Raw genomic sequence first — 144,179 nt, forward strand, 5'->3', positions numbered from 1 at the left:
AACTATATAACAAAGAGCAAGAAGTACCAAAGGTGACTCCACAAATTACGAAAATGGAGATATCGGTAAGGCGAATAACACTATAGCCACGTCGTCATCAGGTAATGTAATGAATACAGCATACCAACCAGACAATGACGATATGGGGTATGAAATCCCTCCGACAGGTGTAAGTCATCAGGTTGGCTCTTCATCTGACTACGAAGTAACCCTATCTGACAGACCTCAATCAGGACAACATTATGAAGATCTGGATCAGAAGAGTATGGAGAAAGGTCACCAATACCAGTCACTTGGTGATAAAAGAAATATGCGTAAATGATGCATTGGAACTAGCAAGCAAACTGTGAAAGAGAAAAAACTAAATACCCAGTTTATTTTTTAAAAAAATGGGGTTTTTAATCATTGTAATAAAAAAAAAATAGATGTAAAAAGTGAGCGGTCAGGAATCGCCTTTAGCTTTATCGGGCATTCTTTTATCAGTATATCAAAACTTTGTTATTATCATTATCACCATACTATTATTATCACTAGACTCATAACTATCATTATTATTTCTTGAGGGTATGGATACGGATGTAGATGGATGCACGAGCTGCACGAGTGTAAATTAATGTTACACACCTGACTCAAGGTCCCCCAGTTGTCTTGCAAACACTTTCTGGGCCATTTCTTTGGTACTTTGTTAGATTACCTCTATAATTATTACACAGTCAACTGCGCTTGATGTGTTTTACATTTCTTTGCATGTACTTTTATCATGTCATAATATATCTTTATTTTCATAGTTGAACAATCGATCATATCAAATCAAATCAAATCAAAAATCAAATCAAATCAAATCAAATCAAATCAAATCAAATCAATCAAAGCATTCAAAACATATCAGATTAGATCAAATCAAATTTATTCAAGTCAAATCTGTGCTGTACATCATGCACTAATTTGGATCACAACATTCTTTTCACAAAGGAAAGTCTACATCCATTGTTTGCATTATTGTCGGATGTGACGGTAATGCGATTTAGAATGTAACCTCACTGTATTTTCACTTGCGGCAACAGTACTAGTAAGGCCCGGTCACACTATGACGGACGATAAGCAACGAAAGGTGACGAACGTGAAAATCACAAAATGTTGACGGCAAAGCGACGACAAAAAGAGGAAAAACAAGATTTGCTGACGAGTGGGAACGACCTTTAGCGACAACACGACGGCAAGGGGCGAAAGGCTGCGGCAGGAAACGGAGACTAGCGACCAAAACCGGACGTTGTCTGGGCGGTGAGTGACGAAGTCTCGACGAAGCCCGACAACAAGCAACGAGGTCAGACGGCTGGCAGCGGATTTGCTTGCTGCAAGGAACGGCAGCTGACGGTGGATTGCGGTGATGATGACGTGACTCAGCAGCCGACATCAAAGCCTGTGTGTGTGCGGGTCGTATAGTCCCCTTTGGCGTTCCCACTCTTCACAACGTTCTGATCATCCACTCAAAAATATCAATATCAATAATAATCAAAAATATTAACATCAATATCAATAATAATCAAAAATGGTAAAATCGATATCAATAATAATCCAAACTATTAATATCTATATCAATAATAATCAGGATTATTAACATCAATATCAATAATAATCAAAAATATTACACATATCAATAATAATCAAAAATAGTAAAAATTAATATCAATAATAATCCAAACTATTAAAATCTATATCAATAATATATCAATAATAAAATATTAACATAAATATCAATTATTATAATCAAAGATATTAATATCAATAATAATAACAAATACTACACATATCAAAAATAATCAAAAAATTAATATAAATATCAATAGGAATCAAAATATTAAAATCAATATTAATAATAATCCAAACTATTATATCAATATCAATATATCAATAATTATCAAAAATATTATCATCAATATCAATAATAATAAAAATGTTAATATCAGTATCAATAATAATCACAAATATTAACATCAATATCAATAACAATATCAATAATAATCAGAAATATTAATATTTTTGATTATTATTGATATTATTTTCTTTTTATATGAACTTTAAAATTGCATCTTGCCGGGTAGTCTATTGAAATCGAACTGACGTCAATAAAACGTCAAACATCGCACAATAAGACTTGATTAGAATTTACAGTCACTCATCGTGAGTTGCCGTTAGTTGTCGCTGAGAATCCGTTAGCGACCGCAAACGGCCGAAATTATTCGTCGGGAAATTTTCAACATGTTGAAAATTTTGTGACGACAAAAAAGTAGTTGTCACAATTTCGTTGGTAGTCGTTGTCAACGACCATAAAAAGACTTGATTAATCTCTACAATCCTACAAATGCATATATCTATTTCATGAATCGCACAAAAAGTTTAAAATCGTTGACCATCGTTTAAAAATCGTAACCCATCGCAGACCACCGTTTCAATGCCGCAGGTACTCGCAAACGATACTCGCAAACAATATCCGTCACTCTCCGGACAAAAAGTCACTGTCGCACCAAGACCGTTACAATTTCGTTGCTTGCCGCAACATGTCGTCAGGGTTCGAGATGTGACGTCGCTTGCCGTTGTTTATTCGTCAATGGTCGTTGACAACGACTACCAACGAAATTGTGACGACCTCAAAACGACTAGAGACGGCTTCGCACGGTATGGAAACGTCAAAGAAATGAGGGTTGCGGTCTCCAACGAAATTTGAACGGAATCACAACTACCTTTTTGTCGTCACAAAATTTTCAACATGTTGAAAATTTCCCGACGAATAATTTCGGCCGTCTGCGGTCGCTGACGGATTCGTCAGCGACAACTAACGGCAACCCACGATGAGTGGCGGTAAATTCAAAATTGCAATTCGCAGCTTAACGTCGCTTGCCGTTCACCCCTATTCGTCACAGTGTGACCGGGCCTTTACACATTTATTTGTGTGTAAAAATAAGGCATGTGCGTCTGTTTGTGGGGTGTGGGTTGGTTAGGGTGGTAGTGTGTTTGAGGTGTGCATATTCCTGCTTTTTTTGCTGAACCATGAAATGGTATCAGCCTATATGAGTGAATGTTACTATTTTATATAGTTTTCATTGTAACTTTATGGAAGTTGCGCAATAATTACAGAAGCATGATTTCTTTACATTGTACCTCTTTCTACATTGTATATATATTTGCCAATTTTTGTGTATTTTATGCAATCAGTAAACTTGTAACCAAAAAAACAAACAGATGGGGTATTACTCATATAATTAATATGCGTGAATAAATTAGCAAGAGAAGAATCACGAATGCGGAGATACCAAGCCCTTATGTGGATGTATGTACTGGACGTATATTGAAAATATGCATGCAAAAGATTGTAAAATATTGCCCATGTAATACCAGTTGCTTTATAAATTGGAAACAGTTAAAGACGAAAAGAACGCTCAAAAGCCCCCCCCCCCCCCCTACACTATCAATGGTGGAATTAAAGATACCTGTACGATTATATCAAAAAGAATAGTACATTTTTAATAGGATCAAAATTGGCGTGATCGCAGGAACATAATGGATGTATAGTTATTAAGAGTTTTATATTAGCATTTCTTGTTAATAATAATATTTACCCGGTGGTTTCGGAATCTATTATGAGTATTAACCCTTGTCTTATATACTGCCAACACCTTCAACAGTCTAGTAGGGATCTCGCCTGATTCACACGCTTTATAGAATTACACATGGAGAAATTCACTCAGAATATGAAATACTATCTACTGAAGATAGAATTACACATGGAGTAGAGTCTCACTCAGGATATGTACAGTACATGTACGTAACTACTATCCACTGAAGATAGAATTACACAGCGAATAGGGACTGCAGACTCACTTAGGATATGTTCTGCTATCTACTGAAAATAGCATTTATACAGGGAGTAGTAAGAAACTCACCTAGAAGATATCTTGGTGCAGATTGGTAATCCAGTAAATAACATATAAGGTAAAGTTAAATCGAATTCTGGAAATAAAATTTGCAACTTACATGCGACAGTTGCGTCCAGTAACTCCGAACTTCATCAGGCATCTGATTGATCACGTAACAAACGTCAGGGAAGCCATTTGGGAGAGAGTGGAGTAGCCAGCCATCAACAAAAATGGGGGACACCGCTTTCAACTGCCGCACGCCTGGGACCAAGCTTTGCAAAAGTTTGGTCATTTTTGACAAGTTTTGATATGAGTTTATTGTCATTTCTGTTATGTCCCCATCTCTGAATAGTTTACGTTGTCAAATTTGACAAGATTATATTCAAAATGAGTAGATCGTTTTAAGAATGCACAAGACCAGAGGTATAGCTATTTTCTGAAGATAGTATTACATAATACTGTTATCTTCTGAAGATAACATTATATAAGCACAGAGGTACTGCTATCTTCTGAAGATAGCATTACACAAGAACACAGGTACTACTATCTTCTGAAGATAGCATTACAAAAGAACAGAGGTACTATACGCTGTATTCAAAATGAGTAGATCGTTTTAAGAATGCACAAGACCAGAGCTATAGCTATTTTCTGAAGATAGTATTACATAATACTGTTATCTTCTGAAGATAGCATTATACAAGAACAGAGGTACAGCTATCTACTAAAGATAGCATTACATAAGAACAGAGGTACTGCTATCTACTAAAGAGAGCATTACATAAGAACAGAGGTACTGCTATATACTAAAGATAGCATTACACAAGAACAGAGGTACAGCTATCTACTAAAGATAGCATTACATAAGAACAGAGATACTGCTATCTACTAAAGATAGCATTACATAAGAACAGAGGTACTGCTATCTACTAAAGATAGCGTTACACAAGAACAGAGGTACTGCTATCTGCTAAAGATAGCATTACATAAGAACAGAGGTACTGCTATCTACTAAAGAGAGCATTACATAAGAACAGAGGTACAGCTATCTACTAAAGAGAGCATTACATAAGAACAGAGGTACAGCTATCTACTAAAGAGAGCATTACACAAGAACAGAGGTACTGCTATCTGCTAAAGATAGCATTACATAAGAACAGAGGTACTGCTATCTACTAAAGAGAGCATTACATAAGAACATAGGTACTGCTATCTACTAAAGAGAGCATTACATAAAAACAGAGGTACTGCTATCTACTAAAGATAGCATTACACAAGAATAGAGGTACTGCTATCTACTAAAGATAGCATTACATAAGAACAGAGGTACAGCTATCTACTAAAGATAGCATTACATAAGAACAGAGATACTGCTATCTACTAAAGATAGCATTACATAAGAACAGAGGTACAGCTATCTACTAAAGATAGCATTACATAAGAACAGAGGTACAGCTATCTACTAAAGATAGCATTACATAAGAACAGAGGTACTGCTTTCTACTAAAGATAGCATTACATAAGAACAGAGGTACTGCTATCTACTAAAGATAGCATTACATAAGAACAGAGGTACTGCTATCTACTAAAGATAGCATTACATAAGAACAGAGGTACTGCTATCTACTAAAGACAGCATTACATAAGAACAGATGTACTGCTATCTACTAAAGATAGCATTACATAAGAACAGAGGTACATCTATCTACTAAAGATAGCATTACATAAGAACAGAGGTACTGCTTTCTACTAAAGATAGCATTACATAAGAACAGAGGTACTGCTATCTACTAAAGATAGCATTACATAAGAACAGAGGTACTGCTATCTACTAAAGATAGCATTACATAAGAACAGAGGTACTGCTATCTACTAAAGACAGCATTACATAAGAACAGATGTACTGCTATCTACTAAAGATAGCATTACATAAGAACAGAGGTACATCTATCTACTAAAGATAGCATTACATAAGAACAGAGGTACTGCTATCTGCTAAAGATAGCATTACATAAGAACAGAGGTACTGCTATCTACTAAAGATAGCATTACATAAGAACAGAGGTACTGCTTTCGTCTGAAAGTGGCATTACATAAGAACAGAGGTTGCGGCCTTTTCAAATCATTATACAAGCATGTATAGGTCCATTTTGTATGACAAAGTACTTTAAATCATCACGCAAGAGAGGGTGCAAGTTCATAGCTCAAAAATTGTACATCTGGAAGTGCAACGATATCAGCTAAACAATAACGATTTTAGCTCACATGCATAATTGCCTAGCAATCAGGCGTGTCAGGTAACTCATTGGATTGGATAAAATGTGGATAAATTAGGCTCTTTGGGGGCTTGTGAAGAAACGTCCAATTTACATAGAGTTACCAGTTGATGATTTCGCTATTTCTATTCAAATAAGCACGAGAAAGCTATTGTTGTTATCTTTTTTTCAGATTTTTAAAATTTTGAGATAATTTTTGGAAATAGTTAGAAAGTGCTGTCAAGTTATTATGGATTTTCTCGTTTTTTTTAACCACTCTGCATATACACTGTTTCGCTAGCATGTGACAAGGTCGACAACACTAACTTGATTGCCAGGTCTCAAATGTGCAAGTTCACTGAACAATTAGTTTTGACATTGGGATATAAGCGGAAATAGAATGACAAAATAATATCTATTATGAACAATAAATACATTATATTCTATACATGTATAGTTGTATATACAACTACCGTTACGTTTACTAAGCTAAACGTTTCTATAATTTATTAGCTTATTTTTCAGGTACTTTTCCCTATTAATAATCATGGCAAGTCTGCGTTTCCTAATCGTCGTTGCTTTATGGATTTCTGTCATTCGTCAGACTCAAGGTAAAGTATAACATTATTCAATTCAATGTACTACATGTGTGCATTGCCGTACAATATATCGCAGTACTGCTGCACCATGTCTTTTATTACTACAAGTGTATACTAAATTCTGCAGCAAATGAAGGAGCAAAAAAAAGGAGCAAAATTGATCCATCAATCCTCTGTACATGTATACATGATTAGATTTCATTAGACAATCGAATATAAAAAGAATCACACTACTGCACTGCAGGAACATAATATAGACACACATCACACCATGTAAGTTAATTTGTATTGTCTCGGTAACTGCAACTACTGTTTTTTAAAGTATGTTTCAATATGCACTTCAATCTCCTATGCGATTATTTTATTCAAAATATTTATTGTTTTGACGGCAGGTCAATGCCCAATAGAAAACTTTCAAGTGACTCCAGATCCATCCTCACCATCATCACAGCTGACTGTCTCATGGGAATGTAACGTACATAACAATGACTTCGAGATAACATACCAGTTAACCAATAGAGACCAATGTGATACAGGAGATGGCAGTGAGCTGGATCCATTTGATGTCCAGACTCTAGGATTTAGTAACTGGAATGAGGTGGAAGTGAATCTTGGTAATGGTTTCTACAGGTATTCACCAATTGCAACAGGTTTATTAGCTTACTCTACCTACGCTGTGACCATACAATCAAAATACTCTAGACGTTTTGGTATCATACAAAGTACATCTGTCACAACAGGTGAAGCTGGTAAGTGTTGATTATCATCTAATTTGGAAATCTATGTCAAATGACATAGTAAACACCTCTGAAAAGAAAAGTACCTAGTTGTTTGAACGTCATAATTAAAAAGCACTATGAATGCATATGTATATAGAAAAAAACAAGCCGGCGGAAAGCAAGTTTCATTCGATCATTCTGATTTCATTTTACACTCATTTGGTACTCATATTGCAACTAACAAAATTGTTCAATTTTGCTGCTTTTAATTATTTACGCTTAAAGTTATTCCCATATCAAAAAATGAGACCTTTTCGGATAACTTCCCGATAGTCACCGGGTAGACACCGGCAAATTTCACATGCAAATTAGATAGGTAGCGGGTGACTACCCGATAAATTTTTGGGAAACAATAGTGGATACCTTTTAGGTAATAACTACCGGATGACTACCCGATGACTGTTTTGGGAAACTAGCGGGTAACCACCCGATGACTTTTTGGGGAACTAGCGGATAACTACCCGATAACTTTTCGGGGACCTAGCGGATAACTTTTGGTGACGATATACCTGGTGACCTCTTTGGAGACTTCCTGTTGACCTTTTGGGGAATGCAGAAATACAAATTCATGAGTATGCACAAATTTATTAGGCAATTTAGCTTATTATTTGAATTGTAGATTTTGGAGAAATATAACTCTGCAGTCATGGCAGTTGAGCTTGTGCTATCTTGCTTTAAGAAACTTGAAAGTGTACAATGTAATTTTAAATATTCCTGATTTAATTTAATTGGTTCACCTTTATAAGGTGCATACCTTTCAATTAATGTACAACCACATTGATATGATATCAGCATATACATGTATTACAGACCTAAATGTGATCACATCACTGACACGTCCAGCATAATAATTTTCATATCAAATATTATAATTTATTTACAACAAATAGCTTAACATAAAGCTGATCAGTTAATTGACACATTAGCTGATGATTAGTAATTTAATTGACATTAATTTACTATCAAAATCATGTATGATTTACTAGAAAAGATATAAACTAAAACATTCAAATGTGTCATATTAGGTACATCAGTGTATAAAGACTGCATCAATACAAATCATTTCATACAAATTTTCCTACCTGCATTGTCATATGAAATCAAGCATTCAATGCTTTCTAATTCCTACAGCATGTTCCAGATTAATTAGTAAACATCTTGTTATGTCCTACATGTAAAGCTATGTAAATCCATACATTTTGGACCACAAATAACTTGAATATTCTGCACAAATATATTCCAACTGCCAACAGCTAGCTACTCCATTATTTGAATTCATTCAGTGACCTTTGACCATATACCCACCCACGCATTCTTAAGATGCTTAATGCTATTTTCAAGGTCAAATTAAAAGCAGATAACTACCGGGTAACTCCTGCAAAGAATATAAGTTTCTGGGAACCTTCTGGGTAACTCATTTGAAATATTTGAGTTTTTGGGAGACTTCCGGATGTCTACCCGAAAACTTTTGGATAACTTCATTAGGTATCCGCAAGGTATCCGCTAGCGGGCATTTTCGGATAACTCTGGAAAAGGTACCCGAAAGGTTTCTGATGACCACCGAATGGTCATCGGGTGGTCACCGGGAAACTTTTCTTTTTGCTATGGGTTACCATTCAAACTAGTGGGGACTTTGTCATGTGTTTATTTTGACCAGAGAAAGAATGGATAAAACAGTTAACATTAATCAACAAATGATACTTTTGTTTGATCGTTGTACTACTCATTGAATGCACTAGGGAAAAATCTAACAAATGTGTTACATACATACATACATAAAGGTGATTTAAGGCGCTTATGCAAAAAATTGATCTAAACGCACAAAACTACATTACCAACAACAAACAATAACCTACCAGCCAGTAGAAAACAAGAAAAGTCAATGTAAAGACAAAATGAAAAATACTAAAAATTGTACAAGTGAGTTTTCAGCAGCTTTTTGAATTGTGTGAGAGAAGAAGCTTCCCGTACGTTCCGTGGCAGGCTGTTCCAGATGGACGGTCCAGCAGCTGTAAATGACTTATCACCACAGGTTAACTTGCACATGGGAATGTTTAGGAGAGTTCTGTCCAGGGCAGATCTTGTAACAGGGCCACTGGACGGTGTTGGCTTAAGACTAATTGAATCGATGAGGTATCGCGGAGCAGAGTCCGTCAGGCACTTATAAATCAGAAGACAGAGTTTGAATTGGATGCGGTTGCTAATCGGAAGCCAATGAAGATTGTTCATGAGAGGTTTTGGATCAGTACGTCTAGGGACGGAGAAAATTAGCTTGGATGCTTTGTGTTGAAGGGATTGAAGGCGGCGAAGATCTTGAGACTTGAGTCCATAGAGAAGGCTGTTACCATAGTCCAAACGCGAAAGTATAAGGGCCCGGACAACATGATGTTTAGTGTCCGTATCCAAATGATGCTGTATTCTTCTGATGTTGCGAAGCTGGAGGTTGACAGAGGAAACGATGGAGTTCACCTGTTTTGTCATAGACATATGACTGTCAAAAATCACCCCAAGGTTACGCACATTTGGAGATGGTTTTATAATGCTTTGGCCAACTTTGAGTTCAAGATTCGGAATCTTTTGAAGGCGATAATGGGATCCAGCAATGAAAAATTCTGTTTTGTCACTGTTCAGTTTAAGTTTATTTATATTCATCCAGTTTTGCAGTTCGTGGATACAGGCTTCAAGTGTTTGTAACGCCTTCTCAGCAGCACCCGGGATGTTAGGACAAAAGGAAACATACAATTGTGTATAGTCTGCATATATATGAAATGAGACATTATGTTTACGAATTATGTCCCCCACTGGCAAGGTATAAATAACAAACATCATTGGCCCAATCACAGAACCCTGTGGAACACCAAATACAAGAGGGCTTGAATTGGAAACACAACCATCAATAAATACACGACTACTTCTACAATTAAGATATGTACGAACCCATTGCAATGCATTACCAGACAAACCAATTCTATCCTGTAAACGTTTGAGCATGATACCATGGTCGATGGTATCGAATGCCGCAGACAGATCTAAAAGTGCAAGAAGGACAACTTCCCCGCTGTCTACGGCATTCAACACATCACTTTTCACCTTTAAGAGAGCGGTTTCAGTACTTGTGTTGGCTTTGTAAGCCGATTGATAGATTTCACCTAAATTACAGTCATTGATATGATTTGTTATTTGCTGAGTTACAACCTTTTCAGTGAGTTTGGATATAAAAGACACATTTGATACCGGTCTGTAATTTTTAAGTTCATCATGATCAAGAGAAGATTTCTTAATGATAAGAGATATAACAGCTTTTCCAAGAGGTTCTGGGAAAATACCAGATGAGAGAGACACATTAATGATATGAGTAATTGATGGAATAAAACGCTCAATGTGGAATAAAACGCTCAATGTGGTCTTTCATCAACCAAGTAGGAAACTAAAAAAAAACTAAAAAAAACAAATAAATTATTTAAAAAGAATAAATGAGAAAACAAATATTCTGAACATTTCGCGGAATATATATGTACACCAGGCACAAAAAGAAATTCGTCAGTTATAGTCATCTTTGCTGTTCAACAACCTCATAATTTTGTATTATTCTGAAATATACATTTTGTTAATTGGACTTTGTTTTCTCATTTGACACCTGTTTTCTCATTTGACACCTTGTTCGTGAAAATCGAGCGAGAATTGACCAAGATATGCGCCTCCAAATCATCAAACCCCAAAATCAAAAGTTGCAATTTTAACGATTGAATTGTGCCTGTTATCATGGTTATATTGTGTGCTTTATTGATGGGCCCGTGGTGCTCGTGTGAAATACGATGCGTTCCCATTGAAATTGCAACTTTTGATTTTGGGGTTTGACGGTTTGGAGGCGCATATCTTGGTCAATTCTTGTTCGATTTTCACGAACAGGGTGTCAAATGAGAAAGCAAAGTCCAAATAAACAAAATGTATATTCCAGAATAATTCAAAATTATCAGGTTGTTGAACAGCAAGGATGACTATACTGACGAGTTCTGTGCCCGGTGTATATATACGAAGCATATAACTCTTTCGTTTCTGTTATGAACAGTACCAAGTGCAAGACCGATTGTCAGTCCTCATGATTCATCTACAACACATATAGATTTTTATTGGTATGAGATACGATGTGGCAATAGACATGGTAACATTACAGGTTATGTGTACTCTTTGACGTATACGATTGATGGTCTTCCTGTCAGCGATGCAGTGTTCACACCAATTACGTTTTCAAGCATTCAGCTACCTGGTGTGCGTATTACTGGTCTTAGTTGTGATATGCAGTATACATTTAACGCCGCATGGAAGAACAACGCAGGAACAGGAATGAGAGCTAGTGTAATCGTGACTACCTCAAAAGGTTAGTTTTTGTCACATCTTGATCAAAATAATTGGCACCGTTAGTGAAGCAGTGTGCACACCAATTTGTTTTCAAACAGAATTGGTCTATATGTGTTGCTGGTCTGGTACGATTTCAGCTGCCCGTTCAGCTGTCACATTTGGAAGAGCAATGCAGGAACTGGACGAAACGGAGAACTGTGAAAACCGGTGTAAAACAGCATTAAAATTGAAATGAAATATAACGAGGAAATACAATGACCATGATGAGGTGTTTTACAATTTAAAAGCCAACATAATTCAACGTTCATTTATTTTTAATTTGCCTTTCAGTTCTACCTGACAGTGTTCAAAATATGCAGGCTTCATTAACTGCAACACAAATCACTATAACCTGGACGGAGCCAGCTGAGAGAGGATGTCCTGTTGTAGACACGTATGAGGTGACATGTGAAGGGGACACCAGACATGAAGATGAGTGTCAGGATCTCCTCCCTACACATACCGTCATGGACACAACCAATAACCTGTTATATGTGTGTGATGTGAGACCATTCTATTCCTACAACATAACTGTGAAAGCTACAGGTGGTTCCGTTACGGAACTATCTGAAACACAACTTATTCCAGGATTAGGTACAGTATACCATGTGAGATATTAATTGATCCATAGATAGCGATCCTTTACTAGGTTATGCCTCTTTGATAATAGAAAAGTAATGGCAAATATTTAGTTCTGCCTTTGTATTTAAATTTCATAATTTTAAATTCTCATCTATTTCGTTACACCGAAGCTTGCTATGGAAATTAGTGGGCGACGGCTTCCCTTTCTTGTCATTAAAAGACGTAGATTTACTTTCAAGTTGTTAAAGAACTTTTGCATGCTAAAGGTGAAAATGTTATAGAATTGTTCACATTAATTTGATTTCAGCACCAAGTGCTCCACCTGAAAATGTCAGAATAACTGGCAGTTCAGACACAACCCGTACCATCACATGGGATGAGATTCCTTGCTCTGGAATGGACAGATTCTTGGGTATCGATATGAACTTACTTTACAGAGCGTAGTGATAGACAGCATGGACGTAACAACGACATCTGTGACCATCACATTAGATATAGGAAACATGTACATTTTCAGTGTTGCAGGAAGAACAGATTCTGGTATAGGGCCTTACACTCACATAACCATTAACACTTTGGGTGGAATAACAAGTAATTATATCATTAATATTCTACATTACAACACTATTTCACTCTTTCCTACTCTAAAATGCCATATGGCTCAAGACAGATGTTGCAAAGTGGCCAGAATACGCGAATGCGAAGTAAACCCTTTTAGGAGGACGCTTTACGACAAATACGATCATGCGCGACCACGGTAAAGATTTTGACCAACGTTAAAATGGTTGAAATTTGGGTGGGTGAAAATCATGCTCTTTTGTGCTTTTTTTTTACAAATATCGTTCATATCTTTCTAATATAATGCAGGTTGTTGCTGTCCATGGCGTTACCTCGTGCACTACTCAAGTCATCTCATGAGTACCGCAAGGCTCTGTCCTAGGTCCCTTCTGTTACTTACCTTTGCCTCTCTAATTTCTCACAGGACAGCATCTTGGTGTTCATATGCAGATGGCACTACACTTTTACAAGCCGTTCAATCGCATTTCTTGACCTACCCGACTTCCAGAAAGATATTGATGTTATCCACAACTGGTTCAGTTCCTATCATCTGTCTGCAAATGCCAGTAATACATATGCTACAATGATCTGCTAAAAAAGGAACTTTATCCACAGGTGCAACTCTTCATGAATAGCCAATCAATTGAAATAGTCTGCTCTGGGAAACTCCTCGGCAATTGGATTAGCCACAACCTCCATGTCGACAATTATGCAAGAATAAGCTCTGAAAACAATTGGCATTCTACACTAGTCTTTTTACAATCCTCTGTCCTCTCTATACCGGGCTCTTGTTCTTACCAACCCTAAAATATATGACTGCATCAGCGCTTTGCTTTCTGCAGGAATGGAAACTGTCTGACGAGGCTCTTCACTCAAAAATAGACATTACTCCTCTCCAAACGTCGTGATCTTGCAAGTCACACTGTATCATCATTAAAAGGTTTTCCCCGACAATGTTGTTTTATGCCCAAACCTGTCCGCCTTCAACTCTGTTGTCAGTGACCATGTGTTTTTAGTCATATCCTCCATCATCTCATTTTATTGTCTGTATTTGATTTTACATCGTTTTGCCGGTCCATTTTCTGTCTGTCCCCTTTATTTCCCTATTTGATGTATTATGTATTTATGCACTATTAGGATTCTGGCCTGGTCTTCTTGGCCGAATTGTTATAAATAGATAAATAAATAAATCGTGATGTGAAATCTAAGTGTCTTTTGGCATTCGAAGTCATTTATAAGTCTGAATCTCGCCATTTGAGACTTTCCATAGGATTCCAGTAAAACTTTTATTGAAACTTGTGGACTGTCTTTGCATAAATTGTTTAAATCATGATATCATATTTCTATAGCGAGAACGTATATAGGCTCAGAATTACAAAGTTCCAAGTTGATTTTGGTGTTTTTGGAGATACTTTTGAAATTATCATTTTTCAAACCTTAAAGGGGCATTTCGTGATCCACAGCCTCATCCCCCACTTTTCCCAAAAAAAGTTGAGATTTTTACATCACTGGATACCTCTGGCTACATAATGTTTATGTACCAAATATTTCTTGCAGATTAATTCGTTTAGCAAAAATATCGCCAAATTTGAATTTTGTTCTGGTGCACCAGAACGAAATTACAACACATTGTCTATGGAGCAGTGTAATACACATAATCATGCATAACTCGCAAACGCAAAATCGGAATCAACTGAAATTTTGGAAATAAGCTTTTTTCGTGGATATCTACTGAAAAATGTCATAAAAAGAGGATGCTAGGATCACGAAATACTCCTTTAAAATGATACATAACTAATTTCTTAACAAAATGCCTATATTTCAAAAATACCATGTCAGTAAGAACTTTGCCCTGGAACCTTGTTGTTCTGAATATAATGTTGCGTGTAATATCTAAGTACAATGATAAGTAAATTTGCAATAAATTATTTCAGCTACGTCTGCATTTCAAGATCGGACAACTGGTAGGTCTTTTTCTACTTCAAAGACCAGACCTGTAGGAACTTTAACCGTTGAAAGAGTAGATATGTCCACCACTGCGAATATTGGTATGTATAATGCTTGCAAGTGATTTCTCAGAGATATTGCGAGAAATGGTAACACTATCTGATTGAAAAGATGTAATCGATTGGGTATCTATGGCTCACTTCATGTTGTTGCATGAAAATTAAAAGACTATTCTGGTTAAGGGATGGGGTATGAACGTTTGGACCGTATTTATTGTGGAACATTAGAGCACATCAGATATATCGAATTGCATTCTGAGTACGAAGAATGTCCTGATGATATCAAATAATTTTGATTTTTTGAAATTCGCAATGTAATACACATTTTATGGCAAATGATTAAAAATTGATATTTTTGATATTTAACAGTACTCGAAGTAAACTTTATAAATCTGATGATGACTCGAAGTAAACTTTATAAATGTAATGATTTATACTTAAAGTGTATGTAGGTGGGATGAAAAGCCGACGATCAATTGAAAATTTTGACCTTTCGTATTGAAGATATGGATTTTTTCCCAAAACATCAACAACAAAAAATTTGGTCTTTTGGGGAAATAAATCCATATCTTCAATGTGAAAGGTCAAAAGTTTCAATTGATCGTCGGCTTTTCCTCCCAGGTACATACACTTTAAGAATATATCATTAGATTTATACAATTTACTTTGAGGTCTGTTATATAATATTAATGTGAAAAATATTTAATAATTTGTCATAAAATTTGTATTATATCGTGAATTTCAAAAAATGAAAATTATTTGATATCAGAAAGACATTCTTCGTATTCAGAATGCAATTCGATATGTCTGATGTGCTCTCATGTCCCACAAAATACTGTCGAAACGCTCAAAACGCTCAGTGTCGATGATTATCAGCGTGTGGGTGGGTGTAGGACTGTTAAGCCCGATCCTGACTCCACTTCGCAGCGCGATGCGATGCTGCGATGCTTTAAAAGCATGTGGGGTCTGCATCTCCTTTTAAGGTCATTCTACCGACCTTGATTTTCCAGCAGCCAATCAGAAGCGTGTACGGCTGCGATATCGCAGCGCGATGCGAAAAAGTTGAACATTGTTGAACATTGTTCAACTTTTTCGCGGACCAAAATTTCCACCGCGCGATGAGAATTTTCACCGCTGAGCTCGTAAAAACCTGGCTCAGATTACAGTTTTTTATAGCAGCGCAGCATCGCATCGCGCTGCGGTGTGGAGTCAGGATCGGGCTTTACAGTAGGTGTGGCGTTGGGGTGTGCGTGTGTGGAGTTTGTGTACAGTTATCGCCTTCGGTGGTTGAAAATACCTTCAACAACCTTTTGAACAAATTGAAAGTAAATATTTTTTGTCAGACCCGGTCTTGCGAGAATTAAGAAAGTCAAGGATATACCTACCTTAATGGCTACTGGTTTTGCAACCATGTATGCCTCGTTTTGAGGACGTATTCCACGTCCTCCTAAGTATATTCCTTTTGCTAATAAAAATATCATAGGTAAGTGATTGTCGTAAAATTACACTACAACGCTCACAACGCAGAACAATCCTTGTTTATAATGCAGATATGGCTGCTCCGAAAGTGAACTCTCTTGGACAATGTTCAACCAATTCCAACATGCCAGTGATTCTCACCCTTGCTGTGTTGCTTCTTGCTGCTGTAATTACAATTATTATCTTGGGTCTACTTTTGTATAGGTATGTTGACTAATTGAAATCGCAACTTTGGCCTGAAGTATGGTACCCTTACATGTTAGAGTGCAAAGTGATGCGCTGCCACGCTGAAGCAAGAGCTTCAGGGGCCCATGGACAAGGTGTAATGCTGGCTCTTTAAACATCTCTTTTATTCCGACTTATTTCATTTTCGCTTTTGCTCGGACCCCTGGACTTCGTCCACCCTGTCCATCTGCTTGCTACGCCATTCACTTGTAAAGAAGATCACTAGCTCTGTTGTGTCCTGATTTCAATGGGTATCTGTATTCGCAAGGCGTGAACCATATCTCTCATAAAGTTTACTTGTATGTTTTATTAGCTTCGTTTATAAGATGACCAAACCATCAATCAAGACTTTTTTGATTTCCTCAGGAAAAAGCATTGAAGTTTTTATTGTTTAACAAGTTTAACATTAATCTTGAAGCGAATAAATTATTGGGGGAATTCATACAAAAAAGAACATGGATGTGACAGTCTAAAGTCTTCAATGTGAAAGTATGACGCAAAGTTAATTCTTTTGAACACAATCTATTTCATATCTCCATAAGTATAACAGTATAAAGTGTTTAGTCTTTTTAAAACCAGTTCAATGTTAATCTCAAGTGGGGTGAATAAATCAGTGGGCGAATTAAAATTCTCAAAAAAAAAAAAAAAAAAAACTGAAGTGGGCCGGCTTTAGTCTTTAATGTACAAGTATGACACATGACATATCTCCACACGCAAGTCGTATTCATTATTTTGAGAAATAACTCGAATTATCGTAGTTTTTCCCTTTTTCTCATTTTATTTCAAATTAACTAAAAAAGAGCAAGAAGTACCAAAGGTGACTCCACAAATTACGAAAATGGAGATATCGGTAAGGCGAATAACACTAGAGCCACGTCGTCATCAGGTAATGTAATGAATACAGCATATCAACCAGACAATGACGATATGGGGTATGAAATCCCTCCTACAGGTGTAAGTCATCAGGTTGGCTCTTCATCTGACTACGAGGTAACCCTATCTGACAGACCTCAATCAGGACAACATTATGAAGATCTGGATCAGAAGAGTATGGACAAAGAGAAAGATCACCAATACCAGTCACTTGGTGATTAAAGAAATATGCGTAAATGATGCATTGGAACCAACACGCAAACTGCAAAAGAGAAAAACTAAAATAATACACAGTTTATTAGTGTATAATTATTGCACTGGGTTATTTAATCATTGTTAACTTGAAACAAAAATCGTGTTATGTTATTATCAAACAAATAGATTTTAAAAAATGAGCGGTCAGGAATCGCCTTTAGCTTTATCGGGCATTCTTTTATTATTATTTTTATTTTCATTTTAATTATCATTACCATTATCATTATCATTATCATTATCATTATCATTATCATTATCATTATCATTATCATTATCATTATCATTATCATTATCGCCATCACCATCACCATCATCACCATCACTGTCAGTATTATTGCTTGTGGGTTACGATGTGGATGGATGCATGATCGTGAATGTTACAGACCTTTCTCAAGGACCCCAGATTTCCTTGCAAACACTTTCTGGGGCCATTTCCTTGGTTCTTCACCAGATTACCTTTATAATTATAACAGAGTCAACTGCGCTTGATGGATTTTGCAATTTCTTGAATTCCTTGCATGTGCATTACTTTTATGTCGTTATGTATAGGCCCAAGGTCTTTATTTTCAGAGGTTTGGATAAACTGGTTATTGAACAATCGATCAAATTAAATCAAATCTAACCAATAAAAGCATTAAAAACAGATCAGATTAGATCAAATCAAATCTATTCAAATTATGTATTTGGATCACAACATTCTGTTCACAAGAACGTCCGGAAAGTCTACATTGTTTGCATTGTTGTCGACAGTGACGGTACAATGTATTGTAATTTAGAATGTAACCTCACAGTCTGCCGCCTGGACAACCAATTCTTTAGAAATGCTTAGTCGCGCTAAAAGTCGATCGATACATGTAAAAATCAGCACAATTCAGAGATACACCTTTTTGCTATGAAATTAATTTTCTCGGTCAAATATAAAGCAATATTTTTTTTTTCTTCAGTAATGTCAGTTAAAAACTTGGTGCTTGGATATACATTTTTTTAAAATCCTGGTGTTAAAATTAAGCATCAAATTGTGTCTTTTAGTGTGATATTTTTGATTTTTATAGGCCTTGAATTCGCCTGCGAGCTTTTTACGGAATTCATGTTTTAGCGTCTCAAACTAACATAGTTTGCTAAAGAAAGATATTTCCCACCTCTGTAAAGCACATCGTGTGGGTCTATATGTTATAGTTTTGTCAGAATTTCCGTTTTTGTTTTACCCTTTTTCCATTCAGTCTCCGAAAATGTCAAACTAAGTAAAAGTAGGCAATGGTGAGTACTTTTATCTCGAGAGCAACCAGCAGAAATAGTCGATATTTCCTTTGTTGTTATCCAGGTCAATTTTTCATTGAAAGCAAATTGCCCGACCAGCGATTAAATCCCCAATTGGGTGTTCTGGTTAAACATGATCAGTAGGAGCGCTATAGGTCTGGGAATTTCTTTGCTATATTGAAGTTCTGGCAACACTATAGCCATGCCGGTATTCCTATTAAACCCAGGGATATCGATCCACAATGCTAGTACTAGCCTTTAGATTTCACGTGTTGATTTAGAAATTTTATCAGCCGACAGTGAAAGATGGTGAAATCAAAACGGAAATTTTGACAAAACTATGATATATAGCTCACGGTGATGTGCTTTAGAAAGTTGGGGAAAATCCTTCATTAGCGAACTATATTACTTTGAAAAGCTAAAAGGTTGATCAAGAAAAAGCTCGCGGGCCGAGCTGAAGCCTATAAAAATCGAATATCTTACACTAAATGACTGAATTTCAGGCCTATGTTTAACACCAGGATAAAAAAAAATCAGTATCAAGCATTATAGTTTTTCCAGCCATTTACTGAAAAAATGAAAATTATTGCTTTTCATTTGGCTGAGAAAAAATTTTACACTGAAAAGGTGTAACTCAAAATTTTGCTCATTTCAACACCAATTTCGATCGTTTGTATTGCCTCATTAAATGACTGAGTGAGCCTTGCAGAACAAAAGAATCGGTTGTGCAGGTAGCTGACTGCTCACTGTATTTTCACTAGCGGCAATAGTAATATTTGTGTGTAAGAATAAGGCAGCGGGGTGTTCGCGTATATGTGGGGTGGGTGTATGTAGGGGTGCAATTTTGTCTAGAATTTATACTTCCGAGGATTCCAACATAACAGAGGGTTTGCGAAATGCGGTTCAAAAGCACAAATTTCAACTTCTAGAGGATTATAGAGGGTTATGTATAGTGAGCCGTAAATATTATGCACGCAAATACATCAATATAGTTTCCATATTTCCGCTTCCACCACAAAATTACCTCTTACGTATTATCTAGTTAAAAGACCAATTATTGGCAATCAAATTTGGTTTGGGTAAACTATACGCCATATGTTGTTGAAAATACTGAATGAAATGAGTTAAAATAATATTTTGTTCCAAACGTCGAGCTTGGTATATACTTTACATTAAGGGGTGCTCATGACGTACAAAAATTTAGTTTGCGAAATGAAGTTTTTTAAAAACTTTAACGGCATGGATTTAAGTTCCCGTATAAATGGCCTGTTTTTACTGGAGCGACCAGTGTATATACTTCTGGAAAAGTATAGTAGGTGCATATATTTTTAAATGGAAGATGTCATTGGTTGTGTCTGGTAAGAAATTGGGTTGGGAGGAGGAGAGCGAAAGCAGCTCAACTATGTTAAATCAGATCTTCTCTGGTTAAATCCACACTACACATGTTTCTGATTTACCTGTGCGATTTGCAATGAGCTGGTATTATAGTTTCAGTTGGGTGAACGATTATAAAGCAAACGCAAGGTAACAATACTGTTGGGCCTTTGTTTACGAAATGAGACAATAGTCTGCATATTGTTAACAGCATTCTTGAAAATGAGAAACATAATGGTTGTAAACTTAACACGGTTTGGAAATAATTTCTTCATATTTTTTTGGTGTTATCTGTCGTTTACATATCCTTCTAAAACACCAAAGTGCGAATATTTCCAAACACCTAAATTAGCTAAAAATTTAGGACATGTTACAAAACTATATTTTCTAGAATTTCAGAGAGAACTTCAAATATCGACCGGTTATTTTTTTCACACAGTGACGTTAACTAGGCAATGCCAATATACCTATAACATACACTAAAACACCAAAGTGCGAATATTTCCAAACACCTAAATTAGCTAAAAATTTAGGACATGTTACAAAACTATATTTTCTAGAATTTCAGAGAGTACTTTAAATATTGCCCGGTTATTTTTGACATTAAGGCAATGCCCATATACCTATAACATACTCTGTTTGTAGAGGTCGATCACGCGTCAATGGTGAGAGTACTGTATATTATGTATAAAAAAATGGGCAGTAACTGCAGTATGTGACGTCATAGTTACTTGTGTTCAATTGTTGTCAGCTTTCATTGTATTACTAGGACGTCATTGTACTGGACAATTTCGGCGCCCGGGAATTTTGAATATCGCGTGTTGAGAGACGGCTGTATTAGGCCTAATTCGTTTTTTATGGTGGTCAATATGAGTTTGTTCCAAATAAAACCACGTGATTCGTGCTTGATAATTAATTTTCTATCATATAAGGCATAATGTTGTGATTGCCGGAGAGGTGTGCATATTCCTGCTATTACTTTCATCGAATGAAGTTGCACAATAATTACAGAATCAGCATGCTTTTCATTGTATCTCTCTCTTCCTAGATGTATAGGCCTATATATTTGCCAATTTTGTGTACTTTGATGTATATATTATTTTGTATGAAATAAATAAACATGTAACCAAAAAACAAACAGCTTTCTAATGATATAATTAATATGTGTCAATAAATTGGCAAGACAAAAATCACGAATATGGAGATCTACCCAAAATAAAGTGAAATGTACCCATTTGATTTTCATGAGAAATCTCTCTCTGCTTCTTTAGTATATATTATTCTAATGGGCGTGATGAAAAATGCATAATTTTGCAAAAGATGGTAAATTATTACCCATACTTTTACCAGTTACTCTAAACAGGAAATAATAGAACAAAAAAATTAGGTCTTTCCATGCTTTTGGGGAAAAAATTTGTATCTTCAATACGAAAGTTCATCGGCTTTTTCTCCCAGCTGCATATACTTAAAGTACATATCGTTAGATTAATTAAGTTTACTTCGAGGACTGTTAAATATTTTTTTTAAATCCAATTTTAATAATTTGCCACAAAATATGTATTATATCGCGAATTTCAAAAAAATCAAAATTATTTGATATCAGAAGGACATTCAGAATGCAATTCGTGTAGTAATAACAAGGCAAGCGGGTCAATTCTATGAGTGTATTTATGGTCACGTTTTTAGTTATTCTTATCATTGACTTTGCCATTCCAGCTTAGACGCTCGTTGCTGTCTTTTAAACATTGTAGGTCTAAAATACCTAATAGCATTCCACAGAGAGTAGGAAGTGACTCATTTAGGAGAGGTACTGCTATCTACTACAAAATAGCATTACACAGTGTGTAGGGAGAGTCTCACTTAGGAGAGGTTTTGCTATCTACTGAAGATAGAATTACACAGCGAGTAGGGAGAGTCTCACTTAGGATATGTACTAAAGATAGAATTACACCGGGAGTAGGGAGAAACTCACTCAGGAGAGGTACTGCTATACTGACGATAGAATTACATAGAGAGTATAGGGAGCTCGAGAGACTTACTCAGGATATACTGCTATCTACTGAGTATAGCATTACACAGGGAGTAAGGAGAGACTCACTCAGAAGAGGTACTGCTATATTGAAGATAGAATTACATAGAGAGTCGAGAGACTCACTCAGGATAGACATGTATACTGCTGTCTACTGAAGATAGCATTACACAGGGAGTAGGGAGAGTCTCACGCAGGAGAGGTACTGCTATCTACTGGAGATAGCATTACACAGGGGGTAGGGAGAGTCTCACGCAGGAGAGGTACTGCTATCTACTGAAGATAGCATTACACAGGGAGTATAGGAAGAGTCTCATGCAGGAGAGGTGCTGCTATATCTACTGGAGATAGCATTACACGTGGAGTAGGGAGAGTCTCACGCAGGAGAGGTATTGCTATCTACTGAAGATAGCATTACACAGGGAGTATAGGAAGAGTCTCATGCAGGAGAGGTGCTGCTATATCTACTGGAGATGGCATTACACTGGGAGTAGGGAGAGTCTCACGCAGGAGAGGTACTGCTATTTGCTGAAGATAGCATCATACTGCAGTTACTGTCCGTTTTCCTATAAACAATACACAGTGCTCTCACCATTGACGCGTGACCTCTACAAATGATGTTTGTTGGAAGAATGGAACTTGCCTAGTTAACATCACTGTGTGAAAAATAACCAGCCAATATTTAACTTATTCTCCAAACTTCTAGCAAATATATTTCTCTAACATGACCTAAAATTACAGCTAGGTTAGATGTTCAGAATTAGTCGCACTTTTGTAAAATATGAGTGAGGGCAAGGCATAGCTAGCCAACTCACCGTGTTAATTGAATGGAGATTTGACCGAAAATATTGGTATCGGACCGCTCACTTCTGAAGGATGCCACAAAAAAACGGTACAAGCTACATTTAAACTATTCTCTGGCAATCATTATGATGAGTTTCTTATATAGTATGCCGAAATTGGGTACTGTAGGTGATTGACAAAGGGTCGCACTTTTGTGTTTTAGGAAGGATATGTAAACGACAGATAACACCAAAATATGAAGAAATTATTTCCAAACCGTGTGAAGTCAACAATCATTATGTTGCTCATTTTCAAGAATGCTGGTTAACAAAAAGCAGATCATTGTCTCATTTCGTAAACAAAGGTCCACTACCATTGTTTCCTTGCGTTTCCTTTATAATCGGTTACCCAACTGAAGCTGTATTATAGCAGCTCATTGCTATATCGCACATATAAAACAGACACATGTGCACAGCCAGAGACGATCTGATTTAATCAGTTGAGCTGTTTCAATGAGTGTTATCTTGGTTTAATAGCTTTTAATGGGGTTTAAGTCCAGCAAAGGTCGAGGTGAATTCTACTGTAGACATGACTGCATCATGTTACACAGGGGGTAGGGAGAGTCTCACGCAGGAGAGGTACTGCTATCTACTGAAGATAGCATTACACAGGGAGTAAAGGAAGGGTCTCACGCAGGAGAGGTAACTGCTATCTACTGGAGATAGCATTACACAGGGAGTAGGGAGAGTCTCACGCAGGAGAGGTACTGCTATCTACTGGAGATAGCATTACACAGGGAGTAGGGAGAATCTCACGCAGGAGAGGTACTGCTATCTACTGAAGATAGCATTACACAGGGGGTAGGGAGAGTCTCACGCAGGAGAGGTACTGCTATCTACTGAAGATAGCATTACACAGGGAGTAGGGAGAGTCTCACGCAGGAGATGTACCTGCTATCTACTGGAGATAGCATTACACAGGGAGTAGGGAGAGTCTCACGCAGGAGAGGTACTGCTATCTACTGAAGATAGCATTACACAGGGGGTAGGGAGAGTCTCACGCAGGAGAGGTACTGCTATCTACTGGAGATAGCATTACACAGGGGGTAGGAAGAGTCTCACGCAGGAGAGGTACTGCTATCTACTGGAGATAGCATTACACAGGGGTAGGAAGAGTCTCACGCAGGAGAGGTACTGCTATCTACTGGAGATAGCATTACACAGGGAGTAGGGAGAGTCTCACGCAGGAGAGGTACTGCTATCTAGACTCGATCCTCCAGTCCTCGAATACTCACGCACGGCCGCTCCACTGTGAAGGCAACGTGAAGGATTGTGGGTAAAAAAAGGCGCCGCCATTAGAGGCCAGAAGGATTCAGGCTAACTGCTATCTAATGGAGATAGCATTACACCGCAGGGAGTAGGAAGAGTCTCACGCAGGAGAGGTACTGCTATCTACTGGAGATAGCATTACACAGGGAGTAGGGAGAGTCTCACGCAGGAGAGGTACTGCTATCTACTGAAGATAGCATTACACAGGGAGTAGGGAGAATCTCACGCAGGAGAGGTACTGCTATCTAGACTCGATCCTCCAGTCCTCGAATACTCACGCACGGCCGCTCCACTGTGAAGGCAACGTGAAGGATTGTGGGTAAAAAAAGGCGCCGCCATTAGAGGCCAGAAGGATTCAGGCTAACTGCTATCTAATGGAGATAGCATTACACAGGGAGTAGGAAGAGTCTCACGCAGGAGAGGTACTGCTATCTACTGGAGATAGCATTACACAGGGAGTAGGGAGAGTCTCACGCAGGAGAGGTACTGCTATCTACTGAAGATAGCATTACACAGGGAGTAGGGAGAGTCTCACACAGGAGAGGTACTGCTATCTACTGGAGATAGCATTACACAGGGAGTAGGAAGAGTCTCACGCAGGAGAGGTACTGCTATATCTACTGGAGATAGCATTACACGTGGAGTAGGGAGAGTCTTATGCAGGAGAGGTACTGCTATCTACTGAAGATAGCATTACACAGGGAGTAGGGAGAGTCTCACGCAGGAGAGGTACTGCTATCTACTGGAGATAGCATTACACAGGAGTAGGGAGAGTCTCACGCAGGAGAGGTACTGCTATCTACTGAAGATAGCATTACACAGGGAGTAGGGAGAGTCTCACGCAGGAGAGGTACTGCTATCTACTGAAGATAGCATTACACAGGGAGTAGGGAGAGTCTCACGCAGGAGAGGTGCTGCTATCTACTGAAGATAGCATTACACGTGGAGTAGGGAGAGTCTTATGCAGGAGAGGTACTGCTATCTACTGAAGATAGCATTACACAGGGAGTAGGAAGAGTCTCACGCAGGAGAGGTACTGCTATATCTACTGGAGATAGCATTACACAGGGAGTAGGGAGAGTCTTATGCAGGAGAGGTACTGCTATCTATTGAATATATAATTACACAGGGAGTAGGGAGAGTCTCACGCAGGAGAGGATATCTACTGGAGATAGCATACACAGGGAGTAAGGGGAGACTCACTCATACTAAAGATATAATTACACAGAGAGTATACTAGGGAGAGTCTCACTTAGGAGATCGAGGTAGCCTACTACTATATATTGAAGATATAATTACACAGGAAGTATATATAGGAAGAGTCTCGCACAGGAGAGGTACTGCTATCTACTGAAGATAGCATTACACAGGGAGTAGGGAGAGTCTCACGCAGGAGAGGTACTGTTATCTACTGGTTCTTTATAGAACTTTCTAAGGTTCTTAGAACCTTATCATTACTTTAGGGTGCTGTAGGCCTATAGCCTACGGGACAAAAAAGGTTCTAGGTTGCACCTTTTTTCTAAGAGTGTAATTACACATGGAGTAGGACACATGGAGAAGAGAGTGACTCACTTCAGAAGCTTTAAATAGCCTCACTTCAGAGAGATATACTGCTGTCTACTGAAGATATAATTACACAGGGAGTAGGGATCGCGAGAGACTCACTGAGGAGAGGTACTGCTCTTTAGTGTAGATAGAATTGCACATGGAGTAGGGAGAGACTCACTTAGGAGGTAGGCCTACTGCTACATACTAATAATAGAATACACAGAGAGTATTAGGAGAGGCTCTTCATAAGAGGTAATGCTATCTACTGAAAAAAGATTTACACAGGGAGTATAGGGGAGACGGTCTCAAGATATTTACTGCTATTTCATGAAGACAGAATTACACGGAGTAAGGAGAGTCTCACTTCGGATAGGTAATAGGCCTACTGTATACCGAAGATAGCATTAGGCCTGCAGGGAGAGACTCATTCAAGAAGAGTACTGCTATTCGCCACTTGCACGGTTCCGCCATTAATATGCACTATATGCGGGAGAGCCTCGAACTGGCAGCATACATGAAAGGAAGAATTACGTAACCTTACACAGAATGTTATATGACTGGTTCAATTCCCATTCATGTATGCTGCCAGTTCGAGGCTCTCCCGCACATAGTGCATAATGGCGGAACCGTGCAAGTGGCGAATACCGTATGCTATACATGACAATACCGAAGACTATAAGTTTGGGAGAGACTCACTTAGGAGAGGTACTGCTGTCTACTGAAGACAGCATTACAGTTACACAGACTAACTTTTGACACTGCACGCAACCAAGATAGATCCAACAACTGTGGAACTGTTCCCTCATATTTCCATGCACTTGTACTGGAAAAAAAAGACCTACAATATAGAGGGCGCTATTTAAACATTTTAAATATTATCAGGCGGCATAGGACACGCAACACGGACGTACGAGGCTGGCGAAGATACAGGGCTGACAGCCCCATTCACAATACACGGTTAGCGATTATAAATGGACAATTAACATACTTGCAGTGGGGTACTTTGCAGAACCCCAACGGTTTTAGAGTAAGATAATTTTGCTTTGACACCACATAACAAATTTAGATTTGTTTGTGAAGATTTCATGATTATGTGTTAATCCAATGGCGACGTCAAAAATAGCGATATCGCATCCACCATCATCTGAATATTATTGCCAGACCACCCCCTGATAATTGCTTGCCCATAGTACCATGAGTACGGTTTTTTTTAAGGATATAGGAGGATCCATTTTAGTTGTTTTAGATTTATTTCAAATTTTTAGTGGGGGGGTTCTCAGTGGAAAATGAGGGTATGGGGCAGATTCGGGTGTATTTTCAAAGACAATTTTGATTTATATTAAGGTTCTCAATTTAATGGAAATTTGGTTTAAAAGGGTGTACATCAGACATTGTTATATTTTTTGTCAAATTTGGTTCAATTATGAATGATGAAGATAATGATGATGGTGATGCTTTTACAACAATCGACGTGGGTTGATATTAAAGGGCAGGCGTACTCAATTCTAGGATAGTTGCAGAAGTCACCGCTATTATATTTAGTATTTGTCATGGCATGGCACTACCCAGCAAACATTGTAATATTGGCCCAGTAATGGCTTAAACCGGTCTACTTCCGGCAATACCGGACACGGCTGACGGAATAACGCCAGTACAAATCCGATACTGGTTAATGTTTGGCCGCCGTTTTCTTATCAGGATAAGCTGTGCCGTACTTGGTCCATTATTGGGCCAATTAAAGACTACCTGAATATGGCATCGAGCCGGCATGTACATACTGGCCCAGTTGCGGCAGAAACTTGTTGGCCGGGCTTGTAGGCCCCGAGTACCGGCCCTGTATTGGCCCAATGTTGCATTAATGTGGGCGTGGTTTTGAAACCCTGACATTTTTTACTATCAAAATACAATATTTGATCATTATCATCTTCATTTTGAAGGGCCACATGTTATTATTATTATAAAGAAAAGGCAGCGAGTTTACGCTTGTTCCAAATATTTCATTTACTGCCTTGTAAAGAATCTACGTGAGTAAGGCATAATTTTTTTCTGATGACACCATAGAATATATTATTTCATTTATCAATGGCTCTGTTTTGTGAGCTTAGTTTGTTATCGAACTTTAATACTTTGCACATCAAATAATACCAATTCAATTATGCTGAGTGCAAGTAAGTTTCCTTTTCAAAGGAAATATCTGGTTGAACAGGTGAAACTGACCAATAATGCCTGAACCGGGTAAAAGAGGAATAGAAGAACACTGCACGGCTAGACGTGGACCAAAAAAAATAAAAAATAAAAAGGACCAAAATTGGACCATTACCGTCTACTTACGGTTTCATAATGGGAATATATTGGCAATATTATATTGGCCCAGTAAAGTATTGAATAAATTGGACCTGTACTGGGCCAATTTCAACCCATTTTGGCCCAGTGGTGGCAATATCTATTGGGCCAGTCGAATGCCCGTGTGCACGACCGTACCGGACCAATATAGGTTGCCATTCTTGGTCCATTATAGCAGCTTTTATAGAGCCAGTATCGGGCCGATTGTATAATGTTTGCTGGGTATTACATAGAGTAGGCTTACAGCAAGGTGACCTGATATAATTGGAAAATCGAATTCTTTAAAACGTACCTATAACATAAAATGTCGTCCCTTTCAAACATTCATGCATAAAGAACATGTAAATGTTCCTTGCAAATGTGACTGATTCCTTATGGAATTACTGCCATTTTATACAGCGTGATTTTGGTAGAGTCTACTCCCCATTCCAGATACAGCACTAATTTTTTGGGATAAAAAAAATATTATCCTGTTTTGCCAAATGAAACATAGCTAAATCCTAATCCTTTAGTTAGTCCTAACTGGCAATAAAAGAAAAAAAGCACTATTTTACTAATTTCTTGAAAAAAGAGCCAAAAACATGCATTTTCTGCATATTTTCTGACAATCGAGTCACAAAAATCAAAGACTTGGAGCAAGTCTAAGCATTCAAAATAATGAGTATATGCCAACATTTTGCTATAATTTTCACTTTTTTGTGTTTCTTTAATTGAATTATCAGTTATCAGAATGAAAATGTCTTTTCCAAAAATTAGACCGTGCATAAACTGAAATTAGTCTTGGTACAAGTATTTGGGCTTGATTGTCACAGCATACGAAAAACACCCTAACAATGCATGTTTTTGGCCCTTATTTCCAAAAATTGACCAAATATTAAAATTTGAATTTTATTGCCAGTTAGGACTAACTAAAGGATTAGGATTTAGCTATGTTTCATTTTGCAGAACTTGATAATATTTTTTTAATCCCAAAAAATTAGTGCTGTATACGGTATTTTTCTGGAATAGGGAGTACAGTGTTTTTATTAATGATAGGCCTAATCATCATGATCATGTATAATGAATTGATATCTAATGAGAGTTCCTTAATATATTGAAATTAGGAGTTCCAAATCGGTGTATTTCCGAAGATATGATCCAAAAACTGTTGAATTAGTCTGAAATATGGTATACCACATATTTGAGACTATTTTAATTCTATGATTTCTCCAGAAATATATGTTAATGAGAAAAATATGCGCTTTCACCTGATACCAAAATTAGCATTTTGATGGGGTAAAGTGGGGGATGAGGTTGTTTAATGACCAAAAATAGGTCACATGAGTATTGGCCTAGACCTGAGTTGACTAAATATCATTTCATATAATACGCCTATAAATAAAGAATATTAAATGCAATAAAAACCTTTGTACAGGGAAAAAAACCTCTATAATTAAAAAAAAAATTTGCCCAAAATGGCAAAACTTAACTAACAAAAATGTGTCATTTAATGTTGACTTTTGATTTTCTAGAGGTTCAGGAAGTCGTCAAATTAGATTGAGTTTTGTGATGCAAACATTATATTGGTAGGGCCTATATCTTTTATTTATAAAAATCTATATGGGGCATTGTTAATAGGCCTACACGTTTTTGCTTCTCATATCAAAACCGCTGGAGCATACAACTCACAGGAAACATAATTTGTTTAGTAACGGTACGTCTCAACCCCGGGTATCAACTTTAGATAACACAGAACATGAAAAATCGGACCACGCCTCTCGTGTAAACATCACTTTTTTGGGTCAGCAATGGACAAAATTACACAAATATTTTCCCCAAATATCGTAGGCTAGTCATTATGTACATGGTGTGACTCAAGCCTCAAGTTGTCACTTTTTATAAAAAAAATACAGGGTTCAAAAGAAATAACTCCCCCTCTAAAATTACAAAACATTTCTTTGCATAACTTGACATACATTTTGTTGATTTGAAAAATTCAAAAAGCTGTGAATAGAGGAATCGTTTTGCAACACTCCCAAAGTTGTTTCATTTGCAAAAACAACATTTTTGGTCAAAAATAATCACATTTTCCAAAAGGATGCTTTCAGAAAAGTTGCACTTTACCACTTTATGTACAAAACGTTCTCGATATTAATGTTAAGGTTGATTCAATTCTTGGTTTTTTCCTTCACCTTTTTGTCTCCGATCCTTTAGGCACCCATTCAACCATCATGCAGTGCAAAATAAAGATTTATTGAACTTAATTTTGAAGTAAAATCAAATTTTCTTTGAAGTTTTTAATCAGCAGTTGTTTCAAAATGATAAAATCACTAGGAAGGAGAAATGAGCTCTCCACGCATACATTTGACCAAAAGTGTGAGCATTTACCTGTATTTGGTCGGTTGAAGCTTCTTGCCTTTTGATTTAAAATGATGGCTTTCTTGGATAAAGGTGTAACACTCATGACGTGGCCACAGGAGATTGGCGGCATGCAGTTAATTGGCTGGATGCTGACTTCCAACCTCCAATCTCTGTTGGCCATTTCTTCTTTGTCATGTACGCCTTTATTCAAGACAGCCGTTGCTATAGACCTTTGCTACTGTTTCAGTCTACCATTTGCAAGTAAAATTTTCATATCTTCTAGCTATTAAACGAAAGAAATAAGCATCACACCGGGGCATCACACTACAAACCTTATTTCTACTCCTATAGTGATTTTACCATTATTGAAACACCGACTGAAAACCCCATTCATGTCAAAATTCATGTCAATGAATCATTGTTTTATACTGAAAGATGATTGCATGGGTGACTGAGTAATCGGATACATAAAATTTGAGGGAATTAACTAACAATTAAATCAATCAAAACATTGATCACGTTGATATCGACAACGTTTTTGTACATTACATGTGTAGGATGTTGAAAAGTGCAACTTTTTCTGGAAGAATCATTTTTGGAAAATGTGATAAGTTTCGACCAATAAAAATGATTTTCAAAAAGAAGAAAATTGAGAGGGTAGCAAAAAGATTCCTCTATTCACAGGTTTTAAATTTTTCAAATCAATCAAATGTACTTCAAGTTATGCAAAGAAATGTTTTGTAATTTTAGAGGGGGAGTTATTTCTTTTGAACCCTGTAGAATTATATTTAAGGCATGATAAAAAAAATAAGTTTCACGCCCCTTCCCTTCTAGATCAGAAACTGTTTTATTTTCAGTTTTTAATACTTACGTAAAATGTTAGTGCTGATAAACAGCATAATCAACTGGACTCAAAAAGAAACAATACTGATTTTTCACAAGATTATATTTATTTATTTATTTATTTATTTCATTCTTATTTAACCTGGGTTAACCTTTCAATGCACTGGCATTGTTCTCCCAAGGTGCCCAGGATAAATATCTTAAAATCCTGTCAATAAAAATGAACCAAAATTACACACAGGATTACTTCAATACTCTACTCTAAACATAATGTCAGCACTGTCAATGTGAGACGAATAATTATTAACTACAACCTTGGCGGAAAAGGTTGCCACACCTGAGCGTTAATTGGCCAACATCCTTCCCCGCTCCCCTATTGCAATGTTGATTTGGGCTCCCTATTGCAATGTTGATTTGGACAAAATCGTCATCATTTCTACATTACAGTCTCCCAACATTGAAAAATGGGGGGTGGGGAAGGGGCGAGTGTAAGCTACATGTACATTTGCAACTATTATACAAAATAATACGGAACTCACATCACATATTTGGCTCCGATTGCGTGCTTTTAACACCAGAACGTGCAGGTGTGGCAACGAATTTCCGCCAAGGCTGTATACCAAAACAACAACAAAAGAAAAAAAAAGAAAAGAAAGAAAGAAAAGAAAAGAAATAAAAAACTGACAAACAAACACAGAAATTAGAATCTTTTCCAAATTAATGTTGTACGATAAATTATTTCATTATTCAAACGAGCTTGGATGCCCGGTTTGGATTTATACAGTTGCAATTTTGACTTTCACTAGATTTAGGGAAATTATGTGAACTGATATGAATTGGAACTGGCAACTTGTAAACAAATGAAAACGTGAAAACATCAATGCTGAAAGCGAAGGAAGCGTGGTCGATGGAAGAGTGAATCCCTGACCCCTGCGTCCCCTAGCCGCTTGTCTGAGATGAGATTAGTTGAAAATCAGTTACTTTTTGGACAATCCTCGGCGATGGAACACTATTTATAAGAATTACACGATGAAGACTCAATGACTGGTGAGTAGTAGGAACATTGACATTGTTCTACTCCTCCTTTAAACTGATGCATGAGTACCGGTAATCTAAATCAGTAAGCTTAAAAACTCGAGAATTTGATCTAGTCAGCCATGCAGCATGGCGATGAAGCCGGCGAAAACCTAGTTCAGTCTTTATCATGTTGACATATGACATATGGACGAATACTGGAATATGGACATTCAGTATCCAAAAATGTCATAATGATAAATGAAGATACAGTTGTCATCAGTTATGATACTGGAACTACGGAAAACCGCATACATGTGCATGTCGCTCGCTAAAAAAAGCTTAAGAAAGCAAGGCTAATGTCGTAATGAAAGTCAAATCCCAGTTTCTCTTTACCTGACCCAGTCCTGGGAAATTGCAGATCAAATAATAAATAATTATTTCCAAATATTTCATGCAAAAAAATAAATGCACTCAACTGACATCATGACCACGATGACCAGGAGAAAAAAAAGATCATTATGCGTATTACAAATTACATGTACATCCCAAGATTTTCGTAATGTACGGAAGCACATTGACTTTGTGCACATAATCTTAGGCCTATAACAAAATGTATATTTTGTACAATTGTACAGCTATCGTTTCTATCCTATGACGTATAAGAGTTGCCTGTTAATAATAGTGTTATCAAAGTGTCTGCAAAAAACTTGTCATTGCAAGCATCTTTGATGAAAAAAAAAACTAAGGAATTTCACGCCGGAACAGGCTGAAAACTTTACCTCGATCGTAAAATCCACCCGATGTATGTCATAAACAATTCATTAAAGCCATATTATAACATTTGCTGAGGAAGACGCCTCACTGATTTTTTAAAATTCCTTTTTTACACGATTAAATTGTACTTTATTAAACCAATATACCCTGCAAAAATCAAGACTCTAGGTGCTGTAGTTTTGTCAAAATCCGAGATTTTGAATAAAACGCCGGAACCGGCGCTTTATTATTACGATGGAATTATTAGTCTAACGCATACACGATGATCATAACACACAATGCACGTACACGGCATGCGGGGACGGTGATATACACAACAAAGGGTCGTACCACAACATGACCGAAGGAGTGGTACGTATTGGCGACATGTGCGCTGGTAGTAAATTCCAATTTTCTTTGCTTTGCTGTAGTTGTTCGGCTCAAAAATAAAAGGGGATATATCTGACAGTAAAAGCTAACATTTTATGGCAAATAAATATGCTAATCTATTTTGTTTGAAAATGTTATAATATGGCTTTAAATTCATTGTGTAAATGTCAGTGATTGTCTCCATGTATTGTTATTGCACCTGCGAAAGCAGTTGTCAAGCTGAATTTAATCAATTTATACTCGATCGCTGAAACACCACATGAAATCACCTCTCGATATAACCTCCACGAGGTTGTTTAGAGGTTAATAACTGCGCATCGGTTATTTGGAGGGCATTGTGAAAAATCTAAACATTTTGCCTTTGGAACCGAGGAATATCCCGTGCGCCGAGGGATATTCCGAGGTCCAACTTCAGGCAAAATGCTTAGATTTTTCACAATGCCTGACATATTACCGATGCAAAGTTATTAACCTCATTCATAACCGTCACTTTCATCTCTTCACTTTACAAAATATCACACAATTTTGCTCAAAAATGAAAAAATTTTATGTTTTGCCTTTTCAAAAATCGATCAGGCTAAAACAGAATGACCATTGACCAATAACAGAAGTGCGTATCACACTCTGTGCAAATATGGTAGCGCGCAATCCAAATACATTTTGTACGGCGGCAGGCGCTCTCGCAATTAGTTCGATGCACAACACGGCACGCGCGGAGGTTAATATTTACACTGACAGCGCGGAGGTCCACTGTTGTTTATTAGTGACCGCGTTCAGCGTTTGCGTTTTGCCAAATAAATAAAAATGATTGGATCGCATGTATCGCGTGTATTAGGCTAATGAAAGTCGATTCCCAGTTTCCCGTTATCCTACTCCGCTCAAAACAATTTGCTGGCCAAATATTTCATTATTTTGAATAAAATGTTGATTTCTAACAAACTTAAACACACAAATAAATAATTGTGGTTTTAAATATATCATAAATCTCTTTCTGTTGATTTTCAGGGATTTTCTTTGCAGTAGGAGCATGGTATATGGTTAATAATGAATTAATAATGAATACCTACTCAATTCTCTGTCCCGCACTTTTGATCTGCTCTGATCTCATCCCGTAAAAATATTGTGAAACTTTTGATAATAGTTGTACAATCACCTTTATGTGGTTGTAAACTACATCTGTAAACTACAAACTGTGATTTATCACATGTATACATGGGTAGTTATTGGTTTACACCTGTAACAGATGCAGTAATGAAATGGTATAAAATAATGAATAATGAATAATGAAATGGTCACCTACACAGTCATGAAAAATTATGTAACGGGAAACTGGGAATTGACTTTCATAAGCCTTAATGAGGTTATGAATAAGGATCGAGCACGCCGACTGGCTTAGCAATTGTCCAAGTAGTTTTGTAAACCAATCAGGTTAGACTTTCACGTAGTTTGCTGGCGGGGGTCCCATTAATTTTTTTTACATTCCCGTAGAAAGCTGTCGCGTTCATTAATGGGCTTATGATTGTGATAAATGGTTTTTGCGACCAATCACAAAACACCCGTCGGAAATATTGCACACGTCACGCCTCGGTGCAAAAGTGAGCGAGTGGTATAAACTCTGCTTCACACCTGTGATTTATGAACCGTATCTGACATTTCTTTGTGAAATTTGTGATTCTCAGCAAAGGGATTCCATGAAATTGACAATATGTTTGCAAGTTATTCCGCAACATCGGTAATAATTAATATGTTTTATATTTTGTGAGTAGTGCAAGTTGAAGTTAGTGGTTTCGTAAGTTATGTACATGTACAAGCGTGTTCTCAGGAAGATAAAAGTGACAGGCCGTCCTTGAAGTATATCGGCTGTATAAACGAGAAGTGTGATGTTTCCAGACTGGATATACCAGATCATGACCGGGGGCACTCAACTTTGGAGGTGACGCGTATGTAGGGCTGTTAAGACCCCTTTTTCAGCATCGCTGTCACCCAAAGACCCATATTTTTTTACGAACACATGCTTTGTCACCCGTTTTCCATTTAATCTGTCACCCAAAGACTACAGATAGTCACACCTATTTGGGGGTCAACATAAACAATAAACTCAATTGGAATCAGCATATCAATAAAACCACAACCAAGGCCAACAGAACCCTGGGTCTGCTTCGCAGAAACTTCTATCACTGCAGTATAGTACAGCAGTGAAGTCAATTGCCTATAAGACTCTTGTGCGCCCGCAGCTTGAATATTGTGGCACAATTTGGGATCCCTATCACCAAGTATCTATTGACCACATTGAAGTGGTGCAAAATCGTGCTGCTACGTTTGCTACAGGGAACTTAAGCAGGGAAAGTAGTGTTACATCCATGAAGAAAGACCTTGAATGGGAAACATTAGAAGAGAGACGCCGGAGAGCCCGGCTTATTCTTCTGTACAAGGCTACAAACCAGTTTGCTGCTATTGACCTCAGCAAATTTAGCATCAAGGGGGAGACCAGTCATCACCAAGTTACTAGACAAACATCTGCTACTTCATTTAGGAAAATTCCCACTCAGAAGGACTGCTACAAGTATTCCTTTCTTCCTAGGACAACGGCACAGTGGAACTCACTTCCTCCATCTATTAGGCATTCCCCAACTACGGAAAGTTTCAAATGTCAGCTACAAGCCTGCAACCCTCTGGAGTTAACCAGGAGGGCCCTTCTTCGGTAATTGCCTGCTGCCTTGCTCCGCGTTGGCGTCCTGTGTTGGACATCCTATTGGAGATTACACAGTAGCTAACAGATGCAGAAGACCCTTACAAGTTCAATTTGAACAGCAACTTTCATTTATCACTGATTTTGTTACTTATTTTGAAAAAACAAAGAAATTTGAAGTCATTTAGAACTAGAAATTCGATTTTTGAGGTTTCTGTGGCGCTGTTTCGGTTCTCACCCAAAGATTCCATTTGAAAAAAAGTCATGTTCTCACCCAATGACCCCATATTTTTTACATTTTGCTCTCACCGAATGCCAAAAATCATGCTCTCACCCAATGACCCATATTTTTTACATTTTGCTCTCACCGAATGCCCCTTAGTGCGAAAGTGCCAGCCCTACACCAATATCTATTTCAAATTGAAGTGCCCCCGGGATCATGGCGTCATTGTTCGTGTGGCAGTCAAAGCATATGGCTGCAATGGCTTACATGTACATGTATGTAATCAATAGAAGAAGAAAGAATGTCAGAAAAACAGTATTTCGCAAATGTTGCACATATCTATAGTAATTTAACTTTTCAGAAATCAATTTTAGAGGGGGAATTTGACACAAAATTTGTCAACATTTTTTTGTTTAAATTAAAAAAATTGACTTGGACTCGAATCAGCATTTGGCGAGTTGTGATTCGACTTATGACTCAAACTTAAAATGACTCCGCTCATGGGTAGTTGGGTACTCAATTCATTTTTGTTTCCATCATAAAAGATGGGTTTAAATACCAGTATTGAAAGAATTTTGTCTGGACTCAGGAGGTCAAATTATCTTTGGCAATCATATTTTGTTACTGGTAAGCAATTCATCCTGGAATCAACACTCTGATCACATAGATCTACAAGAAAGTCTGACTAATCATTGGCTACAATGTATATCTATAGAAAAACACAGTCACACACTTTACCTTGGGCTGATCTGACCATTTCTTGAGTATGTTTTGTTTGCCCCCGCCCCTAGTCTCTTGTTCAGTGTTCAACATGTAAATTAAGTGAAGTTTTGTCATAAATAGAAATAAAAAAGAAGAAGCTAAATTACTAAGTTACTACTGTCAAATAATAAGTCTGGGTGGCAGTTTGGACTTGTGTCTAACATAAGGCAATTTTCGGTTTCATTTATTCCTTATAAAAATGAATATTTGACCAATTACAAAATATAGTAAAAAAAGTGTTGTTCATGATGAGCAAACTACACTTTTTTTGCATACCTTACCATACACATAAGCCCAGTATGTGCAATATTGGAGGATGATTGCATGCAGGGTTGATACTAATCATTTTGGGGCCCAGACCCCAAATTTTCAGGCATTATTTGGACCCCCAAGATTGAACTTCTCATGTAGTAAAGAGGCTATAGACTCCTTCCTGGACCCCCCAAGTTTGATAAGCGAATACTACCCCTGATTACATGGGTGATGGGCCATCCCCTAATGAAGTACATTTTGTAGAGGGATTGATTTGGTCATTAATAGCTGCATCCCCACTTGAAAATTGAGTAAAAATACCATGCAACCATTGCAAAATTTTATAAAGTATGTACATTAATTTTGTGTACTCAGCATATAAAATGCAAACAAATCCAAGGTCCTGACTTAAACAGAATTGATCCATATTTATTCTAATGAATTATTATTAATAATAACTTAGCTAGAATACACCCATATTTTGTTCATTTGTAAAGAAATCCAACCAGTTAGTCAAGCGCCAACTTTTAAGTTTACACACCCTGCACATTGAATAGGCTTATGAAATGATGTATTTGCACATGACAGTCGGCAAACCATTACAAGTCGGCACAGAAGAAAAAAAAGGCGGTCTATCAGACCCCATAACTTTGATCAAAAGCTGTTGATCAAATTTTAGTTGGGTAAACAAACGGTTGGCTTCAGATTTGAACAATAGATGGTTGCAGTTATAATTGGTGTTTAGATGGGTTTAGGCTTGAGAGGTGTTCCGAGCTCAGTTTAGTCATTTGATTTCACCATGAATCTAGATCTGAATAATTTCACGTAAACAGGTAAGTTTATATCTTGGTAAAATATTTTTCAAATAGCAATTATTGTTTTAATATTTGTTGCATATTTCAGAGAACTTTTCCGTCATTCATCAGTGGGTCAAAAATGGTCAAAATGTCCCCTGGAGAAAAAATACCAAAATTTGGGCACTAGCTGCTCTTGTTCATGATGCCCATGCTGCATGTGTTCGTAAAGAATCATAAATTCACTTAGGCAGTCACCCGTCTTTCGCTGTTTGTAAAAACAGAAGAATTCTTGGTTTGGTTGGTTGGTGGAAGATTTCAGTCTTGTTTGTTTTCTATTGAATTCTATCATGGTGTACAATATATAATACTGCTACGGAAGAAGTTCCACGTAAAAGGCTGAGAGCGGTTCAGGAAGTGCTTGACAACTGCAAGCATGGACAAAGCTGGAAGCTAATTAATGAAATAACTGGTAGGAAAGCATCAATGAAAGGTCAGCTGAAGGGAGACATGCAAAATGAAAGGATTAACAACTGGTTCACCCACTTAAAGATCTTCTAGGTAGCCCTCCAGAAATAGATGGAGAAGATGAGGATATTGTACTGGTGGCTAAGGCCCGGGGGGGGGGGGTACTCAGTACAAATGACCATACGGGGACGTGCCGCACACATGGGTAGCATTTTCAGCCTTCTGGTATATCAATGACCCCATTTATGGGTCTACTTCCAAAATCTCAGCGGCACGTCCCTACCAAAACCAAACTTGAGTACCCCCCCCCCCCCGCCCGGGGGGCTAAGGACCTAAACATCAAAGTGGCACGATTTAGTCAGGAGGAATATGCAAAGGCAAAGACTGCACTTGTAGAAGGGAAGAGTTGCGGAGAGGATGGTATTCCACCAGAGGTACTTAAAAGATCTGGATGGCATAGTGTTGGAATTTTGCAACAATGCATTGATTAAAGGAAGCAAGCCTGACCAGTGGTCTATCCATAACATAGTACCAATTCCTAAGTCAGGCGATCTTAGTCAAGCAGGGAACTATCAAGGGATAAGCTTAAGCTCAGTTGTTGCCAAGATATGCAACAAAATGATTCTAACAGGATCAGGCCTGATGTAGACAAAGTTCTTAGGATCAACCCCATACCTCTTTGTGGTGGTATTGGACTATGCATTTAGGGAGGCAGTCAAAGGCAGAGAAGAGCAGCTTGGATTCCAGCTGAAGAAGAGAAGAAGCAAATCGGACCTGAAATGCTAACAGATTTAGACTTTGCAGATAACATAGCCCTACTGTCAGAGGAAATTCACCAAGCACAAGAGCTACTGCAAAGGGTTGAATCATCTTTTGGAAAGGTTGGCCTCTAAATGAATGCTTCAAAAACAAAGTTCAAAGGTGAGCGACTTCAAGTATCTGGGTGCATGGATGGCTAGCACTTGAAAAAGATGTAAAAACACCCAAAGCAGCTGCATGGAGAGCATGTAACAACCTCAACGAAATCTGGAGGTCAACTCTCCCAAGGAAATTCAAGACCCGTTTATTTGCTGTTACCGTTGGATCCGTACTAACCTATGGATGTGAAGCATGGAACATGGACCATGTCTCCCAGACTATGTAAAGAACTTGATGGTTGCTACACAAGAATGCTTAGAGTAGTATAGAACATCAATTGGAAGCAGCACATCACGAACAAAGAGCTGTATGGTGACCTACCAAAACTCTCACAGAAGATCAGAGAGAGGAGGACACGTTTCGTTGGGCATGCGTACAAAGCAAAAATGAGCCTGTAGCCAAGCTGATCCATTGGACACCAAAACATGGAAACAGAAAACCTGGTAGACCCCCTTTAACATACATGGATGTACTATTGAAACAGGACACTGGACTGGATGTTATGGATTTGGGAACAGCTATGCAGGACAGAAGAACTTGGGTGCTGTTGTAGTTTGAGGACACCACTCATCTTAAGCAAGTAAGCAAGCAAGTACATCTTCAATAATGCTCCTTTTTTTCAAAATCCTATTGGGTAGTTGTTGAAACAATATTCCGCAGTTCTGTATGCTTCAGTGAAACATTGGTAGCAACCAGCTTTACAATATACAGTGAGTGATGAAGAAGTATTTCTTTTTGACTGATAAGGTTATCACAGATTACATGGTATTTAACACAATGGAGTATCATCAGTGCTAAAATCTCACTACTATCAATTTCAACGCATACAAAACCTGATAAATGACTTGATAAAAGCTGTAAGAGGTGTGATTGCAACCATTGATAAATGGTGATTAAAAAGTTAATCATTTAGCCTATTAAGTTCTGTAATGCCTACAATTATGGCCTAATGAAGGAGTTATGATTGCAAATTGATCACAAGTGATTGAATGGATACATCGTAAATCTTGGACTTGCGGAAATGATCATTCCGAGTGTCTGTTTCATGTGTGAATATAAACAAACTTTATCTGTATTAAGTATGCACTGATTTGTACAGGTGTTGTGGTGAGATCTTTAAATTTTAATCTTATTTGATAAAGAATAAAATATATACACCATCATAAAAACTTAATATTTATAAAGGGGTGTGACCAGATTGACGGTCTCATCCCCCACTAGATCCACAAAACCCAAAATGTCATATGTAATGAATACCTGTAAAAGTAACTCCTCTCATCAAGCTGCTTCTCGGGAGCTCCTCTCATCAAGCTGCTTCTCGGGAGCTGCTTACATAATAGTGCAGTGGATATTTCTTGTGACTACCAATCCAGTGGTTGTGATGGTTGAGAGTTGAGTCATTCTTGGTAATGTTTTTTCTTTCCCCCTTTTTCTTTTTGCCTTGCTTCTTCTTCCTTTGGCCTCTTCTTTTCTTTGGCCTTTTCTTTCTTTTCCCATTCATTCATTCTTTCTTCCTTTGGCCTCTTCTTTTCTTTGGCCTTTTCTTTCTTTTCCCATTCATTCATTCTTTCTTCCTTTGGCCTCTTCTTTTCTTTGGCCTCTTCTTTATTTTCCCATTCATTCATTCTTTCTTTCCTTCCTTCCTTCCTTCCTTCCTTCTTTCTTTTCCTTTTTTCTTATTTTCTTTTTTTTTTTTTTTTCTTTCTTTCTTTCTTTCTTTCTTTCATTCATTCATTTTCATTTTCTTTCTTTCTTTCTTTCTTTCTTTCTTTCTTTCTTTCTTTCTTTCTTTCTTTCTTTCTTTCTTTCTTTCTTTCTTTCTTTCCTACTTTCTTTTCATTTCATTTATTTCCTTTCCTTTCCTTTCCTTTCCTTCCCTCCTTTGCTTTCCTTTCCCTTTCCTTTCCTTCCCCTCATTTCCTTTCCTTTCCTTTCCTCCCTCTCCTCTCCGTTCCCCTCCCTCCTCCTCTCCTCTCCTCTCTCCTTTTTCTTTAATTTTCGTTATCTGTTTCATTTATTTGTGTATTTATAAGTTCATGATTATCATATTGTTTATTTATTTTATTTTGATTTATTTATCCATTCATTGTTGTTGATTTATATTTTGATACTTGGTTGATATATATTTCTACTGGGTAATACAATGATCTTGTAGGAAATGAGTCAAGGAAAGCTAAGGAAGCCACTTGCTACATTTACATTTCCATATATTGCAGTTATTGAGTTGTGACAAATTATACACCAAAACAAATGTTTTGCCATGTGGAAAAGTCATGCATGGAGGAAAATAAAACCTGTGAGTGTGGGCTTTAAATTTTTCTCAATATTGAGCACAAAAGACAGCTAGCTCAGGCACCACTCTGACTTGCCTTAAATAGTCAAAATAATTAAATTTAAAAATAATGAGAGTAGTTAAGAGTTTTCATTGTGTCATCTGATTTCAATAAAGATAGGGAACAAAAGCTTGGATTTTTCCCTCTGATTGAGAATGATGAATATTCTACATGTACGTCACACAGTGTAATTTACCCATTACCAACTTCAAAGTAATGCGCCTGTTGCGCCATATTGCCATAGCTCCAAAGCTGCAGCACCCATATTTATCCATCAGTCAAATATGTTGAAAAATCACTCATGAACTTTCATGTTCATTTATTTTTCAGGTTCAAATTATTGTTAAATTATTCAAATGCTTATATTTACCCCTTTAACGTATTTGGGATTAAACATTGACTTTGTTTTATATTTTACACCCTGCTACGATTGGTACACTCAGACAGCAGTACTCGTGTTTATGCATGCAGGTGCGCGTAGCTGACCCCGTTCCCACACACACACACACACAGCGGCCATGTGAAAGATGGATTTTTAATGTCACAAATAACAAAAGATCCGCCAAATTTGCAACGGATCCGCCTCACAAGCTTCAACGCTACGATAATACACGATGCTAATTTGAGATAGACATTGACATTCGTTACTACAAAAATTAAATATTTGCAATTAAAAACTTGTGTTTTTGAACGATTTTGAATTTTATCAATGAAAATGCAGCGATGATGTCATTGGGTTAACAATTTTCCAACTGCTGATTGGTTGATTGCGTCACTGTCATCTGTGCATGCACGGTACGGTCCGTACGGAATGATTTTTCGTATGGGTAAAATACACTGTGTCACAGTGATTCAGAGTTTAATGACAGACTTTACATGTTTATAAGAACATGTAGTTATTTTGGTAAAATCCTGAGGGGTTAATTTCATTCTATACCATGGTAACTTTTTAAACTTTTTCATGTTGTTGTTTCTATTCTAATTTTTATTCAGTGTTTTTATATAGCACATCTTTGAGACTTAATTGTGTATTGCACTACTTTGAGACTTCATTGTGCACTGCATTGCGCTAATATATTCATGGTTATATTATTATTGTTATTGTTTATTGTTATTGTTATTGTAATTATTATCATTTGATCAATTCTTTGAATTTGACTGTTGAGGAACTTGAGTGTGTTTGTTCCCAAGCTTGGATTTTGAGTACAGATCAATAAATAAAAACAAAATGACAAATTATTCTTCATTTTATTTCTTCCAGAAAACTGAAGTTCACCAAGTTCATCAGTAGATTTCAGCATGATTCAGCAATGTGAACAATAGTATAAATCTAGGCCAACCTCAACAAAACTGATCAAAACCAATGAACCAAGCAGCACACAGTCAGAACCAGCAGGGATCAAGTGAGAACAACTTTTTTTCACAAACTTAAAGGGACCTTTTCCAGGTACCAGTAAACCACAACACAGATCACTGTTTACTATGTTTACAGGAGAAAGTGACGTCAGTGTGAGCCAGTGTGCTTTACGTGCCTAGTAAATGGCCCATGTTTAATAGCAACCTGTTGATACTAGTATGAGGTGACTCTACACCATGGTATGCCCCACTGCCTTTTAGACGGTATGTAAAATGCAGGAAGAATAGGAAGGATATAATATAACCATGATAACAGCCTATCAAATTCTGCCTATTTTTTGTTGTCAAGAACAGGATCTTATTATGGAATCATAGATTTTTGATGGTATTTGATTGGATGTGCTTGAGTTGTAAATTGGTGATCTGCAGATGGGTTAATGTGTGGGTGTACATTGATGTGAACTTATATAACTTGCTTGAACTGATGTGACTTTTGTCATCATGGTCATATGATTTCTATTAGAAGAGAAGTGAAAGATATTGTTGAATACTGATTGGTGTGTGGTATGGTAACAGAGAACACATATTTACATAAAATAGTAAGTTGAAGTTCTGCATAAACTGTATGCATATATTTACAGATTGTATACAGATAATTATATTTTGTCAGAATACACTGGAATACCCTACCAATACCATAAAACATGTGTTAAGGCTGTATACAACATAGTAGTGGTAGGGTATGATCTATTTTTGTTGCTTGTACCAGGGTGCAGGGATATGAGTTGTCTCATACCATCGCATCCTAAACTAGCTTTTTTGCCACAATTTATAAATCATTGTTTAAATCATTTTAAACAAGAGATGAAAATGTTTGCTCTAGTACTAGTAGGATGCAGGCTCAGTTCACAAGCATACCACATGTGTAAAATGAGTGGCTTGTCATTATATTATATATTTCTCCAGGAATCAAACCTTGGATCTCCATCACTCTAAAAAATATATAATTGTACAGCTTGTAAGTGACCAAATGAAACAGCAAAAAATCAGTGAATTTTCAAATATTTGCTGCAACAATATATTGTTGAATTGTGAAAGAAAAATAATTGATCAAACCATTGATTTCTTACAATCAAAGACCCTCTTTTTCTTGGGTCTGTGTTACAATACAATGTTCCAAATCAGGGCCCTCGACAGGCCAAAGGCTTGTGAAAATCACTGCTGGCCCACTAATCAGTCCCGGGATATGGTACCCTGTGCGTCAGCAGTCAGTTGATTACCTGTTGTTGATTTGCGTATCAAAGTTTTTATAAAGTGTCACAAAAGTGGACCATTGTAACATTAAAATATGATTTTGAATTTGGGCCCCCGAAAAATTGATGAAGGCCCTTTGAATTTCATTCAAACAATGACCCTAGAAGATTGAGCTTTTTTCAAACACTGAATGAACATAAATCATGTTCAGTTTTCGCAAATTGTAAACTTTCCAAACTTGTCCATTTAATACTAGAATTTTATAATTTTCAAAATATTCAAGATCGTCCTTTGCTTTTTTCCATTCACAGCACATGGTATATTCGCATTGAGCCAGACACTGAGCCAGCCAGACAGACAAGCAGCAGCCAAGGACAGCAGTTAATACAGTCTTATGAATAATCTAAACAAACACCAGGTTTTGGTAGTACCCAGATCAATGTATATGGTTGACATGCCAACAGGTGAGTGAACCACAACACTATAATAACACAAAGAAGTGACAAGAAATGAAATCTTGAGAAAATCGGGAAGGCAAAGGAAAAGAACATTTCTTCGCACACATCCCAATAACCAGTGTTCGAATTAAGAAAAAATAAATGGTTGTCCCACGGACAACCAGGTTACAATTTCTGGTTGTCCGTCTAAGTTTTTGGTTGTCCGTACTTGGAACAAGTTTTTGCTATTAATATACTTGAATATCAGTGTCAAAGGAAACTTCCCCCGTAATGCATAAACTGGGGTTTTTTTTCGGTATCGAGGGGCTCAAGAAAGTAAACGGATAATGGCTGCGGTTGACTTTCGCAGCTGGGTTGTAGAACCATGTTTAAATTCACATTTATTTTATAAATTTAAAAATAGTTTCACATCTTAAATATTACCATTGGCTAAAAGATACACATACAAAGGTGAGTTTTGGCTACAGATTTATGGTTGTCCGGCGGACAACCGAATCAATATTTTTGGTTGTCCGCGACTTTTTTAGTTTTCCGGGCAACAGGACAATAAAATTTGACGCTGCCAATAACCCCCCCAAAGTAGGTTACAGGCATATGTAGCCCTATCCCATTGATAATACTGGTCAAAATGATGCAACCAGGAAATTTTGTCTTTGCCAAAATATTTATTTGTATTTCGTGTTGATATCACCCATGCACAAGGACCCAAAGCAAGTACTTTTCATTTAGTGTAAAATGGACCCAAAGCAAGTACTATGCGGTTGTTTTCCTACCCGAAGCAAGTTGCAGTACTAGTATTTTAATGTTATGAGTCATGATGAACACACCTAACAACGCTGGTAGCCATCAATCAAGAGGTCTAAAGAAAAAGCACACTTTTTGAGGAGTTTTTGAGTAGGCCTACTATTTTAAAACCCAGAAAATTACCTTTAACTGATTTTCACAACAAATTTTACCTCTATAAAAATTCCCTTTTAAAAGGGAAAGCCAGCCTCAATGTAGAAGAGGTCTTGTAATTAGTTTTGGTCAATGTGAAAGGCATTTTTAGGATCACGCTTACATCTACATGACAGTCCACCAAACCATCAACGATGAGAACATGCACACTGAAACAGCAGAAAACATTAATTCCTAATCTCATGTCAACTCTTTTAATTCATTACATGTACTCCAAATTGTTCTGGTCTGTTTGTTTTTTTTGTTGTTGTTGTTGTTGTTGTTGTCGTTGGTTTTTTGTCTTTTCAGCTTTTTACCCACGATATCTCAATTTCCAATTTTGTAATACCAGAACTTACGAACTCAATATCTTCGCTTAGGAATGTCCGATTTCACTGCTTTCGATATATACACTGCGGTTTGAGTTAACTTACATGTACATTTTATTTTAAAATAACTTAATTAATTAGCAATGTATAGTTTAAGCCTACTATATTATAATAGATAGTGGCCAGCACATTTATAAAGGACTGGTTACTCACTACAATCTTCACTCTTAAACTGTGTTTTTCTGAATGTGCTGATCATGTTGATTGCTAGTCGGAAACTCCTGCGAAGCTATGGACATGGCATCTTACATACTCCATTCTATAACAGTCTGCCTAGTGCCTTGTGTGTTTTCTCTTCAATCATTTTGTTGAATGTAATTTTATGAATCAAATAGTTATGTGTCATTTTATTTATAATAAAGAAGTTATTAAATTAATAAAGTAAGACAATTTATTTATCTATAAGTGCATGTCAAATGGGGTACATTGTTCAATACTATATGCATAAATTATGCCCATATTATAGCTAGGCCCTAAAAACTTTATTTTGCATCGGATTTTTCCCCTTGAAAAGACAAAACTGATGTTTATGATAGCAACCATTTCATCAATAACATTTTGAGTCATTTTTAGCCATAAAACGACACAGGATATGATAGATAACTACTTTCACATCAATATGGTCCATATGATCACAGATTGTTGAGAATCTGTGATATGATCCGAGGATATGATGACGAATTTGATTCTATAGATCTGTTATCAACATGATATCACGCTGTTCAGTGGTCAAGGAGTAAGGACCCCCGGTCAAGGACACTGATATGACATCATAGGTGATGTCAGATTTTCTTCTGCTGACCATATGATGCTATATATATTAACTATTATTGTTACATTTAGGCCTTTAAACTTTTAAAGTCATAATTAATTAGTTCAAACATAACTTTGGTAATACTCACTCGTTTTCGTTCGTTGAAACGGCAAAACATACTTACTTTTCCTAACAAATCGAATTAAAATATTTATAAAAAAATTTAACCACGAAAAGTAAAAAAAAAAAATCATTCCAATACCACTAAAATATAATCTCTTGAGTAAACTGACCCCAAACCTGAAACAGGTACCAGCCCGAATGGGCTGGCGAAAACAGTTTGTCCCTTAAACAGGAAAGGTACAGGTTTTTGCTAAATCAACCCTTATACATGTTTTTGTTTATAATTTTCTAATATTTATAATTTTCTAATATTTATGTTTGAGTGATGTTCCTATCACAAATAAGAAAACACATTCTAAAATGCCAGGGAAACACGCTTTGTGAAATAGCAGGATCATTAAAATGACCTCTAAATGTAGCAACTAGAAGTTTAAAAGCAACCATTTTGCTTGAAATGAGGCAGTTTTCCCCTCTAAATGGGACTCGCGTGATTCACATTCATTCTCTGAAAAGCACCCTTATTCGCATTTTTCTGGTCATGCATGTTTACACTTTTAGCCCTCAGGAGATTTGTGCATGGTATAAATCTGTATTGTATAATTTAATGTATTGTTTTGTATTGTATCACCTGAGAACCACAATGTCCTTTTTTCTTGGTTGGCATGGTTTTTGGATGATAGGACATTTTGGAGGCCACATGAAGCTATAGGCCTATCTAGTAATTTTACTTAAAAAGCTATTTATCAGGGATATACCAAACACTGTAGAGAGGCGTTGTCAAGCATCCCTCTGCCAATGCATCTTTACCAGACCCTTATGCAGGATTTTTTAGGGGGGGCTGATTTGTGAAAAGTGGACTTTCTTTCAAAATATTTTGACCTTTTTTGACCAAACTAGCGTAAAAAAACCTGATTTTGATATTTTTGGACTTTTTGTATACTTTTGCAAATGGGGGGGCACCCCTGGTATCAAACCTGATCTTTACTTAACTGAATTTCATCCAATGTCTAATATTACCATCTTTTTAAGATGCTAATCTTTTAAAACCTGACTATTTATATGATGATTTTGCAGATACACCAGAGCGTTTTCAATATTCATACGTTATTTTCCCAGTGTTGACTCTCGTTGTAAAGCGTTTCCATATAGGGTTCATACATCTTTAAATATGAAATCCAAAAAAAGAGATAAAGAGAGGCTTACATGGAAGTAATATGTGGCCAGGAAAACAATTGATATCTCTTTCATACACCTCTTTCCTGTCAATGCCACAACATTGGTTTGGGTGACCTACTTCTACTACTAGTTTAGCAAGTTCATCTTTCTTTCAAGACCAAACTTTTTCCCTTTAGTTATATCTTTCTGAAAATGATAAAGACAGAGAAGAATATGTGGACAAACTTTGCATATGTTAGTACCATACCTGAGGTGCATTTATAGGCGGAATGCATCTATTTGCTTGTGCAAATTTAATGTTGGAATTTAATTGATTTCTTTTTATATACGGTAGTCTTTTTGTATTAAATATATCTGTGGATACTTACACTTGATTTCCGCTTCAGTAACATTACCAGACAAGATCATTAACAGTCAGATCTAGGGAAATAAATGTAGGCCAATAAAAGTGTGAAGTGAATTGAGAGACCTAGTTTTACACTAAACATTGCCCGGGTATGGGTGGATAAAGGAAGCAACATAATATGCCGATTTAGTATTTATATCTAGGTACCTAATAAGCTTGGTGTAAAATAACACAATACAAATCTAGAGTTTGTTCATAAAATTTTCATTTTCATAAGCTTCACAAGCATAAATGATAAACTGTTACAAATCTAAAAAGAAAACTTTGTTGAATACATGCTTATTTGCATTATTGAGAGTGAACAAGAGCTAATACCTTGTGCTAAGAAATTATTCTTTCTGTTTGCAGTTTAAGTTTGTCAATGGTTTCAGTTCAGAAGTTGTTTTAATAATTTTAATTCAATTCAGTTCAATATAATGTATTTTATTTTATCCATTATTATGTGCAACACTAACACTAGATACACTCAAATTTCAAAGTCAAATTTATATGACATCGCCTGGATGCCCCCCCCCTTAAGCGGGGTGGGTTGGGAAACATACTGCACCTCCAATCAAACCACCCTGATGATGCCATAATGGAGCACCAAAAAGTGACTTCAGGAAATTTGTCCAAAAATTACAGAACAGGACATGCATGTTGATACATCATGCAACAAGCATGCATGGATGAGTGCGGTTACTATTTACCAGTATTGAAGTTTACAAAAGCACACACACCTCTACATGGAGTTCAAAATGCCCTCCTCAGTGCATTTAGAGATGGAGGAAAGTTTGTTTTTCCGTAAGAACAAACCTATAGTACATGCAGCTATAGCCATAGACCCTATTATAAAAGAAAGTGATGGGCTATGACCAGGGTTGCCAAACCCGCGATTTGGTAGCCCAATTGGGCGACTTTTGAAGATTTTTCCCGCGACTTTTGACAATTTCCGGTCCCATAGAAACCAATGGTTAAAAAAAAATTGGGCGACTTTTCAACATTGGCTCCCATGACTTCCGCTAGTTTCCTGCCCCATAGAAACCAATGGTTAAGAGAAAAATTGGGCGACTTTTCGATTTTTTGACCCGCGATTCGGGCTGAAATCTTTTGGCAACCCTGGCTATGACCAAGAATAACAGGAAAGGAGTTGATGCTTTGAGATGTGGTGTTACAGGAGGCTTCTGCAAGTGACATGGAAAGACAGGAGAACAAATTCCTGGATCTTAGACAAAATAGGTACACATTTACCATCAGAAATGGCATAATGGAGAAAAAGCAAAAGTACTTTGGACATATTGTCAGGAAACATGGAGGTGTAGAAAACAAACTTTGCAAGGGGCTATGGAAGGCCGACAAAGAAGAGGGATGTTCACCAACATCTTCGACTATAAATGACATGAAGCTGGTTTCTATACCAAGGAATGCAAAGATCGATTGAGATAGCGTACTCCACTCTTGAGAAGACTACAGCAGTGCTTCAGAGCGCCACCTAACACAGTCAGACAGATGAAAGTAGGCTTATATTATTGTGTAATTTTCTACTAAAAAACATTCATGTTCAATACATTGAGGTGTACAAACTACGTAGTTCTCAAATTACACTTTCCATGGAAACTGTATGGATTTGACCTATGCATGAACTTACTCTCTTCAATCTTTGTGACCCAGGAAATTCTTCTTTTACAAATTAAATGAATTGTGAAATACCTGGGTATTGTGTAAATAATCAAATTGTGGAATCAGAAAAAAGAATAGCAATCTAGGGAAAGTAGGTCTAGGTCCCCATTTTTGTTGATGCAGGAACAACAAAATAACAAAATGGGAAGTTGATTCTGTTATTAAAATTTTAGTAGCAATATTGCACATTACATATTAAAGGTCCCATACAATATAGGCCCTAATCCAGGGCCAGAATATCCTGTTAGCAGTCGTAGCATCTACAATGTAGGCGATATTATTATTATTATTATTATTATAGGCCTTCATTGAACAATGTTGGGCAGGTATACCCATCATCATAATCATACAGGGTTCAACTTATAGAAATAACCCTTCCCCCTAAAGTTACAAAACATTTCTTTGCATAACTTGACATACATTTTGTGGATTTGAAAAATTAAAAAAGCTGTGAATAGAGGAATCGTTTTTCAACCCTCCCAGAGTTGTTTCATTTGCAAAAACAATCACATTTTCCTAAAATTATGCTTCCACATTATGTACAAAACGTTCTCGATATTAATGTCTCTGATCCTTCAGGCACACATGCAACCATCATTCAGTGCAAAACAAAGATTAATTGAACATAATTTTGATGTAAAATGAGATTTTAAATACTTAATCAGCAGTTGTTTCAAAATGATAAAATCACTAGGAAGGAGAAATGAGCTTTCCACGCATACATTTGACCAAAAGGGTGAACATTTGTAAACCTGTATTGGGTCGGTTGAAGCATCTTGCATTATGATTTAAAATGATTTTCTTTCTTGGATAAAGGTGTAACACTCATGATGTAGCCACAAGAGATAGGCTGCATGCAGTTAACTGGCTGGATGCTGACTTCCAACCTACAATCTCTGTTGGTCATTTCTTCTTTGTCATGTATGTCTTTATTCCTTTAGTGATTTTACCATTTTTGAAACACCGACTGAAACCCCATTCATGTCAAAATTCATGTCAATGAATCATGGTTTTATACTGAAAGATAATTGCATGGGTGACTGAGTAATCGGATACATAACATTTAAGAAAATAAACCAACAATTACATCAATCAAAACATTGATCATGTTGATATCAAAAACGTTTTTGTACATTACATGTACAAAAATGATTTTCAAAAAGAAGAAGATTGGGAGGGTAGTAAAAAGATTCCTTTATTCACAGGTTTTTAATTTTTTCAAATCAACCAAATGTATGTCAAGTTATGCAAAGAAATATTTTGTAATTTTATGGGGGGGGGGGGTATTTCTTTTGAACCCTGTATGAATGTATCATGTGCTTGGGCCTGATCTTTTGGTATTTTAAAGTTTTCATGGGATATATCTGGAGTATGACATTGAGTGTTTTATGACATTGGGACTATACTTTTGGGTTGGGTATAAATCCTAGGTGATTTTGAAACCCTGAAGCTTCTAATATTATTTTGGTTTAGTATCTATTGTTCAATTAAAAATGCAAAGTTCACTCTCCTTATTAATAAAAATGTTAAAATGAAAGCAACATTTCATAATGTGGGCCACACCACACAAATAGGCCTATATGCAATATGGTTGGGTTCATTGACCAGTTACACCCACATATATGTGGGTACCACAGTCTAAAAAGCAAAACAAATTTCCTCAGAATCAAAAAGCTTCAGTCAACCAAAATATTTCTGCAATCACATTCTAGGTGTGTAGCATATTTGGCATGAGTGACAGGCATATGTGTTTTTGGGTGTATGTCAGTTATGTTTATAGGCCTCAATCGACCAACCCTAATTTTGAAAATTTTTACTGTACAAAAGAATACCGACCCTATTTTCTGAAAATCAAGAAACACTTTTTTTTCCCGTTCTATATTTTTGCATTCTAATTAACCAAAAATACACATTTTCAAACAAAATTGATTACTTAAAACCTGGTTTAATGAAATTCAACACCACAATAGCATAATATTGCAAGTAACATATTATAATAGGCAACTGCAGTAACCAGTTGGAGATTTTACTTTACCCCCAAAAAAAAAGCAGCCGTCCATTGATGATCAATGAACAGACTGACGGCGACGACCATCCCCAGTCTAAAACTGCATGCAATTGTTGATGCAATACAGATGCATATACATCAGTTATTAGTTGTCGGGAGTTGGATGGGGTAAGCTTAACCCTACTCCTGTAAAGGTCATTGCCTCAATTGCCTGCCAAGCAGCCAATAAGAAACTTTTATCGCGGGCGAAAGTTTGCTTAAGTTGAGATTTACATGGCAGCTGAAAGCGTTTTTGCTTGTGAAGTGGACTATGAACCGGGCATAAGAGAGTTTGGACTGTATTTAGTTCCTATCAGTCTTAACAATATGTCTGGTATAGAACCACAGATTGAGATGGCACTCAGAACATATGACAATCAACAGTGAAACCCACATTTCTTCCCAAACATTGCACTTCTTAATTCAGCACTTGAAAGGTGGTATTGAGTCAACCATCAAAACTACTAAGATAAAAAGATAGCATTTTAAACACCAATACTAGTAACTGTAGTGTAGGCCTACATACAAAACCCTCCTCAACTGAAGCCAGCTTTCCTTTAAAAGGATTTAAAAAAATCTAACACCCCTATTTTCAGCATGGATACTAAACTGTTAAAAATTGTTTCACACTAATAGAGATAAATCAAGAATGTTTTCAGTCACAGCTTTTCCTGGAGCAGATCTTGTGCGTGTGTGTGGGGGTGCTGCCCTAAATTATCAGAATATTGCGTCAATCCTTGTTGAAAGATGAAATTAATGGCCTGATGCCTCAAAGGTTAGCCTTTTCTGGGTCATTCTATTCTTCTGCCAGTGAACTTGTGGTAACCTTCCTTTCTGAAGAGGATTCAATCCCTATTGAACCCATAAATTACTGGTTATCATTTCCCCACTTACTGAAAGGAAAACTGAACAGTGTTTACATTGCGGGCTCACCTCACTGACCTTCTCAACTCACCTTAACTTATTTAGATTACTATCTTTTAACTTGTTTTTTGTTTTGATTGCTGTGATTAATCATAATATTTCACAAGAAGTTCCTGAACAACGTTTTCTGTTCAGGACCTGGCTGTTTCACTGCTACAATGTATGAGGCATACGTGCATATTATACTCATATAGCTTTATGGTCATTATATTTTGTAATACCGGTAGTATTTAATATTACATGTAATTATGTATATCTTTAATTAAGACTCAATCAATATATTATCAAATTATTGTTTTAATACTAGCAGTAGATATTATTTAGGTCCTAATATGGCCTGATTTTGGAATTGAAAAAAAAAATGATTTGTTCAAGGAAGAGATATTTTAATAGGAAGAGATATTTTAAGGAAGAGATATTTTTTTCAAGGAAGAGATATTTTAAGATTATTTCAAGGAAGAGATATTTTAAAAGAATACTATACTAACTTTGTGGAAAATGTTGGTGGAATTAAGTTTTTCATCATTGATATACAGGTGATGTGGTATATCAAAAAGAAACACTTCTGGGCATGTTATCAATTTTGAGTGTTTAACATATCTTAAATATTGCAATATTTTGCTCCACAACACTGTTTCCACAATGAAATTGGACATAAGCGAAGATATTGAGTAAACAAGTTATGGTATATAAAGTTGGAAATTTAGATATCGGCCTTTAAAAATATTTTTCATACTGTTGAGAGAATAACCTCTAATAATAAATGTCTGAAAAAATACAAGATGCCAGTTATATTCCGGTCTGAAACTATCACACAATATTTTAAATAATATTAATATCACAAATTTGCAACAAATCCAAATTGTGAAAAAAATTACCCCTGGGCAGATTTTTTGCCATATCTTCATTTTAATATGATCCTGCCCAAAAGTGTCTCCTCTTGATATACCAGGTCACATATTTTAAATAATATTGCAAAAAAATTAATATAAGGTCCTTGTTTTTCTGATATTTCTTTGCAACATTTTACACTAGGAATGAACAGAATTTCAGAAGGTCATAAACAAACTTGATTTATAGCAAAACAAACTAATCTTTTATTTAAACCATAGTCTGTATTTAAAAACTGTGCTACTCATGGGACATGGAATATTTTCACAGAGACCTTGATAATTTTTATGTTATCTCACTCATGCTCCAGGAATTTGATGGATCATTCACCTGTATTGCAATCATTTCCCAATACCATGAATTTTAAAGGTATTAAAAACCAATCAAATATATTATGACGTCTTGGTGGTCTTTGACAACAGAGTGAGTTTATTGTGACCAGGCTTTTTTATTGTATGATGTGGATATCCTTCAGGATATTGTGGGCATTTGTATCAATAGAATTAATACACATAAAAATTAATTGATTTTGATATGAATACTGGGAATGTGATGACCCAATCAATCTTGTATTTCCTCCCAGGCAAATAAGGCCTATCCTTGAAAAGATATTTCGCACCATCAGTCCAAATATTTTTTCTTCAAAACCTTTCTTTTTACAATTGTTGTTTGTTGAAAAGTTCTACAAAGAAGGTAGGTAGGTGTGTGTGTGGGGGGGGGGGATACATTTTCAGCAAAATATTTACTGGTTGCAAGAGATACAAGCCTGGGTACAAGCAACTTTCTACTTCCAACGTAGCCTAACTTTATTTTATAGTACTAGTAGATAGGCCCTTTTAACTATGGCCTCCAAAAATATTACTGGTATAAATATAATGATCTTCCAGGAAATGAGTCAAGGAAGCTAAAAATCACATTTATATTTCTAATAGAACTTGTGGTTCTTGAGTTAAGGCCAATAATATATAGTTCTATATATCAAAACGAAAGTTTTGGACATTTTGCTCCTCCCAAGAAAAATCATGCACATGGGGTGGATATGTGAGGCCTATATCAAGCCATAGGATCTCCTTTATAGAACCATAGAAGTGATAGAACCCATCAGTGTAGACCCTAATATTCTTCTCTTCTGTCAATACAAATATGCTACGGGCCTATCGCCACTCACCCTCTTGTAGGGTTATACTATTTTCTGTGAATACTATGTTTTGATTGTAATTCTAGAAGGGTATATCCAAGAATTGCCCTTGTTTTCTTGTTTCCGGAATTGAAAGCTATACACCTTTATTATAGGCCTACACACACCCCCCACTCAACACCTGGGAGTGGGATATACACATAGGCCTACATTCAGCCATAAAGGGAAGGGCAAAACACATGGGCCACGCAGCAAACATGTGTCCTAACCATTTACCTGAGTATATCAAATAGATATGGTAATTGCAATTGGTGGATTCTATAACTTTAAGCTTTTGCAGTCAAATGGTTGATGAGTTACCTTTCCCCCACATTAAATATGGACTCTTTATCTGTATTTTGTGTATTTGTTTAAATATTGATTGTTGATAATTCTAATTGTTATCGGTAGCAATACAAACAATTTATACACAATATTTACACAATTGCACTGATTATGTTCTGAATATACACTTTCTAAAATTAACCTCGTTATAACCTTGTTGTCGTGATTCTTGGTGATTGTGAATCAAAGTAATTTGCATTGTCATATTCAGATGATTGTAAAAATAAAAATAAAAAACAAGATATCATATTGTGTCAATACTGTAACCTTATTATTATCTTGTCTGATAAGAGCAATCCATTATTTTTAGCATGGCTATCTTACAAAGCCAAATGCGGGTGGCTAACTTCAATCATTATTTTAAATGGGAAACAGAGGAAGCCTCCATGCTTCAATCAAATATTTCTAGTCCATTTCACAGAGGAGAAAGTTCTGTGGCATTTGATGAGAATATTGTCTCTTGTAACTAAATTCAAGGAGTAAGATGGTCTTTTTTTGTATAAACACAGTGGATGAACTGAGGTTTATGAAATTAAGAGTAAATTCACATGTGTTTGTTCTACATACAATTAGATACAAAAATAGTGTCAATTGCAACAGGTTATTTTTTTTCCAGTTTTATTACATAGGCCTACTTGTGTGAATTCTTTTTCATGTGTTTGTTCTACACAGTGAAGGGTAGTTGGGGGCTTTAGTTGATAAACTGGATTATAAATGAGGCAATACTAGTAAAATCTTGATCTCTCCTTGTTTTACCCCTTAATAGTCCCTGTGATTAAAATACAATGAATGTGATATTGAATTTAAATAAATGTATTAATAATAATTTAAAAAAAACACCTCACAATCGTAAGCTTTCATTCTGAGCTTAAATTTAACTTTGTACTACTTGTCAATAGGCGAGTATGAAATTTGAAATGGGTAGATTTTTGACGATAGAACTAATTAACCGCATTGGTAGAAATGTTATTTGCATCTTGAAAAGTATGACTGAATTGCTGTACCTGTGCTACACAAAGTCAAACTATAATAATAGCTCTTTTTGTGGAAATAAAAGTAAAACAAGATAAGAAGATGATACATTGTTTGTTTAGTAAATACCGACTTCTTATTTTACCACTGATTGTAATCATCTTAATTGTAACTCCTTGTTATCAGCAAGAGGAATTCAACATCTAAAAATGGGATCGGCATTGGTGTGCATTTCTTAATTCGGATATTTGCCTACCTGGTCTTAATCACTCGTTATCTTTTCAAGAACACTTCGCTATCTCAGTTTTATGATGAACATTAATTTGAATGATGTCTGGTATGATCTGATCACATTTTTGTGTAATATTTTATGCTGAATCTCAGTTTGCAAAAAATGATTGCACCATTTCTTTATACAAATTTGGAGTTGTGAGCTAGGCCTATGTGAAATTACAGATTTTTTTTGTTGCTGTTTTTATAATCTGATGAAAATAAAATTCACACAAAAGTAAAGCATGCATCATTCAGCTAGTTGCTACTTTCATAAGAGTTTCTAAAACCAGGTATTTTGAAATGATTTGTAAACCTTCATAATTGACTGGTTTTGGGTGCTCTTGCATGGGCATATTAAAACTCTGGACATAAATTAAATATGTTTATTATTTAGGCCTATAGATGTACATAAAATTTAAAGATGATAATTTGAAATTTGACAATCTTGTCTCAATTAGAGATGGTACAGTTATGGTTAAGAAGTTGTGCCAATCATTTGATGCATTGTTGTGTGATAATACTAGCAATGATCAAATATTAACACTGATAGACATAACTGTTTGGATTCCATTTCTATTGAGATCAAGAACTGTGGACTTTGAACCTCATTTATGTATACACATCGCACGGTGTTGAAAACAAGACTGGCATTTTCGGTTTAGAACATTTCAGGCGATTTGTAGGGGAAGGAACGTATGATGAGTTAGTGCCGGAATTGCTTGGTAGTGAGCCGCTGGTAAATCTGTGAATCACAAGTACTGTATTTAGCACGTTTGTAGCTCTCTGAGTTTATGATTCACGGCATGCAGATAAAGCAAGAGGCGTGATGTAATTGCTGCTATTTTGTTTGTGGTTATATTAGGCATTTACATACAAGTGTGTGTTACTAGGTTTCTTTAATACTTGTGTGATCAACTGAAGCTTCCAAAATGGATGTCAAGAAGGAAATGGAGAATTGGGATTGGACAGAAATTATGTACCAGCTTTTGCAAAATATGGCTGATCGGCAACAAACTACTACTAGTAAGTCACACTCATATCTAATCAAACTTTCCACATATCAACTAAAGCATCATGATGTTATATTATTTTATGGAAAGAAAAAGGCACATTCACACATCAAAATGCAATTGCAGGATGAAAACCAAACAACTGTGTGCTGGCATGGGGCTATTCCAGTAAATAAGTGAACACCCCTATAGAGGAGTATCTTATTAATAAATGAAATGTCTGGATTTCTAAGTTTGCTTTTTGAAAACGACTAGAATTCCAGTAGCCAATGTTACTGGAAAAAGCTTGGAAATCCAATTAAATGAATGAAAAATCAAAGAAATGTCTGAATGAGCCTCTCAAATTGAGGATTTTGGATTTTGAACTACTTTTCTGCTGCATTTGGACAATTTAAAAGCCTGTACTTCCAACAATCACGACCGCGGACAAAAAGTCTGGATATCCGAACTCGATCCTCTATGGGGGTGTGTATCTATTTTCTGGAATAGCCCAAGGATGCAGTCTGAGAGAATTGAAGGGTTTCTTCTGAAATATAATATTATGAGCAGTACATCTTAGAATTTTATTCAGTGTCCACCAAACATCTTGTAATATACTATTAGTATTACTACTAAATTTTGTTTCAGTACTCTTTGATTGATCATAATTGCTGTATATTTAGAGGTTAATAACTGTGCATTGGTTATTTGGAGGGCATTGTGAAAAATCTAAATATTTTGCCTTTGGAACCGAGGGATATTCCGAGGTCCAAAGGCAAAATGTTTAGATTTTTCACAATGCCTGACATATTACCGATGCAAAGTTATTAACCTCATTTATAACTGTCACTTTCATCTCTTCACTTTACCAAATAACACAAAAGTTTCCTCAAAAAATAAACAATCTTTACGTTTTGCCTTTCCAAAAATCAATCGGGCTAAAACAGGATGACCAATAACAAAAGAGCGAATCACAATTTGTGCAAATATGGTAGCGCGCGATCCAAATATGGCGGCCAGCTCTCCCGCAATTTGTTCGACGCACAACATGGCGCGCGCAGAGGTAATATTTACGCTGACGGCGTGGAGGTCCACTGTTGAATATTAGTGACCCGCGTTCAGTGTTTGCGTTTTGGCAAATAAATAAAAATGATTGGATCGCATGTATCTCGTATATTAATGAGGTTATGAATAGGCCTATATGTTTAAGTATGATTTCTCTTCCCCCCCCCCAAGTTCATTATTATATTCGTGATATGACAAATTTCACCGTTGACCTAGCTCAGGTGTAATTTGGAAGGTAGTCTTCAATGTTATGTTTGGGAATCAACTTAATTCCAATTTTCAGCCAACCTTGAAGCATTCTTGCAAAAAGTACATAGGGTCAAAAGTTATAAAAGTACATAATATTATTTCATAAATTGGAACTAAATGTATAGGCCCCTACATGTGAATCTTAGGTATGTACCATGATTACTGAATATTGCCATAGATTGTGACAACAATTGAGTGGGATGTCAGGAGCCATAATATTTTTCCAGTTTTAGTAATTTAACTAAAAAACCTGCAGTGTACTTAATTTTAATACTTTGATGATGATCTTAACATGCTTAAAGGAAATGAGTCAAGGAAACCAATAATCACATTTATATTTCCATAGTTTTTGCAGTTCTTGAGTTACATACAGCCAAGATTATATCAAAATGAAAGTTTTGGGCATTTTCCCCCTTCCCGAGAATAAAATGACAACGGGCGGAAATGTGGGCCCATACTATTCCTCTTGTGTGTCAGCTTTATTTGTCTCAATATTTTGACTGCAAACTCTGCTAGGTTATGCCCCACCCATGACCATGCATCTTAGAGGCACATTCTCATATTATGGTCCACTGCAATTTATATCTATAGAATATCCATATATTTTGTCTAAACCTGTAGATTTTTCTGGGTTTAGGTTTATACTATTTTGTGTGAATAATATGTTCTTTACTACTGTACAAATGTAATACTGATGCTAAATAATATGCAGTAAAAAGTATGTAACCTACATCCCCAATATAATGTTCAATTTTGATAGGAATTCTTGAAGGGGATCTGAGATCAAATTATTGAAATTATAAACCATGCAACAATGCCACAATGATTTATTTCCTGAAACTTAACTTTTGAAATGTGTAAGTATAGTCACCAATTTTGTGGAAAGTTTTACAACTCAAAATCTGTGAATTAATGTCCCTTTAATTTGCTTTTGTAAACAAATTCACTTGAAAGCATTTTACCATGAAGGATCTTAAATTTTATGAATGAATCATCTTATAAAATTGTTAAAGTTTGAAGTAAAATTGAGTCCCCTTACTACATATAGTTGCATGTATAAAAAGACCGTATAGGCACATGATGTAGTGCATTCATAATTTGAGGTTATTGCCTCACACACATGTGTCTATTACAAGAAACAAGTTCACAAATCAAAACATGGCAAAGTCCACTGCTAGTCTTTGGTGAAAGCCTGATACAAACTGTCTATGCCTATATAGACTGTGCTTTGAGGGTTCCAGCCTTGGGCTTGCCTTTGGTGAAAATTCTCTTCCCTCCCTAAAAGTTCCTATATGGTCGGGAATCCTTCAATTAAGGTCAGTTACATCACAGAATTTGATTGTAGAATTTCTTCTCACCCCCATACACTTAGCACGTGCAGATATAGGTAATGTATGACGTCCGTGATTCGGAAGTCACGTAAAGCCGTTGGTCCCGTGTACAGGAAGAGTCAAACCCTGTGCATGTTAAGTGTCAAAGCTATTCAAAAAGAGTAGGGGCCCATCCCCGGTTCTGATATCTGCAATCAATCCTAGGTTCCAGGATTGTGCATAGGTAAACTGTGCACGTTAAGCCTGTGCGACAATACTCAAATTTAGGTAGGCCTATGCACATTATTCACACAAAAAGCAATTAATCAGGTAGTATAGTAATCAAGAAAGACTTTGTAAGCCTACTAAGTATAGCCTGCTGTAACACATAATGGTAAATCTCCCATATTGGATTGTCATGAAGGGGGACTAAAAGATTGTACCTTTGGCATTTATAAGCCCAAAAGGACAAGACAATTGGCATCTTTATGAAGTGTTTCCAGTGGCATAGCCAGCACTTTTTCAGAGGGTGGGCAAAACGGGGGCAAGGGGTGGGAGGCAAGCCAACTTTGAAGGGGCAAACTTTCATGAAAATGGTAAAAAAAGGTCTAGAATCTTAAATATCAGGATGGCCAGCATCCCACCGTGGGGGGGCAAGACTTCTCACAGGGGACAGCTTCTCCCTTCCCCCTGGTTATGCCACTGAGTGTTTCAAAAGTTTGTGCATGTAGCACTTCACGTGTTATTGGCACATGACATTACAGTAGGATGCAAACATACACCTTCACCTTAAATTGATTAAATTTGTCATGCACATGCCGAAGTAATCCGGGGGTACACAAGGCAGTATTTCGATTTGTTTCCTAGGCTAAATCATTTGAATGTGAAAATAGTAGTGATACTATGCTATGAACATGGTGTCAGTTGAAAGGAGCATGAATTATTATCAGTGCAAAGGCTGTGTGGAAGTCTACATATGGGCTGCTACCTTTGCCACAGTAACCTTTGCCCCCTCAAATAAAGTTTATCAATAATAAATATTATTTGACAATTATCAATATTGATTTTGATAAATGCTTTTCCCATATCAGCCTTAGTAATTTTCCCTGGCTGTTATGTGCCAGAGGAGGCTTAAAGGCATTCCTACAATGCACTATGATTGGGAAATTTGATCAATATAACCTAATTTTAAAGGCAAAGTCCCCATTGCCACACACACAAAATGGTCATTTTAAAACTGCAGCCAACGAGCTAATAGTTGAGACTTAGGACTGATATTTGATTTTCTTACAGGAAACATTCATATTGTCCCACTGCATTAATTTTATTCCTAAGTCTCGATGTTTTGAATGTTAAATAATAGGATGAAAACACCAGATATTTGCACACAATCCCAATGCAAGGTATGGTCAACTTTCCACATGTGTACAAAAGCCAGACATACCAAGGTCAGAAACCCCATTGGGTTATGGGAATGTCTTTAAACATCCTCTGGTTATGTGCCATGATGTGAATGAAATTATGGTATTTACATTGATAGTAATGTGTACTTTTTGTTACAGCTAGGGTTTTGGATTCATCAGTCAAAAGTTTTTAGCAGAAAAATAAAGTGCAATATACAACAAAATCGATGAAGAGATGATTTTTGAATAAAATAATGGGAGAATAGAAGGATGGTAAGGTCACTGACCATTGTAGAGAGGGTGGCTCAACCTTTTTCAGTTAAGTTGATTTTCTGGCCCCAGCTAGAGCTATTACTGCTTAGATTCCTATTATGCTGGTGATATTTATGATAAATATTTAACTAAATCAGGTTAAATATTAACAAACTCAAAAGTTTCAATTTTGGCCAGGGTTGGGAAAACTTAGACATAGGCTTAGGAACGGGGGGGCTTGAGGGGCTCAGCCCCTCAATACCTTTCAGCCCCCCAATAATCCTAGGTGAACTTAAATAATTGTGATAAAATAGAGGAAAAGGGTCTTTGTGACCTATATTTTGCAAAATTTTCTGACTGCGAGGGGGGACGTGCACCCCCAACTGGCCCCACAAACATTTTTCAAGTTTCAGCCCCCCCAATGTTGAAAATCTTCCTAAGCCTATGTTAGAATATTGACTGTAGGGAAAGGACAGTGATCACAAAGAGATTCAGGATTTGAACAAAAGGTTCTTTTAATCCTTGAGCAAGGGTCTGCTAGTATGATGATCATTGAAAGAAACAAATGCAACCGGTATTAACCCAAATGACTCTCCCAAAATGTTCAACTTCCCTGTATTTTGTTATTCTCATAAGTGTTTCTTTCTCAAAGAAGTGAAAGTAACCATTTAAGAATTCATCCAACATTGGTTGTAAATGATCTGGTGGTGTCACTTTCATCCGATATTTTGACTTTCTTGTAGCATGTTAACAAGGTTCTTTCTTATTTTGTGTTTTTTCAGCGGGATCGGAGAGATATCGTGAGCATATAGATTTGCCCATGAAATGTAGGGTATGTGGTGATAAAGCATCAGGCTTCCACTATGGAGTGCATTCTTGTGAAGGGTGCAAGGTATGTAAGAAGACGCACAGCACAATATTTTTGTATTTATCTGGAAAATCAACTTCATTCAAATACTAAATGTTCTGTGCATGAAACTTTATATACATGTATAAATTTAAAGAGAAGAAAATTACATCTATCTTCTCAATCAGATTGGGGCCAATCTAAATCGGCCGATTTCAGTTACATGTACATCATTGTAAATATGGATCTGGGAAAATCCCTTATTTGCTGATCTAATGAATTGAGTAATTATTTTCATGCAAAATCAGTATTTAGGCTTCAATTTCATGAAAGCAGTTACAGCTAACATGTTGTATTTTTCTGGTAAAGTTGATTACTTCAAAGCTTTTATCAGAGCTAGGGGATTTCCCTTGTTTACATCAATCACAGTTGATGGTTGCAGATTATAGAGGGCGTCCTAATTAATTTATCAAGGAGTGTAGGATGTCTTATTTTTGGTACAATACTGAATGGGATCGGTATCCGATCAGCCAATTTAGAAAGCACACTGATCAGTGATTGGGATTCGGATAAAGGGTAGATGGGTGTATCCCCAGCAGGCCCATATCCAGGATTTATTTTGGGGGGTGTTGATTTTGAAAAAGATGACTTTTTTTTTTCAAAATTTGGACCTTTTTGGACTTTAGGGGTGGTGTTTGGACATTTTTGGACCAAAAAGGCATAAAAAACCTCTATGGCACTTTTTGGGTCAAAAAAGGGGACTTTTTGGGCCTTTGGCTTTTTTTTGGGGGGTGTTGCACCCCACACACCTACCCCCTAGCTATGGGCCTGATCCCCAGAGATTTTCATTTTAACACCAAAGTTACTACTTCTGTCTTCTAGTTTTTGCATTTATTCCTCTCTCTGTCTGTATTGATATTACTGGTCCAGTCCAAAGGTTTGATGGGGCTATTGAAAAGCAATAAACATGATAAGTGATTGTGATCTAATCAACTACAACCAATTATTGACAGAGATAACATGATGATGATTGTTTAAGTGATAAATGCTCAATATCATGCTTTATTTAATTATGATAAGTTTTAATAAAAAATACCCAAAGTAACATATACCATGTTATATTTAATGTGAATGTTGTTTTTCTGTGTGAAATACACCATGTATACATCCAGTGAAAATTAAAAACTGGACAGTAACTCTCATTGATCCAAATATTTCAGAGAATCATTCTTCATAATCAGTGGTGTACTTCAACTGACTGATTATAATTATTCAATCAATATGTGACAATAATTGTTGACCATTTGTTGATTTTCACTAAGTGCTATTAACAAATATAAATCTCTTCATTTACCATATAAACACATTGCTTGTTTGAATGATTCAGTAGTCTTTCTTTCCAGGTTGTTACTGCCCCTGAACCTGGAGTCCTAGGCTAGGCAGGCCCAAGACTCCTGACTGAGGGTGTCCAGATTTTGTGATTGCTTAGAATGATGTAGGGATAAAGGGATTGTACAATCACCATCTTACTGTGTTTTAGACACCACTTTCAAATAGTATGATAAAGTAAAGAACTAAGAAAATTATATTATCTGATTATTACAGGGTTTCTTCAGGCGGACCCACAGGATGAAGTTGGAATACAAACCATGTCCCTATGTGAAGACAGAGCCATGTAAAATCAATGTACAAACCAGAAACAAATGCCAGTACTGCCGCTTCCAGAAATGTCTCGCAGTTGGAATGTCACATGATGGTAATTAGTATTTTATTTTACAATTATGTAGTCCGAAATCCAATTGGACTCAAACTGGTCAGACTGAGAGACTTGTGTTATTCTATACATACATGTATGTATGGCAAATCTGCCATATTGGATTGCCATGTATGGAACCAGAATAGTGCACCTCAAGCAGTGTGTGGCAAAGGCATGAAATTAATGTAACAGATCACAAACATGCACACCTGTGGAATCTATTCTATCCTCCATGAGCAACAAGCATGCAAACATGTCAGAGTCGTAATTCTCCCAGTCTAACCTCCTTGGTGGAACTACATCTAGAGTATATATATATATAAATCACTCACAGTTGACTAAGTGTTGCCTTTTATTCAGTCAAACATTGCACTTGTTTGTCAGTGAAATCATATATGTGACATGATCAAGGGGAATGAGTCGCATGTCAACCCTTGTCCAAAATGAGTTTTACACATATGTTTCTAAAGAGGACATATAAAGCTTTTAGAAACTGAATACCCTATGTTGATAAGACTTTTCGTTGCGAAGTTATGTCAATTTATCAATCGCTGAAAACAATATTTTAAAAACAAAAGAATTTGAGCACTTTCTTTGCCAATATCACAAAATCAATATTAGCGACATCCGACTCATTTCCCTTGATCGTGTCACATATGTGATCAATCTAACCTTACGTTTCACCATTAAACAAATGTGGTGCTTCAGAACTAGTGTTGTCTATGCTTCAGGACTAGTGTCGTCTGGCGACATAGTAATGGATGACCTAAGAGAAGTTGCTGGTGTGAAATGATACCTTGGCGCGGGTTAGATTATAATGACAGCTCCTGTTTTACTTCAATTGATTTAGTTAAATTTGATAATAGTTAAATATATGTACCTTTGTCTTTCATCCAGCACAAAATTTAATTTCTTAGTACTAGTATAGCCCAGATTACATATGAGTAATTATAAATGATATGCATGTACATCCACTGTAATATTTGAAACTGAAAATAAAACTGAAACTGAAAACTGAAACCGAAATCACTAAAAATGGTAGTAAAGATATGTGTTTGAAACTTCAGAGAAAATAAAAGGTAAATTTGTCAAGTTTTGAGCATAAAGGACCTGGATCCTTAGGAATGCATACCTTGGGTAATGGGATTTCTTTAAAATTTAGCATTAATTTGAATACTTGGAATTATGCAAATTGATTCTGAAAAATGTTAGCAACATTGAAACAAAATCTCTTGAAATGACATTAATTTTCCCTAAAATGAAACAAAAGAAAAGATAATGGGGGGGTAAGTAAGAGGTGCCACTCGGGGTAACAATAAATGCTGGAAAGAAAAATAGATTTTGTGCAACGTAGGTGGAGCGACTCAGAAAAAAAATATGTAAAAAGAACATAATAAATATGTGTGAATTATTCTGGATAATGTCATCCTCAAATGAATGAAAAATTTAAAAATATAAAGATCTCATTCAAATGATGACTTCTTTTGTCCACAACATATAGGACATCACTTGTATTATTAATCATCTGTAGAGGTATTTTCATGGGAAATTCCCTTTTGAATATTTCAAAGTTAGACAACAGGACAGGAAGGGAATTGTAAGTAAATATTCTTTTATTAAGGGATCTAAAATGAGCGTTTAATGCGTTTCGACAGTATTTTTTGTGGGACATGAGAGCACCACAGACCTATCGAATTGCATTCTGAATCTGAAGCATGTCTTTCTGATATCAAATAATTTTCATTTTTGAAAATCACAATATAATACAAATTTTATGACAAATTATAAAAATTTGATATTTTTCAAATTTTGATATATAACAGTCCTCAAGTAAATTATATAAATCTAATGGCATATTCTTAAAGTGTATGTAGCAGGAAGGAAAAGCCGACGGTCAATTGAAAATTTTACCTTTCATATTGAAGATATGGATTTTTCCCCAAAAGACCTAATTTTTTTTCGTTTTTTGGGTAAAAAAATCCATATCTTCAATATGAAAGGTCAAAATTTTCAATTGATCGTCGTTTTTCATCCCATACATACACTTTAATTATAAATCATCAGATTTATAAAGTTTACTTCAAGTACTGTTAAATATCAAAAATATCAATTTTAATGATTTGCCATAAAATGTGTATTAAATTGCGAATTTCAAAAATCAAAATTATTTGATATCAGAATGACATTCTTCGTATTCAGAATGCAATTCGATATGTCTGATGTGCTCTAATGTCCCACAATAAATACTGTCCAAACGTTCATACCCCAGCCCTTAAATCGATTTGCATAATCATATTACTTGATGAAAGAATCCTTTACTTTGTTAAACCATGGAAGTAATACACATGGAAGCTGGTCAAATACTACATCAAAGTGAGTATCATACTTGCCGCGATACTGAACAAAAGCAGTACAGTTGAAAGTGGAACAATTGAGTCATCGCATGGTCAGCGTGTACCATGTCTAAAATCAAAGTTCCCGCTTAAAATCAATAGCATGCGAGGTCGTGTACTAAGTCCTGACAATGGGCTGTGTTATATTACCGCAGTACCTGACTAGTTTTATGAACACAAACAGATTTTATAAAATCCCTACGTAATGGTCAGAATGCTATCAGTTTAATTTATACAATTTTATTAAAAGTATATAATTATATGAAAACCTACCGAATAAATGTATATATATGCTAGACTTTCAGATAGCAGTTTTAAAACAGAAAATGAAATGAAATACAATTTATTTTACGCAAAATGTAAAGATAATACCCGACTCTGGAACATTCTGGTCAACAGCAATTTCGGGCAACCCCGGGCACACAAATAGCTGCGGGATTCATTTTATAATGTAAAGCATGTGCCAAGTGCGCATATCAATTATTACCGCTAATTAGCGGTTTAGACGTAAATGCATGATTTACAATATTTTGAAGTTTAAGAAAATCTGTAAGTATAGGGCAGAAATCGATATTTTGAATGGATTTCTGTAATTATGGATTACAAATCTAACATCCCTGTCACTTGTTTCTGAATAAAAACAACATTCTTGAAACAAAATCAAGAAAAACACGATTTTTGCTCAAAATAATAAACCTGTAAATAAACGAACTGGCAATAAAGGCGGCAAGTCTGATCCACATCAAAGACACGCTGACTTCATTGTTATCACAATAGCTTGATACGTACCCTCTATAGAATGTTACGTAAATAATTCAATAGGTGTTGGATCGACCAGCTTCCATGTCTCTTACTTCCATGGTTAAACTACCATAGCCTATTTGCTAACATCCCATGGTGTTGTTAAACTAGCAATTATATAGGGGTCTACAATTTTACCAAATGGCGACATTTTCCATATTTATTATACTGTGTTATTTGTATATGTTGTCTGAAAAATAAAGGTTAGCTCTTTATATGAACAACATCAAATTTTACCAATATAAACCCATAAATGAAGAAAAACAGGAACTTTCAAAACACACTAACCCACCTTTATGTTGTCGCTCATGCACACCAGTAATCATGCATTGTTAGAATTGAAAACAACTGAAGCGTAAAGTGCACCAGTCCCAGATTTGTATTGTCCACTACCTCACATGATATTAATATCGGATCATGCATTGTTACGAGTCCACTATCAGGTATTATCTACATTCAAAGCAAATCAAAATGTTCACTCATCTGGAGACATTTATTTTACACCATGCAGTTGCAGGTTGACAAAGTAGTCCCCTTTTCAAGGCTTTGAAAGTCCTGGAAATTTTCACAAGGTCCTTAAAAGTCCTTGAAAATTTACCTAAAGTATAATTTTGACAAAATTTGGGGGAGTGGAGAGGAGCTGTCACTTTCGTTAATATGTGCCGCATGGAGAGCTGCATCATGATTTTTGTGTTGTGGCAAATCCTTGAAAATCATGCTTTTGGACCCTGAGAGTCCTCAAAAAGTTCTTGAATTTTTAAAGGCTTCAAGGTGCGGGAACCCTGTGTTACTGTAATGAGTGACTTATTACCGGTAATAGTGACTTATTACCGGTAATGATTGAATAATGGCCGACTGTGAACACTACTATACTGTATTGATAGAATACCACAACACACATACTATGAAGGGTCTTAGGCAACCATGCTAAATATGGTAATCCAAGACACTACATAAACTGCTTTGTTGCAATCAATTATTTACAGTTCTAGAGGGCATGTCCTGGTCAACCAACAATTTCAACCCTTGCAGCCAAAGCCTATCCCATTTTGTATGAATCAAAATAACCCTTTGGCATACGATTCTGGGTTCCATGACCATTTTCAATTAATTAAGATTTTGTCTATAAAATGTCCTATATTCTACAGAAATGATTAACCTTGTTTGTTAATTAAGAGCTCCCAATACAATAAATTACTGGAAAGTGATGGTTTGGTGTATTCCTTACCATTTTCACTATCTAGAGAATAACTTTCCATTCTAACAAAAAACATGGATTAAGCAAAATAAAAATATGGATTTTGTCAATATAAGGCAAGTCACTGTGAGCTTGGCAAATTGAACCATAATATGTGACACCTGAGGTAAAAAAGTGGGAAGCTCCTTCCCGGGGAGTTTGGAGGGAAATTAAGGTCCTTAAAATAAGAAATACATAGGAATTTGGAGGGAAATGTATCTTTTTGAAAGGAAATTTTGACAATCTTCCAGGGAAATTTCCATTTTTTCCAGCCCTGCCAGAAAGATATGTTATGGCTCATTAATTGTTTTGCTATGTTGTTTTTTCTCTAGTGCAGCTGGTGACATCACAAAGAGAAATAAGAGTGCACATTTCACGGGGCACAGCTTCAAAATGCTGGTATACTCATGTGCATACTTAGAGACAAGGATAGGTGCAGGCACACCAGGTGCCATCCTAATCATAATACACCATTTCACTTAATAATTTTATGTTCAATTTTCCTCTGCACAGCCTCACGATTTGGTCGCATGCCAAGAGAGGAAAGATTACGACTGCTAGAAGAATTGAACCAAGAGGAAAGTGAACAGACAGCAGAAGACAAGCACAGAATGGAGCTGAGAGAACTCACCAACAGGGTCCATGATGCTTACAAAGATATCTGGAGTGTCAAGTTTCAAAATGTCTTTGATGGGAAAGGAACCAAGATTAAACAGGAGGGATGGATTGTAAGTAACTAAGGCAAACAAAAAATGTTGCATTGGTGTAACCCAACTAACCTTGAAAATATGCCTGACTCTGAGCTTTTTTTTTTTTTTTGGGGGGGGCAGGCTTGGAGAGGGAAGGGAGGGAAGCAAAAGAAAAAGCACTTATTCTTCTCCTCATAAAAAACAGAATATCTCAACATCGGGTCACAATGGCTGTGTAGATTACTGGTATCGGCGCAACATTTTCAGTGTGAATGAAAAGTTTTCTCCACAAGTTTGTTACATTCATCACAAATATTTCACTACGGGCTGTACAGTTTCATATAATAATTCACGATAAAGATACGCCATATTATCCATCAGTATGTGATGCACTATTTGCAATGTTTGAAGCATATACCAGACATGCATCATTATCATTATAACATGCTGACGGATATGTTGAATTCAACACAAAACTTTCATCCAAGAGATTTTTGTGACATGAAATTAATTAATGAATATTATCAATTGGGTGTATTTCAACTTTCTTACTTGGTATACATGTAGAGCTTGATATTTAAAACCGTTGTGCCAAATTTAATAATTATGACCAAAATCCTTATACATGCTATGAGGAGTTCTTAATAATGATAATGCTAACTTTCATTTGTGTTATTATTTATGTGCCATTGTTCACAGGGTGGATTTGATATCTACAGTACTCCAATGAGAGAATTAACAGAACTCAAAGACATTGCCTACTTCTGTAAGAGTGCCCTCCATTCCGCAGTGGAAAGTCTGGCAAAATTTGCCAAAAAGTTGACTGAATTTCGCAGCTTGGACATTAACGATCAAGTGTCGTTACTCAAACATGCTGGTTTTGAGATCTCAATGATAGCAATCTCTTCACGATATGTGGCTGATGGGTTATGGTTCCCAAGTGATAGAGTATACTTCAGGAAACAGATACTGGAACATTTGGATCTCACATTTTTTGAGGACAAGTTTCGATTTTTTGACAAGATGAAGAATTTGAATCTGTCTGATAGAGAGCTGTCTCTGTTCTGTGTACTTGCACTAGCAGCACCTGGTAAGTTTTGCTCTCAATTGACATGGGTGGAAGAATAATCCACAGATACTATATCCTATTCTTTAACTAGTCTAAAATAAGTAGAGCCTTTTGGCATCACAGTAGGAAAGTGTAGCTCAGATTTAGTGCAACAGGTGCAGACTTGCTGAAAGCATATTTTTAAATGACATGCCAAATAAAGACAGATGGATGCACAAAACCAAATAATTCCTGGATTTCTGCACATTATTTGGGACTGAACCAATCATGTAGATCCAAAGAGCACCGACATGTTTGCATGTCGCTCACGGAGGGTAAATATTGTACTTCCAGATTATTTTGAACTTCGATTCAAAGTTTGTTGTTTGCATTCTGCATGTAACATGTGCTAAAAACATGTGATAAGTACTGCGTGCACAAACGTTTGTAACACTTAAAAGCCAGATACACTGTTCTGGGTATGCTAGACCTCCCTGCATGTTAGTATAGGGACTAAGTACAAATGTATGCAATACGATGGCAGCTCTTAGGATTGAACCTGCAACCTTGTGATCAATGCCTAGTCAAAGATGGGCTCCTGGGGTAAAACAACTGGAATGCATGAGGATTGAATATGAATTATGATTATTGTCGTTAGTGACTTTAAATAGACGCCACCCATTTCTATACCAAATTATTTTGGAAAGTTTTATTCTATTCCTAGTGATTTGGAAAAATTTCTACATAGTGAAATATCATGAATATGTTGCAGTATTTAAAAGAAATGGGAATGTAGTCATGGAAGTTAGTAAGAAAATATAATCCAACAATATGCATCTAAAATGGCAGTATATATTCTTTATTTAAATGCATTTACAGATCGAGATGATCTCCTAGATCGTAACCAGGTGGAGAAGTTCCAAGAAGTCATCCTGGAGGCACTGGAGCTTGAAGTACGACACAACCATACACACAGTCCACTGGTGTTTCCAAGACTCTTGGGTAGACTTGTGGATCTTAGACAACTCAAACTGGAGCACATAAAGCAGGTACAAGAGCTGATGCTTTTGGACACGCCATCCTATGGTGGGCCAACACCACTCATGAAAGAGGTGTATGGTTTATGATCATGAAGAGGCTGCCTTATAACATGGATATTTATGTGTGGTTCAAGGGTTATCTTGTCATTCATTGTACGCAAGTGTGGTGGATGTGAACCTTGACATTCAGGTATAGAATTTGAACTTTGAAATATACACCAAAAGTCTTCTATACATTAAGTCTTCCTTTGCACAATTCTTCCATGTGAATTCTACATATCATGACTTATAATAATGTGTAAGAGTAGTGCCAAAGCTCATCATGACTGACTTTGAAACCAGGGCTGGATATCAAAAAGCTCTGCTCAGTATCTCCTTGGTTAATTGAACCCATAATAATATGTGATGTGTTTTAGGCACAATAGGTATAAAGAGTTGAGATGCAAAATACGATATACACCAATCAGGATGTAGATGTTCATCATGTTCTGATATGGTTTGCACTCAGTCGGTGCAGTCAGGACAATGGTGTTTATGTTGTTTTGCATCTGTACTCTTCATGAACAATGTATCAATGTTGTGTAATCCACCCAGATAGTACATTGTGTTGGACCAAAACCCACATGCATAATTCGACTGCTTAGTGCCAGAAGTGGGTAAGTGCAATTATAGCTGTCATGTGTAGATGAGTACAAATTACTGTGTGTAAATTGCCAAATGTTCACAGGACAGCTATTGCACTTACCCACTTCTGGCACTTACATTGTGTAGCAGGCGAATTATGCATGTGGGTTTTGGTCTCCCTTGATGGGTTGCAAGTCTGTGTGATAAAAGACCCAGGTATGTTATACCTTTATACAGATTTCAGGATTTGGAAAGTCCTTATAGGTCTAACCGATGTAGACCATTATTCATAGGTGTGTTTCCAAACCTTTTAGGACAATTTTTTAACATACTTGAGCAATGTTGGGCCATGGTCTTAGCAGGAATACTGCTTGTAACTTGCAGCTTTGTGAGAGTGTTCAAAATGCAGTAATGTTACAGAAATTTCACTAACATTATACCGGTGAGTCATTGTAAGTCCTTTAATCCATCGTAAGTCAAAACCCATCGTAACTTAAACATCGGTATGATTGGTCTGGGCTTGCAATAACTTAAATGACTTATGATGCATCACAGCTGTTAGTGAAATCTAAATATAAGTGAAATTGACCCCTGTTCGAATGGATAGTTTAAGAAGATTGCCAAGTTCAACTTTATTACAACATATTCTGGTTTCCAGAAGGGCTGGTTTGTCAAACATATAAGTAAATATGCATACACAAGTGCTCCTCTGGAAGACTTTGTCAATGGATTTCTTCTATCAGGGCATGTTGTGAAAAAGGGCTCCAGATTGAAGTTTCTATGCAAAGTTAAAGGACATTATATTGCATTTCTAACTTTGGGTTTGATGTATAGGTGCTTGGGTGCCGTCCTAATTATCAATAGTGTACCAGACACAATTGCCAAGGTGGCCAACATTGCAAAATTGTCCTAACCCGCTATCAAAATGCATACTGGGATTCATGCTGACAATTTTAATGCTAAAATGAGCCAAAAATATAGATAATTGTGGCCTAAAACAGGCCCTCTTGGATGAACGTCTCCAATTTGGACAACCACGTTTGCATAGTCCTAAACAGTGTCCACGTTTGGAAGCGATTACACGTAGGGGTGGGTGGGTGTGTGTATGTTTGCTATTGATTGATATGCCACTGCATATAAAAGCAGCTGTATGTTGGGTTTCATTTGCTACAAAATGTAGTCTTTGGCTGAAAACTCTTTCAATGTATCTCATTCTTGGACCAAAGATTAATGTTATTTACAAAAGCTGTACAGCACTATTTGTATCTAAATATTCATCTTATTTTTGTATTGTGTAGATTTAACTTTTATTATAAATATTATGTACTTTTATAAAATATCAACTTTATACTGTAGAGGTAATGTCAATGTAAGACATTTCAGAAAATGTTTAATCATGAAAATATATGTACACTGAAGGGTGGTGTAGAAATATTTGTCAGCTACTAAGAGTCTGATTTCAGGAGTCAAACATTTTATTAATCAAGAAAATGAGATGTTGCATCACTAGTTAAGGGGAAATTGAGGGTAATCATGTTGTTATAAACCGTTTGTAGACCTGTATGAGTGGTGGGGAGAATAAAAAATCACAAACTTCTGATATTTGATGTAAATAAACATTTACATTTTTGTAATACCCAGGTAGTGCCTTAGTATAAGTATAATAAACAGTAAGTATTATGCTAACACATTTAAAGTATATTGCTAATAGTGATAGATAGGTAAAAGTTATGGATGCTGGGAACGAAAAGGGCTCAAATTCGCCGTTGCGGGTGACATATTTGGTAGCTTTTGAGCCCTTTTCATTCCCAGCATGCATCACATTTGCCTATCGATCACTATAGCCATACCGCGGAAACATGGCATGTTGCCTCAGGGGATCGACGCTAAGTCAGGTACCGCGTGAACAAACTCAAAAATAGCGCAAACAGCGTGAGCGTACACAAAAGAAACTTCGCGCGTAAGATAAGCGATGTCGCCAGGTCTGTACGCTGTACCGTCGTCAGCTGAATTCGAGTACGCTTAGAAGGCACAGGCATGAAAAATTCCAATCTGTGTATTAATAACCTAAGACTATAGCAATATACCTGATGACTTGATTACCTCAATAAACAGAGAAACTCATTAAGTTGATACTAAAATTAACCCTAACACTTTGAGTAGGGTTAGATCAGAGGTACCATTTGTGTATCCCGCCTTTGCCTGCTAAAGGGGAGGCACCCAACTTGTAGTATTTGGAAGCATTCAGGATGGTTTTGGCTATTAACAGTATGGAAACAAGAACGAGCTGGTCTTACATTAAAGCACAGTGATTTATAGTGTGCTACGCACAGGCACAACGTCTAGACCTTGATCCACAAGCCTCAGCACACTTTACAGGTTGACGCTGACCACTACGGCCACATCATTCCATAAACCATAAACAACAATTCAGGGACTTTGCTGCTTCAAGAGCGCACACCCTAGACATTATGAAAGTCATATGGATTTATTGCATGAGTCAAAGGTTTGAATCCTGACTGACTCTGCAACCTTTTTTTCTTTGCTGTCTTCCCTATTTTGATCGATCAGGACCAAGTTGAAGAGAAGATTTGATCATTTATCAATAGCTATCAAAGTAATCCCACCATCTACATCTATAGATATGCACAGCCATTAACACACTGTACATGTATCATGTTGAGTTTTGGTGTGACCCAAAGTTTTTCTAATATAAAATTGCAGTGATGTGATGAGGCCTTTTTTATTATTTATCAAAAGATTCATTGTATAATGTGTAGCAAGAATCTTATTTTGCATTCTTCACATGGACAGTGAAATCTTGGAAGGAAAATTCTATATGCAGCTCAAAGACGGACCAATGTTTTATATGTTGTTGTATATTTTGTTTGATATCATCTATGCATCTGTACATTACACATTATTGTAAGTAGTGCAAATATATATTTTATAGTTTGTACAAAAATGTTCTATGACAATAGGAGACACCATAGTATTATGCTGTTATGTAAAGGATTAAGTTTAATCCAATGGCAGGGCTGTAGGTTAACACCTGTCGGCATTATTACCAGTAACTTTGCTGTCAGGTTGGTGAAATAACAAAATAATGTTCAATAAATATGGGTAATAAAATGCACATGCTTACTTAATCCAATGACTGAAGAGGTTTATCAGGTCTTTTGATTAAACAGCTATTTAAAGTTCTTTGTCAAGACCAAGATTGCCAGAAACCTTCTGGCTTTCTCAAAACGATTGGTGTTGTTATTGATCCATCTGCTTGGAGCGGGAATCTAAACGTTGAAGACAGGAGTACTTCCGGTAAAACAATAACATCCGGCCGGGATTCACGCTCCAAGCAGATGGATCAATAACAACACCAATCGCTTTGACAAAGCCAGAAGGTTTTCTCATGGCGAAACTGTCAGCAGAAAAATGTCAGTTTTTCCTTTGGTCTTGACAAAGAACTTTAAATAGCAGTTACTTAATCCAATCCAAGATAAACATAAACAATAAACACTCTGTAAAGATAAATTAAACTAAGAAATATTTTGCTCTTGAATGTAATTAATTTATGTGTATGTTTAAGTGATAAGATCTAAAGAGGTCGCATGTTATTCTTAGCCACTACTTGAAACACCAAAATTGTGGTCTCGGATATTGTTATGCATGATCATTGCCATGGAGATCCAGGATTTTCATGAGAAATAACAATTTTCTGCATCAATTTTAGTCTGGCGAGTACGTAGTACTCTACTTTGGTTCACTTCAAGTTCGTTAGTGGCGCAGAAGCAGATTTCGGTGGTCGCGCATACATACATACATACATGTATAAACGGACTGTTGCTCTGCACATTTTCGATTAAGTATTGACTTCACTACCATACTTGCTGTGAACCGAAGTTTAGTAATACATTTGTAAGAGTATCCTGCACCACATACTTGTGTGTGGGAGAGTTAAGTTACACACTTCTGCCAGGTGAACTCCAGTACAGCTTCCCAGTAATACACATCGTTTTACTAGAAAACTTTTACAAGTCTGGTTATATAAAGGGTATAAAAATGTTTTAATAATATTTTTTGAAAACGTGATGCAAAAATTGTAACAGAATCGTATTTGACAAAATATTTTGCAAAAATGTTTGCCTGAATGATTATCTTTTCAAAACGTATTATTGACCGTTATATAACCCAACAGTTAAATGTTATTAAATCATTTTGAATAAACGGTTAAGAACATTTTTGTGTTTGCTGGGTTGGTTGTGGTAGAGCCTTTGTGTTTTTTGCTTACTTGAGGTAATGACAACAATTCTATGACATGCAACATTAGGCATAGACCTAATTGAATGACCCTTTTCCCATTTTAAGGTGGTACTACACTCCCTGATAAATTTTGTGACTAATTTTGCATTTTTCTCAAAAAATAACTACACACTGGTAACAAAGGTTATGTATATTATAGGGGCAAGGAATCTAATTCAGTGAAATTTCAGTGATTCAAGACAAGTGGTTCATTATATATGTTAAGAAATGAGGTACATTCTAGCGGTACCTCTTTTCTTATCATAAATAACGTACCGCTTGTCATGAGTCACTGAAATTCCAGTGTAGTAACTGGATTCCTTGCCCCTATAATATAGGCCTACATAACTTTTGTTACCAGTGTGTTATTATTTTTTGAGAAAAATGCATATATAGTCACAACTTTATCAAGGGGTGTAGTACCACCTTAAGTGCATTTTATTTTGCATTTGGAAATGTAAGGCTTTTTGTTACTTGTCCTTTAAACATGGGCATCAATCATTTTGATGTTAATTGTACCAGTCAATACAAACAATTCAGTTCTTTCACTCCCACAAGGGAGGAGAAAACAATATCAGACGTATGTAAAGTTAATTTTTTATTACTTGCTCTGCGCCGAGCATACACGAGCGTAAACACAGAAGTAATAAACAATCACACTGATTGGCTGATCAACGGTCTTGACAACAAGACGGTTGACCCATTGGTCGTTGGTGGGTAAAAGGGGAGGAGACCTTGCCACTTCTACGCGATCGCCGATTACCAATGCGTACCTGGACTATGGCAGTAATAAAAAATTAACTTTAATTCTATTCCACAACTCAATATTTATGAATTTCAATCAATGCAATTTCTGAATATGCCATAATAAAATAGACCACTTTAAAATATTTCTTTTAATTGAATGGGACATTAAACTCTTGCATTGATGAAATTGCATCATGACATTTATTGAGTTTGGTATCTGATAGTATTAACCTCCTGGAGAGGAATATGGTGTACCCCAATTGTTTCATTATGTGCCTGGGAAACTCTAAGTATGTACCTTTTTAACATGAAATGTAATTTGTCATCAGTAAGCCAAGTATTTGTAATCCACATACTATTATAGATTAGAGGTTATCAATAGGTGGCCCACAAGCCAGATCCGGCCCCAGACCAATTGCAGTTGGCCCTTCAATAGCTCTGAAATGTACAATAACATATAGCAAAACAAACAAGGTATATTTGGTCCTCAAGCACATATCTTTAAAATGAGTTTATCCCTCTGTGTCCCACAAGGAAATGTAATTGAGAACCCGGTTTTGATTATCAGTTGATTTCAGACTTTCCTGAAAAATTGCAATTAGGTCACTACTTGGTCGCCATGTATGGTAATCCTGATTTAAATTCTGTTTTGTGAAATCAGGTTTGTGATTTATATCAAGCAAATGCGTCAATCTAAGGCATGATGACTCTTGAAAAATAATGAGTTTGTCCCTCTGTGTCCCACAAGGAAATGTAATTGAGAACCTGGTTTTGATTATCAGTTGATTTCAGACTTTCCTGAAAAATTGCCATAGGTCACTACTTGGTCGCCATGTATGGTAATCCTGATTTAAATTCTGTTTTTTGAAATCAGGTTTGTGATTTATATCAAGCAAATGCTTCAATCTAAGGTATGACTAAAAATAATGGACTTTATTGAGAGAATAAAATATACCAAAATGAATTGTACCATTTCCTGTTATGACATCAGGGAAGTATAGACGCATAATTCAAGTAACAATTGACAGGCAAAAGGCAGTGATAAAGAAACAAAGCAATTATTCAACCTATTTGTGACAGGAAGAGATAAAGCAGTCTGTTGAACAGATTCAAGAAATTTGTATCTGAAAAAAGTTCTCAAGCAATGTACATGATATGATTGTCTTGTTTCTATCAGTTTGTGGCAGTGTGGATACTTTTTTCTCTCAATAGTCTACTGTTAATCAAGAAATATTGAAAAACTTTGTAACCTAACCTCTCAGATCATGGTAGGTGCTTGTACTTGGTAGAACACAAAGATTTTGTATGCAGATTTGTATTGCAAGATTTGCACAAATATAATAATGTGGAACATTAAAATGTTTATAAAAAATGTAACTTTGCTACTGCATGATGAAGTCATAGTTTTATTGTATTGTGGTATCAGGTGTCACAAAACTTTGCTTAGTACCATCAAGATATCCAAATAGATTCCATTTGTTAGGTGAAATGTTTCTGTTTTTTGTACTTTCTTAGGCTCTTACATTCTGATATCAATGTACAGTTCGGGGTATATATTGAATTCTCTCTCTGCTTACAGGGATAAGGAGTTCCAAATCATGGGAAAATGCTTTTCAATTACAGAATAAAGCGAGACCTTGATGGAAACATACAAACATCATGCCCCATTCGCTACTTGCACGGTTCCGCCATTATGCACTATGTGCGGGGAGAGCCTCGAACTGGCAGCATACATGAAAGGAAGAATTATGTAACCTTGCACAGAACGTTATGACTAGTTCAATTCCCATTCATGTATGCTGCCAGTTCGAGGCTCTCCCCACATAGTGCATAATGGCGAAACTGCAAGTAGCTTAATTGAAAAGCATATCCCTTGATTGGATTTGGCAATCTATAGTGTTATTAGCTCAAGTTAATTAGAATGGTGTCCTCCAACCAGGCAAGTATGCCGCAATATCCCCCTGCCATGCATAGCTGTATTACACACATGCATCCATAGAACACAGTCTACACACCACTAAATCAATGAACCATATGTGCCTGTGCAACCCTAATGAGTTTAATTAAAAAACAATGCCTATTTTAGGTATTTCTGATTTGATTCTGGGAAAACTTAAGAAGTTAGTCTCCATTGTGGTCCACTTGAACGATGGGTTGGGTTGATCAAGGGCTAACACCCTACTCTTCTTAAAACTGACTGCAAGCTCTATGTAACAGACATGGCCTTCTGTACACGGGACCAACAGTTTAATATCCCCTGTGAAGGACTGGATTATCTCATGGTTCATGTACCCAGCTCTGAATGCAGCATTTGGAGAGTGGGAGTACTAATTTAATCTACAGATGCTGTTTGCGTGCTTGCATCGAGAAAACGAGGTGGAAGACTACCCATACTTTGAAACACATGTTAAAATTTCCATTTGCAATAGACTGGTTATCATCAAATACTTCAAATAATGCCTGTAAGGCTTTGCCTCTGAACGAGCAATTTTATGTGTATTTCGATGGGGCGATTAGTAGAGTGCTCCCTCCACCAGCTAAGTGGCCCGTTTCAGCCCTCAAAATATGTGTGGGAGTGAAGGTTTGTATACGGTTTTTAACAGATTTCTGCTACCAAGATCCAGTTCAATTGACTTCTGAATCATTTATTATCCATTATCTCTGCTATCGATAGCAATGCTATGATGGCGTAATTGCAGCATGCCCTCTTGAAATTTGGAAGCTCCATAATGGAATGAAACAAATATAAAAACTTCATATGGTTGGATGTTTTTATCAATATTATCATACAGATAAAATTGAATGTAAAAATCATGACCATACCATGCGTGGGAATTAAAGAGCTTCTATGCTAAAAACGATCCCACAGTTTTAAATCATTAGTCATTAAGTCGTGTGTTTGACCCCTGTGTTTAACCTTCTTCAGGTGAGTGTTTAAAAGGGCATTTCGCGATCCACAGCATTCCCCCCACTTTTATCAAAAAAAGTTGAGATTTTTATACCACTGGAAACCTCTGGCTACATATAATGTTTATGTACAAAAAAATTCTGGCAGATTAATTCGTTTAACAAAAATATTGTGAAATTTGAATTACGTTCTGGTACACGAGAATAAAATTACAACACATTGTCTTTGGAGCAGTGTAATACACATAATCATGCTTAACTCGCAAACGCAAAATCAGAATCAACTGAAATTTGATCTGCTGAAAAATGTCATACAATGAGGATGCTAGGATCACGAAATACTCCTTTAAAACTATAAAATCTGTACTACTAGCCTTGCTTATGCTGTTTGTATGAATAGTGTCCCACAAGGACTTCAACATGTTTCTGCACGGAAACACAATTTCAACAAATAGATGAATCTTTAGATAAAATATAATGTACCAATGCACTGTGGGACACGAGTTCCTCGTCCTTAACGCATCAAATCAATATGCCCGGTAGTCACTCCAGAAATGGTAACCCCAGTTATATTACATAATATTTTAATGTTCGACAAGGAAACTTTATCCAGTATTGCTTCTAATGGACTGTTAGGTTAAGTGAGCGAACGAACGAGCCTCGGGATAAATGGTAAGGTGAAGCAGGTGAAGCCTGTTTGAATGTCCTACTATTGTAGGTGGATGCCCTCATATTGGCACATACTAGACTCTTAAAAGTTTTGAACATATTTTGTAAGTTGCATTAAGCGATTATGAGCCATTTCAGACTATTTCGACATTTTGTCCCGTAAGAGTCCTTGAATGTATTTTTTTCCCTAAAACGTTTGCATATTTTAGACATGCGTATACCATATCTGACAATGTCATGCAAATAGATACATATTGGGGGAAAATCACACATGTCATGCATGTCTGATCAACATAGCTCAACATGCTGAACTACTTGCATTCCAATTACATCGATGATACTTTCCAATCTCCGGCCAACCTTTAGCTCCTGGGGAAAATGATCTTGGTCTCCACCCTTTGTGCCGAGTGACTGCTTTCTTACATCGAAGAAACAAACTAAAGCACTAAAGCAACCAACCGTCCGAATACTGCCAGCAAGCTATAAGATTGGTGCCAACCATAAGGTTCAGGGAAAAGGCAGTCGCGACGCTAGAGAGGGTCATGGGGGAATGCTCCCTGTCAGAAGTTGTGCTCCCCAAATCCCTCAGTAAAAATCAAAAATTAAGAAAATTTCCACTTTTACCCAACTTGAAGCCATTTGCAATTTCTGAGTCAATACAATGACTTTATGAGGATCACAGCCAAATCGTGTTCCTGGAGACCGCCAAGGGGATTCACCATAATCTACTAAAGTCCAGATTGGGATTGCTCAAACACCTTAGTGTGAATCGTGAAGTCCCATAAAAGGTGGAAGTTCAGGGAATGCTTGTAGTTAAAGCTACTATAGTCCATATGCCTTCGAAGCTTCCTCGAGGCAGTAAAGGAAAATAATTTTTTTTTTCAATTTTCTCAAAAACTGCTCATTTTTTTTTTCAGGAATCTGCTATACTTTTTGGATTCCCTGTGTCATTCCATTCTGAACATGTATACTTTTATACACTTTTTATCAGCATTACGTTTCGAGATACAATGAAAAACAGTATCCTATTTACTGCGCCGAGGAAGGCGTACAGACTATACTACCTTCTAGAACCAATTTGAAGCCATTGAAAATATCTTTGCCAATTCAATTACTGTATAATGTTCCTGTTGCAAATCCTGGAAGCAAGATTGTGATTGCTCAAACACCTATCGCTAAGTCCCGTAAAGGGTGAAAGTTAAGGGAAGGTCTGAAGTTATAGCTTCTAGTAGTTAAGGGAATCGACATCAATCACGTCTATGCTTTATTAAAAGAGATTCGGGTATGTTTTGCATGTTTTGAAGGAAATTTGTAAATGTCTACAGATCCGGGAGCTAGCCAAGCACGATAAAAATGTCATCCCTGTTGCCTTTCACATCCTACGACGGGTGACGATTGTTGGACTCTGAAGATTAAGGACTAAATAAATAAATAAATGTTTGGCTGTCGTCTGCTGTGTAGTCCCATGTGGCTTGATTAACAATAGAATTATCTGCTATGGTTTTCAAATCTTGCCTTTCAGACCTGAAATATTAATATTTGGATTCAACACATGCATTGGGACGAGTGCAAACAAGTTGATGGTGGATTAATCTCATTCGATTTTGAGTCAGGCTTTTACATACGTTACATCTGTAATATATGTATTCATGGTATTAGGGGCTGTGCAATTTTGTAATGTGTATACGGTGATGAATTCTCAATGTCGAATCTTTCTTTGCTGTTATACTTTTTTGCTCTTATTACACGTTTCACAGTATTGTAGTTGGTTTTGCAATGCCCGGTGGAAATCATGATTCAATCTGAAAACGTTACTATATTGCTATAAAAAGACTCAATTATAATAGGCATATCACCTCAAAAATAATCGCAGCAGAAACACGTTATTTAATGTTCCTACATTATTGAGCTTTATTAAAGCATCAAAAATCAAAAACAGAATTGAAATCGGTCAATGCATTGTGATGTAGTGTCAATTTAAAGATGCTCGTAGATGGAATGAAATCCTGCCACAAATGGCTGTAATGACAAAATTGGCACATTTCGAGATTTTGAAGGTATATTTGGACGCTTGCTTGAAAAAGCAGCGTTAATTTAAATATCACATGTTAAATGCCTATCTTTCCTGACTTCGTTACAGAAAACAAAATATCAAAAATCTATCATTGAATAATCATAATAAATTAACCAAATATACTATTTTAGCAATTTCGGCCAATCTGCAGACAAATTAAATCTCAAAAAATGACTAAGTTCAGCTAATTAATATGCAAAATTGATGCCAATAGAAAACCGTACATGATATAAAGGTGCGGGTTTTTTGCACACATATGTATACAACGTTCTTTCAATTGATAACAAAAATACACAAAAAGTAATTAATTATGCAAATTAGGTAATTACAGCTAATTATGTATTTATGATATTATTATGCAAATTAGGCATGAGTAATTTTTAGGTTTTTTTTCAATATTTAATGAACGTCTGTTCATTCATCATAATTTTTTTAAGTATGATCCTGTTATGAGGTTGAATAAATGAACTGCAGTTAATTATTTAAAAACAATACAAAAAAATAAAAAGTTTGACATTTTGACGGTGTCTAGAATATAATTTTCATTTTTACTGTAAACATGGTATGTGTCACCATTACTCAAAGCCAAGTCCGAAAATTAAAAATTAAAATTCAGTTGCAATGAGACTTTAAATTAACATTTTGTCATCTGGATTAACATTGGAGCTATTGTGGTTTGGAAAATTACTCCCTAAAAAAATCATTGATTAATGTTTTGCTTCAACTGGTTTTAGGGAAGTGTTTCATTTGTTGTCGACGGAATTAATTTGCATGCTAAGAAAGATTAGTATTTCAGCTAAATGGTGGTAGTTCCTTTACTTCAATAGGCCTATATTTACTGATTTATGAGCGATCTTCAAAAATCCTTAAAAACAGGCAGTAGCTCTTAAACAAAACAATTTTTAATTTTTGAGGACCCGATGTTAGCCTCGAAAAGGATTCACACATCATATATTAAAAATTTAAACAATTTGGATAAATGAAGCATATGAAGAAATTCATTTATCGACATGGATGTTTTCTAAAATTGGCCAAATTTGGCGCGCCCTTTTCAATTCACTGTTATGCTTGCATGCACAGTGTAGCAGAATTATTGTGCAGCCACTGTGACATACCTAATAAAGACTCGTTATAAAACTAGAGCTATTTAATTCAAAATTGATGACATTCAAATGGATAGCTTCACAAATTTTAAAACCATTGACAAGAAACGTGTCAAATGCCTGTAGCTTTTTTAAAAAGATATCTGCAAGGTGAAATATAACGCCATCACCGTCTTTCTTACGACACACTTGTTATCTTGATAACCCAATTTTCATCAGTTCCTGATGTAGGTTTTGGAGTGGTCGTATGTGATCAGGTTCTGGGTCTCATCTGTTTTGGCTGCTGGCTGTAATGTAAAACAGTCAATTATAATGAACAAAGTCAATGATTATGTGTGAAGTCGATGATAATGTACAGAGTCAACGATCGAGTGTTTCACCACAGATGTTTCACTGCAGCATCAGACATCTATATCCTGCGGGTGTTTGCTACAAACTATAACAAGACATGGGATGTCCCACGGATGTCTGCAAACACAACATGATGAGTTTGAGCTGTTGAATTAAAATTTGAGAATCTTTTAATCAACTTTCGTTTCATGCAAATGTCAAGTGTCTTCGGCAATTTGAAAAACAATGAGAAATTCCAAGCGACAGGATCAAAACTGTTAACTAGAGCAACTGTGCCCTTTGCAAGGGCACGAGGTAAGTTAGGCGGATGACTGTGACGATCTGATCCAGCAGCTACACTGTGCTGGATGGATAGTATTAATTTTAATAAGACTGTTTCATGAAAGCTGGCATTTTGAAAACTTGACCTTTGACCTCTGTATGACATCCTTAATGACCTTAAATGAATATTTAAAACATGTTAAGAATGTCATAAGGATCATTGCATTTAAATTTCAGCTCAATTGCAACATTTTGAAAACTTGACCTTTGACCCCTTATTGCCCCATTAATGACCTTAAATGAATTTCAAAATATTTTCAACATGTTTAGAATGTCATAAGGAACATTGCATTTAAATTTCAACTCAATTGGAGCATTTTGGAACACTTGACCTTTGACCCCTTTATGATCCCTTAATGACCTTAAATGATTTTAAAAATGTTTTTAGAATGTTTAGAATGTCATAAGGATCATTGCATTTAAATTTCAGCTCAATTGGAGCATTTTGACAAACTTGACCTTTGACCCCTTTATGACCCCTTAATGACCTTAGATAAATTTTAAAATATTTTAAACATGTTTAGAATGTCATTAGGATCATTGCATTTAAATTTCAGCTCAATCCGAGCATTTTCGGTTAAAATGACCTTTTTTTGACCCCTGTGACCTCTTGGATGACCTCTGACGTTAAACAACCCATAACTTTTGTAGCCAGTTACCCAATACTGCTTGTGACTGAGTTTGGTCGAAATCCGATCAAGGATGTGGAAGTAGTAGCAAATTGTGAGAAGAAGAAAGAAAGAAAGAAATGCAAAGAAAGAAATAAGTTAGGCTGCCTGCCTAACTTAAGAAATTTTAATATAAAGTCCGAAGAATCTTGTCTGAACTTGTGTGCTATGAAGTTTTGTAACCCACGTAACCTATTCCGTTTGCATGACAATAGTCTAACTTGAAATAGATAAGGGGTGGTGCAATAATTATGTGTACCCCCGGGGGGTGAATTCTCAAAATGGTCTGCCAAAAATCGCTTGCCCCCCCCCCTTTGGCCGTGCCAAAAAACCTTTGCCCCCCCTTTCGACGTGCCAAAAACCTTTGCCCCCCCTTTTGACGTGCCAAAATTCTTTGCCCCCCCCTTACACCGGCATGCAAGATTTTGGGGTACCCGAATTTAAAACCTTAAATTGTCTTAACATACCGTAAACGTTCGCCTAATGGCGCTTTTGGATTCTTAGAAATGTGAGAGCGCCATCCTTGTAAAATCGCAACAGCATTAAGGATACGTGTATGTTAAATTGAGCAACCTGGACATATGCCTCAAAAAAAAAAATATCGTGACATGACCCAATACTTTAGGTCACTAGGTTAGTTGCTAGAGCAGCAAATGTTTTGGGGTTTCTTCAGGTATTCTTTCTCAAAGTGCCATTGGACTTACTTTGTAAATCGATTCATACGTTATACCTAACTCATTTTGGTAAATCTTTTTATAACATTGTAATTTCATCATATTTTTTAATATTCATCAGTTCAAAATGACACCCTTCTATTGTCTGGCCCGTTAGCTCAGTCGGTAGAGGGTGAGCCTTGAATAATTGAATGGTACTTATTCGAATCTTGATTTCTGCCCCCACTTTTATGTGAAGAAGGGTCAAGAAATGTTTTTGGATTTTGTCCCCATTTTACGAACGAATATTGTGATTTTTTTTTTTAAATGTAAATTTAAATTTAATTTTCTTATTTTTTTTAGATAAATAGGCACTGCGAACAAACGACAATAAAAACCGCTGACAAAATTTGCTCCACCTGCTACCTATCAATGCGTGATATATTCCACTACATTTAACAGTTAAATGACCTTTGGAAAATAGAACGGCCTCAATGTTTCAAATTGTGTAACTACATTACTTTATTCATTTATGCATTATAAATGATCAGCTATTTTTTCTTTTCTTAAAAGGATCGAACCCAAGTAGATCAGACCATTAATCATATAACTATCAGACCACGAAGTAGTTACGTAACTCCGTGATGCCCGGCCGTGATGGTATCGGAATCAAGCACTGTTTGTATGGCGATCATTACGATCACGCTATTTTGGTATGCCTTTTTTGTGTACTGATTGTTTCGATCGTGGTTCATTACTTAAGCGCGTGATCCCGTTGACATAGTAACATTACGTAACTTCGATACCGGGCTTCGATACTGAATAGTTGTTGAGTGCACATAATATGGAAAGTCGTTGAGGTATTGTGTGCCTTCCAAAAGCGCCTTATGTTCTCATTGTGTTGTGGAATCCTAGCCAGTATTCAATGATAGCTATAGAGGCCTTGCGTTTATCGATTGGCTCCAAACAAAGGATTTGAACCGGTTTCTTCCCCGTAATCATAGCGCAGTGCAGTCCATTCAATCAAATGTTGTCATCAACCTATTTGATCGTAGTGCATTTTGTTATGTGTGTGAGACGAACTGTCGCGGTAGATGCACTCATGCTTTTGTTGAATGTATTTGAGTAGTCCGCCATATTTACGAGATGATACGTCATATGCACAGCCTCTATTCAGTTGGTCGTTGTATGATTTTGTTCGTTCACTCATTCAAATTTTATTTATATCATTTGAAGACTGAGCCTATTATGATACATCCTCTGTGGAACAGTTTCAAACAAATATAGCTAGGGATTATTGGGGCAGAGGTTATCTTTTGAATCCTCTTAGAGGGCTATCATTTTTTTTTCGGAAAGGGGGGGTCCCAAATTTACAAAAGTCTTCGTCAATAAAATTGCGCACCCCCTATTTCGGCAACAAAAATTTTATGATCCCAAACCCCAAAATTGTACTCGCGCGAATTGAAAGACTTGTCGCACGCGACAGTTCGTCTCACACACATAACAAATGCCTATACAATCAAATAGGTTCATTACAAAATTTGATTGAATGGATTGAGTTACTCTAAAATGAAACGATAAAAACAAAGAATCATGAAAAAAGACACATACAAGATAAAATAATAAAAAAATATAAACAATGTTAAAGATAAATTCAAGAAAATAGAGAATAAAATTTCCTCAAATCAGAAAAAACAAACATTGACAGACATCATAATCTGTCAGAAATTACTGCATGAGATTCGAACCATCAATCTTCTCCACAAGATCTCTTTATCCTCGCACTATAGTCTAATGCTCTGCTCACTGGGCCACAACGTATCGGGTGGATGATTACCACATTATCATGAACAAGTTTGTTCGATCTTGTTCATAATTGTATGTGTCGATAGGTTTCACCCTTTAACTACACGTGCCCTTAATGATCAGTGATTATAGTCGGCTTTTACAGGGATGGCGCTCTCTCATTTCCATGAACTCCAGAGCGCCATTAGGCGAACGTTTACGGTATAATGCGAGCGCAGCGAGCAGGACATTTTGCATATTTGAACGTGTTCGTAACGTTTTCGTACGCCTTTTAGGGCGTAATATAGAAACGGTGCCCAAAATATCTGTGCCAAAATTGCTTGCCCCCCCTTTCGAGCTGCCAAAACTCGCTTGAGCCCCCCCCTTTCGACCTGCCAAAAATGCTTGCCCCCCTTTTGGCCTGCCAAAAATCTTTGCCCCCTATAATTCACCCCCGGGGGGTACACATAATTATTGCACCACCCCTAAGGTAACCAGTACGCCTATATATTGTAGGTGACTTACTTGGTATGCTATCTACTGCTGACCAATATACGGGTGATATACATACTTTGGATTAGGGCGTTAGTGATCATATGTCATACTTGCAAACTACTACATATAACTGATCAGGGTGTTGATGATATACTTTTTTGGTTTTGAACGTTTTATGACATACTTGATATGTGTCTGGCATATTTGAGACGCTATATAAACTGCATCAGCAGATGCGAGAAAAAGAGGAACAGCTCCATTTTGGCCAGATTCTCACCCAGAGTTTTTCGGAACTAGAGATAGATGCCGTTGGTGGCGTCTGGCCAGATGAAGGGGGCTATACCCAGCTACCTGTACATGTATAGACCCGTGACGTCACGCAGAAATCACGTGTCTATTATGATGCACTTTTTGGCCCATATCTATGCTGTTTCGTATATTTATCAGCGTTTCCAACCCTTTTGAAACCATTCTAAGGCATTCCATGCGCTACAATGCCAAAATTGTGGCTACATCATAGATATCTCGGGCATCTCAGAGCATTACCTGGTTTTTCCATATGAAAGTAATTAAGGTGTTCCATCAAAGCTTTCGTCGTGTGCTGCCGCCTAGCGGTGGTTCCGGGAACGTTGCGTCCAGACATACACAACGACTAGACCAACCGTTTCTAGCTGTGTCTCACCGGAAAGAGCCGGATGCAGAGGCAACACTGAACAAGGCAAGTGGGCGTGGGAGTATGGGGTGGGTGTGGGGTGTGGGGTGTGTTTGGTGTGTTTATGTCCTAAGTCAGGGTGAAATTTTCAAAAATAAGATCCACATTGACAAGCAACACCGTTTTTAATAACTTTAAATATGGTGAAAGTAAATATAAATGACATTCAAAACTTTGTTGTTGCTGTACCTAGAATGTAAAAACACTTTTTTTTCATGACAAATTTAAGGAACTTCAATAAAACCATGTGTCCAAGTCAATTGAATACCTAATAGTCTTGACAAAGCATGGATGTCTTTAATAATATCGGGGTACTGCAACTATTCTGTACTCCTAGGGAACAAGAGTCATGCCCATTTCTGGTTCCAGGCTCGGTTGAGCTCCTTCTGGTAGACGAAATGAGAATCTATGAAGAAGATGGGTGAAGATAAGGAAGAGCTCCATCAAAGCCAACTGTTCACCCAAACACTTGCGTTTTCCTGAACACAAAGAAAAACAATAAGTAGGGCATATGATTAATTAAAACATCCATAAAACTGCCTATTTCGGAATCAATGTTGCAAAGTTATTTTTAAGCTTTGTCACCTATATTCTTCTCTGGCTCACGTTGTCTGCATATTAAATATTCGTTTTTTTACTTTTATGATGAATTACATTATTGGTGTTCTTTGCATTACCTTTTCGGTAAATACCATAAACCTTTGCGAGCACACCTGAGATGTCGTCATTTGACGTCACGCCGATGTGCACATCGTTTAGCAAATATCGTTTCTGCGCATTTCAAGGCCGTGAAGTGCGCAGTAACGATGTGCGCATCGGCGTGACGACAACTCAGGTGTACTCACAAAGGGTTATGGGATTTAATTACCGAAAAGGTGAATTCGTTGTATTATGTATGCCTACTGTGTCCATAATGTATTATTTGCCTCGCAAATCTGCCCCTGCTTCCGGGATAACACGCAGTATCTCAGGGCTACGTTATCATGGTTATTTTCCGTAGCCCATACTGCACTTTTACTTCCAAAGTATCATAGTAAAACCCCGGGGGGCACTCCAACTTTGGAGGTGACGCGTATTGTAGGGCTGTTCAGACCCCCCTTTTCAGCGTCGCTGTTCCATTTGATCTGTCACCCAAAGACCCTTACAAGTTTAATGTGAACAGCAACTTTCATTAATCACTGATTTTGTTACTTAAAAACAAAGAATTTTGAAGCCATTTAGAACTAGAAAATCGATTTTCGAGGTTTCTGTGGAGCTGTTTCAGCTCTCACCCAAAGATTCCATTTAAAAAAAGGTCATGTTCTCACCCAATGACCCCATATTTTTTACATTTTGCTCTCACCGAATGCCAAAAATCATGCTCTCACCCAATGACCCCACATTTTTTACATTTTGCTCTCACCGAATGCCCCTTAGTGCGAAAGTGCCAACCCTACACCTATATCCATTTCATATTGAAGTGCCCCCCCCGGACAAGGCTGCATTTTTACTCAATTTGGAGCGAACAGACATATTTGCTTCCATGTCAAACCAAGCCCCTGACAGAACGTGACTGGTTTATCGCCTAGGTTTATCGTTTGCTAGGGTACCACAGTCTCGGCTCAGTTCTTGGTTTAACGATACATATGACCGATAAACCTGTAACCCCGTGAAAGGAATCCCCAGATATTGTAATGTCAAGGGTATAAACAATCACAAGATCTGGGCAGATCTTTGATGAAATGAAGTGATCGCACAGCAACGTGTTCACAAATTTAAACACTCGGAATCAACCAAAATGGAGTACAGTATTAGCGAAGGTGCTGTACAATTAGCTATCGAACCAGGGGCTATTTTAACGTGCCTCCTGGCACGTTTGTGCAGTGAGATTGAAATTTCGTGCAGTGAGAATTAAAAATCCGTGCTTAAAATATTCATATGCATTTGGACAAACTCAATAGGGAAGCTTTAATTATAGCACCTACCGTATGGTCACTTTCAGATAAAATATCAAAATTTCCTCGTTGCGCGCACTTTTAACACTTCATCACCCCTTTCCTAATGTTTCTCTCAAAAACTCCAATTTTCAAAAGGCCTAATTTTTTCGCTCGCTACGCTCGCGATTGGCCAAATTTGGACCTTGTTGACCGAAAACGCATAAAAACCATGGTCTTTTTTGCGCTTGCAAAGTGGACCCGTTTCATCTTTGATGATGGGGGGATCCCTACCTACGTCCCTGACTCCAACACCCCCTTCCCGCAAGCTCGCCGCCACTGGTTGATCACCAAGACTTTACATCACCAACGTGCAGTGACTTTTTTCTCCTAAAATAACCCCTGTATCGAACGAATGAGATATTATGGAATACACCAAGAGTGCACAGTCATTCCGAAAGAGGGATTTATTTTGGTCTTCGTCGTCAAGTTGCGAACTGATTCAATAAGCTTCTAAAGTCTGTCAAGTGGAAAAGAGTTGATTACCTAGAGCAAGGAGTGAATGGTGAAAATAACAGTTTGAGTGCCAAAGGATATATTGTCGTGGAATTACAAAGTTGGAACTGGACATCACATTACCTCAGAGAGTTGTCCGGAAGTGTGAGTGCATCAGGACATTGTATAGACGAATCCGACCGCGCACTCTCGAAAGGGCGCCCTCTTACATAGCCGCCATTACGGGGGCCATTTGTGCAGCATAGCATAAGCAAACAACAACAATACTTTGGATATGCTTCACTAAGTTCACTTCACTGTCACCATCATCAAATTGCCATGGCTGCTTAGGCAGATGATGTTCGAGATTGGCCAAAACTAGAATTTCAAGGTAATTTACGTTGTAGGCATCTTTTTTCGCCGTAGCGTAGGCCTAAATATGGTAAACAAAAGCTTATTTCGTCCGTATGAAAAGTGTTAAAAAGCATCGGTCGCTTAGTTCTGGCTTAAAGAACCGGATACAGGTGTATTTAAAATAGTTTTAACTTTTAAGTAGTATAAAATATCGCAAAATTTTCATCAGAAGTAGAATTTTAAACTTAAAAAAATGCAAATGATGAATGCTTTTAATTAAGAAGATACAAAAGAACAAGAAAATTATCGATCGTTGACTGACGATTTTCTTCGGCGACGAATTGAAAGTCCGATGCGGTAGGCCTACTTCCCGATAAGGCCAATTGAAAATAAATAACGTCCCCGCCCGATTTTTGGAGATTTTCAAATATTTTTGTAATTTTTCTTCTTTGGTCCCTTTCTTTGTTTCTAAAATTGTTGCAATGAAAAGACATGTTTAGAAGTCATCATTTATAAACATGTATTGCAAACACTCTCTTCAAGCTAGGGGTAGGCATAGGGCTTTGGGGAAATAACAACAAATAATGGCCTCCCCGTTTTTATGATGTGTTGCCAAAGCCTTTGCAATTGCAATTTTACACAGAAATGAATGGTAAAAAACAACATATAAATAACAAATAGGCCCTAATAAGGGACTCCCTCACTGATTTTTGAAAAAGTCCGGACGGCACAAATCTTTGCAGGGTTCTTACACTTCATGAGCAAAAATATCCATGACTTCCCATGACTTTAATTAAAGAATTCCATGACTTTCTCTGGTATATAATGCACCAACCATTTTCATACAATTGTATTATTTGTGTACTTCAAAACCCTAACCATGCTAAGGGGCACTCTACTTTCAAAATATGCTTTAGTTCAACCACCTTCACATTGAAAAAATGACAATAGCAATTGGCATTTATTTTTTTCAAAACAATTTTCAAAGATGTATACCAGTTGTCTATGCATGGTTAATATTAATGTCGCAAATTATCTTGTAGGCCTATTACTTTGCACCAATATAGAGCTAACTAAATACCTTCAGACGACAGCATGTGTAGTAGTTAGATAGCCCGGGTTAGATAATTAAAGTATCTGCATGAACCATCTGAAAGTCTGAAGTAAATGTGACATGATCAAGGGGGATGAGTCACTTGTCGGCAATTTTCAATTAGAAGTTTTTTGCATCATTTTCTAGCTTGCAAACTTACAAACTAATGCTACATTTTGATGCAAACTCCATCAAAATCGGACGTCTGGTTACCGAGTTATGAGCAATAATTTTATCAATGGCTGGAAACAATATAAAACAAAAGAATTTGAACACTGTTTTTGCCAATACCTCAAAAACAATATTAGCGACATCCGACTCATTCCCCTTGACCATGTCACAAATTATTTCGGAAATCATCTTATATTAAACATGTTAAATAAAAAAGCAAAGTGCGTGCATGATCTGAAAGTCGAAACGAAAACGATGTCGGAAATCATCTTAGGCCTATTATTTTGCACCAATAGGCCTAGAGCTAAATAGTTACCGGTAACTAAATACCTTCAGACGACAAAGCATGTACGTGTAGTAGTTAGATACCGGTAGTTAATAAAATATTAATGTGCATGAACCATCTGAAAGTCGGACGTAACTATATCGCAGATCATTCTATAGGTCTATTAAATAAAAATAATAATAATGGCATGCATGATCCGAAAGTCGGAACGAAAACGATGTCGGAAATCATCTTGTAGGCCTATTTATATTTCGCACCAATAGAGCTAAATAAATTTAGTTAACTAAATACCTTCAGACGACATAGCATGTGTATCAGTTAGGCCCTAGGTCTAGTTAATAAAAAAATATTAATGTGCATGAACCATCTGAAAGTCAGAAGTATTATTTCGGAAATCATCTTTGAGGTATATTAAATAACAAAATTAATGTGCATTCATGCATGATCCGAAAGTCGGAACGAAAACGATTTCGGAAATCATCTTGTAGGCCTATTATTTTGCACCAAAATAGCTAAATAGTTAACTAAATACCTTCAGACGACAGAATAGTGGGCAAGTGGCATAATTTCTGTGCATAATTTACCTTATCATCAGCAGGTGCTGGCCGGTAAATGCGTGGCCTAACAATCGGAACGGATTTTAAAAACACGGAAAAGGGTAATGAAAAAGGTAATTTAATTACCATTTTTGGTTTAAAATTAATCAGAGAAACTTTTTTGGGGGAGCAAATTGTGCATTTCCATGACTTTCCATGACTTTCAAGAGATTTTCTGAATTCCATGACTTTCCAGGCCTGAAAAATGAAAAAAGCACAATTCCATGACCCGTACGAACCCTGCTTTGTTCTCACAAAACGTGTTACGTTTTTTATTGTAGGCCCATGGGTCCGAGTATGCTTCGATCGTTTATTTGATAAATCATGAATGAATCCCACCTCTAGATCCCTTACTTGAAGTTAAACCTTGTCTAAAATAACACTACCAACATGCCAATATCGGTTGTGAGAGCCGGCGAGTTATGCTAGGGTCGGCTATCCGTGTCAATGCCGAGTAGGCCTACCAACCAAATATAAATGACTAGTCAGGCCCAAGGCCTAGCATGCCAGGCCTAAAGTTGAGCATCAATATAATTGTAGGTCTAAATGCTCAAAAATGTTCCGACCACAGCTCCTCAAAATAAGGTAGATCTAATCATGAAAAAATTGTAGTATTAACCTGATTAAAATAGCTTAAAACAGATAAAAAGTGAACATACAGCGTGCACGTGAACTTGAATCAAGCGCGAAATGGCCCCCGGCAATGGCGGACGCAACAGCGCCACCCACGGTTGAGGAGTAGAAACAGCTCCCGTCGGATTCGTGTATACAGAACAAGGAGCTCGTAATGTTTGTATAATTTTACATGTGGAAGCATATTTGTCCATACACAATGTATTTAGAAACAAATTAATGTTTTGATTATAAATGTAATACGATCTGCTCCATGGGGGCCAAATGAGCCATTTTTGAAAATTGAGTTACTAATAATTATTACCTTTATAAACATTAGGCTATCATAGAAATTTGTGATGTGCATTTTCTTTAGTGATGAGTTTCATTATTATGTTTTAGCATGCAGTTTCTTTAGTGATGAAAGGAAATCATTTCTCAAAAAGTATTTTTATGATATGATAATCCGTCCAGTATTAAATTTTGTCAGTTATTCAATTCATCAGATAGAGAATTGATTAACTTGTGTAAATTTTTATTTTATATTTCCAAACAACTGAGATCATCTTCCTAATTTTGTACAAAACCCATCTATTTTTATTGCGTATGTTTATTTTTATATTATGTAAAAACATTTGTTCTGTATTTTGTTGCAATAACTGAAATTGTTGTGCCGTACTGAAATTTTATGTTAAGTGCAATTATGTTCTGAATCTTGAATCTTGAATCTTATGTATTTTATTGTTTTTTACTACATATTTTTGCCTTTATATCAATTTCAAATTTGCCGCATTTGGCCCCCGTGGACCAGATAGTGTCACAAATTATTTATTTAATTTATTTATTTAATTATACCAGTGTGTCAATTGCGAACCTAATAATTTGGTCCTGCAACCATTTTTCGCCAGCCCATTCGGGGCTGGTACCTGTTTCAGGTTTGGGGTCAGTTTACTCAAGAGATTATATTTTAGTGGTATTGGAATGATTTTTTTAAAACTTTTTGTGGTTAAATTTTTTTAAAAATATTTTAATTCGATTTGTTAGGAAAAGTAAGTATGTTTTGCCGTTTCAACGAACGAAAACGAGTGAGTATTACCAAAGTTATGTTTGAACTAATTAATTATGACTTTAAAAGTTTAAAGGCCTAAATGTAACAATAATAGTTAATATATATAGCATCATATGGTCAGCAGAAGAAAATCTGACATCACCTATGATGTCATATCAGTGTCCTTGACCGGGGGTCCTTACTCCTTGACCACTGAACAGCGTGATATCATGTTGATAACAGATCTATAGAATCAAAATCTTCATCATATCCCCGGATCATATCACAGATTCTCAACAATCTGTGATCATATGGACCATATTGATGTGAAAGTAGTTATCTATCATATCCTGTGTCGTTTTATGGATAAAAATGACTCAAAATGTTATTGATGAAATGGTTGCTATCATAAACATCAGTTTTGTCTTTTCAGCGGGAAAAATCCGATGCAAAATAAAGTTTTTAGGGCCTAGCTATAATATGGGCATAATTTATGCATATAGTATTGAACAATGTACCCCATTTGACATGCAGTTATAGATAAATAAATTGTCTTACTTTATTAATTTAATAACTTCTTTATTATAAATAAAATGACACATAACTATTTGATTCATAAAATTACATTCAACAAAATGATTGAAGAGAAAACACACAAGGCACTAGGCAGACTGTTATAGAATGGAGTATGTAAGATGCCATGTCCATAGCTTCGCAGGAGTTTCCGACTAGCAATCAACATGATCAGCACATTCAGAAAAACACAGTTTAAGAGTGAAGATTGTAGTGAGTAACCAGTCCTTTATAAATGTGCTGGCCACTATCTATTATAATATAGTAGGCTTTAACTATACATTGCGAATTAATTAAGTTATTTTAAAATAAAATGTACATGTAAGTTAACTCAAACCGGCAGTGTATATATCGAAAGCAGTGAAATCGGACATTCCTAAGCGAAGATATTGAGTTCGTAAGTTCTGGTATTACAAAATTGGAAATTGAGATATCGTGGGTAAAAAGCTGAAAAGACAAAAAACCCAACGACAACAACAACAACAACAACAACAAAACAAACAGACCAGAACAATTTGGAGTACATGTAATGAATTAAAAGAGTTGACATGAGATTAGGAATTAATGTTTTCTGCTGTTTCAGTGTGCATGTTCTCATCGTTGATGGTTTGGTGGACTGTCATGTAGATGTAAGCGTGATCCTAAAAATGCCTTTCACATTGACCAAAACTAATTACAAGACCTCTTCTACATTGAGGCTGGCTTTCCCTTTTAAAGGGAATTTTTATTTATATTCGCGGTCATATCTTTAAACCAATTTTATCAAATGAACTATGGTTTCCGGTCAATTATAGCTAATAGACGGGGGCTTTCACGTATGTAAACGCCGAATGAGAGTTGAGAACACTTTTAAAATCGCCACATTCGTTGGATCCCGCTTTATATGGGACACCCTGTATAAAGTGAAATATAATACATTCAGACATACCAATCGAAAATGGGATCAACTCTTCCCTGCGATTCACTTTTCCATCAGAATCTAGAAATCTCTCTGGCTTAAATGACTCCGCTTCCTTCCAGATTCTCTCATCATGATGAATGGCCCATAGATTCGGTATCACCATCGTACCTTGTGGTATATCAAATCCACAGAGCTTAGTATCAATAGTAGTTGCTCTTGGCACTCCAAGAGGAGCGACACTACCAATGCGCTGTATTTCAAGAAGCGTTGCTTCGGTGTACGGCAGTTGAGGTCTGTCTTTTAAGGAAGGCATTCTATTCCGCTGAGCCACAGAATCCAATTCGGCTTGGACATTCTCTTGGATGTCAGGTTGCAGCACCATGTAAAGCAAACCCCACTTTAATGTTGTGGACGTTGTTTCTGTTGCAGCTCCAAATAGATCACCTACACACGCTACAAAATCTTCATCGTCAAACCATTCAGCAATATCAGGGTTTCTTCCTTAATGTTCTCTTGATTATCCAAGTACGTCTCGATGAAACTAGTGCACGGATCTCCTCGAGTGTAATTCTCACGCGATAGGTCAATCATTTCTTGACAAAATGCATCAATTTGACCACTGAGTCGTTTGACGTTTTCAAATCCGGAGAATGGTAAGAATTGCATCCAGGGTATAAAGTTTGCAACACCAGCGAAAGAGCCATCTTTTAAGATTTGTACTAGAACATTGAGAATACGCAATAGTTTCGGATCATCATAAGCAAAGCCATGTCCGAAAATGAGAAACCAGATGACATTGCAACTAGTCATTTCCAAACAGTGAAATGGTGAGAACGCTTTCCCGTCATGTTTAGAAATAACATTACATAGACGTTGGATTTCTTCAGCGATTTGGTCTTCCAGTTTGCACTTCCCCATGCCAAGATCACGGAAAGCAGTCAATGCGAATCGCCGTCGTATGCGTTGTACCATACTACTGTGAGCTCGAACAAGACCTGCAAGTGAAAAGAATGAATGCATCCCGTAAAGAAAAGCAACTTTACTGCTATCTCACGATATTCATTGTTCTGACGTTTCATAATAAATATTTCGAAATATCGTCATTCCCAACTTAAAGGTTCAATAGACCGAATGAGAATATCAAGGATTTCACCCACCAAGTGTAAGTCCAATCGGGCGAAGTTTAAAATTCTTAACAATTATACTTTCGTCTTCAAGAGTGGATATGAGCACATGTGCGATCATAGTGCCTGTCAGTTTCCCCAGTGATCTGATCCCGGGGATCTGATGATGTCCTAAACGTCGTTTTAACACACATCACAATGTATTAAAGTACACTGCAACTACAATGGCTTATTGCGGAATAAAACCATAAATGCATAACTCGTGCTACTGTTTAAGGGTTGTGGTTTAAAGCTTAATATACAGTGTTTTTGAGTGTTTAAATAAAAAACTGTTGCTTAATAATTTAAACAGTAGCCGAGTTTAAGGCTTTTTGTTAGAAGGGTGCGTATATTAAACAATGCAGAGTTCAGAAATTTTAAAAATTGTGTAAAGACTTATTAATCGGCGAATGAAGAGTGTGGGGGTGTGTGTGTTTAGCCGAATGTTGAGTGGCGTAAATGATTGCGATTTTGAAGCTCCTTAATTTCCCAAAGACCCGATTTCAAAACTGTTATTGCTGTACCTACCTTTTCCAGAAGGTCCATTCAAAACAAGAATTTTAGGTCTGTCATCATACTCAGCACCTTGTTTCAGAAACGCCTGACGCACGGACTCAAAATCGTTGAGAATAAGCACAGGAAAAGATCCAAATTGTAGGCGATAAACTGGTCCGTACTTCTGAGCTAATTGGTTGATAGTTTTATAGGGTTCCTTTGGATCGAGACTTGGGAGGTTACCTAATATGGGCCACCTGAATAGGGGTCCCGGTGGTAACTTTCTTGCTGGTTTCTGATTACTTTTGACGCTAAGATATAGTAACGCAAACGCAAATACAGCAAGGAGAATCGTTATCCAGTCCTGGATGAGCGACTGAAGAAGGTTATTCATTATATTCGCCATCTTTGAATTTGCCAACTAAATCTGTGTCGTGTCACTAGTTTGATTGCAAATTTAAGGTTAATTATACTTGAACTAGTTCTGCCTATTGCAGGTGTACCGCGACTTTATACTTAGTTGAAAAGTCTTTATTGTTCACACAGAATCTGTGTTTGACTATTGGCCTCCTATCAGCTTTACTGATAACATTTATTTATTTATTACATCATATTTACCCAGGGTAACCCTATCAGCAAAATGCTGTTCTTACACGGGGCCCTGCATTATATAACAATTGCACAATAGAAATTTAAAATTACATATAATACAAAAAAAATTATTAACACATATCAAATCAAACCAGCATGACAAAATAATATAGCACCAACTAGAGGAACAATTATTTGACCAAAAAACCCAAACAAATGAACATCTCTATATTATTATAAATACACTGTTAAATACATATGACACCACTACACCACATCATATTATAGCTTAAACCATGGAAGTACTTCTAGTACTTCCTTGCTTAAACTTATACATATTCTTAAAACATTGTAAATTTGAGGCGTTCCTTACATCATAGTCAATTTTGTTCCACACCTCAACACCATTGTACGAGAAAGAAAATTTAAAATATTCGGTATCATTACGATTAGAGCAAGGTGGCAACGCTAGCAGACCAGCTGCAGCTTGTCTTGTATGAATGCCATGATTATCAGATACATATTTACATTTGGAAGAAAGATATGATGGCGCCAGGCCATTTAAAGATTTAAACATCAGCAGTGCTTTAAAATAATTGCAACGATCATAAAGTGAATTCCATCCTAATACTGGAAACATAACATTAGACGTGGTTTGGGAATTAACGCTCAAAATAATTCTAGCACATCGTTTTTGTAAGACATTGAGTTTCTGTACATCATTTTCATATCGAGCAAACCATACAACACAGCAATAGTCAAAACAGGGTAGAATCAATGACTTGTACAAGATATTAAGGGTGTTACTATCAAGAAATGTGCTCAGACGTCTTAAAAGAGATATTTTACAGAACAATTTCTGAATAACACAATTTACTTGCTTATGCCACAGTAATTCATCATCAATTAAAACACCTAAACATTTAGCCTTGTTAACTCTCTCTAGTTTACAACCATTAACAATTACTGAGAAAGAATCTTCATCAACTTTACGTAATCTTGCACTACTGCCTAATAACATTACTTTAGTCTTATTTGTATTGAGGAAAAGCTTGTTTTTATGCAGCCATTTAGTAATCGCCTCAAGATCCTCGGTAAGCTTCTTTGACATAATGTTAACATCACTTTCATTGACATACAATGTAGTGTCATCAGCATACATAGAAATCTTTCCATGTTTTATTACTTTAGGCATATCATTGATAAAAATTATAAACAAAAGTGGGCCAAGGATACTGCCTTGTGGAACACCTGTATTAATGGGTAATGTATCTGAAACAACTCCGTTAAACGACACTCTTTGCATGTGTAATTAGAACATGTGTAATTAGAAATCTGAAAATAAAAAATTATTTTGTAAACAGATAATGCTCTGTGGTTATTTATGGATGGAAATTTAGGAAATTGCTATTAATGAAATAATTAATATATTAAACATACATTTTGTTTTGTCAACGATGAAAATCTGTTCACAAATACGATTTTAGGAACCATTTGACATTAAACATTTTGAACAATTGCTCTATGAAAAATGATACAATTGAATATATGAATACAAAAGCCACCTAAGTCCATACTTTGGCCAAATTGAGTTAAGCATGGGAAATTGTTGCTATACATAGGCCTGTCATATGTATGAAAAAACAACTCAAATTCATTCTCTGTGTCTATTAAGCATGTGAAAAATAGCATGTATGAAAGAATCACCCAATTCCATGATTTGAGTCTTGTAACACATTGATTGAAATCCATTATGTATAAAAGTCCACTTGTAACACATTCATTGCTAGAGAGTGACTTTTGAACAAAAAATGGGTTTAGTAAAGGAAAGTGTGTGGTTTATATTACATGGCAGAATGCTTATCAACATTATACATACCTGTGTGCTTTATTTTGTATTATCTTACTAGTGGTAATCTCATTCTAACATTGTTGTCTTTGTATATGATTCAAAAAACCACCTAAGTCCAAAATTTAAAATGAACCCCACGAAGTCCCTGAAATGCTAATCGTCATACCTAATACAGGTTAATCCACTCATTTGCACGTAAAACTTACCATATTGACCAGGTAAATCTAACTGAAGGAATTAAAATGATACACAGGTTTTTCTCTCAAAATCACTTCCTATGGACTTAGGTGGCTTTTGTATTCATGTATTCAATTGCACCCCTGCTGATCCAGGCTACTGATAACCGGACTGATAAGCTAATTCAACAATAATAATGAGCATCAGACATCTATATCCTGCGGGTGTTTGCTACAAACTATAACAAGACATGGGATGTCCCACGGGGATGTCTGCAAACACAACATGATGAGTTTGAGCTGTTGAATTAAAATTTGAGAATCTTTTAATCAACTTTCGTTTCATGCAAATGTCAAGTGTCTTCGGCAAATTGAAAAACAATGAGAAATTCTAAGTGACAGGATCAAAACTAATAAGAAATTTCAATCATTAGAAAGTCCGAAGAATCTTATCTGCACTTGTGTGCTATGAAGTTTTTCTAACCCACGTAACTTATTACGTTTGCATGGCCAGTGGTGTACCGCGGCCGTTCCAACCCCGGTGAAGAAAATTAAATTTTGCCGCCCCTTTCCGAAAAGGTCGACCCATTTTTTTTCCGGTGGTTTGAAAAACTGAAGAGCAAAAAAACAAAAACAAAACAAAAAAAAGTACTTGTTATACTACCTCCTGCTAATCAGGGTGTGGATGGCATACTATATCTTTTTCCACCCTGATTTGGCAGTAACGTAAGTGCTCATTTCATTGGGCGCAGCTTCAAATCGCTAACGTTCGCCCAAAACACTGCCATACACAAGCACGCGCTTAAAAACACTACATGAACCCATTTGTGCATGTGCAACCCTAATAAGTTATTGTAAAAAGCAATGCTTATTAATGTATTTCTGATTTGATTCTTATATAACCCAAGAAAGCCGCTTGAGAAGTTTATTTCCATTGGGGTACATTTGAACGATGGGTTGGGTTGATCAGGGGCTAAGACCCTACTCTTCTTAAAACTGACTGAAAGCTATACAGTATGTGACATATTAACCTTCAGTACACGGGACCATACCAACAGGTAAATGTCCTCTGTGAAGAATGGAATGATCTCAAGTTTTTAGCACTGTTACAATCAGATACAATCAAATTGAATAAATCATGAACTGGAATAAGGTAGTTAAGAGTTTCTATGCTAAAACGATTCCACTGTTTTAATTCCATAGTCATTTAATTGTTAGTTTGAGTACGAGGGGTTAAAGCTAATTTAAAATCTGTGAGTTTGAATCTTGCTTATACAGTTTACATGGGTAGTGTCCCACAAGGGCTTCAACATGTTTCTGCACGGAAACACAATTTCAACAAATAAATGACTCTTCAGATAGAATATACTGTACTGTGGGACACGAGTTCCTCGTCCTTAAGGCATCAAATCAATATGCCCGGTAGTCACTCCAGAAATGGTAACCCCAGTTATATTACATAATATTTTAATGTTCGACAGGGAAACTTTATCCAGTATTGCTTCTAATGGACTGTTAGGTTAAGTGAGCGAACGAACGAGCCTTGGGATAAATGGTAAGGTGAAGCAGGTGAAGTCTGTTTGAATGTCCTACTATTGTAGGTGGATGCCCTCATATTGGCACATACTAGACTCTTTTTAAGTTTTGAATATATTTTGTAAGTTGCATTAAGCGATTATGAGCCATTTCAGACTATTTTGTCCCGTAAGAGTCCTTGAATGTATACGTCAGAAATGTATTTTTTTCTAAAACGTTTGCATATTTTAGACATGCGTATACCATATCTGACAATGTCATGCAAGTAGATACATATTGGGGGGAATCACACATGTCATGCATGTCTGATCAACATGCTGAACTACTTGCATTCCAATTACATCGATGACACTTTCCAATCTCCGGCCAACCTTTAGCTCCTGTGGAATATGACCTTGGTCTCCACCCATTGTGCCGAGTGACTGCTTTCTTACATCGAAGAAACAAACTAAACGCAACCAACCGTCCGAATACTGCCAGCCAACTATAAGATTGGTGCTAACCATAAGATTCAGACCAAAGAGGGCAAAGGCAGTCGCGACGCTAGAGAGGGGTCATGGGGGAATGCTCCCTGTCAGAAGTCTTGCTCCCCAAATCCCTCAGTAAAAATCAAAAATTAAGAAAATTTCCACTTTCACCCGACTTGAAGCCATTTGCAATTTCTGAGTCAACACAATGACTGTATGAGGATCACAGCCAAATCGTGTTCCTGGAGACCGCTAAGGGGATTCACCATAATCTACTAAAGTCCAGATTGTGATTGCTCAAACATCTTAGTGTGAAGCGTGAAGACCCATAAAGGGTGGAAGTTCAGGGAATGCCTGTAGTTAAAGCTACTATAGTCCGTATGCCTTCGAAGCTTCCTCGAGGCAGTAAAGGAAAATCAATTTTTTTTTAATTTTTTTCAAAAACTGCTCATACTTTTTGGATTCCCCGTGTCATTCCATTCTGAACATGTATACTTTTATACACTTTTTTGGGTGGGTGCGGCGTGCCGCACCCACCCTGTATTCTCTGACTATTGACCTACTTTTTCACATGCCGCAGTGTTGAGAAAATATTCGTGCCGGTTATATCCCAAACACCCACAGAGGTGATAGTTTACGGCGAGTTTTGTAATTATTACTTGATTTTGATATGTAAGTAATACGATAAAGTCGTCATAGGCAGTAATGTGTTTGTATTAAAAGAAATAACAAAAATAATTATTTAAGTAATAGAAATACTATTTGGAAATTGCAGCAAGATTTGCAGATGTTTTTATTTGAACAGTACCAGTTCACCAGTTTTGCTAGTTTTCCTAATCTTTGGGCTAAATTAATAGCATCGTGGAAACCAAACAGTCAATTAATTTATGTCAACATTTCCTTGTTTGACATCGCATGCAAACATTATCTTATTTACATAATGGTTTTGACCTCGAGTCATGAGTGGTGATTCATTGTTTAGGCCAAGTAAAATAAATAACGTGTATATCGTCCCCGCCCTCTCCGATTTTTGGAGATTTTCAAATATTTTAGTTATTTTTCCTATTTGCTTCCTTACTTTGTTTATAAAATTGTTGTGATGAAATGACATGTTTAGAAGTTCTTGGTTATCATTTATAAACACATTGCAAACACTTTCTTCAAGCTAGGGGTAGGGCTTTGGGGAAATAACAAAAATATTAGGGGCCTCCTCGATTTTATGATGTGTTGACAAACATTTGCCATTGCAATTTTACACAGAAATGAATGGTAAAACAATAACACGATAACAAATAATAAGGACCTCCCTCACCAATTTTTGAAAAGTCCGGACATATACATTTTTTTTTTACTTGGCCTTAATTGGCATACTCCTCTAAATATTTTACCGCAAAGTCCTATGGTGGAGGGCTATTTTGTTGTGTAGTCCTACAAAGGTGGGTGACTAAAAAGTAGCCTGTTGGTACATGTTTTACTGTACAGTCCTATGGTGTGGGTTTTTATTTTTTTATTTTGTTGTCCTAATTCGATTGCTCTTAGTTCGTTATTTATATAACTTCAAACACAAACCTTCTTAGGGATGCACCATTAGATTATCAGGGTGGGGTAGGAAGTTTTTCAAAAAAAAACAAAAAAAACTTCACCCACTTCATGAGCAAAAAAAACAACTTTCCCCACCAACTATAAAAAATAAAAAACTTTCCCCGACCCCAACTTCCTACCCCCCCTCTCAGTATCAAATGGTGCGTCCCTTAGTTTAATTCTTTCAATCAAAATTTCACTCCTCTGCTAATGATGACAAGTGATAATCGAAGTAATACTGCATTAGGCCAAATACAAAAATAAACATGTTTCACGTCCCTCCCTCCTTTTTGGAGGTTCCTTCAATTATATTTTTATATTTTGCAATTCAGTTATAACTTTTTAAAAATTATGTCTAGGGAGTTGAGATGCTTTCTATAGCCTTCTCAATATACAAGAAACAATTTGGAAGGTTTCGAGATCATTAGAGGGGGCCTACCCATCAGAACAACAAATAAAAAGAGGCCTCCTCCTTTTGCAGGCATTATTGTGCATGCTAAAATAGCTCTAAATATGGGTATTTACATTGATTCTGCGATACAAAATAAAAAGGCCCCTCCTACTCCTTTTTTTCAAAAACCTGGACGTGAAACATGTTTTTTATTTTACTTGGACTTATCAATATGGAACTACACCTTTATCTTGACAATTCATTTGCTCGCCCTATTCCTTTTAAAGGAATTTTTATTTATTGTGAACTTGACTTACTCATTCTTTCATTTCTCTTGACAATTTTTCATTTGCCCACCCTATTCCTTTTAAAGGAATTTTTATTATCAGTATTACGTTTCGAGATACAATGAAAAACAATATCCTATGATTTACTGCGTCGAGGAAGGCGTACAGACTATACTACCTTAGAACCCAATTTGAAGCCATTGAAAATATTTTAGCCAATTCAATTACTGTATAATGTTCCTGTTGCAAATTCCGGAAGAAAGATTGTGATTGCTCAAACACCTATCGCTAAGTCCCGTAAAGGGAGAAAGGTAAGGGAAGGTCTGAAGTTAAAGCTTCTAGTAGTTAAGGGAATCGACGTCAATCACGTCTATGCTATATCAAAAGAGATTAGGGTATGTTTTGCATGTTTTAAAGGAAATTTGTAAATGTCTACAGATCCGGGAGCTATCCAAGCACGATAAAAATGTCATCCCTGTTGCCTTTCACATCCTACGACGGGTGACGATTGTTGGACTCTGAAGATTAAAGACTCTGGTGGTAGTCGGCAATGGTGTACTTCTTTCTAAAAAAATTAGGACGTTACTTTTCTAAAACTATGACTAAATCTCTTACAACACCAAGGAAACATTTTGTAAATCTCACTGGAGGATTTTGTGAAATTTCGTTTGATCCGCTCCCACGTAATTGAGTAGCGAACACTTTGTTTTGTATTAAATTACTTTTTTTCCAGTAGGCTTTTATGTTTTTTTATAACACTCACACCCACACACTTGATGAAATAGAGTGTGCAAAATGTTTTAATAAAGTAAGATTTTGTAGAAAAGAGTCCAGTATTGATATATGAATTGTCAATGTTTGGCTGTCGTCTGCTGTAGTCCCATGTGGCTTGATTAACAATAGAATCATCTACGGTGGTTTCCGAATCTTACCTTTCAGATCTGAAATATTAATAATGATTCAACACATGAAAAATGCATTCAGGCGAGTACAAACAAGTTGATGGTGGAATAATCTCATTCGATTTTGAGTTAGGCATTTACGTTACATCTGTAATATACTGCGCCAATAAAGTATCCTTACACTTGGAAAAATAATCACAATTTCCAAACTGAACAATATTGGGTTAAATTTGTTTTTTCAATAGATGCACTATCTAATCCTGCACATTATGACACCACATTGAATCCAATGTGACCTCAAGAAGTAAAGTTACAAGCAATTGAATAGACGAAGGTCCAGTTTTAAAAGTGACAAACTGGCCTATGCAAGGCGCAAAAATGATTCCAACAAGCGAAACAAAGAGACAACACAGTTTCTTCAATGGAGCGTTATTTAAAGCAGTTTTTATTTCAGTTTTGCTTCTCTGTACTTTTCATAACTTTCATTTTATTTGTCAGTTCTTTTGTTTCAGTTTTCTTTTGTTCCTTTTGTTTTAAATTTTAAAAAGCCAAATGCCTAAATTAGCCATTCACCACTCTCAAACCAGATGTCTAGTATGTGGAGTTTTGAATAGGCCAGTTTGTCACTTTTAAAACTGGACCTTCGTCTAATCAAATGCTTGTAACTTTGCTTCTTGAAGTCACTTTGGATTCAATGTGGTGTCATAATTTGCAGGATTAGATAGTGATCTATTAAAAACAAATTTACCCCAATATTATCCAGTTTGGAAATTGTGATTATTTTTCCAAGTGTAAGGATACTTTATTGGCGCAGTATATAATGTATTCATGGTATTAGGGGCTATGCAATTGTAATGTGTACGGCGATGAATTCTCAATGTCGAATCTTTCTTTGCTGTTATACTTTTCTTGCTCTTATTACGCGTTTCACAGTATTGTAGTTGGTTTTGCAATCCCCGGTGGAAATCATGATTCAATCTGAAAACGTTACAATATTGCTAAAACGACTCAGTTATAAAGACTCGTTATAAAACTATAGCTATTTAATTCAAAATTGATGACATTCAAATGGATAGCTTCAAACATTTAAAACAATTGACAAGAAACGGGTCAAATGCCTGTAGCTTTTTTTAAAAGATATCTGCAAGGTGAAATGTAACGCTATCAACGTCTTTCTGACGATACACTTGTTATCTTGATAACCCAATTTTCATCAGTTCCTGATGTAGATTTTGGAGTGGTCGTGTGTGATCAGGTTCTGGGTCTTATCTGCTTTGGCTGCTGGCTGTAATGTAAAACAGTCAATTATAATGAACAAAGTCAATGATTATGTGTGAAGTCGATGACAATGTGCAGAGTCAACGATCGAGTGTTTCACTGCAGCATCAGACATCTATATCCTGCGGGTGTTTGCTACAAACTATAACAAGACATGGGATGTCCCACGGGGATGTCTGCAAACACAACATGATGAGTTTGAGCTGTTGAATTAAAATTTGAGAATCTTTTAATCAACTTTCGTTTCATGCAAATGTCAAGTGTCTTCGGCAAATTGAAAAACAATGAGAAATTCCAAGTGACAGGATCAAAACTGTTAATAAATTTCAATCATTAGAAAGTCCGAATAATCTTGTCTGAACTTGTGTGCTATGAAGTTGTGTAACCCACGTAACTAATTCCGTTTGCATGGCAATAGTCTAAGTGTCTAACTTGAAATAGATAAGGTAACCAGTAGATATTGTAGGTGACTTACTTGGTATGCTATCTACTGCTGACCACGATACGGATGATATACATACTTTGGATTAGGGTGTTAGTATATGACATATAGGCCTACTTGCAAACTACTAGTACTACTGATCAGGTTGTTGATGATCTACTGTTTTGATTTTGCACGTTTATAATAGGATGTGGATGACATATTTGATATGCTATCTGCTGAGCAATATGTGTCTGATATATTTGAGACGCTCATCTGCTGATCTCGTTATTAATGCATGACATTAGTATGCTAGCTACTGCTGTCAGATTGATTTTGGTGTACATGATGACGTACTTGATATACAATCTACTTCTGATCAGAGTGTGGATGAAAAATCGGTATGCCTGCACCTGTTGCTGACCAGGTGTGGATGATATATTGTAGAGGCTATCTACGTCTGCTTTGGGTGTTGATAGCATACTGCTATCTACTACTGCCCATGGTGTGGATGACCACGATGACTGCTGCTGATAAGGATGTGGGTGACATATTTTAGACGTTATAGCCGTCTGTTCCCTGTTCACATGCATATACCTCAAATTTGTGATTGAAAATATCCAAACACTACTAGGCAGCGGAATACAGAGACACATAAACAACATCCGTTATGCTGGTGATACAACCCTTGTGGAATTTGTATTCGAAATTTCCACCAATTTAACATTCATTTTGAAAGTCTATAGTCAATGGGTGATGAAAATCAACCTTAAGAACGGCAAGATCATGTCAAAAGACCCACACCTAACACTTGACAGACAACACTTACAAAGTGGTAGACTTTGTTTCTGGGTAGTAATGTGCAGGTGGATATCAAACGACGCACAACACACTGCACAAGGTCACTCAAAATGAGGTTCTTCAGAGCCGTTATTCTCCCTATTGCTAACTATTATTTAACTTCGCGTAAATCAGACCAAAGTAAGCTTGAAGACCATTCTGGAAGAAGTAGCCTAACGACGGAAAAATGTTGTCCGTATCAACCACCGTCTTCCTTCTACCAGAACGACCTCGCTGTCCGTAGCCTACCAGGTCGCCCGCCTACAAGATGGAAAAACCAAATACAACACAACATATAGGGATGCCGCTGCTGGATGTGGAACATCAAGCCAATTACGGCAGACTTGAGTAGAGGAGAATGATTCGGGGACACCAAATTGTGGCAATGAGTCAAGTAAATCAAAGCCTACTGTTGATCAGAGTGTGGATGATATTATACATGAGATGCTATAACTGCGAATAGCATGATACGTGTAATATACTGCTGAATAGGATGTGGATGGCCTGCTGTATGGCTTCTCAGAACTTATTAGGGTGTGGATGACATGTTTGGTATGCTATCTATCTTGTCTATATCTGATCAGGTTGTGGATGCCATTCTCTACTGCTGATCATTGTGTGGATGATCTAATGCTATATACCGATGATATACTTGGTATGCTTCATATACATGTATTTCACCTGACGACAAAAAACCCTGATAGCTGTAACCTTTAAAGCAAGAACGTGACAAAATTGTCAATTCTCGTATTGATATGAAATTGACTTTAAATACTTCTCAATTCAAATCAAATTTAATATACAGGGTGTCTCAATAAAAATAGGCCCTGTGGATCGGGGGATATAATTTAAAATATCAGCCGTAAAATTAAAAGTTTCTTGCAGATTCAAAATCATTGAAGTGTCTTCTATAGATTGGTGCATAAAGCATCAAAATCCGTTCACGCGTCACTGAGATAATTGGGAAACTACAAATAGACTAATTTTTGGACCTTTCCAATGGGACAATACACATTAACAATAATGTGACTGCATTGTAATGCATTTAGAATTGACGAAATTAATGAAGTTAAGGGTTGACTAAGTATTGTTGGTCGAAACAGTCAAAAATATCGATTTTCATTATATTAATCAATATATTATTGAATAATAACACCTTGATGTTTTGCAAAACTTCATACTTTGAAAACTTGCTAGATTTATTGTTGTTTATGAGTTATGTACGTTTTACAAAAGTGATGTTGTTTCATCCCTATTTACAACATAACTCGAGAACCACAGGACCTACAAAAGTATATCTGTAATAGCAATGCAATGTTTGCCAAAGCTCACTACCATTCGCAATATGATGTGAACAAAGTATTCTGGTGTGAACTACCAAATCAAAATAGTTTGAAATAGTGTAAAACCTTAACTCCCAGTGTTGCTATGTAGGAGATAACTTGCCTGGTCAGCAACTATGCCTCTCTTCGGTTATTTCACCATCAATGCTATCACTTGGACATTTCATTTTAAGGGAACGAATTTCTTTTGAATCAAATATTTCAGCCACTTCAATATAAAGTTCAGCCCTACTGTATGGTTAACAGATGTATGAACAGCGACATTTTCACGTATTTTTTGTGGGACCTGAGAGCACATCGGACATATCGAATTGCATTTCGAAATCCTTCTGATATCAATTTCTTTTTAAATTCGCGATTTAATGCCAAATTGTATAAATTTAATGATATGTACGTATACTTAAAGTGTATGTAACTGGGACAAAAAGCCGTCTATCATATGAACATTTTGACCCTTCATATTGAAGATAAAATTTTTTTCCCCGAAACACAAAAAACACAAAAAACGGTCTTTTGGGGAAAAACTCGATATCTTTAATATGAAACGTGTACATATCATTAGATTTATGAAGTTTACTTCGAGGATGGTTAAATACGGTATCAAAAATACAAAAAATATCAAATTTTAACCATTTGCATAAAATGTGTGTTATATCGCAAATTTCAAAAAAATATTTGATATCAGAAGGACATTCCTCGCATTCAGAATTCAATTCGATATTTCTGATGTGCTCTCAAAAATTACTGCGCAAACGTTGCTATCCGAGCCTTTAACCCAAAGCGAAACGTGTGAAGAACATTCTTTGGGAGATTGATTGATTGATTTTGAACTCCGACTCAGCAACACTTGGCGTTTCCTTTTATTTCTTTTATAATAAACTACACATTTCTGTTTATGTGTATTACCCTCATTGGAATGGTCCAAAAATGTGTCTCTTTGTACAAATTTAATTAGCTCAGTGACGCGTGAACGGATTTGGATAATTTTTGCACCATTGTTAAGCAGACACTGTATGGTTTTTTAATCTTTAAGATTTTTTTATTTTACTGCCGATATTTTAAGTTATGCACCAATTTCCATAGTGCCTATTTTTATTGAGACACCCTGTATTACGTACACTAAGGTGAATTATTGCAGGTCATTGATTTTGAAGAGACATTTGCATGTTTAAAGTATAGTACCCAGTAAAGTTATGTAACTTAAGAATAAAATCATTCGTTACTAGTTTAAAAAAACAACATTGTCATACTTGTCACAATAAACATCGTCATGGTTATATTGGTGTTCACAATGATATACCATACCAAATTATCCCGCTCCCCAAAGCGGAATATAGTACTATTATCCGAGATACGAGTCGTAAAACATGATTTGGAATTTACTAAACGATGTACAATAATGTACTTATCATGCTTATTGGAGGTTTTTGCCAAAACATAGAAATATGTACTTTTTGAATTTGAAACGCAATCATCTACTGCTGATCAGGATGTGGATGACATACTTGATATGTTATCTACTGCTGATGAGGGTGTGGATGACATACTTGATATGTTATCTACTGCCGATGAGGGTGTGGATGACATACTTGATATGTTATCTACTGCTGATGAGGGTGTGGATGACATACTTGGTATGCTATCTACTGCTGATCAGGATGTGGATGACATACTTGATATGTTATCTACTGCTGATGAGGGTGTGGATGACATACTTGATATGTTATCTACTACTGATCAGGATGTGGATGACATACTTGATATGTTATCTACTGCTGATGAGGGTGTGGATGACATACTTGATATGTTATCTACTGCTGATGAGGGTGTGGATGACATACTTGATATGTTATCTACTGCTGATCAGGATGTGGATGACATACTTGATATGTTATCTACTGCTGATGAGGGTGTGGATGACATACTTGATATGTTATCTACTGCTGATGAGGGTGTGGATGACATACTTGATATGTTATCTACTGCTGATGAGGGTGTGGATGACATACTTGATATGTTATCTACTACTGATCAGGATGTGGATGACATACTTGATATGTTATCTACTGCTGATGAGGGTGTGGATGACATACTTGATATGTTATCTACTGCTGATGAGGGTGTGGATGACATACTTGATATGTTATCTACTGCTGATCAGGATGTGGATGACATACTTGATATGTTATCTACTGCTGATGAGGGTGTGGATGACATACTTGATATGTTATCTACTGCTGATGAGGGTGTGGATGACATACTTGGTATGCTATCTACTGCTGATGAGGGTGTGGATGACATACTTGATATGTTATCTACTGCTGATGAGGGTGTGGATGACATACTTTATATGTTATCTACTGCTGATGAGGGTGTGGATGCCATACTTGATATGTTATCTACTGCTGATGAGGGTGTGGATGACATACTTGATATGTTATCTGCTACTGATCAGGATGTGGATGACATACTTGATATGTTATCACTGCTGATGAGGTGTGGATGACATACTTGATATGTTATCTACTACTGATCAGGATGTGGATGACATACTTGATATGTTATCTACTGCTGATGAGGGTGTGGATGACATACTTGATATGTTATCTACTGCTGATGAGGGTGTGGATGACATACTTGATATGTTATCTACTGCTGATCAGGATGTGGATGACATACTTGATATGTTATCTACTGCTGATGAGGGTGTGGATGACATACTTGATATGTTATCTACTGCTGATGAGGGTGTGGATGACATACTTGATATGTTATCTACTACTGATCAGGATGTGGATGACATACTTGATATGTTATCTACTGCTGATGAGGGTGTGGATGACATACTTGATATGTTATCTACTGCTGATCAGGATGTGGATGACATACTTGATATGTTATCTACTGCTGATGAGGGTGTGGATGACATACTTGATATGTTATCTACTGCTGATGAGGGTGTGGATGACATACTTGATATGTTATCTACTGCTGATGAGGGTGTGGATGACATACTTGATATGTTATCTACTACTGATCAGGATGTGGATGACATACTTGATATGTTATCTACTGCTGATGAGGGTGTGGATGACATACTTGGTATGCTATCTACTGCTGATGAGGGTGTGGATGACATACTTTATATGTTATCTACTGCTGATGAGGGTGTGGATGACATACTTGATATGTTATCTACTGCTGATGAGGGTGTGGATGACATACTTGATATGTTATCTACTGCTGATCAGGATGTGTATGACATACTTGATATGTTATCTACTGCTGATAAGGGTGTGTATGACATACTTGATATGTTATCTACTGCTGATGAGGGTGTGGATGACATACTTGATATGTTATCTACTGCTGATCAGGATGTGGATGACATACTTGATATGTTATCTACTGCTGATGAGGATGTGGATGACATACTTGATATGTTATCTACTGCTGATGAGGATGTGGATGACATACTTGATATGTTATCTACTGCTGATGAGGGTGTGGATGACATACTTGATATGTTATCTACTACTGATCAGGATGTGGATGACATACTTGATATGTTATCTACTGCTGATGAGGGTGTGGATGACATACTTGATATGTTATCTACTGCTGATCAGGATGTGGATGACATACTTGATATGTTATCTACTGCTGATGAGGATGTGGATGACATACTTGATATGTTATCTACTGCTGATGAGGGTGTGGATGACATACTTGATATGTTATCTACTGCTGATCAGGATGTGCATGACATACGAGGATTGGTCAATAATATCCCGCAACTACCATTTATCTCCGCTCATGCATGACTTAAATTATGATTATTACTTACCATCAATAAAATTTGTCTTTCAAAACACATAACAGTTAATATTAGAGTACCTTTAATTACGTAATCTCATTTGCATAAAGTCATTGCTATATGTGCACTAAAAAGTTGTCAACATTGGCGGGAAATTTGAACTGTAGTTGAGGAACGTGAAATAAAAAGAAGCAGAAGTAAGGACCAAAGCAGTTTACAAGCCTTATTTTTGGTATGAGGTAGTCTAAGTATATTCAATTGATTATTGTGAAAGAAGAGATGTATCCGTCAACAGATGAAGAAAGGGATCGTCTTTGAACTTCACCAAAAAATAGGCCTTAACGACAAACAAAAATAGTGTGAAAATCGTGAGAAAAGAGCCCACACGGTTGAAGCGAAAATCCAAATTATCTCCAAAATGAAACAAAAACAAATATGATTTTTGGTATGGTATGAGAGATCATAGTCAGGACAATAGAAATTGTTGCAATAAAAATAGAAATATGCGCATGCGTTGATGGTATGCATGATTAAAAGTACCAAGAATGTATGAAAAAAAGTAAATTTCATCAAAAAAGCGCTAAAAATATGACTAATACAATGTTTGCGGAACAGTAGCTATGTGAGTGAATTGATATACTAAGTCTTATGCTAAAATTAGGCATACAGTTTTAAATTCAAATGTCTTATTCAATCCAGAGCCTCTCTATTGTGTGCTACTTTGATTACAAAAACATGACCTTTTGAAAACAAAGGGTTCATTAAGAAAGAAATGTTTGTGATGTCACCACATGTGACCTCCCTTTTTGATAATCAGTAGGCCTATATACCCAATCGAACCCGGTAAATTTTGTCATCGATTAATCTTTCTATCTCTTATTATGTAAAGAACAATGGGTGATAAAGCCTACTCAAAGATATATATATTCAACATGATCCCTTATTTTTAATAAAAATGGTATAGGTCTAAAAAGAGTACGGCATCATTTCTATGTTATCGGTCTACAAAGTTGCAAAAACCGCGAAAGATTCCATACTTTTATTCTAGTCATATTTGCTAATATCATTACGTAATCAAGTATTCAACATCGCTAATACATATTTGTTTTGAAAGACAAAAGTACAAACTTGTATTTAGTAACAGTCATCCAAGTCATGCATGAGGGGAGATATACCATAGTAGCGGGAACTTATTGACCAGCCCTCGTACTTGGTATGCTATCTACTACTGATCAGGATTTGCATGACATACTTGGTATGTTATCTACTGCTGATCAGGATTTGCATGACATACTTGGTATGCTATCTACTGCTGATCAGGATGTGCATGACATACTTGGTATACTACTTCTGCTGATCAGGATGTGCATGACATACTTCATAATGTTATCTACTGCTGATCAGGGTGTGGATGACATACTTGGTACGCTATTTACTGCTGATCAGGATGTGGATGAAAAGGTGTCAAGTTTATAATTTGAGCTGGTAGATCAACGAACTGTTCACGCTTAAATATAACGTTTACCTTACTGTCGTAGTGTGTGCCGCCGATCGATGATTAATACGCCTTATAACCGGAGGCTTCTATGGGAAACGAATTTATATAAGGCGTGACGTTAGATCATGAAAAAGCGTCCTTTCATATTTCAATTGTCTATGAATATGTGTTTCCTAGATCCTTTGAATCCTACTTTACTTTTACAATGGAAAAACACATATAATAACAATATAGCCCACGTAGCCTGCAAGAATGCGGTAATGGTAAATCGTTCATGTTGATAACTATCTGGGACGGTTCAAACCAGAGTCTGATACCTATCGCTTTCATAATGTTAGATTTATGTACCTACATGACACAGGGAGAAGCACAGTGTAACTGTTTAATATTCAAAGGACATTCACCCAGTGTGGTTACACTTGGACCATGTTTAACCTAACCATGCCGCCCGTGCATAATAAACGTTTAGCTTACAATGATACAATCCCTTGTGGCATGAGAGTATGTGTCCTGGAAGTTAAAATACATTTGAGTTCAGAATCACAGGGACAATTTCCTGACGAAATTGAGAGCATTCTGCCCCCTCCCCCATACAAAAACAAAACAAAAAGCATTAAGCGTGGTTTAAAAAGGATAGGAAGTGGTTCTTAACCAAATTGTTTTATCAGCTATTTGACTTCGAAATGCCGTTGTTTCTTACTCTTTTTCGAATAGCCCTTGTTTTTTTGCTTTCATTTTCATAGTTTTGCTGATCAGAATCTGACTTTTATATTAACGCAACACGCGCCGCTACATCAGCAACTTGTACGGGAGGATTATGACAATGACATTTCTGTACAACAGGCAACTTTTGCAACGTATTCCACATGACACAGTATATCATCAATCTACATCATATCGCCAACAAGACTGTCGACCCATTCGAAAAATTGTTTTTCGTGTTTTTGAAAATAATTTCAAAGTGTTTTCTTATCACTTTATTCACGGTCCTTTACGATTCTCTCTATAGACTCATTAGGAAAGCGATATAGTTCACCTGTCTTTGACAAAAAAAAACCCTGATAGCTGTAACCTTTAAAGCAAGAACGTGACGAAATTGTCAATTCTTGTATTGATATGAAATTGACTTTAAATACTTTGGTTGGCGGCAAGAGGAGCCAAGATTTCTCAATTCAAATCGAATTTAATATATTACGTACATTAGGGTGAAGTAGCGCAGGTCATTGATTTTGTAGAGATATTTGCATGTATAGAGCATAGTACCCAAGGTCTTTTGTATATCAAAAACGTGACTTAAAAATATAATCATTCGTTTTACTGGTTTTTAAAAACAATGTTGTCATACTTGTCACAATAAACATCGTCATGGTTATATTGGTGTTCACAATGATATATCATACCAAATCATCCCGCCCCCAAAGCGGAATATAGTACTATTATCAGAGATACTAGACACGATTTAGAGTTTACTAAACGATTTATTTGTCCAAGAATCGTCACTAACTTGAAGAACATGAAACTGGAATGTGAAATACTTGAGTGCCACAAATTTAAATTGTTTATATAAATAATAATTTTATAAATTAAACCATATTTTAGTTTCCTGAAACCGGTCCTGAAATTGTACAATACTGTACATATTGGAGGTGATTTTAAACTATTTTTGCCATTGCCTTTAAACATATAGGAATATGTACTTTCTGAATTTGAAATGCAATTATTAATTTTTTTCAAATCTTTGAATGAAAAACTATTGAATTTAGGATTTGGTATTAAAATACCTTTTGATTTACTTTAATCCACTTTAGTTTTCAAGAATCTGGTCCACTCGTACTGTGGAATTACAGTCTTTATTCTGAAATTCAATCAATCTTTTGAACACAACGTAGCTAGCGATACTCTGGATAAACATTTGACTTAACATTTAATTAATAGAATAGTATTAAAGTTTTATAATATTTATGAAGTCATAAGCCAGGAAAATCAAGAATGGGAAAGAAGTAGTAACTTTTGCGGAAAACATTTTAAAGGGGGGTAACCCTATCGGTTTAGGATATGGATTCTCTTCAAACTTACATACAATGTCAAATATTGTCCCTTTATCAATCTATATGAAAACAGGAACAATTTCAGCATAAATGTGAATAATTAGCATATTAGCAAGCCAATACACTGGTACGCGTGAATTGCATTCTGGTCAGGCATTCCGAAACAACGGCCGAGCGCATGTCCCGGTGGAAACAGGAAGTGTTCGCCTTGGCACTGAAAACCGGCTCGCCCCTGTACACTTTTATACCCTCTATTCAAACTGATTAATCTTAAAAAACATTACATATCACTGCGCTCATTATCATTCTTGACAAGATAGCCCATGCTGTATTTACTTCGCTTAATTATTTCTTTATTATTAGCTATATGATGCACATTTTCACATATTTATGATTTTTCTTTGTTTTATTTTTTAACTAATTTTTTTTTAATGGGGGGAGGTGCTCTCATAATTTTTTTTCATATTCCTCGTATCATGCTTGACAATAGGCCTATAGGTCATGTTTCCTTATTTATTTCGCCTCTTATGTATTTCTTTATTTTTGTTTTTTGTTTTATATCATTATAGCGCCATCTATAGTTTGACATTAGGGGGCCTATTTGATGTATTTTTGCGGACGAATTGGTACTGGGGTGAAGTCTTCCGAATCTATTCCGATTTCATTCTATGACTACCCAAAACTCCCGTGTCGTGTAAAATGCGAACAACTGGTAACCTGTAAAAACCGCTGTGTTTCATGATTTCTCCGGAAATACATCGACTTGGAGCGTCAAATTTCAGGACAGTAATGAGAAAAATAGTATCTATTATTTGATACCAAAACCTCATCAACAATGAAAAAAATCGGGGGGATGATGCTGTCGATCGGGTTACGGACCTTTAATAGTGCTTTAAAATTCGCTAAGTTAGGCCTATTAGCATTGTTTTCAGGGGAACATTTTTAACGGATTTCGGAAGTGAGCCGGTTTTGATTTTCCATTCTTGAGATTGTCTGTTCATCTGTTCAAGGTCGGGTAGCTCATAGTTAAGTGCTGTAGATGCATAAAAATGAAATGTCATCAATTTTATGATATTAATGATGGAAAAAATAAGATACCCATTAGGGAAATGTCAAACGCGTTCAAAAAATTGCCAGGCAATAAGAATACGTTCGAAAAAAATGCAGAAATATCATTACCCTGATAGCTAGTTCCATTTAAAAATGACATCGAAACATTAAAATGTATTCTTTTCGCACAATAAACTGTTTGTAATAATATGCTTGACCAAAAGAACATTATCTAACATGATGCAAGAAATATCCGTTACCGTCTGAAAGAAGGAGAAACAAGGTTGATATTGATCGTTGCGCTAGTTTAGTATTTTTCTGTGAAGTCAAATTGAAAACTGCACTATCAGTCGTAGAAATGGATTCATATAAAAGTGAAATCTTGTTTAATTCTCGACTTATTTTTACTATGAATGTGTCTTTTCTGCACTTTAGTCAGCTATAGTCTTCTAAATGAGAGATAGAGACGATACCGAACCTTGCAGGTTATCTTTAGTTCAACTTTCAATGCACATAATTTGAGAAGATCACATTTGCTATATGACTTGCGCCCTCCAATTTATACCTTTCAGACCTTTGTCGCCAATCTATTCTAGATGAAGGTTAAAAAATCTTGGTTTGATAGTATTAATGTTTTTATTTCTTCGTTTCTTTCTTTTCGATCTTCAGGGTCATAATATGATTATGAAGCGTAAACTATAATAGGGCCGGGACCGGATCCATCACGTTCCTTTTTTACAGCTCAGGATCAGCATTGCGGCTAATATGTGTGTCCCTCCTCATTTGTCAGACATCTCTGATTCCCCCATGAGTCTGAGATAGTTAATGTACCCTTGCAGAAATAGAGACTTAACATAAGAAATGGTAAAATTCTCAAGACACCCAAGCTGAGCAACAACCGTAGCACAGGACGTAGAACATGCCACCTAATCGCCATTTGTGGGCCCTTAATTTGATCATATTACATTAGATGTTTATCAGGACCAAAACACTTGCGGACGGAAGGCCAATAAGAGAATCCCTTTGTTAAAAATTTCACGGTTATCCTCTTTGGCTGAAAGTTCGGTAGTGACATCAATGCTTTTTAGCGATTGCGCTGCCTCTCACAATGTCTTACTTTTCAAAATCGGTGGTTAGTTGTTTGGTTATCAAAAACATCCTTCACCCAATGGAATTTGAGGAGCTGCATAGGTAAATGATGGATTTTATAATAGTGCGGATAGGTTTACGTCAGGTTCGGCTGCAACCGGCCTACTTGATGCGATCTGATTGCGATTCACCAGTGGCAGCGGAATGATAGCGCTTTGAATCCTCTTGAAAATGGCGCTATATAAATCTAAACATTTTTTGCAATTATTTATGAGTCCCTGGAATTGAAAGAAATAGGACATCAGGTTTTCAGCAAAAGCCAAAAAGGTGTTTTACCCCCGGGGGAGGCACTCCCTATCTGAAATGGCAGGGATGTGCCTCGGCCATGTTAAAAGTAGGGGGCATTCAGGTCAAATGTACAATGACAAAAATATGGGGTCATTCAGTACACAACCTAAAAAAATGGGGTCATTCGGTATGAAACTTTGAAAAAAGGATGGTCAACGGTAACAAATTGTAAAATGGGGAGTCATTGGGTACAGGATTGCCAAAAGAGTATCATTAATTACACATAAATAAATGCCAAACTGCGAAAAAACAACTTGGCCACCTTGGAAATTTGAGAAATCTCATTATTTCTGGAGGAGAACACAAATAGGCCTACCACCTAAATTGGGAATTAAAAAGGGGGGTCATTGGGTAGCAGCAAATAGAAAAAAGGGGTCATTGAGTACATGAATTTTTTTTAAAGGGGGTCATTGGGTAATAGGTAGGACCATAACACAAAAAAGGGGGTCATTGTGTACAAGCCGGTTTGAAAAAGGGGGTCTATCCCGAGGCACATGATGCATATCTGTTATGGAAGTGCCCCCGGGGTTTTACCTAAACCTCAAGTATGTAATGTTATTATCTACTGAGGATACTAACAATAGCATAATTACGTAACATTTAATTAATGTTTTGAGCTATCTACTGAAGATAGCAATATGCAAAGTATTCAATCTATTTGGTTCTAAGATTGGATTATTGAAATAGAATCATACATTCATGACATTGGTTGATATTGTCTTGTTTACGTACTATTGCTTAAATTCATAACATTGTTTCATTAACAAATTGAGTTTCATCCTCGGCTGAATTGTTGAAATAATAATCATGATAACAGTGCTGCTGAACACTAAATCTGCATTCTCTTTAATGGGTTCTTTGGTGTGACATTAGGGGTTAAATTATCAGTGTGAGCCAAATCTAAAAGTTGTCCTACGGTCCCAATCCCTGTGATTCTGATCCACATTTTAATCACATGAGGCCAATCTTAGTGAAGGTGCTTAAAGAGTAATGAATGTCTTAAAAGTGAATGGATTTCTCGCTTGAAAATCCACGAAATTGTGATTGAAACATAATTCATTGGTCATTCAAATGAACAAGATAAGACACAAAAAATGAATTTTTTAAAGAACTAATTATACCGAGAATGCAGACTCGGTGGAATGGGCCAATCACTAAAACTTTTTTATATAAAATATATTTTCGGGATCCTGCTGCCGATCGAATAGAAATTAAATTAAATTAAACTAAATTAAATAATTTTTTTTTGAAATTTCATGCCATTTCGGAGTTTGGAGTGATTTTGAAATATCAGTACGGAATTTACCCTATTGTCATGGCAGTACAGTCGAACATCTGGTCATATGGCACTAAGACATCATAATATCGAGTTTGCTGGTGAGCAAGACGAATATAATTTAAAACCATTAACCTCATTCTGTTCATTTTCAAGTTATATTACGTACATACCCCACTTCCAAAATAGATTGCATCATTTTTATACTCCTTTAAACAAGTCATCTGATAAGGAAATTAGAACGACAAAGGATGTTTAACAACTTCTGGACAAGTTTACAATTGAAACATTACACAAAACTGTAAATATCTATTGACTTTGACATATAATTTGTTAAAAGTCTGTTGCCTGTAATCTTGAGATGACACAAACACGCACGCAGATGGGTGGTTAATCAAGGAACATTGTCGTTTATTTTCAGATGCATCATGCATCAAACACCATCGATACCCAGGCGGGCCGGCATCAGTATCTGTTTGCATGTCTTGGGCAAGGCCTGACGGACGGATGTGACAAATCCTATCTATGATCGTCAGAGTGATGTGTTTTCTCGAAAGTTAGAACGATTTATGATGAATGATGGGTGATCATGGTGATTAGGATAAAATATCAAAAATTGCAATGTAGCACAGCTATGTAGAGCGATATGTCTCCAGATGTTCTCTGCGTAGGGTATGTTGTTTATGAAGTCGTATCGCCGGGGAAAAAGTTGCTGTCATACTTGCCAAATTTATGAATTCTGAAATTGACACATGGTGACAGACTTTTTTCATAGTAATAATTAACTTTTTAGTCCTTTATCTTTTCCTTTTTAATACCCGTGGCCCCGTACTGGTTGAACCAAAATGGTTATCAAATTAGCAAAGCCAAGGGTAGCTGGTTGGAGTTTCGTTGGCACGTGCATTTTATTACGTTACGTGGTTTTTGAAATAAGATAATATAGTCAACTAGTATCACCCAAAATAACTTGTAAAATATCATTTTCACGGTCGTTTGATGTGATTATTTCGGACAAAACGTAACACAATTTTCAATTCTAGACCTTTACAATACCAATAGCTATCACACTAATATACACATACATATTTTAGCTATTTTAAACTTGGATTTTATTTTTGTGATCAAAATTTCCTGGATATTAATGGGCAAATTGAGGGCGCTATTTATATATATTTTTAATTTAATTTAGCCCAATAATATTAATTATTCCTTTCATTTTATGATAAAAGTGTCTACTCCTTGTAAAGATGCAAACACGATTTAAGATAAATAGCGCCATCGTTGTCAACTTTGCTTTAAAATGAATACAGTTCTATATGCCATCAAACAACCGTGTGTTCAATTCAATGGTTTGGATATAAAAAGTTTTGTTCTTTGAATACATGCTCTTGGAGGTCTTACTGCAGATGCTCGAACTGCAGGCTTATTTAATTTGAGATGGGGCTGTGATGGGTTTTTGGGTTTTTTCCCCCATAAATTGTTTTCAAAAATCGAAAGGTTGGATGGTCCTAGAGGTGATTTTGCACCTATTTGTCCCATTCTTTTCACTGGCATTTTATTCTATTTACTTTGTCTTGATTAGTATGTGCAATATTTATAGATAATATATTTGTCTTTGTAATTGTATATGAGCCAGTAATGAAGCATAATAAATAAATAAATAAATAAATAAATAAATAAATAAATAAATAAATAAATAAATAAATAAATAAATAAACAAACAAACAAACAAACAAACAAACAAACAAACAAACAAACAAACAAACAAACAAACAAATAAATAAATAAATAAATAAATAAATAAATAAATAAATAAATAAATAAATAAATAAATAAATAAATAATATAACACCAAGCTTATTTTGGCGGTCATTAAATACCAAAAAGTATCCGGATACCTTTAAAGTTTACGAAAAACTAACACATCATCACCGCCCTGTTATGGCCCGATTTCTGAATACGGTATGTAGTTCGGCTTTCAAGTTGTCGAAGGAAAATCTCAAAGGCGCACAAAGCTTCGATAATGTTAGAGCTATACTGTTGAGAAATGAGTACATTGAATATTTCAGACAGATTCAATAACAAAGGGAATACCAAGTTAAATATTGCATCCATCAGAACTAATTACAAAGCAATAAGCGCGTGCCAGATTCCATTTTAAGTAAATGTCTTTTTGTGAATTTGATGCCGGTGATTTGTGCAAACCACCTGGGAAATCAGTAGTTATAAGAATATACTTTCAATATATTACTAAAGCATTATAAAACAAGAACAATTTTGACGCTGAAAATGTCAGAGTATCAAGGGGTGAATATGTATTCTATTTCGAGACGACTTTCACGTTGCATCTAATTTCGGGCATTTGAAATGGCTATAAAAGTATGTTTCGATATTTTGATGCAATCTCTTGCAGATGATATAAATATTCTACTTTTTATTCTTTAAAAATAACAATTCTGGTACTCACATTAATCAGTGTACTTAGGTTATATTGATGCGCTTTTATAAATATGCACGTGACTCATGTGCACGACATACCAAGACCAGCAGGCGTGACCAAATCCTCATGCATTGACCACTATACAGAAAAGGATAGGAACTCTGTAGATTAATACCATCAAATTCTAGTATTAATTGAATAGCAAAATTATTACACATGGGGATTCGAATTTGTAATATCTTATCAAAACGACATTTTGAAAGTATTTGACGACGCAAAAAATATTCAACGACGGAAACGTTTACAATATAATCACAAAGTTGAACAAAATAGACAATTTTGCTGAGGACACGTGCGTATTTATAAAAGCGCATAACCGAAGTACACTGTTACTGGATGAGTTAGGCCTGGGTGCTCAATCTCGCCGATTAACTCTTCGGCGTGCCCGGAACCTGAGCCGCAGACCCACGCCGATGCACATATACTGAGAAGTAAAATACTGTTGTGATATGCACTAACAAAAATGTGTGTCTGCTCGATGAAAAGCCATGTTCAGTCACCCGTTCATCGTCTTGATCGGCTCAACTCCTGCATTTCTCGCAACCGGCTTATAACACTAGACAACAATACCCTTACAAATTAGTGTCCCTTAGTGCGTTGATTCTTTGCTGGATTATATTGACTGATCCGCAAATTGCTCACGGTGAGTAAACTCAAGTAAGTACTACAATAAACATTAATGTAAACGTTTCGAGTAATGAATGACAAACCGCAGAACAAGAAGATGGCAAGATGTTGCGAACTCGATGCCTAAACTGCTCGCGATTTCGCAACCAGGGATATGGCAACGCTATATTAATTCGTCGGCGTACTGCGGCTTGAAACTGCAAGCCGCAGGAGAGCCATCGAAATGCTCCGAGACGCCGCAGAGTTAATCGGCGAGATTGAGCACCGGGGCCTTACATTACTTAAGAAATTGGTATAATGAACCAAAGGCTTATCATGTTTACAATTTGTCAGGATCAAACATACTTTGAAATGAACAGGCGGTACGTGGTCGTTGACACATGTGATAAATAATTGTTACAGGGTGTAGCGCATAACATAACATGTCTTTGATTTTTATGGAAATAAAATATGAATGAATGAATGAATGAATGAATAAAAGGCCCGATGTACAGTAAGAAAAACAAGTCAAGGGCAGGTGGACGTCGAAATCGACCAGAAATTGCGGTAAATATATTATTTCAGTGATTTATGGGCCAAAGTAGTGTAAAAATGGAATTGAGTGTCTATCCACAAACGTTCGAATTTTAATTGAAGGATTCACAAGGAAACAACCGTAGCTTTAAAAGGTACATAAAATACGATAATGCGATTTTTACAACATAACAGGAAATGTTAAGTAGTTACGGAAATCGATAGAGGGAACTTGGGACTGTCCGTAAAATACATATGACTGTGTACGACAGGTGAATAGTAGCTGGACTATCATTTATTTATATTTTTGTCAATTCAAATAGCTTCAAGCGTACCACTTTTAACACATCAGAAAGGGGAATTAATTCACACTGTTATCTTCAACGCCGTCGTATTTCCTAAAATAGGATATTCTAAATGTCACTGAAGCTAAATATAAGTAGTTTTCTTTTATAGTATGCATAAGACATCATCAAGTCAGACATGTCTGCCGAGACCTGGGAAATATTAAAAAAATAAGAACATGAAGTTGTGTCTTTGAGGGAATGTTTCCGGCGAAGGTTTTTTTTTACCTCATGTCCATCTTTTGTTGAATCCATTTATATGAAAAACACGTAGATTATTTATATATTTACACCATCACCTAAATAGGTTTATCTTTTCGGTGTTAGTATCACGCATTACTTTGAGATTGTATTAACACTTGAGAAAGTTCCTGAAATCTTATTGGTTCTTAGCCGTGTGATGTGACACAATATATCAATGTTCAGCGCGTGCGGGTCGACGTAATACACGTACTCGCTATTTGAACCAATCGGCATGATCGGAGGCACATAGCAACAACGGGACTGATCGATTCTAGGCCATAGGTAATTCCTTGTAAATGATTTAATTCGATTTAAACTTGGTAAATTCATACTTATGATTAATATTTTTATTTGAAATGTTTAAGAATGAGAATGAATAAAGGTATTGTTTTTAGCCGCTGCCATGTATCTATCGTCTCATATAACACGGGTGACGTCATTATATTTGGCGTAAAACAACTCGGCTTCACCTGGTTGTCATTCAGATAAGCCTACTGGTAATAAACGATGGAGGTTGCCATTTCTTACGGCAAATGCTTTCTTCTACGTGTACGTTGTTAGGATCAATTAAAACCAGGTTAGAAGTTGAAATTAGCGTAAGAAAATAGAAACCGCACGTCTTCAAAAACACAGGCAAAGTATTATCCTTCTGTTCTGTGCCTAGTTTGCGCATTGCATAGCAGATAAAGGCTCGCAAGTAATTTGTAAATATTGAACATGTTGAAACAAACAGTAAAATCAAATTACAGAAAAAAAGAAGTATTGCACTCTTTTTCATAGAGTACAAATGGTAATTGATATTTTTCTCCAAGCAGAATCATTCTTTTATCTCCACTCCATTGTTGTTTGACTCTTATAATTTTCTGTTATCAGTTTCTAGAAGATATTTACATATGGTAGTTTTTGTCTGCATCCATGGCGCATTCAGAAAACTGTACGATATAGCTGAAAAGTATTGGGTTCGTTACAAAGTTAAAAACCAATTGACAAGAAACTGGAAACATATTTATACGGTTAATGTAATGCTATTTACTCTCGATGTACTTGTTATCTCTAGAACCCAATTTTCACCAGTTCCTGATGTATACTTTGGATTTGTCGTATGTAATTTTAGGTTCTGTATATCATCTGCTTTGGCTGCTGGCTGTAATGTAAAAAGTAAATGATTATGTGCGAAATCTACAATAATGTGTTCGAGTGATTCACTGCAGCAACAGACGTCTATGATATTTTAAATATCCGTAACCCGATCAACAGCATCATCTCCCGATTTTTCTCATTGTTGATGAGTTTTTGATAGCATAATGGATCTTATTTTTCTCATTACTATCCTGCAATTTGACGCTTCAAATCGAGGTATTTCCCAGGTGGTGGCCGCATTGCATTCTCTAAATTCAGTAAATTTTCATCGTCAACCGTGTAATTGATTATTTTGACATTTTAAAACGCTTGAAATATCACAAAAAAATAGGCCTATGTTGATAAATAATATAAATACAAGCTAAAACCGTTGGGGTTCGATAATGAACCCCACAAAACTAACCGACTATATTGGAAAATGCCATACGAACGGGCGGTTTCACAAGTTGCCGGCTCGATCATGTCATCCGCCGCCTGGTATTTCCGCAGAAATCTTGAAAAAAAAACCCAGCTTCTTGGTTGGTCACTTTATTGAAATTTCAAACTGCACGTGTAATTCCGGGTAGTTAAAGAATGAAATAGGGATGAATTTGAGACGTTTCACACCAATACCAGTTCGGCCGCAAAAATATATCAAAATATATCTTAAGTGATTGTTGTAATTATTTTATTGTCGTGATTCTGCAAATCAGAATCTAACTTTCGAATTAACACAGATACTTGCCGCTACATATGGCAAATTGCGCTGAAAGATAATAACAGCGATTTATACCACAATATCTTCAACTTTGATAAAGCATCCCACATGGCCCTAGCTCTTGACCAGAGCCCTCACAGTACCTTAGAAGATCCTGAGATCCCCGAGTAAAATAAACACAAGCAAGTGACTATTAAAGAAAATGTGTAATATATAGTAAAGGCCAATCCCTGCCTGGTTAGACCATTCTATTAAAAAGATTAACATGATATAATACCACTCCGAGTACCAAGTACCACTTACAGAAGCATGTCGAAGGCAAGCTACAATATCACTATTCCTTGCCGACGGCAAGCAGGACACGCGAGCGAAGCGAACATAGTTGGGTCACCAACATCACAGCTAATACAAACTGCAGTAAAGATCACTGTATACCCCACCCCACCAACCACGAAAGTCCACTGACCGAGGTTAGCCGAGCCATCAGACCATAGTTTTAGATGGGAGATGGCATAGTTTTTCCTTCTTTCTTTTTTATTGGATGGAAAATAGGTTTTTTTTTCTTGGCTGGAAAATAGGATGGCTTTGAAGCAAAGCTAACATGGCCCAAGCAATCTGTATCATATCATCAACAAGTATACATACGTATGTCAGTCCATTTAAAAAAAATACAGCTTCTTGGTGGTTACCACTTTATCAAAATTTCACACTGCACGGGTAATTCTGGGTAGTCAAAGAATGACACGGGATAAATTTGAGGCGTCTCACCCCAATACCAGTTCGGCCGCAAAAATATATCAAAGTATATCAAACTGTAGATGGCGCTATAGATGTCCATATTTTATTGTCATGATTCTGCAAATCAGAATCTCACTTTCGTATTAACACGCAAACTTGCCGCTATATCAGCAAATTGTGCTGAAAGATTATGACAGCGATTCTGCAATATCTTCAACTTTGATAAAGCATCCCACATGTCCCAGGCAATCTGTATCATATCACCAGCAAGTATGTCGGTCCATTTGCAAAATTAGTCCAGTCAAGGTTTTTAATATCACTTTATTCACAATTCTCCCTAGACTCATTAGGAAAGAGATATAGTTCACATTTCTTTTAACAAAACCCGCTAGAGGTAACCTTTGAAGCAAAAATGTGACGAAATTGTTAATCCATTCGTATATGGAATTGTCCTTAAATAGTTGGGGGTAAGAGGAGCCAAGATTCCCCAATCGAATATAATACAATAATACATTAACTTTACTTAACTCGCGAAAAACTTGTATACAAGTATAAAACATACCTTGATGCTGAAAGTACTGAGAAATTAGTAATTTCTCAGTACTTTATATTTCTCAGTACTTTCAGCATCGGGTATCTGCGCAGCTTACCGATTTTTGTAGATTGCGCAGGAGACACTGCGACAAGTGTTATTTATAGTTACACGATCGCGAGCCTCCTTTGATGGAGAGATAGTAGCTTTTTCCAATTGAAAGATTTATATTTGGAACATTTTTGACATAGCGGGACTTGACAGGAAGCACTTTAGTCATTCAGGAGAAGTCAACTATAATGTCACAAATACAATCATCCAATCTAGAAAGCACAGGTGAGCGGTCTGAGATCTTGATCAATACATTCAGTTGCGTGTCACCAGCAGAGGTCATACTGCAGAGATTGTGACTTTTGATGATATCCTCCATAGGGGTAGCGAAAGAATAATAAGACCTACAAGTGATCTTTGTGGTACGCCTCAGTCTATTGTTCTATTAATGATAACTGACTGCTGCCTGTTGTCAAGATAAGACGTGAGCCATTTGTGAGCTATGCCTTTCAACCCATGTATGTCTTCGAGCCCACGCATAAGAATCCACATGATCCACAGTGTCAAATGCTGCTGACATATCAAAAAGCGCAAAAAGCTTATATATTACTATCAACAGCGTCACGTAAGTCTTTTATCACTCTGACTAGTACTGTTTTAAGTTTATTGTCTCTCAAATAGGCCAATAGTTGAGAGATGGCAGCACTTACAGGTCCTTCTTGGTTGAACCGTTTGTTGCACTCTTGAGTCTTGATGCTACGTACTTTGAATAAACCTGTGTACATACAGTGCGTATAATGATATAATTACCATTAAATGGCCAAAATTGTGTCAAAATTTGTCTTTTGGTAAAGGGCTCGTAATTGTTAGAAGACAATTTCTTTGACTGACACATAATTTTGCCCCGAAAGTATAGTCAAGAAATTACTTTTACCAATTACGAGTCCTTTTCCAAAAGACAATTGATGGCTGTTTTATTAGATTTGTATTGTCACTGAATGTACACAGGTTTATTCAAAGTACGTAGCATCAAGACAAACGGTTCAACCATTTGTTCACAAGTACATTATCCGTTGCAAAATTTAGAGTGCAGTACGTTGAATACTGGTTTGGTACGAGATGCTGCATTCTTGAGATGTACCAATGTACAGAGTCGGGTAGCTCATGCACTTTACAAAATGTAAAGCTATCCGCTCAACATAAAACTAATAGATCAATTAGGAAAATACCAAAACGTATTCAAGAAAATATTAGGCACTGAGTTTAAGAATGCATGTGAAAGGATAAAGAAAATATGAGTACACTGTATATTGTTTTATTTCAAAATGATATTGAAACGTTTGAATAATGCGTTACTTTCATGATGAAACAATAATGTGCACAGAGCTTCAGTAATGGTACACAGAGCTTCAGTAATGTTTTGTTGAGGAATGAATGTCTCAGTCAGATTCAATAATAAAGGTAATAATAATAATGCACATATTTATTAATCGCTAACACAAATAACCTCGAAGCGCTGTACAAAGCATTAAAACATGAAATAACTGATTTTGAATAATATAAACTTGACCCAATAACGACAACATTCTCCACCATGCGATATAATGATGCACTAAATCTTCACGTTTCCTCTGTTATTTCCGGTAACATCAGACAGAAGAAGGAAGCACGCTTGATATTGATCGTTGCATTAGTCTGGTATTTTTCTGTGAAGTCAAGTTGAAACCTACACTTGCTTTGATAGCAGTCGTAGAAATTGATTCATTCAAAAGCAAAATATTGTTAAATTCTCTGCTTGTGTTTTTATTAGAAATATGTATTCTCTGCATTTAACTAGGAATAGTCTTCTAATATGACAGACGAAGATGAACCCTAAGGTTATTTTAGATCAAAGCACATAATTTAAAAAGATCATGTACTCTGCAAGATATGCAAGCTCTTCAATTTATCAGTTCTATTCCAGATGGATAAAAATACGATATATGGCTTCAATGTCTTTACAATCTTACTACTGAGATCATGCGTAATATTTTTTCTACAGATATACGGTATGGTACAGAATATATGATATAAACATAAACATAGCTTGATGATCTTCCTGGTCATATTATGAAGAGGAACCTATAATTGGAGTCCAGTTCATTTCAATTGACAGCTCTTCAGTATTGCAGTATATTTGCCCCTTCATCAGTTATGCTTCCGCCCTGATTTTTGGTACAATAATACAAGTTCTTGTTTCTTATACGCTTAGTCTGAGTTGCTGTCACCCTGGCAGAAATAAATATATAGCGACTAACATAAGAAATAGTAAAATCACGGAGAGGATCCTCTCAAGACATCCAAACTAATCAATAATTGTAACACAAGACGTAGAACTTACCACAATTACCACCATTTTGGGCCCTTAATTTGACCATATAGTACATAACACCTGCGGACGGCCAATAAAGGAATTCCCTTGCTAAACGTTTCATGGTTATGCAATCTATGCGAATTTGATCAAGTCGCAGCTAGTCATGCTACCTGGAACTTGAATGTGGCTATGTAACACATACTCGATGCATTACATTGCAGCGTCCCCATTGGTATATCATGGGTCCATATTTCACTGGATGTTAAAGAAATACCGCGGATCATTAACTATTCAGAAAGTGCTAAACAGGTGTTTCACCACACATAATCATTTATGCTTTATCCACATAAGATAACGATATCATATTTTAACATTAACCAAATTAATATAACATGCTATGCTATCTACTGAAGATAACAAAAAGCACATACATATAGTATTCAACAGAGGCTATTTTAGGGAAAGAAGTGATTGCACCTTAATAAGTGTATACATGTACGTATAATGGTTACTTTTGTTGCAGTGGGTACCGTAGTTGGGGGGGGGTTGAGGGTTTCTCTTGAGTTTCTGAGATTTTTCAATTGAAACACGCGTTAAATGGATGCTAAATGAATCTAAAACGACGCAAGTTAGTCATCTTTGTTCTCGTTTTAGCCATACACCTTCTTTGATACCTCTTGCTGTTGGCAACTCAGCCATTAGTACCTCAAAAGCAACACGTGATCTTGGTGTGGTCATTGATGGGAGCCTTGATATGAAAGATCACCTTTAAAATGTTACTAAGGCTGCCTCCTTCGCCATTCACAGAATTGGCAAGATTCTCAAATATCTTCCTCAGTGCGACAATGCTAAGCTGAATCGTATAATACAAAATTGTGCGGCTAGATTGGCGTAAATCGCCACCACATTACGCCGGTGCTTTTCGATCTTCACTGGCTACCTGTTGTGTACCGTATTGAGTTTGCTTATCCCTTTTTCGCCAGCCCATTCGGGGCTGGTACCTGTTTCAGGTTTGGGGTCAGTTTACTCAAGAGATTATATTTTAGTGGTATTGGAATGATTTTTTTTTTTACTTTTGTGGTTAAATTTTTTTTTAAATATTTTAATTCGATTTGTTAGGAAAAGTAAGTATGTTTTGCCGTTTCAACGAACGAAAACGAGTGAGTATTACCAAAGTTATGTTTGAACTAATTAATTATGACTTTAAAAGTTTAAAGGCCTAAATGTAACAATAATAGTTAATATATATAGCATCATATGGTCAGCAGAAGAAAATCTGACATCACCTATGATGTCATATCAGTGTCCTTGACCGGGGTCCTTACTCCTTGACCACTGAACAGCGTGATATCATGTTGATAACAGATCTATAGAATCAAAATCTTCATCATATCCCCGGATCATATCACAGATTCTCAACAATCTGTGATCATATGGACCATATTGATGTGAAAGTAGTTATCTATCATATCCTGTGTCGTTTTATGGATAAAAATGACTCAAAATGTTATTGATGAAATGGTTGCTATCATAAACATCAGTTTTGTCTTTTCAACGGGAAAAATCCGATGCAAAATAAAGTTTTTAGGGCCTAGCTATAATATGGGCATAATTTATGCATATAGTATTGAACAATGTACCCCATTTGACATGCACTTATAGATAAATAAATTGTCTTACTTTATTAATTTAATAACTTCTTTATTATAAATAAAATGACACATAACTATTTGATTCATAAAATTACATTCAACAAAATGATTGAAGAGAAAACACACAAGGCACTAGGCAGACTGTTATAGAATGGAGTATGTAAGATGCCATGTCCATAGCTTCGCAGGAGTTTCCGACTAGCAATCAACATGATCAGCACATTCAGAAAAACACAGTTTAAGAGTGAAGATTGTAGTGAGTAACCAGTCCTTTATAAATGTGCTGGCCACTATCTATTATAATATAGTAGGCTTAAACTATACATTGCGAATTAATTAAGTTATTTTAAAATAAAATGTACATGTAAGTTAACTCAAACCGGCAGTGTATATATCGAAAGCAGTGAAATCGGACATTCCTAAGCGAAGATATTGAGTTCGTAAGTTCTGGTATTACAAAATTGGAAATTGAGATATCGTGGGTAAAAAGCTGAAAAGACAAAAAAAACCAACGACAACAACAACAACAACAACAACAAAACAAACAGACCAGAACAATTTGGAGTACATGTAATGAATTAAAAGAGTTGACATGAGATTAGGAATTAATGTTTTCTGCTGTTTCAGTGTGCATGTTCTCATCGTTGATGGTTTGGTGGACTGTCATGTAGATGTAAGCGTGATCCTAAAAATGCCTTTCACATTGACCAAAACTAATTACAAGACCTCTTCTACATTGAGGCTGGCTTTTCCTTTTAAAGGGAATTTTTATTTTAAAGCAAGATCATTAAAGCATGACCATTTAATGGTCTTGCTCCATCGTATATTGCTGATTGGACTGGTTCTATTTTGGAAACATGTGCTTATTTAAAGATCAAGCGGCAAGTTCACGTGAAAGCTGGCAAGCAAATTATTTTGGTTAATTCGGGTATGCTGAATTCAAAAATTATATCTGCCATGCTATATGGGAACCCCGTCTCTAAAATGTAACATATTTGCGTGTAGGATATAATAGTTACCAAGTTACGAGGCTCAACAGGGCCAAGGTCAATTTGCATGTTATACAGGGGTGAAAAATTAATGTTGATCCGATTTACGTAAAAATGGATGCAAACTGTTCATTAAGTTCAAAGGATTTAGGAAAAGAATAGTTTTGACTATCTGCGATGTCAAGTTTAGAAGATAGATGATAAATAGATGCAAATACCATTGAATCCTAGGGAATCCAATATAAATGTTTTGGCTCTTTGCTGTGTAACATGCTAACTAGACATCGCAGATAGTTTAAACTGTTCTTTTTCTGAAACCTCTAAGCTAGGTGAACAATTTGCATCATCTTTTACGAAAATTTGAGCAACTTTGACTTTTGACCCATACACAACAAGCAAATCGATCTATGACCTTTTGTGCCACATAACTTCTTAACGATAGGTCGTACACGCACAAAAATCACATTTCTGGGATCCCTGGGGCCAGATGCATGATTTGACATTAGAATCAAATTAATTTGTGTCCCCTATACGATCATCATATGGGGTCATTTGGGGGCCTTTTTGAGGGCCAAGGTCTTAAAATATGTCTTTGCAGACAACCGATTCGAGTTCAGCATACCAGAATTAACAAAAATAAGCTGGTTGCCAACTTTTACACAAACTTTCCCGCAAAGGACGCGATTTGTCCACAATAGAACCAGTCTAGATCTTTTAATCACATACAATCCTGGCCGATCTCTTCGCTTTACGTCACAAAACCAGTAAGGGGTAAAACTAAATTTTATGGCGAGTGGGCTTTCTGTAATGTTGTATCCCTTCTGTTGAACAAACTTCAGGTTCACATCAAATAATCTTCATCTCTTGCACACTACAAAAGTCAGCTCAAAACACATTTGTTCAAAATTGCTTTTACCATGTTTACTGATTCATAAGAGCCTTGAAGTCTTTATTTAACTCTATGAACTGGCTTTGCTTTTCGAGTTTTTTATTATCTTTGCTCCCGCAGTTTGGCTCCCTGCGTTTTGATATTGCTTTTTTCGTGTTTAATTTTGTTGTATCTTTAAATGATATTGCTTAAGCTTTACCTTGCACATATTGTTTGGTTTGCCTGATTTAGTTTGTTTCACAGCATCTCCGTTTTAATATTGCTTTTTTCTTGCGATTCAGGGCTTCCCGTTTCCAAAATAGTGAAAACTTTGTGAAGTTGCTAAAGAAGTAGTGTTTTATTTTTATATTTTATACTCCTTGTATCCTGTATGCACAGTGGCTGTGCAATTAACCATTTTTGAAGTGTATTATGCAATGTATTTCTTTCGTCTTTTTATATTATATATTACTATATATTTTAAAAGTGCAATATTAGTGTCTGTAAATGAAATTTCATATCATTCTATGTGTTATATAGATGACATTCTTAAAAACTTTGCATGTTTGTTGTTTTTATCTCTGTAACTTTATCATGTATTTTGACCTTCGGGTCACCTTTTGATAAATGTTAATATGAATATAACTTTTACACATATTGTTTGTTTTGCCTGATTTATTTTGTTTCACAGAATATGCTCTCGTTTCAATGTGCAATGCTGGCTTATTTTTCAGCAGTGTTTCAGTACAAGTCAATTTTGTCCTGGCGTTTCGACTCAGGGGAAACTTCCACTCCCTGCTCGGTCGGTAAGCCTCTGCCGTCGTCAAGAGGCATACCATGTATACCATAACCCAAAACGCAGGGAGAGAAGAGCTGTCGGCGTCGCCGGAAAATTTTGACTTTACCAGAAGCGTTGTAAGACTAGCCTTCTTCTTCTATCCTTGGTAAGTGTAACATCAAATGCATGATGACAGGCACACTTCAAGTTGCACTGTAGAAAGGATCAGGAACGCAAGTTAAAAAACAGCAGTATAAAATATGGACAGTGCGATGTGGTGGAATATTAGTGATACGGAGCCCCCAATGCAGACCTGAAAGCATTGAGGGGCGATGAGATGGCTGGATCTGTTTGAGGAAGGTTCCAGTCCCTGGCTGTTCTCTGGAAGAAACAGTGCAGGTAGACCTGAGTGTTGCAGTGATGAAGCTGGAATCTGGAATCATGGCCTCTGGTGTTGGTCACATATTGGGTAAGGTACTGGTTCCACTGGATATCCACAAGGTTATATCTGATACGATACATCATCAGCAGACGGCTCTGTTGCCGTCTGGCTTGTAGAGATTGCCACTGGAGGTTTTGTAACATGGCAGACACACTGCTCCTCCTGTCGATGTCATAGTCACTGGTGATATAGCGAGCACACCTGTGCTGGACTTGATCAAGTCTCCTTATATTCAGTATGAGGATCCCAAACAGGTGCGTCATATTCGACTATTATAGGCCTGGCATAGGTGGTGTATATCTTGGTGTAGATCATTCATCCAGTAGTTCAAAGCATTATTTTGTAAATTAAATCTAATACTGGAACTAAATTTTACAACTCACTTTACTACGTTGCGTCCGAAAACTTCGGACTTCGGACTTGTGATGACGTCAGGTGTTGTGACGTCAGACGGTGAGGAATGCCAAAAAGAACACTGAACACTTCTTTAATCCTGAAGAAGCAGTCATCCTTGATAGAGAGAAGAGGTGGTTCGAAAGAGGAGTCAGATAATCAATTTGGGAGAGAGTGGAGGAGCCCGCCATCAACAAGAAAGGAGGACTCCGCTTTCAGTTATCACACGCATGGGACCCGGCGTTACGAGACATTTCTCGCCGTTTAAAGTCATGCATAATCGGCCTATTTGGAGAAAAGACGCATGATACAATGAAAAGTAAAAGAACTTTATCAAGAACTTTCAATACTTATTGGGTACTCTCACCTGGTTACAAACTTTATCAATTTGGCGCTTTACGCCAGTATGACCTTGAACACTCGGGCCACCTTTTTGGCCCATTTTGCCTTACCAGGGAAAAATATCCTGCTACTTGCTACTCTGACACATATTTAGCGTCAAATTGTTCTTGTTTTGAAATGTTTCGTAATATATTAATATTGAATTCTACTCTAATAACTACTGATGTACATGTATAGTTTTGTAATTACTTCTGATGGATGCAACATTTAACTTGATATTTTGACTTTAATAATCTGCATATTGTTTTCATGTTTTAATGTTTTGTACAGCGCTTCGAGGTTATTTTTGTCAGCGCTTAATAAATATGTGTACTTTTATTATTACCTTTGTTATTGAATCTGTCTGATACATTAATTGTACTCATTCCTCAACAGTAATATTGCTGAAGCTCTTTGTAAACATTAAAGGTTTTTCTTTGACAACATGAAGGCCGAATTGCAGATTAACCTTTAAAGGGATCAGCCTACTTGGATTTCATGTAAAAGTGAATCGGGCTTGAGACAGTATGGCAACTTAACGATTTGGCTCACACTGGTAATTTTAACCTTAACGCCACATCCAAGGCCCCATTCATATATCATTTAGCACTGTAATTGTGATTTCAAAAATATTCTTTATGAAACCAATGTTATTGATATAACTAGTAATGTGTATGAGCAAGACCAGGAACATCAACCAATATATAATATATAATTTCAATGACCCAATCTTAGAAACAAATACATGTAGATTGAATACCAGGGATATTTTCACATGCCTTCTGGAACATTCGTGCAGTGAGATTAAAAATTCGTGCAGTCAGAATTAAAAATCCGTGCTTAAAATATTTCTATTCCATTCAAATATAAACTCGTCAAATGATTGTATTGGGAATGGGACATGTGGGAAGGGGAGGCTTGCGCGCCACGTACGTCAAAGACTCCGTGTGATTTACCTAGCGTAAAGCAACAGGTCAATTGTGACTGTAACTGTAAGCAGGTATGAATTAATAAAAACGTATATTGTTAATGCTTTAATACAGTTTATGTCACAATTTGACAGGAGCCGGCAAAGTTTGATACGATGACGCCCAAAGAGTTCATATAATACTGATATTGAAGTATTGAATGGCTCATATTCGCATTGCTATCACGAAATGAGCATAGTGTCGCAAGTTGATGTTCTTTGTTAGCCCCGCACCTGTACAAGCCAGTAGTATGTCCTTCGAGAATGACCCTTTGTGCCCCTTACACAAACGACATACAGATATACTACTGGCTCGAACAGGTGCGTAAGAAACAAAGAACAACGCAGCAGCCATCAGAGCGTCTCGAAACTACCAACTTGCGACACTATGCTCATTTCGTGGTAGCAGCCTCAAATATACACGTGAGCGAGAGATGTATCAGATCACAGTTCCGTCTTCCTCAAGGTAACATTAAATATCGTTTGCATTATCCAAATAGATCCACTTCATACCCAATGTAAACTTTATGCCTTAAGATTGTCCATTACCTTAAGCTGTAATTCTTTATTCATGGTCGTTTGAAATGAACAAGCAAATTACGTTGACCTGTGTTTGTAGCACATAGCATATGAAGTAAGCCCGATGTAAAAGCAACAAGTCAGCACAATAGAATCAGTAGCGTACCAAACCATGCAAACGGGGACGTTGCCCATAGCTCAAAACAAGACAAAATCGACTGAATATTGCTGTGTTGTTAGGTGACTCTTTGATGTTATCTGTTTCTTGCTCAAGGTTGTTTAATGTATGTAGAATTGGCTTCAAATGCAAACTACAGGTAGCGCTATTTATCCTAAATCATATTTCCTAATTTGCAAGGGTAGGCAATCAATACTGCTATTAAAACAGATGGAATTGGCGAAACAGTTTAAATAGGTACATTTGAGTGAAATTAAAGTTTAAAATGGCTCAAAAGCTTCTGTATATAAAAACAGAAGCCAAATTTTCAAAATGTACCGATTCAATCGAAATTTGTCTTAAATTACTCCTCTCAGCAAACCAAATAGGAAAATATTTTATTTGAGAAATTCATAACCGCTTCTTCTTCTGCCGCCCCTTCCTTTTTGCCGCCCTTGCTTTTACCCCGGGGGCTCGCGCCCCAAAGCCCCCTTCCTATATACCCGAATGGCGTCGAATTTATAACCCACTTGTTTCATTCCGTTTGCATGACAAGAGTCAGACTTTTAAGAACGCAACATTTAACCAGGACAGGTTGCGAATGATATACTCGGGGTGCTATCTAATCCGGGTGCCGATAATATACTTGGTATGCTATCTAATGCCGATGATATACTCGGTATGCTATCTATTGTTGATGAGGATGGCGATGATATACTCGGTATGCTATCTATTGTTGATGAGGATGGCGATGATATACTTGGTATGTTATCTACTGCTGATCACGACGTGGATGACATACTGTTTTGCGTTATATTGGTGATCATTAGGGTGTCGACGACACACTTTACTATCTATACGGTTGATCACGATGTGGATGACATACTTTATGTACTATCTATATACTTGTTGGCCATGGTGTGGATGACATGATTGGTTTGTCATTACCGCTGATCAGAGTGTTGATGACTTACCTAAACTACTTTCCGGTGCTACTGTACACTGATTAGTGATTAAGAAGGGAGTAGATGTTATAAGCAAGCAAAGGTCATTGGTAACGTCTAGTATATATAATAATATCAGCAGGCAAAAGTTATTAGCATGTAGCTGCAGGTCAAAAATACATTAAGGCGGCTTATTTCCAATTTGTGCCCAAAATACACACACATAGTATCAAGTAGCCCACATTGGCAGCGGAAATACACCAAATCGTTCTTGCTGATAACTATCTGGGACGGTTCAAGCCAGAGTTTGACACCTATTGCATTCATAATATTAGATTTATGCACCTACATGCCCTAAGGAATACTGTGATTGTTTGACATTCAAAAGACATCCAGTACGCGTGGTTACACTTGAACCATGTTTATCCATCATCATCAGTGAGCACTCGTTTATGAAGTTTCCCCTATAGCTTATAATCCCATGTGATGCCTCTAAAGTTAAAATACATATTTTTGAGTTAATGGTAAATCGTTCATGTTGATAACTATCTGGGACGGTTCAAACCAGAGTCTGATACCTATCGCATTTTTAATCTTAGATTTATGTACCTACATGACAGGGAAGCACAGTGTAACTGTTTAATATTCAAAGGACATTCATCGAGCGTAGTTACACTGGGACCATGTTTAACCTAACCATACCTCCAATGAATAAATTCACCTTTATCAGCATGATAAATGTTTCCCTATAACTTACAATCCCTTGTGGCATTTGAGTATGTGCCTTTAAAGTTATATCAATACATCCTTCGGGACTCGTGCATTTAGACGTATCAAATGTCCAAAATAAGTCTATTATTTTGAACAATCCCAATTTTCTCACTGACGCGTGAACGAATTTTAAGAATTAATTCTACTGCCGATATTTTAAGTTCAGTTTCTCAATTCACAGGACCTATTTTTATTGAGACACCTTATAAATTTTAAATTAAGAATCGCAGTCGCAGGTGAAAAATCCTAAAGAAGTTTGCATTATTGGTATTAGATAGAGGGTGGTTCACAATAAAATTATATTTGTCAGCTACAGTATTCGACTTCGAAACGCCCATATTTGATTTAGCAAATCAGAATCTTATTTTCATATTAACACACATATACGTGCCGCTACATCAGTAAATGTTGCTTTTAAAAAAGATTATGGCATCGGTTTATACAGCAATACCAATAACATTGGCAAAGTATCCTATCCCACACGTCCCAAGCAATCTGTATCACTAAACGGAATGTCAATCCATGAGTTTCGGAAAACCAGTTCAGTCAAAAAAATATCATATCACTTTATTAAGTTTATTCACCATGCCCTTAGGATTCTCTTTAGACTCATTGGGATAGAGTTCACTTTTCGTTTACCAAAACTCCGCTAGCTGTAACCTTAATGTAAGAACGTGACGAAATTGTCAAAGCATGTATTGATATAATAATTAATATTGACTTTAAATAGACGAAGCTAAAATCAAATTCCTCTTTTCGGGATGATTTCACAATATCTTCTTCGATCAGAGGCCGAATATATATATACAGCACCTTCACTATAAGTCTGATTCAAGTGTTCAACTTTGTTAGCACATTGATGCACAATAGTAGATCACGTGCAGCTCGCTTCATAATGATTGAAAATTGCCCGAAAATCTCTTTCTTTTCTCCTTTATACACCAAACTTTCGCCTTTTTTTAAATATTTTTTATAGCTACAGGGAATTGTCATATAATTATACAAAACAGTGAACATTCTGGAAACATCTGGGGACTTCCAAAGTTAACATAAACATTCCGGATAAATCTGCGAATATTCTGGAAAATTCTTGAGATTTCCAAAATCTATAAATAGACATGATGTAATTTTATATTCTGATCAAATGGGGATTTCCATCATTCATGAAATAGCTTTTAACAGTTAATAACATGTTAAATTAAATTACTTATATCAGGGCATCACATCACAACATCCAGAATATATATATCTGGCATCTACTCATGAATTGAACTCAAGGAAATATAAACGTTTCATAACTTAAGTTAGGTTTATGATATACCATGTATACAGAAAGCTTTAGATATTCATATGCAAAACATGCAAATATCTCGACAAAAGTAATGACCTGCAATAATTCACCGAAATAAAATATATAATTATATTGATATGGGAAATCTTGGCACTCTTACATTAGTATTATTTAATAGAATAATATTTTATAATAATAATGAGGTTATAGGGAAAACAAAAATGGGAGAGAGGTAGTAGTTTATTAATGCTTTAATGTTGGCAGGTTAAGTTGAACAAACCTGACGGGCCTATCATCGTTGCTTTCAGAAGAACATTTTAAACGTATTTCGGAAGTGAGTTGGTTTCAATATTGCATTCTTGAGATAGTATGTCATCTGTAAGAGTCAGGTAGCTGATAGTTGAATACTTTAGATGCATAGAAATGTAAAGTCATCCATTTCATAACAGAAAAAAATGACCAATCCATTAGGAGAATATAAAAAGCTGTTGGGAACATGTCATGATTGTAAAATGATGAAGAAAATACTAGTTCCCTGAATATAATTTATTTTAAAAAGGCATGCATACAATACATTTACATTAAATTAGTAAGTATACCAAGTAAAAAACAAAACTATGATTTTTGAAAGAAGATTTCTCCTTATAATAATAGTTACAGCCTAAACCAATCATTTCCATTTCTTCAATCTTTTTGGTTAGAGTAATACGAGTATAACTCCACTACCGAGTAGAAAGTGTGTTCCCTTTAGTGTTTGGTTGTATTAAACACCGAGCTTATTAAAAACAAATTCAGATGAACAACAAAAACGTACCTGCATCCCCTTTTATATGATAAATTATATCCCACCATTACCGGCCTATTATGGCACGATTTCTGAAAATATGATTCGACTTTCAAGTTGTGGAAGGAAAACCATAAAGGCACAGAGAGCTTCAATCATGTTAATGTTGAGGAATGAGTCGGCTACATATAATGCTTCAGACAGATTCAATAACAAAGGGAATACCAAGTTAAATATTGCATCCATCAGAACTAATTACAAAGCAATAAGCGCGTGCCAGATTCCATTTTCAGTAAATGTCTCCGGAATTTGATACCGGTGATTCGTACAAACCTCCTGGGAAATTAGTAGTTATTAGAGTAGATTTTCAATATATACATTAAAAAGCATTTTAAAACAAGAATAACTTCGACACTGAAAATGTATCAAAGGTTGAAAATGTATTCTATTTCTAGGCGACTTTTTCTTTACACCCAATTTCGAGCATTTGAAACAGCTAAATACAGACTTGACATTTAATATGGAATAATTTCTTCACGAAGTGGCAAGACTAATCTGCAAGGGGTCTGTGTAAACCGCACGGGGTAAATATTTATTGGGGTGTGTCGGGAGATGGTGTCAAATATTTTTTGATAGAAAATGTGCTTTCCATGAATTTACATTATGGCGCTCATCATTTGCCTAAAATGGATAGTTCTGTTATTATCAAATTTATTTGGGTTTGAGGTAACTTTGTCAGTAATTGGCATTTGTCACTTAAAATGCACTTATAATGTACCTTTTTTTTTAAATGGGAGGAGCTTAAAATATAGCTTTTCAAAGCGGTACGAACTCAGAAAGTTTGAATGTTCCCCACTGGGGTCAAATGTTATAAACTTGTGGTACAAAAACAACTGCGAGTATTCCTGGTTGTCCAATGAACTCACGCTGTTTATTTATATACAGTAAGTTTATAACACTTGGCTCCAGGGGCATTCAAATTTTCTGAGTACGTACCACTTTGAAGAGCCATTTTTTCAAAAG

At 36.4% G+C, this 144,179-nt stretch overlaps 4 protein-coding genes across 8 annotated transcripts in view; 3 read left to right on the plus strand and 1 right to left on the minus strand.

Moving 5' to 3' along the window:
* Nucleotides 1-377, plus strand: part of LOC140161947 (receptor-type tyrosine-protein phosphatase F-like) — a 9,181-nt gene extending 8,804 nt beyond the window's left edge. Inside the window, exon 8 of the mRNA XM_072185243.1 lies at nucleotides 16-377. Within this exon, the coding sequence (XP_072041344.1) occupies nucleotides 16-322 (307 nt within the window). The 3' untranslated portion in view covers nucleotides 323-377. The remainder of the gene's footprint in view (nucleotides 1-15) is intronic.
* Nucleotides 378-11,805: 11,428 nt separating this feature from the next.
* On the plus strand, nucleotides 11,806-12,968 carry LOC140161954 (uncharacterized). The gene is made up of 3 exons (XM_072185250.1): nucleotides 11,806-11,922; nucleotides 12,234-12,536; nucleotides 12,832-12,968. Exons 1-3 carry the CDS (start codon nucleotides 11,841-11,843, stop codon nucleotides 12,966-12,968), a joined length of 522 nt encoding a protein of 173 aa, XP_072041351.1. The 5' UTR covers nucleotides 11,806-11,840.
* A 19,748-nt stretch (nucleotides 12,969-32,716) lies between these two features.
* On the plus strand, nucleotides 32,717-73,068 carry LOC140149661 (peroxisome proliferator-activated receptor alpha-like). 5 transcript variants are annotated; one of them, XM_072171753.1, is made up of 9 exons: nucleotides 32,717-32,812; nucleotides 43,626-43,811; nucleotides 44,075-44,319; nucleotides 45,286-45,438; nucleotides 63,555-63,664; nucleotides 65,225-65,375; nucleotides 70,320-70,534; nucleotides 71,195-71,585; nucleotides 72,423-73,068. In XM_072171753.1, the coding sequence occupies exons 4-9, from the start codon at nucleotides 45,369-45,371 to the stop codon at nucleotides 72,668-72,670; spliced, it is 1,185 nt and encodes a 394-aa protein (XP_072027854.1). In that variant the 5' UTR covers nucleotides 32,717-32,812; nucleotides 43,626-43,811; nucleotides 44,075-44,319; nucleotides 45,286-45,368; the 3' UTR covers nucleotides 72,671-73,068. The 5 variants fall into 5 exon arrangements, with proteins under 5 accessions (XP_072027854.1, XP_072027843.1, XP_072027849.1 ...); XM_072171742.1 differs by having other exon boundaries at nucleotides 43,626-44,319; XM_072171748.1 differs by lacking the exon at nucleotides 44,075-44,319 and having other exon boundaries at nucleotides 43,626-43,984.
* A 17,114-nt stretch (nucleotides 73,069-90,182) lies between these two features.
* On the minus strand, nucleotides 90,183-100,097 carry LOC140161962 (cytochrome P450 2U1-like). Its single transcript, XM_072185257.1, has 4 exons — nucleotides 99,725-100,097; nucleotides 98,906-99,028; nucleotides 98,061-98,534; nucleotides 90,183-90,470 (listed from the first exon to the last, which is right to left on the minus strand). Exons 1-4 carry the CDS (start codon nucleotides 100,095-100,097, stop codon nucleotides 90,325-90,327), a joined length of 1,116 nt encoding a protein of 371 aa, XP_072041358.1. The 3' UTR covers nucleotides 90,183-90,324.
* Between the last annotated feature and the right edge of the window lie 44,082 nt (nucleotides 100,098-144,179).

Source organism: Amphiura filiformis, chromosome 1, assembly GCF_039555335.1.
Source record: "Amphiura filiformis chromosome 1, Afil_fr2py, whole genome shotgun sequence".
Classification (NCBI taxonomy): Eukaryota; Metazoa; Echinodermata; class Ophiuroidea; order Amphilepidida; family Amphiuridae; genus Amphiura; species Amphiura filiformis.

What these genes read in the sequence shown, in the direction of transcription:
- LOC140161962 (XM_072185257.1), bottom strand. Translation starts at nt 100,097, where the DNA reads ATGGCGAATATAATGAATAACCTTCTTCAGTCGCTCATCCAGGACTGG. An exon ending in AATCGCTGAAGAAATCCAAC is followed by an intron (nt 98,535 to 98,905) that starts GTCTATGTAATG and finishes GAGAACATTAAG; the next exon opens with GAAGAAACCCTGATATTGCT. An exon ending in GTTGATCCCATTTTCGATTG is followed by an intron (nt 90,471 to 98,060) that starts GTATGTCTGAAT and finishes CTTTGTGTTCAG; the next exon opens with GAAAACGCAAGTGTTTGGGT.
- LOC140161954 (XM_072185250.1), top strand. Translation starts at nt 11,841, where the DNA reads ATGCAGTATACATTTAACGCCGCATGGAAGAACAACGCAGGAACAGGA. An exon ending in AATCGTGACTACCTCAAAAG is followed by an intron (nt 11,923 to 12,233) that starts GTTAGTTTTTGT and finishes TTTGCCTTTCAG; the next exon opens with TTCTACCTGACAGTGTTCAA. An exon ending in ACAACTTATTCCAGGATTAG is followed by an intron (nt 12,537 to 12,831) that starts GTACAGTATACC and finishes ATTTGATTTCAG; the next exon opens with CACCAAGTGCTCCACCTGAA.
- LOC140149661 (XM_072171742.1), top strand. Translation starts at nt 45,369, where the DNA reads ATGAATAATCTAAACAAACACCAGGTTTTGGTAGTACCCAGATCAATG. An exon ending in TATGGTTGACATGCCAACAG is followed by an intron (nt 45,439 to 63,554) that starts GTGAGTGAACCA and finishes GTGTTTTTTCAG; the next exon opens with CGGGATCGGAGAGATATCGT. An exon ending in ACTTGCACTAGCAGCACCTG is followed by an intron (nt 71,586 to 72,422) that starts GTAAGTTTTGCT and finishes ATGCATTTACAG; the next exon opens with ATCGAGATGATCTCCTAGAT.